The sequence below is a fragment of the Calonectris borealis genome, chromosome 1 (assembly GCF_964195595.1).
Source record: "Calonectris borealis chromosome 1, bCalBor7.hap1.2, whole genome shotgun sequence".
Taxonomy (NCBI): domain Eukaryota; kingdom Metazoa; phylum Chordata; class Aves; order Procellariiformes; family Procellariidae; genus Calonectris; species Calonectris borealis.
The window spans coordinates 33,387,661-33,530,679 of record NC_134312.1 but is presented as its reverse complement, the minus strand read 5'-3'; the positions used below and the strand labels follow the sequence as shown (position 1 = coordinate 33,530,679).

General features: G+C 39.4%; 3 protein-coding genes across 23 annotated transcripts; 2 read left to right on the top strand and 1 right to left on the bottom strand.

The window, feature by feature from the left end:
* The first annotated feature begins 21,505 nt into the window (after positions 1–21,505).
* Positions 21,506–36,880, top strand: PRICKLE1 (prickle planar cell polarity protein 1). 2 transcript variants are annotated; one of them, XM_075148131.1, is made up of 8 exons: positions 21,506–21,676; positions 27,274–27,453; positions 29,704–29,817; positions 30,666–30,803; positions 31,287–31,490; positions 32,055–32,241; positions 32,382–33,245; positions 34,624–36,880. In XM_075148131.1, the coding sequence occupies exons 2-8, from the start codon at positions 27,322–27,324 to the stop codon at positions 35,478–35,480; spliced, it is 2,496 nt and encodes an 831-aa protein (XP_075004232.1). In that variant the 5' UTR covers positions 21,506–21,676; positions 27,274–27,321; the 3' UTR covers positions 35,481–36,880. The 2 variants fall into 2 exon arrangements, with proteins under 2 accessions (XP_075004232.1, XP_075004224.1); XM_075148123.1 differs by lacking the exon at positions 21,506–21,676 and having other exon boundaries at positions 27,215–27,453; positions 34,624–36,874.
* A 3,874-nt stretch (positions 36,881–40,754) lies between these two features.
* PPHLN1 (periphilin 1) lies at positions 40,755–113,373 on the bottom strand. Of its 19 annotated transcripts, none has more exons than XM_075147962.1 (12): positions 113,301–113,373; positions 107,749–107,796; positions 106,544–106,635; positions 105,390–105,446; positions 103,041–103,220; positions 102,032–102,093; positions 83,449–83,705; positions 80,587–80,669; positions 78,360–78,494; positions 76,274–76,393; positions 73,608–73,748; positions 40,755–43,045 (listed from the first exon to the last, which is right to left on the bottom strand). In XM_075147962.1, coding segments are annotated over exons 2-12 (1,338 nt in total). In that variant the 5' UTR covers positions 107,750–107,796; positions 113,301–113,373; the 3' UTR covers positions 40,755–42,835. The 19 variants fall into 19 exon arrangements, with proteins under 19 accessions (XP_075004063.1, XP_075004054.1, XP_075004096.1 ...); XM_075147953.1 differs by having other exon boundaries at positions 113,243–113,328; XM_075147995.1 differs by having other exon boundaries at positions 83,491–83,705; positions 113,243–113,328.
* Positions 113,374–113,424: 51 nt separating this feature from the next.
* ZCRB1 (zinc finger CCHC-type and RNA binding motif containing 1) lies at positions 113,425–125,747 on the top strand. Of its 2 annotated transcripts, XM_075148114.1 has the most exons (9): positions 113,425–113,513; positions 113,544–113,589; positions 118,705–118,792; positions 118,963–118,991; positions 122,236–122,347; positions 122,429–122,536; positions 123,396–123,505; positions 123,609–123,684; positions 125,058–125,747. In XM_075148114.1, exons 3-9 carry the CDS (start codon positions 118,709–118,711, stop codon positions 125,187–125,189), a joined length of 651 nt encoding a protein of 216 aa, XP_075004215.1. In that variant the 5' UTR covers positions 113,425–113,513; positions 113,544–113,589; positions 118,705–118,708; the 3' UTR covers positions 125,190–125,747. The 2 variants fall into 2 exon arrangements, with proteins under 2 accessions (XP_075004215.1, XP_075004207.1); XM_075148106.1 differs by lacking the exons at positions 113,425–113,513; positions 113,544–113,589 and adding an exon at positions 113,705–113,881.
* The last annotated feature ends 17,272 nt before the right edge of the window (positions 125,748–143,019 follow it).

Here is a 143,019-nt window from a genome sequence, read left to right as displayed (position 1 = left end):
TGAGATTACTTCATTTTACATCTTTTCAAATGAAGGAGAGGGAGTGTGTCTGGATCAGTATTGCAGTGAAGTTGTAAAGCAGAGTACGTTCTCCATTGAGCAGCCCGTCCTCCCTAACCACAGCGTACCATGGCTTTCTGGCTTACTGTTCTGAAAGCCCTGCCTTGTGGGGGAAGGTGGCTCTGCCCCAGCAGTGTCTCCACTGCAAGGGCATCCTCTGGAAGTGCAGATGCTGCTACTGAGCCCGCTCCTGCTGTCCCTCTCCCCTGCCCTGGGATCTCCCGGCACTGCTGGAGCCTGGGGGACCAGGGTCCTCCAGACCAGCACAGTGGGGTGTGGGGAGCAGAAGTGGGGAGGACAGCATGGTGGCGTTTCTCTGCCTCCTGTCCTCTGTGCTCAAAAGGAAAGCACTTCAAATGGGCAAAACAAAGAAAATGTGGTTGTATTGTTTCAATATTAACTCTTTAATATGAAAGAAGAGGGAAGGGAAGGGAAAGCAGTCTTAAACAGCCTCCAGTGCGTCGTCGGACCTCTCTTCCCAGTACTTTGCACTCCCTGTAAGTAGTTCCAGTGATTTACATGGCTTGATGGAAGTTGTCTTCCGTTGCCTTTTCCTTTCCCTGCTCTGTGCAGCAGTGACTTGTGTTTTGGCCTAGGGCTACGGGCCTCCCTGAGAAGCTTTCCTCCCAATTTCTGAGTCCCGGCTCAATCTGCTGCGTTGGTGTTGGCTTTTTCCCAACACTGCCAGTGCTGACTGTGCTGCTTATTTATCCCATTGGACATCATTAAAATAAAGCTTCAGTATCATTTTTAGGTTATTCGGTAGATCAGTGCTGTTTGCATCTAAAGCTGTCATAGTCTTACCGATATTCAAAGGTTTAACTGAAAGCAATAATCCTTTCTGAGTTTACTCTGATTTTTGTAAAGGACTGAAGTCTATTTGAAGTTTACCCTTAAACAGCTTTGCACTTCTAACATTTTCTTTTTTCTTTGGTATATTTTTTGTTCAGTGAGCATCTGTTTCCAGATCCAGACTGTCTGCATTAGCTCTCCTGTTCACCCCCTTCTGTTCCTGGGTATCGAAGCTGCTTGTCAGGATGGGGGATGGGGATGAAGGAGGTTGGTTGTTAAATCTCTTCCATCCTTTAGCTGGCAGGAATATGGTGATTCATCCTGTCAACTTTGACTTGGAGCATTTCTAGACCCCAGATGTGTGTTCCCAGATTGGCTGCACTTCCTTGGAAGCAGAAGCTGTGGGGGAATGTGATAGAGACATCCAAGTTCAGCGGCACAAGGGCTATGTAAATGCAGCTATATTGTTGCTGGCCCAAGCTGAATATCCAGCTGCACTGCATCATGTGGATTTATGAGCCCAAGTCTCCACTAGCTCATGAATCTCTGCTTCTGATCTGTTGCTTGGTGTAGGCACGCACGTCTTTGCAGATGCATGCGCTCAGGGGTCTGGTCTGAGATGGTTGTAGCTCTCTGTATCTTACCATTTCAAGTACTGGTTCTTGAGCTATGACTGGCAAGGAGCCCAGCAGCCATATGGCAAAGAGCATGTTGCCTAATGCTTTATTCTCTTCACTGACTCCATTTGGAGTCATATCTAAGTTTTGAACCCTCCAAACTTTTGGATGGACTAGCCTGGTCTTCCACTCTGAAGCACTCTCCCAGGAAACAAGTGGGCAACTGTGAACCTTAAACTGCAAAGGAGGATGTAAAACTTTCTTCTTACTAACGCTGTGAAATGAACTCTCCAGCAAGACTTTTCTTAGGGAGACATGCTTAGAAGGTGATGAGCAACATGAGAAAACCCAAATGGGGGGTGATGGAGTAACTTAAGATAATTACATTAATGAAGAGATCATCTTTTCTAGAGCAGTAGTAACTATTTTAGAAAATCTAATCCATCAGTTTTTGATAAACCTTTACATACTGAATCTTGCTTTGTTCAGTTCCCAGGGCTATTCTGGCTTGCTTATAGTTACACTATAAAGTTAGGCCTATGGTATTTTTAATAAATACTTATTGCTGTATCTTGGTCCAATAAAGAGATGTTTCAGTATAAGTTGAACATTGCAAAATCTTATTTCAGTGTTTTGTTTCTTTTTCCTCAAAGTTATAAAATGACAGGTTGCACTGCAGTTAAAGCAGTGTTGTCAAGGAGAGCCATCTAGATATTAACTGATGAGATCTTAACTAAGCTTTTCAAGATAGAGCTAATTTGTCAGTCAGGTCCCTGCTTATGTATGCATTGGAAGAGTGGCATTAAATTAACTGTTCTCCTTGATTTAAAAATTACACATGCATCTTGGCCTGCTGTCCCATAGTTTTCTACTGTAAAATTTGCCAAAACCAATGCACAATGGCATGATGATTAAATGCCCTGTAAAAAACTTGTTTTAAACAGACGTGCAGTATAGGTGGAAACTCATGGCTCTGGAGTGCTTGTAGTGCTTACTAAACACTAGTCTTAACACTAGCTTTTTTCTTCCTGTAAAGGTTAGTAAACACTGTTAGATCCCTGAGGGTCATGGATCATTTTTCAGCAATCCTGGCTTAGAATTTCTTTTAAAGGGAGAAATTAATATGTTGCATCTAATTGCTAATGGAGGGAAATGGCTGGATGGTCCCTGGCAACCGCTCGAGTAATAAACCCTTTCTTGGGCACAGGTTTAGAGCTTCCTCTGGCAGAGCGCTGTAGTGGGTGGCTGGGGAAGTACAGCTGAAGGGGCGAAGGAATGTGGCTTAGTATTGAAATGCTTTCTATTGCAACCTGTGTACACCTAAAACAACATGTTTGCAGAGGCACAGAGACTTATCTGTACAGGTTGCCTCTGACACTCAAGTGTTGAGGGCTAAAGAAACTGGGCAGCTCTAGAGGAGCTGCTGGTTTGCATGCTGGTTGTATAAGCATACCAGTACTCACCTGGCAGACTTACGCACAACCACTTGCCTTTAACCTTTGAAAGTCCTTTCTGAATATATTTGATGGAAGCAAGACCAGGCGTCGCTAGCATAAATATTTAAAACATCTACTACCTAATTCAACCAATTTTGTCTTCTTTATTCTTCTCTGAAAAGCATGTTCTTTCTGGAAAGATTGCTCCTTCTAGAGAGAAGGCAGGTACTAATGTTTATAGATAAAAGATCATCTATGAGATCAGAGAACTGTGTGTTTTGCTGTACTGTGACTAACTGAAAGATAATGCAGTAGAAGGGAGGTGGGAGGGAGAGGACAAAAGAGAGGAAGAGGCTACGTGTGTGCAAGTCACAACCGCAAGCTGTACTTCTTTGCTGCCGGGGCATGGAAGGAGAGGCTGTACAAATGTACGTTAGCCGAGATGGAATAAAGCCCTAAGACAAAACCGTTTATAACTTGTGTGTTATCCACATCAGCCTATCAACATTGGAGGTTAGGGTTTTATTTTGGTCAATTTTATTAAAACTACAATGTGCCTTGTTACGGGCACGCACTGGGGAATACTTGTGTTGCTGCCTGTTGGCTAAGCCAAGGGAACTGCAGCCTCTGCAAAGTGTCATGAGTTGGTGTAAACTGCTCTTACAGCTTCTCTGCTGGAACAGGTGGAGAGTATGTGGGGCTCTGCTGGTATGGTGTAACTTGCTGGGGTGCAATAATACACTAATGCGTCCCATGCCCTTCTTAACCATGCTTGCATAAGCCAAGCAAGGGAGGTCTAAGTGAAAGTTTCCTTTTCCCTTCTAAGGGTAACTAGAGAAAGGGTAATTCCTTCAGTAAAGATTGAATCTAACCCCTATCTGAGTTTAAACTTCTTTCTAGAATTAAAACTTAATTTAATCATAGTCTGTTTGTGCTTTCAACAGACATGTTTTAGAGTAGATGGCCTTGGTTTGCTGTGGGTCACATGTTTACTCCTATGTGTAAACTGTGGCCTGTTGATCAGACAGGAAATGTTTTGGGTTGAAAAGCTTCCTGTCGTGTCCTCATTCATGTGAAAATGAAGCTTCTTGCTGTTGCAATCCTTTCTGGCACATCTTGTTACCGGTGTCCCAAGGGTTACGAGCTAATGGGTCAAGGGAACTGAGACGTTCGAAAGAGATTGCAGAGCTCTTTCCAAAGGATGCTGCTCCATTCAAGCAGATGGTTTGCCTGAAAAAACAAGGCTGGGACTCTGGGATGTTGCTCCAAAGAAAGTGGGGAGAGAGCTAAGTGAAAAGGAATTTTAAAAGATGAATGATGTGTAAACTTCTTGCTTTCAGGGCAGGAGAGTTTAAGTAAAACATATGGGTTTTGTGTAAAGAAAGGTCACAGATCAAATGCTGGGAAAGGTCTGAGGCTGGTTGTCTAAGATCTAGATAAAGGTACACGTATCCAGCCCTGATGCAAACAGGCAGATGTTGGGTGACCGCGTATGCTCCTTAACATGGGTGATCTATATCACGTCATCCTGTGATAACTGAAGAGTGACCAGTCGGTCCATGCTGACTGTGCCCAGTCTCCTCAACTTCATTCCATGTAGCAAGATAATGAACAAACCCCATGTCTCTTAATCATCCGAGGGAGTATTGGTTCTCCTGGCTACACAGCCAGCTTAAAATGAATCCAGGCTGGTGTGTCAGACAAGCAGCTAATCAATAGATCTGCCCACGTGAATGTCCACTCCTGCAAGTTCTCCTCAGTAATACTACTGTCCGCGTGTTTTCTCCTGTGGGAAGGAGGGTTGCAGGTTTGTGGGATATAAGCACGTCCTACTGCCTTTGGCTCCCTGCTACAGCAGGTTAGTTGAACTTTATACTATACTAACCCCGGTTCTCTCTCGGTCAGGTGTGGGCTTCTCTCTACCTAGGAAAACGTGGGGACCTGCTTTGGGAGTAGAGGCACGTGATGGATTTGCTGCATTTCACACGACTTATTTTATTACCCGCTGTTCATTTGCCTAGTGAAGACTCTGACCTCTGCATGAAAAAGTCTGTTGGATAGTGATGGCATAGAGAATTTGGCAAAATCAAAGCATTTACAACATCTATATCTTTGAAGTCCCTGTTTAATAGTGCCATTGTCATGCCAGTTGGAGGCAACACTTCCCTTTGCAGTTGAAAGGCTCAGCAGAGCTAGCTGATAAGCGCTGGTGCCCTGCTGGGAAATTGACCCTTTGAACTGGGAAGAATCCCTCCAGATAAGCAAGTAATGGAATTTTTATCAGGTCTGGCTTTTTATTGTAGCGTGTTTAGAGTTCTCAGTCTTTCTATGCAGCACAACTATTTTCTCTGTAGTCTCATAGGTGTGTGGGTAATGTAATATTCACACTTTAAAGATGCTACTTCCAGGCTTGGAAGGAATAGCCATGCCGTGCTCTCACAGAACAGAAAGGAAGCAATGACAATATAACTTAAATAACAAACGTATGTTGATTTAAGAGCCAAACTTGCTGAGCATCCTAACTCCCAAGGGAAAGGAGAGGAGTTGGGAGGATATTCTTAGCATCTTCATAGGACAGATATGAAGTTTTTTTCACTGTTCCCTTTTTTTTTAAAAAAAAAGTCAGTAAATATATTTAAAGAACTTTTGTTTTCGTTTCACTATAGAAATAAATGCTCTCTTTTACATTAAACCTCATAGATACATTTGTCTCAACAACATAACAATGTTTGCAAGCAGAGCACTGTTAAGCACTAGGCTTAATGCTGTGCGGGTGAGAATCTGTGTTCATTTAAGGCAGGGATCAAGCTCTTCAAGGCTTTTCTTTCTAAGCCGTAAAACTGAACCATTAGACTTCTTGTCTCAAATCTCAGTACCAAAAAAGCAAAGAGAAACTAAATTCAGACTTGACCTGGTTTTGAGCCTTATTGCGCCCCTGTCTTGGACGATTGATATTTCCAGTATGACCATCCCAGGAAACCACAGAGTGGGTCCTGTGGAAAGGCTGCTGTCGTCTGCGGGAGTGTTTGAGTTGGCTTTGCGTGTTCTGGACTGGGACGTTGCAGATTCAGCCCGCGCAATCTGTTTGGCAAAGCAGCCGTCTCTGGCAGGCCACGCATCAAATACAAATGGTTTGAGTTTTGAAGTTTGAGACAGCAACAGAAGGTATGGCTCTATTAAATATATTGATCCGAACAGAAACGTCTCGTGGACAACCTTTCATAGAACAAAAGGAAATTGTGAGGAAGGGTATTGCAAAGCAATGTAGGAAGCTGCTGCCTTTGTGGGGGGGCTGGGACACATTGCTCTGAGTACAAATTCATCAAGTTCAGACTGACATTCCTTCGTGTCAGGTTTCCCCTTTGGTCTCCCTAAGACACTGCTGTGGTGGAAAACCTTTCCCTCCAAGTAGTTTTATCCCACTTAATTGCTCTTTAAAATGTGCTTTATTCCTTGCTAACAATATAGCATCACTGTGCTGTATTAACGAATTTGTAATTTAAAGAAGGGGGTCAGGGGCTGACATATGGCAAATACATGCTTTAGTTCTGGTAAGCACATGATTTTGAAGATAAACAAAGCTGTTTCCTTATCCTCAGCATGTACATATTTTGTTTTGTTGATAATGAGAAAGAATTAACACTGTTAAACATGATTGAAAACAGCAGTATCCTCTGAAATTAATGTCTGTGCGAATGACATTGAGTCTCTTTGCTTCTTTGCATTTACTCTAGAGTTCATTTATAAGTGTAAGATGCGTTAAAAAAATCATCCTAACTCCAAAAAGTAGTTTCAAATCTCTCTAATTTTGTTTTCTTTTCAGTTTTGTAACAATGGTCTTTCTGCATTTGCTTCTCAAATGTGTATAGCTAAAAGTAGTTATTATTGTTGTTGTTGTTATTATTGTTGTTATTGTTGTTATTATTGTTGTTATTAGAAATTTGATTTTATCAAAAAGTTTCCAAATGATGGAAGAGTTTTTTAAAATATTTTATAACATAGATGTTTTGCATTGAAGCTTGTAACTACTTCCAGCGCTCAGGTTGGAGTAAATTATAGTTCCAAAATTTTGTTTTATAAGGAAACTTACATAAGCCTAAAAATTGAGGGAAGGCAGCAGTTATTCTGCTATTCCACATTTTATATGTGTTTATTAAAATCAGTGGAAGACTTCTCAGATGCCCAAGACTACATCTGTCTGGGCCGTGTTTCATTTAGCAGTAACTGGTCCCCTGACCCTGACACCAGATGCCAGTCTGCCTAAATCCGTGTTGTGTAGCCCTTGCCCGTAGTTGCACTGCGCTGTGTGCTCCACCATACACACGCCGTTCGTAAAGACATTGCTTTTTGGTGGATTGTCTTTTTTCCCATTCAATGTCTCTGAAATACTCGTCAGGGGGCTGAGAGTGTGTGTTGCATGCATTGGGGTACTACATGAAAGCATGGGCTGAGTTAGAGCTCAAGGACTGTGGAGGGAGGGTGGAGAAACCCAAACCCAAATCTTTCCTGGTCCACCTGGTAGGAACGGTCCGTGGCCATTCCTGTATCCCATACGCTGTGTCCATTTACTCAAAACCACACCATGGAGTGTACCACCAGTGGTGTAGGTGACTGCAGGCTAGTGCTTGAGCTTGTGCCCTGGCCCTGTTTTATTTACTAGTGCAGAGACGCTGGAGTGTCCTTCCCGTTAAAGGAGAGCTGAGGTACTCTTAAGTGCCTCTTGGCTGTAGTGGCTGGCTGTATTTGGCACTGTACAGGCTGTAGCTGCACCGAAACCTCATGTCTTGCTGGTCCTCCCAAGCCATGCTCCAAGTGAGTGCTCGCCAGTGCACCTTGAGCTGGGGGCTGAAGGCTCTCAGCACCGTCCTCTAGGAAAGTGCTCGGTGTGACCTACACACTACAGCTGTCCATCCAGTCTGCTGCTGGGGGCTTCCTTTCTGGTGACTGCCTCTCTCCAAGGGGACAGCGCGTCAGGAGTCCCCAGAACACCATTCTGCACCTACAAGATAACTATGCACTTAGATTATTATGCATACACAGTACATGAGAAGCTAATCTAGGCTGTAAAAAGAAGCAGGATGAGGAGGTGCTATGGGTAGCCCTTTCTGAGGCTGAACTGAGATCAGTGGTCTGTCCAGGAAAAAAGTTGGCCACCACTGCCTTACAATACTGTTGCAGAGGTGGCATTGTCTCTAACTCTTTACTGAAGCATTCTAGCAGAGTCTCACTGAGGTCATGGGGAGGGAGGCTGATGCCATCAAAAACAGGAACCTAGTTTATAAAGATCTCTGGCATAACCTAGGTCTGTTATCAGTTTAAAAGACAGACTCCTCTTAATACAAAGCCCAGCCTCTGAAGTGGCTTCTCTCCACCAAATCTGAAAAATGTCTTTGTGCCCTGGAGTTGTGGCAGGAGAAAAAGAAGAGAGCATCCAATTTGGAGACCTCTTGTGATTTTTTTTTCCCCTTATCTTTTAAAATAGAGAGGTGACATGTCCTTTGTATATCCCTTCACACTTGTATATCCCAGTTGCCATAGACTGCGCTGTAGATGTAAAATCATGTAAAATCTTTTGGCCCTTGTTGTTAATGCTATGATGTTCTCCTACCAAGTGACTGTATTATGAACAGCAGAAAAAGCAGTGGGTTGTTTTACTCTTCTTCATCGTTCTTCTGATTACTGATGTCTAATCTCTTCTAACACCTCTCATACAAGGGTTCTAGCTCTGCTCTTTGAAACAAAGGTACAGCTATGACTGTAATTAGATCAACTTCAGTGACCAAACTTGGCCCACTCTCCCCAGAGGGATTCTCCTGTTTTCCTTACCTCAGTGCCTAGGAGCAAGAGAGCGCCGTGCAGAGCAAAACATGTTATTTAGCTAGAAAAGTTGCTGCATTGGTCTTCTAGAGAAGAGATATGCATGCTGAAATCTTTACTAATCAAGTTCCAGTCATTCAGAACAAACTAAGCTAATTGTCAGTATTTCATGGATGCTGCTTTGTGGATGCGTTGAGGCAGCAGTGCTTTCAACATTCTTGCATTGTTACCCCTTATCATGAAGCATGTTTTCTTGTAAAATAACCAGAGTTTCTCCATAAATTTGAACGGTGTGACATTAATTTCTCAACTGTGGTGAAAAGCTTTTCTTTGCCTCCATTTAATAGTGTCAAAGTAGTGAAAGGTTGATAATGCAATAATGCATTATTTTACAGTATTGTCAAATTAGCATTCAAATAAGTAATGAATCTTTGCAAGACAAGTTGGTGTCAACCCTTCTTTCAGATGAGGAAAGCTGACAAAGAATGTAAAGGTTCTGCTGGAGATCTGTTAGTAGTCACAGGAAGGTGATACTAAACCTTGATCCATATTCCAGGGATTGAGTTTGTATTGTGCACTCTGTTTTCATAGCTCCTGTGTCTGTCTTTAAGTGTTCTGTGTTGGTCTAATGATACTCTAGATTAGTTCTGTATCGTTCTGTCTCATAGATCAGAATTGAAAGGCTAATGTACAAGTGTCTTGCTGGAAAATGTGACTAAATCTGATTATTTGTGGGTACACTTGGTACTGCTTAGAATAACTAAGAAAATGTACAGCTCTGCCCCAGGTAGTCAGCGTTGTCCAAAAAAATGAATGCCCACTGTTTGAGGGATTCAGTCTTTCCCAAGACAGACCATGTGCTTAATTATTGCCTTGCTGTTCAGAGCAGAGATTGGCTTTCTAAACGGTGGGATTTGCTTTGGGTTCTTATTAAATGTTGTATGCCGTAGTGTGACACGCGATATGCCCTGCAGTGTGTCATGTGCTGTGATGCTAATCAACATTCAATACCAAAGGAGGAGAGCAGCTGCTCTGCAGTCAGCATGTCTGAATAGTCCTGCGCCCAGCAGGGTATCGCTTAATTCACGCTAATGGATAAAGAACTGGCCTCATAACACTTATGTAAATGAGGCTAATGATCAGGGAAAAAATGCAAACGAGTTTTCATTTATTCATAGAGATAGGTGTAATTAGGGGTAATAGCTGGATCCAAAAACTTGCTCTCAAGCATTTATTTGTTGATAGTACAAAATGTGAATGGCTTGTTCCACTGTTTGCCTCTTGTGAAGTTATTAACTTCAGACAGAAGTTGAAGTATGTATGCTCTTAAATTCCCATTGAGAGAGTTACAAGGCTTAATGGGGAAAAGCTACAGATAATTGCATCTCCTAAACTTACCTCAGTCATTTTCACTGTGTGGTAATGGATCTCTATTGAAAACCCACTGCTGGGAGAATCAGCGTATTGATTCAGTTTTTTGACCTTTTTACATTAACTCCTCTGTCTTCTGTAGATCAGAGAAGTCAAGGGGAGGCAACCTGTCCATTGCAGTTGTGGCAGCTGAGTAATAAGATCATAATTAGGCACACGAAGGTCTTATTTTAGCATCCAAGCTGTAGAGTACTAGCCGCCCTCTTCCATTTCCCCCACGTGTTCTTCCCGTTCCTCATTCGTGAAGTCTGCTGTCCCTCTTGCAGGTGTGTCATCCCAGTGGCACAGCTGATGCCACTTGATCATTCACATCTTGAAGAATCAATCAGTTATGGTAGCGTAGTCTAATGGTATCAAGCAGAAGTTGCTCTAGCTGCAATTTTAACAAGTCACCATCTACTTGGGTGCTTTAGACAGTGCCAACACGTGCTTCTGATCTCATACTACAAGCTGGTTTTAGCTATGCAGATTTCTCTAGCAGTAGTCTTCCTGGTGGGATGTGTGGTGAAGAAGTAAATCCAGCCTTAGTTTCATTTCCACACATCCCTTCATTTACTGAGGAAGCTGAGTAACATGTGAGGCCCTGTGGTCCCAACACAGAGCCAGTCCGGGTTGGTATGGGTGCTCGTTATTTTGTGTAGCTTAATGTGGTACAAACTAGCTACATAAAATTCTGCGAGAGCTAGTTTCACTCTCACTGAGCGGGCACCTCTCTGGACCTTTGCATGGTAACTCAGTCTTGCCAAATTTTAGGTATTATCTGATCAGCACGCCAAGAATTGATTGAGGAAGGACTTTCTAATGCAACTGCATAATGGCACCAAGTGGTTGAGAAAGCAGTAGCAGTGCTCAAAAGGGGGTCAGGATTCTCCATTCTGTAACTGAAGTCGTCTTAATGAAACTGTAGCTAATTTAACTGGATTGTCTTTTTTGACCTTGTATCTCTTTTTTTTTTTTTTCTTTTTTCTCTTAATGTGCCTATTAGTAATCTCTTAAAGTCCCCTTTCTGGGAATGGAGCTTCTGCCAGTCTGGAGGTGTGGGGGGCATATCTGCTGACGAAAGCCAATCGTCCAAACCTAGAAAGTTATTCTTGCCCAAATCCTCACCCTGCTCTTCGTTGGAAAAAGAGTGTTTCTTGCTTTATGATTTGCCTGGTGCAAGGTTCAGAGTACTTTCAGAAGACTGGAGTTCTTGTTATGATGTTGGAAGTAAAGTCCAGGCCAGCTGTCAATAGATTGCATTTGCAAAAACAATGTAATTATCACTGACTCATTACTTCTGCATATCTGGGAAGGAGAATTATGAAGGAGTACCGCTGAAGAGAAAGTAGATGATGACTGAGGAGGGAGGGAGGGATGTGTGTGTAACACAAAAATCCAAAGATTACATCGAGCTGGAGAGTCATGTGTGTATGGCTGTTGTGAAACATTAATTCTCATCTTTCCTCCACTTACTAATTGTCTGAGAGTTAATCTTGTCTCAGCAATAATTGTTGTAGACAAGAAAGCAAGTCAGGAAAATACGCAAGTTTAAAGGTACTAAATCATCGAAAACTTAAACTAACACTAAACATACATGCATATGTTCAGGACTTTTTAGACTCTGTATGTAACGATTGCCATTTCTTAGACCTGTAAAAATATTATGTCTTGACAAATCGCCTGTCAGACATATCTGAAGTCATATCAAGCAGCTCTGATGTTCACAGGTTTTACTTAACAAAACCTGATTTGTCGAAATTTAGGGTTTTGCCTTGAGTTCACATTGCTATCTCAAATATTTGCTTTGAAAACCTGTTTAAAAGATACTGGAGTATTATATAGTGGAAAGGTTGCATGTTTTTCTACTGTCTCATCCTGAAAATGATTGAACTTTTTCCTTAGAAACTGCAGAATTGCAGAAATTAATCTTGAACTATCTTTGTGGAAGTGGCCTGATACTTGAGCAGATTCCCTCAACCTCTGATGTTGGAACTCAAAGCAACGATGAAATGCTTCACTTCATAATGGCTGAATGTAAATATATTCTTAAAAATGGGGGTGGAGGTTGTCTGTTCCAGAAACACGCATTGTCTATGGCCATAGATTGCATTAGCATTTTTTCAATTCCATTAAATTCTGGTACTCTTTCAAAGCTGGGCATCATTACTTCAAGGCTACACATCTGAAGGAATCCATCCTTCTGAGCAAGCTGGTAAGAAAAGCTGGGACATGCTGGACAAGCCCAGGTGGGTGTAGCTTAAAGCTCGGAGGCTGCCAGCTGAGCATCAGGTGTCAGGTATTGTCAAGCAGTTGCTGTTTCAGCAGCTGACAGTACCGTAGGGACTCAAGGATAAATGGATGCTTGTACAAAGGTCACTCATGTCAAGGGTGCCAATCGAGTGTTCTTAAAACAATCTTCATTTGTGCTGTGTGCTTCATACGTAAAAATTTGCACTATTATGAATAATCTAAAATATTTTACTCTAAAAATATATATACTTAGGAGTCTGCAAACATTTCCACAAATACAGTTAAGGAAATATATATATATATATATATATATATAGGAGGCTCCAGACTTCTCTGGAGTAATGTCATGTTGGTGATGAGGTGAAGCTAGATATTTAGGGGACTTAAACTGATTTTTCCTTGTTGTAGTTACATTAAATATCTTACCAATTGGTGTGGAAAGGGTAATGACTGCTAGCTAAGGAGCATAATTAACTGGATTTCTATTTGAATATTTGTTTAACTGAGATCCTCGCTATTATCCTGCTGAAAACCAGGCATAACTCGCATCTTGAACAGACCCTGCCTGTCCACTTGGCCTTGAACTTCAAGTGCGGTGGAGATGAAGAGAAGGGAAGGAGAACTTTTATGTCTCCAACCATCTGATCCTAAGCATCTATGGTGAAGGGAACACTTGGAGGAGAAATTTGGCTCTTTCAGATGCCTTTGGACTGTGACTCTGCTGGGTCTGGGTTTTTTTTACTGATCTAGTGCTTCTTGTTAATCTTTCTCCTCAATTCATACCTGTGTCCATAATCTCAAGGGCACTTGGTAGGCAACCGAGAGAAGTGCTGGTGAAGCCATCTTCCCTGGCTGCCTTTTGATGTGGTTTTGATTTATCAGTGTAGTTATAATAGCTAGCTACTGACCAGGAGTGGGACCGTCCCTCTGGGCTTTCCTCCCATCCCCTCCCTAATGCTGACAATTGCACTCAACTCATCTTGCAGTAAACCAGTTGTGGGAGCTAAACCAGCAGAGAAAAACTAATCATACTTGGAGGAAAAAAAAAAGAAAGGATGTGACCTCCTAAATCGGCATTCCTCCCTCTGTTAAGCGGAAAGCCTGTTTGGATCTCCCAGAAAATGTGCTGAATCATAACCCTCGTAGGAAAAGAGACAGCAAGCATAAACCCTTCATGTTTACCCCGCATCTTGTTTAGTTATACACCGTTAGATTAATGTTAGTAAGGTGAACTTTGTACTAAGGGCAAAATGCCCTTCACGTTGATTTTTACTTGGCCAGGCATGTAAATGGGGGCTGGTTTGGTGCCCATTTTGGGGTAATGGGTTACATTACAGCACTTCCATTGGGAAACAAGACAGTGGGAATTTTTTCTAGAAAGATGCCAGCTTGTGAAGATTTGTAAGTTATTCAAGAAAGACATGGGAGCGAGGGGGAAACCTTCATGGCTCTCATAGAAGGAACTTCAGTTAGATGGAGGACTTTCTCTTATTCCTCTCTTTTTTTCCTTCTTTCCCGCCCCCCCTCCCCCCCCCCCCGGGTCGGGGAGAATAAGAAGGGGAAGGAGGAGATTTGAGTATTATTTCTGTTTTAAGGCAGCGACAACTTAAAGCATGGAAACTAATTGTAAAACTATGTCTTAGTGTCTGGAATCAGGGTGTCATTTGGATGCTGCCTAGCCCATGACAAGCCTTCTTAAGCATGAAGAAAAAGAAACCTTATAAAAATCAAGAAAGCTACAGTGACAGTAGTGGCAGAAGGCATGAACTGGACAGATATGGAAGCGCAATGAACCTCTGTTGGGGCAGAAGCCTGCACAGCTTTGAGACAGAGTTTTTTGTTTGCTGAGGGAGAAGTTAGAGGACTGTTCCCAGGCTTACCTGGCTGGGATAATTATTTAGCCATTGATCTTTCTATGCAAAAGACTGAAACACTTATCTTTTTTTGGTGATGCCTTTTGGTAGAGTTTCATGGCCTTCAATCTTGACAGCTCGTCAATCTGTAGTTTCTCCTCCTTTCTTGCAACTGCTGTACTAAAGAAAGCTGATAAAGTTGTAATGTGTCTCCTGACATTTTATCCACTTGACATTTTTTATGTCCTTCTTGTATCACTGTCTGCCTTGAGGATGGCCTGTGAGATTAATTTGGTAAAATAAATCAATACTTAATCTAAACATTGCTCTCTCCCTTGTATTTGTAGTGTGCCGTGGGTATGGCTTATAGAAAATAGCAACATAGCACTCTGCTGGTTACCTGTTTCAGTGACTGCTAGATTTTCCTCCCCCTGCTGATTTTAAGCAAGAAGAGGTTACCACAAACCTTTGTAAATCTCATCTTTGGCTTAAAACTGGGTTTTGTTTTCTCTGGATATAATGCCACAGCAGTAGTAGTAATCCTCCATGTGAAACTTTGCCTTCGCTTAAACTCAGTCCAGGCTGGTGAAAAGCATCGCCAGCAACAGGGCAGGCTGAGTGTAACAGGAGCACTACTCATGCAACAAAACTGTACTCACAAAGGGTTTGAAATTTGTTTTTAAATATTTGTTCAAATATTTGTTTAAATATTCATTTAAATATTTGTTTCTTTACATGGATGCCCCGCTCCTGGCGTGAGTGTCCCTTCATGCGTGTGTGTGTGTGTGTGTTGGTCATAGTGGAAGAGGCATACAAAGTTTGCACCATTTCCTTTTTTAATCTAAAACAATTTCCAAACCAATTTAGATAAATTGTGAGGAGTTCTTTGGAGGCAAGACCTGAGAATGGAGCTTGACACATATAAGAGTGACATCATTCATCATCCACGCAGGCTTTGGCACAATACTTAGCTGAAAAGTTCCTCAATAAGCAAACAGCGCATTAGCACCGGCTCTGCAACACCTTCCCTGTTGCATAATGGTGTTTGTGCTGGGGTGTTATTAAAAGCCCAGGCAGCGATTCCACCCTGCGTCAGGCTCTGCTACCGGCAAAGCGTTGCAGGCGCATGTTGTTGCAACGCACTTTGTTGTGCCTTGTGCAGCCTGGGAAACGGGGCGCTAATTAACCGAGGGTGTCAATGTGGGTAGGAGAGCCCCGCTCACACCCATCAGCCGGTGGTTGCGGCGGTATTGTGGGCACCCAGGTGGTTACCCCTGCCCTGTGTGACTGTGGGCTGCGCAGAGCCAATTACGATAAAATCAAGATTACTGTCTTCAGAAAAGCCTGTGGGGTTAAGAGTTTCCAGATACAGCAACAGACCTGTTGGTTCAGGAGCAAGTCCTAGCCCGATCCAACAAGGAAGGGCATTTTAATGAAACTTTAATTCTTTGCTGCTGAAGCAAAGTGGGATTGTGGTTTTAAAAGGTGTGTTGGTCTTCAACTCTGAGAGCATTAACAAAAGGAAGTAAAATAAACGTCTCTTAGACATGCATTCCCAACATGCAATAGCTGATGCCGGCCAGTCCTCAGGCCAGCAGTAGCTGTTGCAGCTCTCCATAGCAAGCTGTTCAGGTGCTGTTTCCCTCCTTGATGTCTGATTGCTGGATGCCTCAGCAGCTCCCTTTGCCATTGTTTGGCAAGTGAAAACACAAATGAGCATTTATGGTTTTTATTTATGTATTTGTCTAGTGCCACTTGATTGTCTTCTGATTTGTTATCTGATGTTAATATTTCCATTGAATGTTTTCACTTACTTTCTGAAGTTGTTTGTGGCATTATTGTCTTTTCCTTATTTTTTTACTTGTTGCATTTCATATGCACACTTCCTTCTGACCCCCATATTTTCCCCTCTCTGTTGCATATCATCTCTTGTCTTTTACCTGCCTGTCTCCTACAGAGCTGGTTTCTCTGTATTTTTAAATGTTAATATATTTTTAAAAAACAGCAACGATTCAGACTCTGGAGCCATCAGGACTCTTGAGGTGCTGCCCCTGTGCCCTTTCTTTGCAGCCTCAAAAAATAAAATGCAGGAAGACACCAGTCAGTGACCCAGTCGAGAGGCTCCGATACACCAGTAACAGCACCAATCTGCCTCTTGTAGCCTGTACTCCCAGCAGCACGTGGTGATACGCTGTTGGTGCCAAACTCCCCCGTTTGGATGGGCAGGAGGAAGCGGTGTTGAACAGGGAGAGCGCAAGGAGGTTTCACCTACAGCTGTAGGCGCAGAGTGGCACAAAGAGGGGTGTCCTTGCTCTGGTGGTCCATTAGGGTCCTTCAAGGCTTCAGCTTTGCTTCAAGGGCATCCAGTGTGTCAGGTGTCTCCTAGTGATCATATGTAGTGGTAAAATTGTGCAAACTGTTCCCACGTACGAAGGCGTACTTACACACTCATGTTCTTAACCTGTGAGAGGCAGCCTAGGGCCAGGTTTGACTAGACGTTCAAGTATCTACAGATGCAGGTGGATGTCCGCAGGGGTTTCTGAACACACCAAGGTGAACATAGTTAAATTTCACTGGTATTTGAGCATTATGTAGAGTGGTCTTGAAGGTCAGGCTGTTTATGCACCAGCTGAGCAAGACCCTCTTGCCTTTGTGTTTGCAAGGCCCATGACTCCCAGTTTTCCCAGAAGAGAGAGGGAGCGAGGCTGACAACTGAGCCTGCAGCTCTGCAACAGTCCAGCCTCATAGGAGTTGGTCCTGGTTTTAACTTGTGCTAACACTGGCAGGTCCAGGGAACTAAACCAGCATTTTTTGACTGGGTTGGGTTTTCCCGTAAATCAGCTGAGACCCTGGTGGAACCGCATCCCTTGCTCTGGCCTCTTTGCTCCCTCAGGGCATAGACCTGGGGCCACTGAAGGTGGAAAGGACCTTGGGTGCCGTAAACACATCGTAGAGATCCCTGCGCTGTAGCCTGCAGGCAGGACCATACATGGTCAAGTCGCCATCCCTAAAATTCCTGAAGGGCATACCCACCTGTGTCAGATGCCGGCTTTGATTTGTGCGTAACCCCTTGGGGAGCAGTTGTAATTCCTACTAGGTGGAGGACTCCTGGGCTGTCAGAAACATGCAAAACCTTTCTTGGTTTGTGTTGTGGTTTAACCCCAGTTGACAATGAAGTACCACAGAGCTGCTCGCTCACCCTCCCCTCCCACCAGGGGATGGGGGAAAGAATCAGAAAAAAAAAAAAGTAGAACCTGTGGGTTGAGATATAGACAGTTTAATAGGACAGCAAAGAAAGGGAAAATAATAATAATAATTATAAAAGAATATACAAAATAAGTGATGCACAATGCAATTGCTCACCACCCACTGACTGATGCCCAGCCAGTCCCTGGGCAGTGATTGCTGCCCCCCGGCCAACTCTCCCCAGCTTATATGCTGAGCATGACGTCATATGGTATGGAATACTCCATTGGCCAGTTGGGTCAGCTGTCCTGGCTGTGCCCCCTCCCAGCTTCTTGTGCACCTGGCAGAGCATGGGAAGCTGAAAAGTCCTTGACTAGGTAAGCACTACTTAGCAACAACTAAAACATCAGTGTGTTACCAACATTATTCTCATAGTAAATCCAAAACACAGCACTATACCAGCTACTAGGAGGAAAATTAACTCTATCCCAGCTGAAACCAGGACAGTTTGTTTTGTTTCAAAACACAAACCCTGGTTTATTTTGAACAGTTTTCTCATTGACTTCTCTGAAAGAATTATTACTCACAGATTTTTTTTTTTTGTTCTAGCTTCCATTCACCTTACTGCATACTTTCACCTTTCATGGCTGACTTGCGACTTTTTATTTTAAATGAACAGATGAGATGATGCTTAATTAAAACTCTTGGAGTGGGGGTGGTGATCATTGAAGAGTGATGATGTAGGGAGTGAACTCCTCTGTTTATCCACAGAACTAATCGGGCTTGAGACATTGGCTTACGAAAAGCCAGAGAAGCAATAGAACCCAGAGAAACCGCCCCTGAAGCACAAGAGGTTAATTCGTTTTCTGCTCCTTGGTCTCTCTTCTGTGACTGCCAACAAAGGTAGCAATTACAGTGTTATCTCAGGGGATGTTCCCTGATGTGGATAACTGCGGAACTGGGAAACCATACTGATACACTTAGCGAATGTCTTACAGGCCAGAGAACACCCCTGGCCTGGTCAGTAGTAAAAGTAAGTTGTTACCTAGACTAAATTTGTGCTAATACCTTAGGGCAAAAGGTTCCATATCCATTACAAGTCCCTTGAACCATCCGGTTGTTTGAAGGATCAGCTCTACCCAGCCACAGTCAAGAATGTGGAACATGCCTTAAAGGGCAAGTTGGTCTGTGCCTGTCTCTTTTTAGCTTTTATTTTTTTGGGCAACTTCTGTAGCATAGTTTATGCTTCAGATAACAAGTATGTGTGCTGTCATATTTGTTGTGTAAAAATAATAAAAAAAAACCATAGCAACACATTTGTTCCTGTGAAAGCAGCCTGAATCAAAAGAGATAGTTAAGGAATGACTTTCACAGTTTGCAAATGCCTAGGGGGAGTTATGATAGCTGGTTCTTGGTCAAACATTCAAGGTGTGATCCAGGATCCATCGCTTGAGCACTGAAACACAGCAATCCAAGATTTAAAAAAAAAAAAGTAGTTTAAAATAATTGACTACTTGAAACAATTTCACAAGGGCTGTAGTGGACTTAACAGGAGTTGAAGTGGGTTTTTCATTGCTGGTACTTTTAAATCAAAATCAAATGTTTTGTTCATGCAGACAGTAATTTTAGGAAAATCTTTTGACCACATGAGTTCAGGCTAGAAGATTGCAATGGTTGTTTTTGGCCTGATAACCTTTAAGTGCATTGCCCAGAACAATATAGTAGTTTATGTGCTCGAGCCAGAAAAGTCCGGGGGAAAAAGAGCAGTGCAGCCAACTGTCTCTGTATGCCCTCAAACACTTTGGTGTCAGGGAAAGTGTTAGCAAGAGCGGGGACAGTTTGACTGGCCAGTAAAGTAAGTGAACATCTCTTCTTTGGTTTCGGTAGGCTCTAGGTCAGGAAGCTTTGCAAACTTGTCTGCAGCCATTGAATTCGTTGTGTTGCAGAAGTCCCCAAATGCGATTCTCCTTTTTGCAATATGCTGTGCAGACGCGGTGAGTCCTTGCTGCAGGGAACTCTAAGAAAAGGTCAGGCACCCCTGGAAAAGGAGTAGACAATATATGCAAATTGTTGGTGTTTAATTCAGTCGTGTAGTAGGGAAGAATAAACATTATTCCTGACATTTCCATTTTTGATTAATGATGAACGGAGTTGGCAGATGTTCAGATGGCCACCAGATGGGGTCTGTTCAGTCCAACAAACAGAATAGAAACAGTCTGGGTCTTGTAAAGCCAGCGCTGACAAAAGCTGTGACAAAATCTCTAGTTCATCCAAGTGATATGCCAACTTTGACCTCAAAACAACTTAGCAGTTTAAGAATGGAGGTAGTACAACCAGCAAAACTGCTTATGGAAGTGAAATGGGGTGTGAAAGGATTGGAGCTGGTTAATTTGCTTAGTTTCGGCGGTTTTTTTCCTCTGCAGGAGCCGCAGACTGCGGGTTTGGTTTCATAGGGCTGGATCCGTGCGGGACCTCGTTCATCCACCTACGGTTACCCGTGTAACTGGAAGGTCTCCGGGCATGTCTCATGGCACGGTCGGTTTGTGATGGAGACAGGCGGTAGCCGATGAGCTGTTTTTAACGTCGTTAACCCAGGATAGGCTTTGCGACTTGCGATCAGATAGCCCGGCACTGGTCCTGATCCATCAGCCCGCCTTCCTGGCTGGCTGCGTCTGGCGATGGTTGATCAGCGCAAGGGAGGAGGGAGGGCTCTTCCCGGCCGCCTCGGAGCTCGCGTGTGCCCGGCTGAGCGCCGGGGTCGGAGTGGGGATGGGGACGGGGACGGGGATGCTTCTCTGAGCGCCTCTGCCCGCGGCAGCCGCCGCGCCTTTACCCGGCGGCTCCCCTTTGCCCGCAGGGTGCTAAGTCATTCATATTTAGAAGAGTGAATTTAAATTCATGCAAATCCGGTTCCTGGAGGAAGCGATAAGTGTCTGCGAAGTGCCCCGTCGCCGTCCCGCTCGGCGGGCCCGGGCAGATAAGGCGACCCCGACCGCGGGACCTTGGGGGGGGCTGGGTCGCTGCTGCCCGCTGCTGCCCGCTGCCCCTCGCAGCGAGGGGGGGTTGCCGCTTTGACCCCGAGATGCAGCGCGAATAAATTCCCGTTGATAATGACTTCCCAAGGGAGACAAAGAGCGGGAGCGAAGAGGAAATCCGAGCGCGGTGTTCACGGTTACATTCACGGTGCCGGAGGGGAAGCTGCCCGCCAGCCTTTGAAGCCAAACCACCCGCCTCCCGGGGCTTCTTGTGCCCACGCTGCGGGGGGGGGGAGTAAAAGTGAGGGCTGGCAGCTGTTTGTCCAGGTGCATTTAGAAAACGCCCCAGCAGCCCGGGTGTTACTTTTCTGTGCATGAGCTGGGGCTCGGACGCCTCTTTCTCACTGGAGATGTGCCAAGGGGGGCGGTGGTGGACATCTGCTCGCTGTGGTCCTCAGCTTCGCATTGATTTTTTTTGTTATTATTTTTATTTATACACAGCGATCTAATGTTTTCCTGTCCTTATCCGAGTCCTTAATTTCTCCGTGCGCTTCGATGCGGCGGGTGGCCGGGCCGGGCGGGGTCAGCCCGGGGCGGGCAGGGTCAGCCCGGGGCGGTCCGCAGCACGGCGGAGGGTGGGGTGGGAAATCTATTTCGGGCGTAAACACGAACAAAAGCGTTGTGGCTAAACCACATTGTCCGTCGTGTCCTGAGCGCAGAAATTTATTGCTTCTGCAAACGCTTGGTTCCCCCGGGTGGGCAGGCGGCGGGGCCGGCGACCCTTCCTGCCTCCGGGTCGGTGGCAGAAGCGGCTCCCCCCTTCTCTCCCTCCTTCCCCCGCCTTGGGCAGCACTTTGGAGGGAAGATCGCTGGTGGGAGACATTCCTCCCGCCGCCCGACGGAGGAGCGGTGAGGGGCGCACGGCGCTGGGCCCGCGCTCCTGCTCCCGGCGGGGGATGCCGGGGGGCGGCGGGCGGGAGGCGGTGCCGGTCCGGTCCGGGGTGCGTTTGGGGAGGAGCGCTGGGGAGGCTGCCCCCTCCCTGGCTGGCAGCCCCGGGGGAGGGGAGGAAGGCGGGTGGGGGGTCCGCGGGGGCGGTGCAGGTAGCGCTCCCAGCAGGCGGGACGAGGAGGGGAAGCGGTGGCGGCGCCCAGCAGGGGCAGGGTAGGGCAGGGCAGGAGGAGTCCCCCCCCCGCCGCCCCTTTCCTCGGCGGGGCTGTGCCTGGCGCTGGCCGCTGCTCCGGACCTGCCTGGGAGGGGAGCCGCGCTCCGGCCCGAGGTGAGCAGCGCGCCCGGGATGCTGCGCTCCGCGGCCGTCCCGCCGCCGGGGAGCTGCCGGCGCCTGGCCGGGTCTGTTGCTCTACATGGCGCCGGGGGCAGCGGGGAAGGGGGCTCGGTTTAACCGAGCGAGTGCAGGGAGGGGGCGCGGGGTTGGGTCTGCAACGGGCATCGCCTCTCCTGCGCCTCCTCGCCCGGCTCTGCCAGCAGCCTTGCCACCGTTTCGTTGCTGTAAAGAGGTGATTTGCGGTTACTTGTATCCACTCGTCCGCCGGAGAGGCTGGGTGGGTGCCGGTGCCTCCGCGCAGCGGGTGGGAGGCCGGAGCCGGCCCCGGAACGGTGGGATCCGGGGACCCCTCTGACCCACCGTAACGTCCTGGAAACTTGGGCAGGACGGGGAAAACCCCACCTGTCCTTCAGAGAGCCCTGCCTGCTGAAGAAGGCATCGTCTCCGGCTCCTCTGAGATGAGCGCCTTTGGCTCAGCCTGTCTGTCAGAATAAACCGGGCTATGCGCGGAATTTTGTTTCTACAACTCCAGTCTTGTGACTTATTGAACACTTTCTTGAAGTGTTTTCCCTGGAAACTTGTCTCAAATGAGGGCTGTGAGCCCTAACAAAGAAGGGTGTTGTTCGGGAGCCAACAGGTGACGGGGTGAAACCTGAGTATATGTGTACATTGGAGTAAAGTCTGGCTGCTGTTTAAAATAGAATTAAAAAAATCAATGGGAGACTGTAAAAGGCAAGATTTCTTTCTTTCTAAATCTGAATACCCTCTTAAGGAGAGATGGGGGAAGCATCCGTGAGAATACCACTTCCTCAGCTAGAGGTTTGGTTCTTGCCGAACTGCAGCGTGCGCTTGTATTTCCATCAGCGCTGTGCAGCGCCAAGCATAATACATCCAAATCAGATGTGTTGGCGTGGGGCGATGCTTTGTCACGGTGCTTCCTCCTTTTGTTAATGCAGGTAGCCTGTCTTTGCACTATGGCTGTCAAGAGAAAATACCTTGAGAAGGATCGTCCGACTTCCAGTTGGAAAAGTGATCTTTGCGCTAGGATGCTAGAGGAGGAAAGCAGTTAACTCTTCTCTCGGTCCTTGTACGCTGGCTAACAAAAGGGAAAAAACTTCTATGATCCACCTAAAGGTCTGTCTGTTGAAAGAACAAGTATACAGGCTTCATTCCTTCCCCCACTGCTCTGGATAGTAGAGTTACTCAAAGGACCCAACAGCTAAAGAAGTCGCTGTATGCTAGTGCTGATACAAATTCTGCTCATCAACTCTGGATCCAGATTTCCCAAGTACAGAGCTATAAAGCTGTCTGTAAATACATTACTTGTACTGTAGCTGGGAATGGGACTTTCTGATCATTCGCATAATACATGATAGTTATTTTAGGGTGGTTTATTGCTGCTGCATTACACCCTTTCTCTTCTAATGTAGTTATCATGCACCGGGGATTAAATAAGCAGGTGAATGGGCTCCGTGCTAATCTTAACTCGTTGAGCCTTCATTGTGAATGGATGCATGTGATATGCATCTTGTATCCTCTATAACCTTGTTAACAAGCATTCTAACAAAAAAGTTGTTAAACAATTTGCCCTGCAGGACAGAGTAAAACAGCAGGGGATGGGCAAGGAGATGTTTGTCTAACTGTGCTCACAAATCATGACCCCTTCTATCTGGTCAGGGGTGAACATAATCAGTGAGCTGGAAATCCTAGCACAGGGATAACCTTCATGTGGGGTTCAGCAATAGCTTTGCTCTAAGTTTGATATCCTAACATTTTATGTACTCACAGGTTTGTAATTAGGAGTGTAGTTTGTCTTCACTTCTAAGAACTTTGTCATAATACGGTCATTTTAATACATCAGTAGAAAAAACTTATTAATTGCTTTTCTTTTAAAATCAAATTTAGCTGTTTAATTCAATTATGTTATTCATAGTTGTCAAGCTGCCAGTGAAATACCTCCTTGTAGGCTGTGAAGCTTTTTTTGAGAGGAGTATTTGAACAGAGCTGAAACCTCAAAATGTTCCACAAACTTTAAGAAAGCAAACAAAACATCCTTGCTGTGTTTTGTAGATGTCATGGCAGGAGTAGAAAGACCACCTTTCTACTCATCCCTCAGAAAGCATTTATTTTTTCAGCTGTTGTTTATATTCATTTGAATCCTCCTTAGGATATAATCATTTTAAACAGATCACTTTGAAGGATGAGTGCGGTTGGGGGTGGAGAGGAAGAACCCTGTAGTTTTAAAATGCAAACCAAATTACACTTGAGCAGGAGAGGAAGGAGAACTCCTAAACAAGCAATTGCTAAAATAGTTCTGCAGATAGCCTGCTGTTAAGCTGGGCTGCTTTAGAAACCTCACTCTCAGCAACACCACAGTATTTGTGACATGGCCATATTGATATATGGTGTACTGTCAGTCATTTTATAGCTGCTTTAGCGTTAGCTCTATGGTAGCGTTTTTCTTTTAAAGTGAATGGTGTCCTTTGAGTAATCTCGGTTCACTGAGATTTATGAACCTCGCTTTAAACATTTCCAATTGCCTTATCTGGGAAGGAGCACCCTGACTGTAAAGTTGCATTTTACAGTTGGAGGTAAGGTGTATTCTTCCTTTATTCTCTACCAGACATACTTTCAACCTGCCCTGTATCACCGGGAAAATGGGCCTGTGGATCTGTGGTTTTCTCTCATTGGAGCTGGAGCGTGCGCTGTCTGAAATGAATGGGTCAGAGGTGGCCCCGGCAGGATCAGTCTCCATGGAAAAGCAGTGTGGTCTCTCTCGTACCAATGCCGTGTCTTCCTTTGGAATTAGGCAGCACTCCTGCGCTTACATACCTTTGCTATACTTGAAATCCTAACATTACCCAGCACTGCTTTTTGCTACATAGAAGTAGCATGTAGCCTTAGTGTTCAAAAACCCTCAGAAAAGTTAACAAATCTTCATGTATTCAGATTTTCGTTTGTTTCCTTGTCTTTCATGAGAGGAAAGTAAGTCAGAGAAGTTAATCTTTGATCTTACGGAGAGAGGTTTTTGAACAATCAATATGAAGCAATTACTCAATTACCTGTGTGCTTGTGAGCGTTGGGTGTCGTGTGAGCGGGCCGGGGTACACCCCGCTCCAGTGCCCGGGGACTGGCAGAGCTGAACCTGTCCCTGCCTAAATAACATTTCAGATCCGCTTCCTGTGGTGCGGTTGAGGTCGGGCTGCCTAATGAAGTGTTGGCAAAGATGTTTCATCTAGTGACTCCTTTTATTCCTGGGTTATTGGGCAGGAATCAGTTCTTGAAAAGTGACAATCTGACCAACACAAGTTCTTGTGATGCAATGCCACAAGAATTGGAAATAACAGCTTAGGCGTCAGTGAGTGGCATGTTATTGTAAACCAGATATCTACCTCTTTTTGAAGGGAAATTGTAGAACAGTTCATCTGCTGATAAGATCATCTTGGAAGGACTTTGGGTTCTCAGTGATACTCATAGCAATTTTATTCTTAAGAATTACTTGGTTATAGATGATGCAGGACACAAGCTGCCATCCCCATCTATCTGCAACAACAGTGAGCACTGTTGCCTTTTTTGCTAGCACTGATTTCTTAACTGCATCTCAGTATTCCTCCATCCCTCCTCCCCTGCTCCCCAGTTTTATACAAACAATAACAAAAACCATACCTGATGGTTGACTTCACTTCCACTAGTACGTGGAGAGGGGAAACAGTTTTGTATCACTTGTCTTAGTATCTGTTTCTGAAGGAAATTAATTGAGGGGATCTAGTATGTACCAGGATGTCTATATTTTAAATATACAGAATTGAGCTTTTAGGACCAAGTTTGGTTTTACTCACCTTCCTTGACAGAGGTTGTAATATGGTGATGCTAAGCTCAGAAGTTGTTTTGCTAACCTTCAGCTAGAGTAAGATTTCAGAGATTTGCCTGACAGCTGACAAGCTTTGTGGAAATAGCGTGTTCTCAAAGGGGAAGTTGGCAGCTTTGCTTGCCCCATCAAATATTGAATGAATCTTCTATTACAGTGCAGCTATGCAGTGTAATAGAAGTGTGTTGGCATCTTAGCAGTGCACCAAAAATAGTGCATATGTTTTTGAACCAGACGTTTTTGGGGTAAAGTTAACAAACAAGTTAAATTTTTTGAGCACTAGCCCAGTGGAAGAGTTAAGTAATCCCATCTCTTTTTATTGGGTGTGGGAATGTATAGACTTACTGAAAACGGGTGTAGATCGACTGCGTAATATCGAATATCATCATTTCTCCAAGTTTGTAGCTTTGGATGCATGTGGCCACTTTTTATGGATCAGGTTTGGGTTTACGTACTGAATCAACAGAGCCTGGCACTAACCAGTGCCTCACGCTTGAAGAAGGAGAAACTCCTGTTGAGTAACTAGCAGAATACTTAGGTATGCAGTCTTAAATCTTTCTTCCGCTTGTGATCTAGCAGCAACTTATTTTCTCTAATACGGTGGTGATGAGACTGGAAATGTAATGTGGGACCCACCAGAAGTTTTTAGATCGCTCTTCCCTTTAGACCCACCAGCAAGGTTATATGTCAAGGAGATTAACATTTTCTACAGCTCAGATCTAGCACTGACGAAATTGCATCTGTGTTTAGATGAATAGGTGAAAGGATTGCCTAAAACGGGGAAGGCACAGCTCCTGTGTAATGTTGCACTGTAAAAGCAAGCTTGTTTCTCACCCCAGTGGTCAGGATGTCTGTCATGGTAGGATACATCCTCTCTGCTTTTGGTAATCTGTATTGCACTGAAATTCCTGGCCTGAATTTCCTAAGAACTTCTGCTAGAATTAATGTAAGATATTTATCTTAATAAGCTTTTTACTGCAGAATGCTACGGATGTTGGTGAGAGCCTTCGTTGCCAGTTGTGACTGAAAATGATCCCACTGATATTAAGCTTTGCAGGCTTCATGAATTAACAGAAGCATCTCCCTGTAGGGTTTTAAATTAACAGAACAATTATGATGTATTTTACAGAGCCTAATCTGGCATAATTGGATTTCAGATATTTAACTGGACCAACGCCCTTCCGCTCCGATACAGCTAAAACAAAGTTCTCAGAGGAATCCAGCAGACGCTCACTGCTCTGTGCCGACCTTGTGAAAAACAGGATGCTACTTGCACAACCGTCTTTCCCCAACCATTTCTTTAGTTTTTGACAAGTGGTTGTCATGTCTTTTGTGTTACTAGACTGGTGGTAGTAAGGACTTCAGGAAGAGCTTGTGTCGTTCCTTTTGTTAATATCTGCTCAATGAGTCTCCCCTAGATATACCTACGTCTAACCTGTGATGTGAAACAAGCAGAGTATAAAAGATGACAAGTGATAATGTTGCAATACATGTTGGTTGCCAAACGTGGTAGTGTGTGTCTAGTTTTCTTTTTCTTGAGTAGTTTTGTTTTTATAACTCTTCTAAGCACTTTTGAATTGCTTGTAGCAAGTTGTAATGGTGCTTCAATCATTTATTGTTCTGGGCAACACAAGGAATACTAAGCTGTCGTAAGATCATTTACACTGATAATTAGTCATTGCATGTTCAAATTTATTAAAGCTCTGTTAATCTCTTCCTCCAGATCAATTGCTTGATGAGCTGCAGCTGAAATATTTAACGCTTCACACTTATGCCATCGGAGATGGAGCCCAAAGCTAACAATCTCGTTTTTGGGTGTCAGCGAAGCTCAACATCTGACGATGACTCTGGCTGTGCCTTGGAAGAATATGCCTGGGTCCCCCCAGGCCTCAGACCAGAGCAGGTACCAACTCTGCTTCTGCATTTTTAAAATAAGCCTCGTAAGGACTGTCTAAGGGAGCAATACTCTGCCTCTACAAGTCTAATCAAATTCTTATAATACCTAAAACTTAAATTCTTCTAGAACTCTTCACCTCTTGTTGTGTTTCCTATTCCAATGAGGCTGTGTTGAGGGAGCTTAAAATCCTCACCACTGACGAGTTCTATGTTCCAAAAAAAAAGTTCCCAGTCAAGATTTTTCAATAAATATGTGCTGCAGAGGTATGTATTGTCGAGTCTAAAAGCAGCATAGAAATTTGCTTTCTCTTTGAAATAAGTTATTAGGTTAAATTAAAGCTCATGGCATACTTCGTGGCATTGTGCTACTTGGCCAGTACTTCGCTGCACTCGTACAACTCTTTAAATAATTAGGCATTTGACATCTAGAACATGTATGTTAACTACAGTATGCATAAACGAAAGTGTTCTGTCACTGTGACAGGTAGTAATGTATCTTACACTTGTTTAAATAGTTGTATGCCTGCCATTTGTGCATGCCAGGATTTCTCTTGTACGGTCTCTGGAGCTGTCTGACACTCATGGGTTGGTTGGGCTGTTCCTTCCCCTTTCCCCTTTCTTCTTTATCTTCTATAACATCATGGTAATGGAAATAAAAGTGAAATTATTGATGAGCAAGTTGAGATCAAAATGAACCTCTCATAGTATTCATTTACTTGATGATACTGCAGCTGTGCGGAAGCTGTGTACTCAGTAATATCCAGTGTTAAATGGGTAGAGTGGCTTTGCAGTGTTTGTTAATGGAGGCAGACCAACCCTCCTTCAGCTGGCAAGCTAATACAGTCCATAGTTATAAAGGTGCAGAAGATGTCTCCTTTTTGCTATGCAGAGATTTTCTTAATCGTGAAAAAAGTAAAAAGTCAGCAGGAATGGCAAGTAATAAGCTATTTTTAGGGAAACTCTTTTTATCACTTACTTAAGCATATATAAGAATCCTGATGAATCAGACCTTAAGGCGAACAGCAAGCTAACGTTCTGCCAGAACAATTAAATGTTGTAAAATATCCTCATAATCCAGCTAGCTCAAACTCACTGAAGATTTTTTTCTAGGAAGAATTACTTATTTTGAGAATGGTGCAATAAACTTGAGAAAAGGTCATAAAGTATCTTTAAAGCTTCACTTTGCACTGCATGTTGTTATCTTTTCCTACGGCTTCTTGAAATACGGTCAGTAGTAAGTGGGCTTACAGTAGACTTCTGATGTTTAGATTTTGGTTAAATGAAGACCAAATCATGTTTTGTACAACCTTTCCCTTGCTTCCTGAGTCAAGTGACTGACGACTGCTTCTTTTTCATCTGTCTTGCACAGTAATAAGCTGTTGACCTGAGCATTATTTAAATCTGGATGGCAAGTAATATTTTTGCCGATAGTCGGCTCTATTTACAGCCCCAGGCCTCGTGACAAGCTGGAAACTGCATAGGAAAAACAATAAATCTGTAGCTGTTCCACAAAAATATTTTTTGCCACTGGGCTTTGTCACAGTGTTCATTACAGCTTTCCTGTAATAATTTTCTTCTTGGGAAAAAAAAAAAGTGAAGATTGATAGGTGTGTACACCTAATATTGATTTCTTTATCAAAAACGTGCAGCCCGTGAAATTTTCGTGGTTAATTTGCATCTGATTGAAATGTGGCTGGATCCAGCCTCCTCCCAAGGGAAGGATGTTTCTACCTTCTTACCAAAGCCCACATGGAAGCAATGAAAGCTGATGCTTTGGGTGAACCTGATCAGCAGGAGACTACAAAACAGCTTTTGTCTCAACAATGTGTAAAATGCAGAGAGCAAATTAAATTTGTTTATGTAGTGGCTGTTTTCTGGAAAGCTTCATGCCTTGTGTGGTAAATTGCAGAGGGAAACTTGGAATTTCCACGGGGCTGTTGACCAGCCCTGAAGGGGGTGGGAATAATGAGAACATTAAATGTGCATAATTTATGATACCCCCCTAATTGTCACTGCAAATTGCATTCCAGAAAAGCAATTCAGCAGCTGGGTGCTAGTTTTATCAGAGACAATTCAGGTTTGCTGAGCTGGTTCATCTGGGTCTCGTATTTTCAGCACAAACCTTGTCACAGGTCTAATGTAGCGTAACCTTCTTCCCTTGTAAATGAGACCTGAGATAAAACAGTAGCTGAAGGACGCTTGCAGTGCTTGGGTGATGTGTGTCCCTCGGTCTGAACTCTGCCGTCCTCCTGGTCAGGTCCAGCTGTATTTCGCCTGCTTGCCAGAGGAGAAGGTCCCTTACGTTAACAGCCCTGGAGAGAAACACCGAATTAAACAACTTCTCTATCAGCTGCCACCCCACGATAATGAGGTAAATGCAGAATTTAGGATATGCGCTGTCAGGGCTTAGGTCTCCCTGGTGGCTTTTATGTGAAGAATTACCTACCTGTGTATTTATGACAAGCCTAAACCATGGCCTGCAGTGGCATCTGACCTATAAAGCAGCGCGGTGTGTACACTGAGTCCATTGTTTAGCTGTCCGGTTGGCTTGTGTGCAGATAAGAGCTGTCTGGAAGGACACTGCCTTTGCTTGTTGGGGAGGCTGGTGTCACTGCAATAAACTTAACACAAGTTGGTTTTATAGTGTTTGCAGCCACCCACCAATTACCAGGAACCTACAAATTCCTGGAATTGCATTGTAGCACACAAAAAGGATGCTTTGTGATAGTAAAAGGTTTGCATCTCAGATATGCAGCGTAATTTGGAGTAGAAGTGGAAAAAACAAACAAGCTCTTTGTAAGGAAAGGGGGTGGGGGTGTCAATACTTAAGCTCTTGTGTATACCGCAATACTTAGTTGTGGGCACTTAACCATAAATCTAAAGGGCAATGTTATGGCTGATTTAGGTTCATTCCATTATTTTAGGATAGCAGCAGGTTTTGGTTTGGCTTTTTAAAATCTTATTTCTTGCCTAGACAACTTCTTAGTTTAGTATGGTGTTTTTTTTCCCTGTAATGCAAAATCTGTCTCCGTACTACTTTTGTGTTTTGCTAATATGGCTAAATATTAAGATGGTAGAGAAGACAAGTTGGAGAAGTTTAATGATGATTGCCAAGATGCCTGATTAATTTCTTGCATATATGCACTGCACTTAACTTATTAACCTGTTACTTTAAAAGCTCAACATCTAAAATAAGTTCTCCTGTGTTTTCACTGGAAGGTGAGATACTGCCAGTCTTTAAGTGAAGAAGAAAAGAAGGAACTGCAGATGTTCAGTTCTCAGCGCAAAAAGGAGGCACTCGGCCGAGGCACTATTAAACTACTCTCAAGAGCAGTGATGCATGCGGTTTGTGAACAGGTAATACTGCTGGTGCCACAAGCCAATTAGCGGGCTGAATAATGTAAAACTACAGTATCTCAATACTATGTGTAAGCTTATCTCTGTCCATGTTGGAACACCAAAAAAAAAAAAGTATTTTTGAAACTGCATGTAAATAGAAAGAAGGTAGTGCTTGCTTAAGCAAAACACAACCTTCAATACTGGGAAAGAACTGAATCTTTGATACATTTCCTACTCAGAAAAACCTGTTGCTGGCTCATACTAAAGTAATGACAAATGAAAAACAGGCATATGCTTAAAGATGTTATTATGTATAAAATAAACTTCTATTCACAAAAGGTTTGTTGATGCACAGAGACCAAAACTGAGAATATTTTTTCCCTCTTGTCAGAATTTTGGAATAAAACCTGCATATTTGGTTTGGTGTTTTAACTTGGTTTAAATGCTAGAAGCTAGTAGTTTGGGATGGAAAGTGTGTTCACTTTCTGGTTTTGGTCCTAGTGTGGTACAAAAGTAAACGGCGGTGAAGTTGCAGTTTTTGCCTCGAGAGCTGGGCCTGGTGTGTGCTGGCATCCCTCGTGTTTTGTGTGCTTCACATGTAACGAGCTGCTCGTCGACCTTATCTACTTCTACCAAGATGGAAAAATTCATTGTGGCAGACACCATGCTGAACTTCTCAAACCTCGATGTTCAGCCTGCGATGAGGTAAATAATTCACATTTTACAGCCAATCTACACTCCTGTTGTTCAGTTAACAATCTGCATCATTTGGGCAATTACTAACTTCAGATGCATTTGTTTAAGAAGTCAGGACTCTGCTGCATAGATGTGTTTGAAGGCTGAGGGGTGTTTCATTTCTTGTCAAATTGGCAATATTACAAGCAATATGGTGGTATTTAGAAAGCACATACCTGTTTGTGTTTAGAATTGAATTTTGTAGATTGAATTAGAAAAAGGATCTCTACAGATATTCCAGAATATCATCCTGATAGCAGCTTCTTTAATGGTTGAGTTCTTATGTTCTCATTTATTTTTTGTTTGCTTTAAAAAGTACAATTTTTCTTGGTTTTTTTTTCAGTTGTGATAGAAAAGGTTAGAATGCTGCAGTTGCTATGGGAGATTGTTGTTTCTATCTTTGTATTCAAAAGGCAGCTAAATAAAAATAAATTTAGCATGTGAACTGCACAATTAGGATAATTTTGCATGCTCTAACTCCCAAGGTGAGGTTTTGGCCACTTAACTGAAAGTTTACTTTTTATCTCTGAAAAGATCATTTTTGCTGACGAGTGTACAGAAGCTGAAGGTCGCCACTGGCACATGAAGCACTTCTGTTGCCTCGAGTGTGAAACAATCCTGGGTGGTCAGAGATACATCATGAAGGATGGGCGACCATTCTGCTGTAACTGTTTTGAATCTCTCTATGCGGAATACTGTGAGACCTGTGGGGAACACATTGGTAAGTATGTCCTTTTTAAGCATTAAACTCACAAATTAAGGGAAAGCCAATTTACGAAATTATTTCACATTCCAGAAGCATGGATTGTGCAAGTGATTTTTTTAGAGAAACCCAAAGCATTGCTTTTTCTCCCTTTCCAGGTGTTGACCATGCTCAGATGACCTATGATGGACAGCACTGGCATGCCACAGAGACTTGCTTTTCTTGTGCTCAGTGCAAGACCTCCTTGCTTGGCTGCCCTTTCCTTCCAAAGCAAGGGCAGATTTACTGTTCAAAAACCTGCAGCTTGGGAGAGGATGTTCATGCCTCCGACTCTTCTGATTCTGCGTTTCAGTCTGCTCGATCCAGAGATTCCAGGAGGAGCATCCGCATGGGAAAAAGCAGCCGGTCAGCTGACCAGTGCCGCCAGTCCCTCCTCCTGTCGCCGGCCCTCAATTACAAATTTCCTGGCCTTTCAGGCAATGCCGATGATACTCTTTCTCGTAAGCTGGATGATTTAAGCCTTTCAAGGGAAGAGGCAAGCTTTGTTAATGAAGACTTCTGGAAAGGAAGAGTAGAGCAAGAAATGCCTGAAGACCCTGAAGAATGGGCTGAACATGAAGACTACATGACTCAACTTCTTCTGAAGTTTGGTGATAAAAGCCTCTTCCAGCAGCCCGCTGAAGTAGACATTAGATCAAGCGAACACTGGATTTCTGATAGCATGGTCAAGAGCAAGTTGGACTTGAAAAAAAATAATCCAAGCCTAGCAAGTAAGAAGTATCAATCAGACATGTACTGGGCCCAGTCACAAGATGGCTTGGGTGACTCTGCCTATGGCAGCCACCCAGGCCCTGCCAGCAGCAGGAAAATCCAGGAGCTAGACATGGAACATGGGGCGTCAGGATACAAACACGACCAAACACCGTGGTATGGAGGTTCACTTGAATGTTTGTCTGACCTGAAACAGCAAGAACAAAGTGTTCGAGACTCAATGGATTCTTTGGCTTTGTCTAACATAACAGGTAATGGAGGAAAATACGAAGGGTTTTGATGGAGAGGTCAACCAAAGCATGCATGTTGGAGTATTTTGAACTAAGACTTTTCATATCTGTGATTTCTAAAAAGCTCTAGTAGCAAGAGATGCGTGTAAAGTAGGAGTAGCTTTTATCAAGCACATATTTTTCCACAAGATACATTTCTGCTACTTAAATTCTATTTAAATTCTTCTCCTTTCCTTTTCCATTCTCTTTCCTTATAACAAAAAAATCCATGATGTTAAACAGAGTAAGAATGATATTGAACTATGCATTTGTTACTTACAAACCACTGCTTTAAGCAAATGAAGATTTTTTTTTTCCATGCCTAAGTACAGGAAGTTGCATTATGTACTAGGATAATATTAAAGATGATCTGCAAAACGCTTTAGGTAATTTCCTGATTTGCTTGTAAAAATATGTAGAAACTCTGAAAGGATGGTAACCTTCTTAGCCTTAGAAAATGAGGTTTATGAGATTATCTTTCTCCATTGACTAAAGAGAAACTCATAATCCACTTTTGTGAACCTCCTTGTCAAATGTGATTGAAGTTAGCCAAAGGGATAAAAGTCAGATATGCAAGCGTGTGCGCGCGCGCACACACGTGTGTGTGTTAACCTTCCTTTCCCGTTTCCCGACAAAAACCCCACACCTGAGAGTTAGGTATGAGAGATCCATTTTAAAAGTTGTCCTATCCTCTTCTCCGTTCCTTTCCTTCTCTAATCTGAATTATTGTAGCTACTCGTGTAGCTCAGGAAGGAACTGACGAGGGGAGCTTGGTTCAGGGGGCACGGAGGAGGAGGAGCTAGAGGTACTGCACCTGGGAACGTCACAGGGCAGATGACGCTGTTGTTGTGGGAGTGAAGGGTCATTGGACACGAACCTGGAGTAAACCAGGCCAGCTTACTGCTGATGATTTTTGGAGGGTAAGGATTCTTCTTTGCAAGGCAGGAAGCCTGGCTTTCCTGTAGCAAGAGCTGGAATATTGAATTTAGTGATACCAGAAACATGAAGCATTTTAGCCTTAAAAATGGTAAGCATAGACTGTAGAATAATTTTAAGTAATTCTTTTTTTCCTTAGAGGCTTAGCCGTATGCGTGTTAGAGCTGTTTAAATATTTTAAAGTCATTAAACTTCGTCTGTTCTTGATGTCCTAATGCTAGCTAATTCTTTGGTAATCAGAGCTAATGTTTTAAGTCAAAACAAAGCGTATTCTTCTATGAAACTAGTCCTTTTGGTAGTAGTTCCAAAACACACTAATAAGGTCTGCTTTACTGAAAATAAATGTTTAAGATTTTGTTGTAATACTTATCTCTTCGATAGTCCTCTCATATTCCTTCTCCTTCTTTCTCCACTCCCACCACAGGGGCTTCAATGGATGGAGAAGGCAAGCCACGGCCATCTCTCTATTCTTTGCAAACTTTCCAAGAACTGGAGGTAGAGGACTGTGAGAAAATGAGCAACATGGGAACTCTGAATTCTTCAATGCTCCACCGGAGCACAGAGTCCTTGAAGAGTCTGAGCTCAGAGTTGTGTCAGGAAAAGGTCTTACCAGAGGAAAAGCCAGTGCATATGCCTGTACTGAGAAGATCTAAATCCCAGTCTAGACCACAGCAAGTGAAGTTTTCAGATGATGTTATTGATAATGGAAGTTACGAGAATGTTGAAATACGTCAGCCTCCAATGAGTGAAAGGACTCGTAGGCGCGTTTACCATTTTGAAGAGCGTGGAAATCGGCCTTCTCATCATCGTAGAAGAAGTAGGAAGTCTCGTTCAGATAATGCACTTAACTTGGCCACAGAAAGAAGATGCTCTCCGAGAGAGAGATTTCGTTATTACTCCCCTCAGGATCATGAAAAATTTATTCAAAATAGAAGCTCACGTGAGATTCGGGCATATATTCAAAATGCGGAGCTGTATGGACAATATGCCCATACTAGGTCTGATTATGCACTGCGGAATCAGGTGGTTGATAAATTTTTTGGATTGTACGGTGAGGAAGACGACTCCTGGTGTTCAACTTCATCCTCGTCATCCGATTCTGAAGAGGAAGGATATTTTCTCGGACAGCCAATTCCACAGCCACGATCACTGAGATACCCATACTATACAGATGACCTTTCTGGTCCAACTACTGCGTTATCTAGTTCTCAGTTTGGACAAAGGACAACCAAATCAAAGAAGAAGAGGGGACACAAAGGAAAAAATTGCATCATTTCTTAATTTGTTTTTAACAGTTGGGAAGACCAGTCAACTCTGTAGCTACAGTTTGAACCACATCTTTTTATATCAATAACTGTACTTAGGCAAGTTGCTAAGGTTCTTAATGCTTTGCCAGTGTAAATGATAACCCTGCCAGAGTTTACATTGTACAAGTAACATTCAGAAATGCCACCATGCCAAATGATGATCTGCTCAGATATTGCTAGGTTTACTTATTTTGTTTCAGCTGTCAAAATAGTCTTATTGCAGTTCTTGATACAGACGTTTTGTAGACATTTTATTTTATCCTCGCTATCCTCTGTTGAATTATCTGAGAGAGGGGATTCGGCAAAGATCAATAAATAAAATTGGCAGTCCTGTGCTGTAGCTATACCCACACAGGGTGATCTTTGACTTTTTCCTCTTACCGCCAAGAAAAAGGAGGCTCTGTACTGTGCCCTTTCTTCACTGATAAAGCTCACTCGTTCTCCTTCAAGTTTCCTTACAAAAACTGGAATTTTTTTTATTTGGGAAAATGCTCCTTTTCCAAAGAGTCCAGTATTAAGGAGGCAAAAATCAGAATATAGGAGCTGAAATGCTTGAGGCCTTGATGTATCCTGAAGCAGCAGTAAATGGTTTATACGTTTAACTTTCATGTTTTTCCCTCCACAATTTTTTAAGAATTCCATCCCTCTGTAGGGGTTTTTGTTGTGCCCGTTTAAAGGAAGATCCTAATTCAGCTGCTGGAATTGGACTCAGCTGCCAATGAGCGGTGATGGTTTTTATGTGCCCCCCGCCCCCCAGCAGTGAAAAGGAAGGTGCAACTGCTGGAGTCCTTTGCTCAGGCATGTAACCCCATTTAGGTCAAGGAATCTACTTACGTAACAAATACTTTCGTAAGGGCTTAAAAGGATTAGGCTCCAGAATTGTGTCTTTTCAAATGCATTGTCCAGGTTTTAAAATGTATTAGCTGCAATTCTAAATCAAAAAACATCGATATTTATAATGTAGTATTTCATAGGCTTAAATGTATTCATAATTTAACAGTGCAAATACTAATGTACATATTGTACAGTTAAAATTTTAAAAGCTGAATATTTTTATATCCCTGAATTTGAAGAAGTTTGTTACAATATCAAACTAGATTTGCTAGGGGTTTAACAGCAGCGTTACGGATGAAATATTGCTTGTATTTTAGTCAGGGGTTTTAAGTTGAAAAATATTGAAAAATGTTTAGTGCAAACAGCTTAATTTTGTCTACTAGGTATTAAAAGCTCTGTATGCATGGTGGGGCTATGTAAATACTCTCTAAACTATGGCCCTCTTAATCTTGCAAGTGTTATTTATGGGTCAAGCAAAATGTAAACTATATAAATGTAAAAACCACACAAGCCTGGAATATATCAGTACAACAAATACGCAAATCCTGTGGATGTGGATTTTTTTTTTTTATTATTGTTCCCCTCCTTTCCCAAAAATAGTTTCTGAAGTTGGCTTACATAAAGGAAGAGAGATGCTGGGTGGTTCTAGAAAGCAAGCTGGCAAAACACTATAAAGTAGCAGGTAATCTCAAAAATTGCCTTGAACTCATATGTGGAGCAGGAGCTATTTTAGGTTATAATAAACTTCTTCCACTGTTTCAAATAAAGGGCAGAAATTTGAGTTAATTGGTGGATGTCACGGTTAAGATAGTAAATGCTAGAGCCATTGGCTGTCTGACCACCTGAAGAAAGGTAATTAATGAAATAACAGATGCTTCTTACCAAAAAAGCCTGGCAAATTGAACTAAGCTTGCCCTTCTTCAGGATATAGAAGTTTGGAAATAAAAGCAGCTAGAAGTAAGGGAGGGAAGGGACACATGAGTATTGGCTTACACCAAAGAAAATTAAGTTATTGCTAAGGCTAAATCAAACTAGCAGTTACTTGCTTGTATTTTTCAGGGTAAAATAAGCAAAAGATCCTTTACTCCCAGAGGTGGTATTCACCATATAAGTCACTTTTCTAGTACAAACAAGTCTTGTGTATATGAAAGCCGATCAAAGTAATATCATGCTACATTGCACGGGCCAACGGGCGGCTCGTGGGATGCTTCCAGCTGGCGGGCAGCCGCGGTGGCTTAGGCAGCATTCGCTCTCCTAGCAGCCAAGTGCCTGTGGTGCTTAAGTATATTACAACAACCAGACTGCCAGGACTTAGAGGACTTGAGGAGAGATGCTGACTTGTTAATACTTCTTTCCCCAGGATGCTCAGACAATGATTGGGACCTTCCATTCTTACCGGCATTTCCAAATACGGGGAGCCAGGATCCTCAGAAACGAAATGCTGTGTTGCTACTGCTGTGTCCTTTTCAGAGCAAGTAACTGTCTCATGGAGAAATGTCTCCACCAGTAGTTCTTCTGATCTTACACCATCTTCTGAGATGCAGCATATGTACTCTCCCAAAGTGCAATGTCATATGGAGTATTAGATGATAAAAGTTCTCCAAAGATTGTTAGTTGCTTTTTAATACTTTCTTCTCAAAAAAAACCAACCAACTATTCAACACCGATCTCTAAAGTGTGTCATTTACAAACTATCTTCAGAGTTAACTTTCACATTACCTCCCTCTAAACCTCAAAATAAGTGAGTTGAAAGATGTCTCTCTTCCCCATGCCCTTACACAAAACCCAAGGATAACTTAGGGCTAAAGGTGTCACTGCTGGGGCACTGTGAGCTCTCTGCTCCTGCAAGGGCTCTGGGTACTTCAAAATGCGTGATGTAAATAATGACACCGCTGTTTGTATTGTTATTTTTCAGCTGGAAGCTTTGGCAGTGGATAGAGGCCTTTCCTTGTCCTCAGTTTTGCTCAGAAAAAATTTAGAGGTGCGTTTGTCTGTGCAAGGGGGTAATAAACCTCCTGTACGTCGTGCTGCTCTCCCTCTAAACAGCAGCGGTTCTTCCAGCCCGAGGCAGGAGCTCTGACCTGTTTTTCCTCAAGACCAGAGGCAGCCAGGGAAGGTATGGTTGCAGAGCAGGACGCCCAGGGGAGCAGTGCTCCAGAGCTGTTGCCTTCCAGTGGTTCAGCAGCTAGTTCAGAGCTAGTTTAGATACCTCTGCTCTGAGGCACATACATCTCCCTTACCTATGCCGAGCGGCAGGACCACAAGTAATTAAGGGCATTAGAAAACATTTAGAAAGCGTTTTGCTGAGGAATGGACTGCGAAGAGACCTTCATGTCAGGGGAAGAACAACACGTACTTGTAATGATGCTTAATGAAAGAGGGGCTAACTTGTATTTTTACCCACGTCAGAAATTACACACTAAGTTTAAAGATGGCTATACAACTTTGTTTAGTTTTTTCAGCTTGATGTAAGATTCTTACTTCATTATTTTTTATCACTTCCTATGAGAAATGCTTCTAATTGATTCTTCCACCTTAAATATATAGAGAATGGTATGGGATATAGTGTCTGCTACCAGCACAAGACTCAGATACAGTCACCAAAGCTGTAAATTCTGTTTTATGTTATTAGAAATAGTACCTATATTCCAAGTGGAGCTTATACCCTGATAGGCACCTAAGCACTGCACAGCTGCTTGCTCACTCCCACCCCAGTGGGATGGGAGCAAAAATGGGAAAGGTAAAAGTAAGAAAACTCATGGATTGAGATAAAGACAGTTTAATAAGTAAAACAAACAAACAAAAAACAACCCCACCCCCCAAAAAACCCAAGTGAGACAAAAAACCCCAGTTGCTCACCACCAGCCAACCAATAACCAGCCAGTTCCTGAGCAATAGCAGCCCCGGCAAACTCCCCCCCCGCCTCGCCCCAATTTTATTGCTGAGCATGACGTCATATGGCATGGAGTATCCCTTTGGTCAGTTGGGGTCAGCTGTCCCCGCTGTGTCCCCTCCCAGCTTCTTGTCCCCCCCCAGCCTACTCGCTGGTGCGGTGGGGTGAGAAGCAGAAAAGGCCTTGGCTCTGTGTGAGCACTGCTCATGAAAACATCCCTGTGTTATCAACGCTGTTTCCAGCACAAATCCAAAACATCGCCCCATACTGGCTGCTATGCAGAAAACTAACTCTATCCCAGCCAAACCCAGTACAACCTTCACAACAGGGAGAACTATCAGGGCAATACGTCATCCTCATCAAAAGAGGAAACCTTGCACAGAAAACAGGGTTGCAAAGGAACCGATCCTTCTCTGATACATGGCATTAGCTCCTTTCATATCCATAGTGGTTTTATTGCTGATTTTCAACCTGACTGTTTACGTTGTCACTCAAAGCTGCCAACTCACCCAGTGAGGTTACAGATCCGTTCAGAACCGCTCCAGCCTCAGCAGATAGCACTGAATTTCCACGCTCCCTTCCTTCCTTTTCCTCTTCCCTTTTTATTCTTTTAAGGGTATCTGCACATTAATGAGCGCTAGGAGTAAGGGTTTTTTCCAGAAGATCTTAAGGTGACGAAGAAAATAAATTCCTCCAGCACAGCGTCTGGTTTCTTCCACCAATGCTCTTCCTTCCCCTTTCCAGGAGCCCCATCGAGGCTGTCCATGAGACCAAGGACAACTTTTCACATTGATATGAAATAAATCCAAAGTATATGTTTGTTTCTACAGGAAGCAAGACTAAAAGCCATGTTTCTTGCTTAAGTTAAGTGATTGGCATAATATTTTACTAACATCAACAGAAAGCATACATCACAAAAGGTTAAATGTGAACATTCAACATAATGACAAGTATTCAACGGAAAACCAGTTACCTGTCACTCATGAATGTGAATTAAACCTTACACAGAAAGAGCACTTATAAAAAAATTCAAGAGGCTCCTTAGTTCATGAGTAAAATATAATCAGTTTTTTAAAAAAAGTCAGATTAAGCTAAGGACAACCTAACAAACTTTTGAAAGATCTGACTGACCTATTAGCTAATCTAAAAAAGCCAAGAATATTGGCTGATGGGTCAGGCTCAAAGAGTTGTAGTACACGGGGTTACATCAGGTTGGTGGCCAGTCAACAGTGGGGTTCCCCAGGTCTCAATTTTAGGGCCAGTGCTCTTTTATAAATGTTTTTATAAATTATATGGACATAGGAGTCAAATATACATTAAGTAAGGTTGCCAACGATACTAAACTAGGAGGAGCTGTGGACTCTCTCGAGGGAGTCATGTGGTTTAGTTTTAGGCAGTCCTGCGAGGGGCGGGGAGTTGGACTTAATGATCCTCATGGGTCCCTTCCAACTCAAGGTACTCTATGATTCTATGACTGTAAGCTCAGGTCTTACTTTACAGAAAAACACTTGAAAAATCAGGTACTTTTATCATAGTAAATTTAATCAGGCTTCTAACAAAGGAGACTCCTAACAAACTGTACAGTAATAATGGACATTTTTAATCAAAAATATATTAAACATTATTTCAGTACTTTTTCATTAGCATTTCTAACCCAAAGCAGAAACTGTGATGTAACACCCTGAAGGCTCTCGGTCCTGTGGGCAAGTAGTGAAGCGCTGCAGTTGCGCTTCTGCCACAGAGAAGACTTTGCCCGTGATTTCATGACTGATCTCGGTAAGCCAGGTTGTTGCCAAAGGGGCAGGTCAGGTCTAGCCACTGTGCCACAACAGGCTGCCTCTCTCTCTTCCCCTCTCTCCCTCCCCAGATTAGCATCCTGCAGGATCCATGAGCTGATTCCCACTCACTGTGCAGCCCACACAATCCCAGGTGCCACAAGGTAAGTTGCAGGTCATCTCCTTTGAGCAATGTGAACTCTTGGAAACCAACAAAAGCCAACTGCAAAACCACACCCTACTGACATTAAAACTAATCGGGCATCTCAGGAATCTGATGTAATACATACTTGATATACCATATCAAGATTTGCATGTGTAAGATGCTGTGATACATACAGTACCTTGTACATGCAAAATGATTGCTATTTCATTTACTTTTCTGCAAACAATGAAATCTGAGAAGCTATCTTGAAAAGGGGGCTGAATTCAATGACTTTTTCATTTAAAAATACTGTGCACTTTGGAAATGGTGAGCTTTAGTCATAACTCGTTTTACAGTTTCACATGTTTTTAAATGCAAATGTATACAAAATAATCATGCTTATACTTACCTCTTTGTGATCATGACTCAAATTATTCCCTTCCTAAAACGTTCATAAAAAAACAGTACCTTATTAAATGTAAAGCTGTACACAATCCAATAGTCAGGATATTGCCATTGCTCATTAGGAATGAGTCCTAAATATTTTTCATCTCTGAAAAGTAATCACGTAGCACTGGCAGCCTCTTGACTCGCCTCAGCCACTGTTCCCCAACTGCAAGTCGCTCTATCAGGTCAGAAGTGGCTCCAGACATTACACAGACTCACCAAGGTTTGAAACGATGACGAATTCAGGGCCTTAGGGTTCACCTTCACATTACATTTAATCCAAAGCAACTTGGAGTTACTGAAGAGTCCTGCTCGCTTGCCTTGCCTCACCGTGCCACCCCAAATCCCTGTGCCTTCTTGATGTCGGAAGTAAAGATTACACAGCCTCCTAATTATTAAAACTAATGCATGAAAAGTGGTGAGAAGGTGTAAGGGGGTAGGGGGAGAGAGTAGGAGAAGGGACCTTTCCGTGCTCAGTGGCTGCCTGCAGTTACACTCTGTAAGGTGTAGTCAAAAACATAACAAAGGAAATGTTTACTTGCAAATATTGACAAAAAATGGAGTTCATCCTACATAATACTGCTTACTAGTAATGACTCACAATATGGAAAACACCAAAATTTAAAAGGCATTTGCAGAACCTGCAAGTAGAGCAAAAATACAGCACTTCTTATATCAAGCAGTTAGAGTTGCTCTGGCAGTCGGAGACTAGAGATAACCCCTAGTGTAATTTTACAGAATGAATCTGAAGTTTCAAATTAAACTATAATAAATAATTTAAATCATAGTTGCAAACAATTTTGCAAGTCTTCCCTTCCTACAGTATATATGAAAACAAGATATATTTCTGCATAAGTTGAGGAATGAAGAGCTGCTTCTTGTTATTTTAATAAAAAAGTGTTTGAAGTTACACTTATAAACATCAAAACATAAGTGTACATCCATCGGACTGAACATTTTTTCCTAGGTAACTGTGTAAAGGTTTCAAAAATAGTTTGTCACTTTACAGCATTTTTGAAAAGAACATCCTTTCAAAGGAATATATGCAACAAGTACAGGTAGGAAGAATACAATCGTGGAGACCACAGTGAACAAGACACAGCCACCTGAGCTACTACGAAGGAGTGCAGGCCTTGGGTTCAAATCTCCAACAAGATCTCCTCTTTCCCCGCAAAAAGCAGATTTACGTATTATGGCATACACAATGCAGAGAATCTAAAAGCATATTTTTGTCCTTAGTATGAGCCCTCTTTGAAGGATTCTGATAGATCTTGATTGGCAGCATCGTATTGAGCAATGAAATGTTTCAGTTCTTCAATGCATCGCTCACCTATTTCATGCAAATTCTGCCTCAGGGCAAACTGAATGGACTTCTCTAATGATGGATCTTTATCAATTAGCATCTTCACTACCATGCCAAAGGTTTCACAGTCTTGTCTGTAGACCTAGAAACAACACATTTTAGAAAACAATTAAATACAAGACTCTCTACATTAGCACACCAACAGCCCTCATTGAGTTAGGTGCTACTGCAGATCCAAACCAAACATAGAATATTGGATTTAACGCAAATTTCACCTGTAAGACATATTTGCCTTTTCCCCTCTTCTGACCTGCATGAATACAAATGTAACTAGTTTAGAACTATCTGGATACAAGAAACAACTCTTATTGGAAGAAATGCCTTAACAAGACAGGTTAAGTTCCTCTTGCAGCAATATTTAATAAATAATGGCAAAGAAAAGTGCAAATGCTAAACCAGATTTTCATTGCAAATATATGTAAAATTAATTTAACTGTGGCACGTCTAGCAATCTCAATCTTTATACAAAGTAACAATAACTTAGTTTGTAATCTTTCCTAATACTTTAAATAGAAGCTACGTTTAAATAATTTCACCAAATTATGTTTGTTTGTTGGATATCTGTTTCTTGTAGAAGTCCTTGACAAATACGACTTTAATCAGTTTAACTGCATTGGTGATTCAACCACTAAGCATAAGAGAAATCTTGGCAGCAGTTTACATGAACCCATCTGATCTTGTACTGCAGGGAATGAAGAGTTTGCAAGTCAGTTATGTACCACAGTTGAGGAAAAGTAATTTCTCATTATCACTGCAACTGTTTTTCAAACAAACATCTGACTATGCTGCTAGGCAGTTTTCAAAGCGAGTCAGTGGCCTTTCAAATATTTTTTTTTTTCAAATTCCAGCTAAGGTTATTAATCTAAACACCCACCAAAAAAGGAACTTGTCAAATTCTTCCAACTGCCAGATGCAGTTCATTTTCACACCTCTTTGGCCAATTTCCGTTTAGAAAATATACTGGCTTTTTGAATGAAGATAAATCAGTTTTTTATCTCTGTACATTTTTTAGGAGAAAAAAAGCTACAATGTTGATATTCCTCAAAGTATAATTATCTTTTAGTATTGCGTGCTCGTGTTAGAACTTGTTTTTTTACAGATATGTGTGACCTTTTCCTCCCACATTTATCTATTATTGTGGACACAAATGATACAACTGTATATAAGCAATTCCCCATTAGTAAAAAAGAAAAAAACCCAACCAACCAACCAAAAAAACCCCCACAACCAGACACCACCACACTGTTTTATTCATAAGGACCAGTCCAAGGGCAGCTCAAGGGTATTCATGTCAGAGGAGCAGGAAAAAAAAATACATTCTGCACACAAATTAAACTATTCTCAGAAACACAATGATTTAACATGATACCTTTAATAAAGACAGTTCTCAAATGTTTGACAGTATATTCTATAATAATAGGTTTAAACGAGACCCACTTTTCAAACACTGGTTGGCAAATAAAAGAAAACCTTTCGGAAGAAACTAATTTTCAATAGAGATTAAGAAGTCAAAAAGAAGAGTGCAGCCCAAAACAAACTGGAGCTAAGCATCTTAAGCGTGGAAACAGTGTGCTCATGGCATTTTTTCTGAGAGGGGGGTTTGTTTCCTGCTTTGTATGTTTGGTTCTTTGGTAGTAAAATATCAGCAAGAAACACAGACTCTCAGAGTTCGTGTTCCACAGCAAGTGAAACACGGTACTTGCTAAGAGAACTTCAAACAGAGCAAATTTGGGTTTCTTTTTTTCTGACTCTTTCCAAGGAAAAAGCTCAGGAAGAATTGCTGTATCTGATTAGCCATATGACAGACAGATGGTATTTCACTTTGGATAACTCATGCCTTTCAAGTACTTGCAGCATGCTTGCTAGCACCTTCACAGAATGATTTCTGGAAGTTTTTTTTCTCCCCAGAGCCATTATGTTTTGGGGGAAATAGTTCAAAACTTTTTTTTTCCTTACTGCATGTCTATTTGTCCTATTTTATCACCTTTGAAGTGGTCAGACCAAGGATGTGTGAATGATCTTGCACAGGTAAATGAACCTGGTAACTGTCAGTCTTCAGAGGACGCTGTGCAACACTGGCACGAGTGAAACCCTGACACTAATAGAGAACACAGACACATCGCCCCATCTTCCACGGGAAGGCATCCAAAGCTACAACTGAAGGAAATGCTCTACTTCTAATTGGTCTTCAAATTAATGGCAAATAGTGCTATCTGCTATTTCTCTCACACACCACAGAGAGCTAACCCAGATGAAATTCTCTGACCCTTAGCGTATAAATATTAGCTCAAGCTAAGCACATTTTTCTTCAAAACTTTCACAAAAGATGACTTGGAGGAGAATCAAGAGAGCCATCATTCCCACTGTGTCTGGAGTCAGAAGTCACTTTGCTGTCACCACAATCTGGAAACTAAACACCTTCATACACAAGATGAACGTTTTCAATACTTTCTGACAAAAGACTTTTAAAAAAATAGAATTGACCTAAAATAGGGGAAGAGGGCGAAGGTGGAGCAGGAAGGCAGTTCTAACAACAGAAAACAAAGGAAACAGCTCAGCTCCTCTAACAACAATTGAGCAATTTTCCCTCAACAAGCTTTCTACCCCAGCTGCTAATTCTGATCCTCCTGGTGCAATCTGCCTCCCTCTCAATTGTGCTGATAAACCTATTTGTATAGCTGCAACGTAAATTGCATCACTGAGATGATCGCTTTTAAAATTACTTCCCCCCCAATTAATATGATTCAGTGATTCAATTCTAAAACCAGATGCATCAGCACAGTTGAAAGAACTGTGAGCCACAGTCCTGAAGTGGAAATAACTTCAGAAACCAGTTCATATCTGAAGCCAGTGCACGACTAACAACCCTCAGAGAGAAGATACTGTGCTTTGCTGAAGGGAGCAGACAAGACAATTGACAAGAATGTCAATTACCGCTTAATCAACTATTTGAAAAAAATGCAATCAACTATTTGAAAAAATTGTGAAAGCACTCAGAGCCCTTGAAAAAGAGGATGGTGATGTGGCATATTAAAATCCATCTTCTCCACAGAAGAGGCAGCGGCTATTTCTGGAAAATAAGCCAAGAATGGGATGCTTAAGGAAGAAAGAAAACTGCACAAAAGACTCCAAACAAGCTAAAAAGCTCTCTGTTGGAGAAAAATACTGGAACAACTTGTGACCCAACAAGGTTTGAAAGCATCCCTATCTTTAAAATTCCAGCTGATACTGATTTTGAGCTCAGACTACGGAAAGCTCATCTGTAAACATCTGGAACTAAAACCTGAAAATGATTCCATGTGTGGGGAAAGAAGAAATAACATTTTTATATTGAAAAACAAGAAAGGGAACTATACCAAAGACATGATTATTCTGTCTGATATATATGTCAGGTAATCCTGAAAACAGCTAAAGCCATAGGGTGATCATTTACCAAGGCCATAGCATACTTTTATTCTCTGACCTAAGCTACAGCACCAGCATAATGGAAAGAACGTGTAACACTTTAGTAAGCAGATGAAGGAGAAGCAGAAACAGCTGTTCTATTCCCAAATATGGAAATATATTTGTATTTATTTTATATACACACACAATATATATATATAGTCTTGATTTTCCTACAAATTAGAAATATGTAAGCTGAATTCAGGTTCTCTTTGAAGAGTTTTCCAAAATCAGCACATCTGGCACCTGTGAGGTCGGAAGATCACAAATATGCCTTCTTTTATATTATTCTCATGGCATTTTAGCTCTTTTTATTCTTACATGATAATGGCATAGAAGCTCTGGCTGAGATCAACTCTTCACTGTGCTAGTCTCTGTATAAACACTTAGGCTTTGTCTAGACGCAAATCTAAAGGTGTGGTGCACCTGCAACATGTTAGTGAACACTCCTCATATATTTGAGAAAACTAAATAAAAATTTGCACTGTTAGAACTGTTTAAATATAACTAAAAGACATTTACTTCCAGATCTAGCTAGAACAATGGAGATGATAGTCCCTCGGGTTGGAGGTGATCACCAGTTGGAGGTTATCAAGCCCTAGAACTCACCACGTAGAACGAAACTTTTGAGAACTCCCTAATCTGCGTCTGTGAGAAGTTTTCACAATTAACCTCAAAGTGCCATCAACAGTGAATTAAATTACAATGTTGGACACTGACATGGAAGCGATGAAGGATACCGCACATTCTCTTCTCCCAGCTCAGCTTTGGACATCGACCTCTGTTGGGGAAGAAGAGGAGCAGAAGCAAGCAGGTGAGAACTGCTCACTTCTTAGACTGCTATATCCCTCCTGCAACGATCATCTAAAAATGGCCTTGGCTTAAATCAAAGAAAACATATTGAATGGCTCAGCTGATGGGTGGAAAACACTGTCACCAAAACTTGGTTGTACATCTAAACTCTGGACATGGATGAAATTATACCTAGCTAGGGAACACCTTGATGACATGTCTACTACTCACTGACAAACTCCGCATCTTTTCCTTTCTGTGCCTAGCACAGCCCCATGGTTCTTCTCCAACACTATTCCAGAGCTGCCGGTGTATTTTGCGCAACAGAGCTGTTGGACGACATAAACAGTAATGAGAACAAAAACTAGAACTTAAGATGTCCTCCCCTGCAAGTGAGTACGGTCTGCAGAAGAGTCAGAAACTTCGTCATCTTGGTCTCCAAGTCTTGCATACCTCGCTAAAAAGCAGCTCCATTTCAACAGCAAGAGTAGACACAATATTCAAAGGGGAGGAGGCCAGGAAAAACAGAGAAGTTAAAATGGAGATACTCACAACCCTTATTTCAACCCATGCACCAAGTTTCCTCAGCTTAGCTCTACAGTGTGTGCAAAGAAAGGCTTTTTAACTGCTCAAGGTGATTTAGAACAGCTAAAACTACAGTTTCTGCTCTAAGCAGCCTTGGAAGAAGAGGGAAATGAGAGAAGTTCCCTGATAATTGGAAAGACCCTCAGGAAGACTGGTCCCGCCAGGCTGCAAGTTAGCCTCTGTATCTCCCGTGTCCACAGCTGGTAGAAAATACAACTGAGTAGCAAATGAGATATGCAAATTTCTTCTCTCTGTCTCAGAAAGGACTCAACTGAATCTTCACTTCTCATTTCTGGGAGAATTGTTCTAATGAATGTGCTTTATTTTATATAAAGGTAGACAACATTAACTATCTTCTCCAACTATGGTTTTGAATGAATATGACTGTGGCACTTTTTTTGAATGCTCTTGGCTTTATGCACATGTAAAAGCCTCTTGAATAGGAATCAAGAGACTTGAGCATGCAAAGCTCAAGCAGCTTTATGCAAGAGATGGGCAAATTCATTTCAATGCAGCAGGTGGTACTTCTGCTCACAAACACGAGCAGGACCACCAGGCATGAGGAGGACCATATCCATTAAGTGGATGTGATGATCTAGCAAGTGAAATTGATGCCCATGATTTAATCTATAACTTCCAATCCCTTGCTCTTTTTCATCACAATCTTTCTTGCATTTTTGAGTATTCTTTTGATTTCATACATTTACGGATTCATCTAACACTCTCTCACCTCCACCAGCATTCCTTCTTCACAGCAACACGACGCAACTCTAAGCTCTCTGAGCAGCTCTGCACCCTATGTATACAGCCCACCATCAGTGCCTGTGAGTCAGTGCTCAGAGATGCCTGTTCTCAGCTCCTCATCCAGAAGGCCAAAGACCCTCAAGGCTCAGTTCACACGGGGGAAGGAGCTTGGGTTGTGGCTCAGAAACCACGTTAAACAGCCTGCAACCCTTAGATACTAACTCACCCTTGAGAAGATCCAACATGCCCAGCAATCACAATCTTGTATCTGTGATTCATGCAAGTATTCATTTAATATATTATCTTTCAGAAGACAGAAACTTTTCAGTTACTAAAGGCACATTTCCCACAAGTATCAAATACCCCATGCAAGGAGGAAAGAAGCAACATGCTCACTGGTAGTTGTTTGATTTCTGACAAAGGTAGAGCTTGAACTTGCAAAGCACAAGTATAGCACAAGTTTGAAAGCTGTACCACATGCCCTCCGGACACCCCATTAATGAAAGAGCAAACTGCCTGAAATCTCTGCTGCTTCAGTGACGCCCCAGGGCTCCTCTACACCAGACGGAGGTAACAGCTTTTGTTCCCCCAGCTAAACCAGGGTAGCTAGGCTGGTATAGCCCTCTGGTGGCATAAGCCAGCTTCTTATTTCCCCTCCTCAGCAGACCTGAAGTAAGTCTGACAAAGCACTCTTCTGTTAACACAGCCACATCTATGCCAGGTTTTCTGGCATGGGTAGACAGACTGTGAGGTATAATTCTTCTTGTACTCCTAACTACGAGGTATGCTAAAAGATTTTGTAATGTAGACCTAGCTCTAAGCTGACTGCATATGCAGTAAGATTTTGCATTATAATTGCGCATGTAAACTCTAGCAAATTGGGAAACTGCTATACATTGAATGACTTCAGTGCTGCTGGTATCAAAGTATTTTCCTTGCCAAAGACATCTTTTTAAAGGAATTATTACCCTCCCCAAATCACTTCTTTTTAATTTATTTACGTATTTATTTATCTTGGATTTTTCTCAACCATGCAAATTAGACTTTATTAACCTACACGAAATTTACTCTCCTCAAGTACAATAAGCTAATCCTCTACTGAAAGAGTACAGACAAATTTTCATTACTGCAGTGGCAATGTAATTGTACTGTTATGTTTATGAGTACAATATATAAATTTATAGCTCCACAGTGCAAAGAATGCTCAGAACTGTCATTAAAGCACTTGCAGACAATTCCCATGATCAAGACATTTAAAATTGGTTTTCAACCAAGATGAACTATTTTTCATGGTTACAAAAAGCTAAATTAACGTACAACAAATGTAATGCTTGGTTACAATAGTGGTATACAATTTTTAATTATAAAATATCAACAAGTCTACTGTATTCCTTTCTTAATGCACTAACAATTTTGCCTTGAATCTATGTAATAATTTCTGTACCCATTAATCAATGTGTTTATAGACCAATTAGATATTCATTGAAATGCAAATTGGGGGAAACAAGTTATTTAATCTACTATGTAATAATGAACAATTTAATGTTAATTTGCTACTTACTGAAGATATACAAAATATTAAAGTTATTTGCACTTAAATGCAATTCTGCCTCCCTTTCCATTGAAAGTTTCAAGCGCCTGGTTTAACAGATTTAATCAGCTTTCAGAACGTAAGCCCACCATTTTTGGCATCTAAATACCTGACTGAAAGGTCTGCTGGAAGTCCCTCACGTGGAATAGATGCTGATACAGCCATCATTTTAAAAGAAGCATGAATTCCGATTTGAACTCTGCTTTGCAACACGGGGGGTGGCGCGTGAGCACCGTGCAGCAGGGATGGCCTCTGTGAGCCGCAGCACCTCAGAGGAGGACCCTGGGAGAGACAGCTGAGGCCACCCGGCTCTGAACTGTAGAGGATGCTGCTCCCTGCACAGGGCTCCTTGGCACAAGGCCACGGTGTTTCTGTTCAGCTGATCTACAGCATCTTGCTTCTAGGACACAGCATCTCCTGCCTGCCTTTTTATTTATTCATTTGATTAAACTAATTTGAAAGAGGAAGATGCAGTCTAAAACAATGCCACTGCAAGGCTTCTCGCTTCATTTTAAAGTAGAGTTCTAGTACGAAAAGAGATGAAGAGTGCTCTGTAAAATTGCGGGGTGGGTGTCTATATCTGCAGCAACAAACTCTCTGCTGAGTTTACACATACATTTTAAGGCTGAAAGGAATTGAAGAGTTGGCTCGGGTCTTGAGACGCAACTCTGGTCTTTTCCATGCTGTGTAATACACTGGGAAGAAAACACGCAGGCCAAATTATTTACTTGCATGAAACCATTATTTCCAGTTTAAGCCCAAGACATCATCTGGATACTCCTTTGCTTCATATCATGCCCTTGGTGACAGCTCTGCAATTACAGTGAAGTCATGGGGTTTGCACAGGGTGGAGCCCATTGCAGCTCAGGAGAAGCCCATGACTGGCTCAGGTGTGCAATGACTGCAGCCTCATCTTCCTATGACTTCTGTTGTGCGGGGCTCTGCCCCTCAGCAATAACAACTCTAATCGTCATCTCTGTAGAGGATTGCCATCCCTCCTCAACTCCTTTCTTCTTCCCTTCACCATCCAAACAAAAAATTACACAGTCTTGTGCATTTCCTCAATGCTTATAAAGCAATCTAAAGATGGAACATACAGCTTTTGTACGAACAGAGCCAAAATAATAAAAATAAAAAGCAACTAAAAGACAAGTCCTCAACAATTGTAGTAAATGTTTACAGCTCCAGTTACACAAGAAGGACAAATCTGTAGAGCAAGGCTATATAGTTCTAAACCACAGCAAAAGCCAACCAAGTTGGTACCGTTTAGAAATCTGTTCATATGAACTATTGAACTGTCTCAGCTCTCTTTTAAGTCAAAGTGAACAGGGAAAGCATCACATACAAAGTGTTCAGCACAGTGCAAGATAAACCTTAAACTGCTATGACTTGTACTGCCTGGCAATTGAATTAATATCTGGGAAGTTCAGCAACAGTTTCATTTATGAAAACTCACATTTTCCAAATAGTTGCCCATTGCTTTAAAATTATTACAAACAAGTTTTCAATAAGAAGCAAGACATCTACTTAAAATACATTGCTAGGAAATCCACATATTTACTTTAATAATTTTTAATACGACAGTGGAGGACTTTAAGTGAATGTTTAAATGAACAAGAATTGATACACAACAAAAATGCACATGACGATACACTTCATTTAATGTAACATTTTGGCAAGAGCAAGTGCATTATTCCTTCTTCAAGAAATGTCTTGCTCAGTCAAGCAGAAGTAGCTCCCATGTGGGAGAGCAAGAACTATTATGTTACATGGTTTTACTGCAGATAATTCTTTACTAAACCAATCAGACCACATAATAACAGCATTCTAACACCAACTACAGGCCCTTGGAGACCAGTTTGTGTGTGGCCTAGATTTCATAAGCTTCTTTACAACAGATGTGTTGGATGAGGGTAGGGTTACTTCATATATTAACTTGTGTGTTCCTTAGGTAAAACAGCAGTATTAGTTTAAGTTCTACCTCTTACATATTCTTCTTATAGAAAGTGTGTGCCTTCTGCAAGCAGATGATAAATCTGCATTCAAATAATCCATAGCAATTACAATTAATTCATCAGTTTTTAAATCGCACTAGAAGTACTGATAATCTTTAAAGACATATGACACCTTTTCAGCTCACATTTAAGACAACCCAGCCACAGGTTTAAGAATGTCCAGCTACTAACAACTGTGCAGCTAAGACAAAAAATGATCTGAAAGAGCAACAATTTATATATCTATTAATTTCCCTTTGTCTACAATGATCTTCAAGTCTAGAAACTGCATTTTCATAGGACCATAAAGGAAAATAAAATCCTAAAATCTCTCCTCTCTGACGGATACTGAAAAAATCCCATTACTTGAAATGCACCAGTTCAGGATTAAACAGGAAATAATCAGCTTTATGTCAAAGGAAGGACCTCGCCCTGCAACTTTTTATTTATAAAATACTGAATTGATGGAAAGCTATTTCCTAAATCTGCTCCATGGTAAACTTATTGCTCCATCCAAAACAGGAAGGGTGAAGTTTATCTACAAAAGACTCTGTCTATGTTAATTCTCTTGCTAAAAATGCTTTAATAGCTTTCAGTTATGTCTACTGACCATAAAGGAAAGCGATATTCATTTAAGCTTCATGAGAATGGGCTGTATATTAATGGCAACAATTACATGACAAACCAATTTTCTTGTCATAAAAACACACAAATATTTTTTTACAGAAAGTACAGTAGTTTAAAATCCACATATATGGACTGTGTTGCAGTCAAGATCAGCAACGGTGTGTGAGCTTTTACGGAAAAGTGACTTCTGGTAATCTAGTTTTCCCTCAACAAAAGTCTTCACACTTCCAATTTCAACAAATATCCTCAGCTACAAATATTCTCAGATTCAACATTCTGCATTAAGAGGGCTCATTTTTATTAATGGGCAAGACAGAATTTTATCAAGAATTATTTTAGGTGTGGATCATCTATATTTTCTTCAGTGGCACAATGTAAAAAGCAGCAAGAGAAGAAAACAAACAAACAAAAAATCTTCCTTTTCCAATTAAGAGCAACTCCCAGCAGATCAGTTGCACGATTAACTGGCAGCAGCATTATTATTGTAAACTTAAAGCTAGTGGATCGATAAGTTTAAGAACCAGCCCTTAAATGAGAAGGCTTTCTCACCATCACTGCCTAAACAAAAAAGCAACAACTTTTTTTTTTTCCTTCTTTAATGGTTAAAAAAATGCTAAAGCAGGTTTGGATATGCATGCCAAAGGCTAGGTTTTTTAATCACATGTGCAGCATAAAGAAAATACTACACAAAATAAGTAAGGTACTGTATGTAATGGACAACTTTTCTGAAAAGAAAAGCAACAGCTGCAAGAAGAAAAACAATTACTTAGATTACCAACATTTTATTACTTAGTTTATGTTAAACCTTAAGGTTTCTGAAAGTTTAGAATTACTTCACACATTATATTAGCCTCACAAATCAGTTTTATTAGTGCCTCAATAACAGATCTAATTTTTTTTCATGTCCAAGTCATGGTCCTGTCTCTACCCTCTAAATAGTCACTCTCATCATGTACTTTAAGTACTCATTTCAAATATAAAATCAAATAAAGGAGAAAGTAAATTAAGGCCATGTTTTTGAAGACTTCTGTAATCTTTCCCTAGTTTGTGGATGGATATCTTTCTCCATATGCAGCTGTGACAGCAGAAAAGACTATTCCTCCTTCCCAGCTGTCACCAACCCCATGCCAGAAACCATCACCCCACTTGTTTGTGTGAGCCAGCAATATACAGGACTACTCCTAAAATTCATTTTTAGGCAAAATCACTTTGATTGGTCACATGCTAGCATATCAGTTGGGCTGCGGGGAGGAATCACCTATTCTGGGTGAGAAGGTGACAAGCAGCTGTAGGTGACATCTAAAGAGGATATTTATCTACAGCCTTACTAGTGTGTCCAGTCTCTTTGAGTTCATCTGGGACCACTCATACAACTGCTACCTAACCCAGACAGACAAAGTACATAGGATCTGTGTTTAAACGACTGCATATCTTAGCATGTATCTTCAGTCAAATACAAAATATATGAAGAAACAGAACAAAAAAGCTAGCATAATGGCTGGGGGTGGAACAGGTCAGAAAAGCTGTATGATGAAGCCTCATTTCTCATTGCAAATATATTCGTTCCTTCTGTATTTTTAGCATTCAACACCCAATCTCTCCTTCTGAATCTGTTCCCACAATTCTAGCTATTTTCACTTCAGTTTGGAAGCAGAAATCCAATCCAAAAATTGGTAAAAATAGAAAGCATGAGTTTCCCCAAAGAGAAAGCCACAAGGAGTAGAGATTGTGTTTTAGGGTTAGTAAATCATATGTCTTAGGGCAGTGATTATCAATCGTGGTTCCAAGGGAATGTAGTACGAGTTCTGCATTTACTCAATGGATACACCACTGACTGTATCCCACAATACTTGGAATTAGTTATTTGGTAAGTTTGGGTTACAGCTCGTAAGTAATATTGAGGAATCACAGCAATTAGATGGTTCAAAAAAGCTTGGGAGTCACCAATTTTTAAATTGTGAACTATTTTTCTATGTGAAAAACAAGCCTATTTTGTATTTAAAAAGATCTTTTGAGACTAAGAACATTGGCTTTCTATTTCCTCGTTACAAGCCTTTACTAATGAGATAGTTAAGCAACGCTGCAGCATTTCAGCACAAGAACTGTTACCTATCAAACTCATTAAAGGAATGTCTGCCCTGTTCAACCCAGTGTCACTGAACATTTTCCAGAAGTTGTCTGATGGGGTGAACTGACAGAGGACAGATTTGGAACGAACTTGGCAAGATATGTGAACACACTCATGACTTTTTGAAGTGTTCGCTTGTCTTCAGATTCTGGCATCTACTGAAAAGCTTTGATTCTTTTAGAGTCTAGCTTCAGTCAATCCTTATAAAAAGTATTATGACCAACAGAAGAAAACCGGGATCATCAAATACTGTTTTATATTGGTGTTTTTTGAGACAGAGTTTTTGAGAGCTTTAGCTCTGTATTCTTCAGATAGCTTAGAGCAGCTTTCTGTGATCCCTGACATCTATAAATTGTGAAAAAGGCATGATGCAACAAATTCACTAAGTCAAAAAATAACAGAGATATTTTTAGTACTCAAGAGACAAAATGCTAAGGATAGTAGAGGTCTACACTCAGTCCTCTGGGATTTACTTGATGAATTATCTTATTTATTCTAACTGTAAAACAGGGAGCCTGATTATGGTACCAGTATTTGTTTACTAGTAACAATAGTAGAGCATCATGTAAATTAACAAGTCAATGAAAAAAATTATAGCTAGAACAAATTAGCAGCTGCCCAGCAACTCTGTCAACTTCCTGCAGGTTAAAGATTTGTTGAATATCACCAGCAGCATTATGAATTGTGGTCACTTCAGAGATGCAGCAAGTTCTGCCTCTGACCAACACTCCAATGCATAGAACTTCACTCTGGCAAATCACACACACAACTAAAGGTCTGGGGGAGTTGACCTTTCAACTAAACACTTCATAAAATTTCAAATTACCACCAACACCTTGATGATTTGAAGATACCCTCAAATAATTAGGAAATGGGTTAATATCTGCAAGCATACTTACCTTGTCATATTAAACTTATCTTTAGAGATACATAGGTTATTGTTTGAATAGTCTAAAATAATTCACTTTAGGGCAGACACCAAAACAAATAATTTCAAGTCAAAAAGTTAAAATCTGGAGGAAGAGTAAGCTGATAAGGAGGTAATACAAAAGAAGAGCTAAACTAGATAATGAAACTGGAAACCACAGAACTATATATGAAAGTATTTATTGAATAAAATGTGCTGTTACAATATAAATAAAGTTTTTCATGCTGCATCTCTAAGCAGAATAATGGCTCCTGCTGATAAAGTCTACTGATGCTGGATTGATACGGTGTGTTTTGGATAAGAACAGCATGGAAAGAGAGCAGTGAAGTCTCTTTTGATAAGCAGAACTAAACAGTTTACTGCCTAAGATAAAAATAGGTTGCTAAAGGTCAAACACTTTAATGCAATAGCCAAAAGAAACAGTACCATGCCATTTACCTTTTAACCTTAACTTCATACAAGATTACCATGTGCTCTGAAAGATACAGAATAGACAGGGGTTATTCGTACAAACATATCCTGAAAAATAAGGCATTCCTCCCTTCATGCAGCCTTCCAGAACATTTTTTGTTTTGGTTTTTTTTTTTTAAAAAAAAAAAACCAAAACAGTTCATACTAATAAAGATCTGGCTAAACTACACTGTCTGGAAACACAAGTAAATGACGAAAAAAGATTTAGTTAAGATTTTATTTAGAATAGAGCAAGCCAAATTAAATAAAAAACCACAATGAAAATGAATGACATTTTCTCATTTCATTTAGAAATTCCAATGGGCTTTTTGTCTTTTAAAAATCACGTAAGGGTATAAACATTGCAAACTTTCTATTTTCAAATCAGCAGGTAAGAATTTTGCTATTTCAAGAATTAGTATCCACAAAGAATTGATTTACATGCTAAACAAAGGATTATTTCATTTGTTTGCTTATTTATTTAAGAGTACCATGGACTGTGTAGAATGATAACAGTAACTGTGTCATTAAAAAAAAAAAAAAAGAGAAAAAAGTTGCCTTCTACATGCTAAGCCAGTAGCTTACACTATTAATGAAGATAATATGAGTAACACTTTCCATTTGGTGGCTGCAATGCACTGAAACCAGATCTTAGAACTATTGCTTAGTTTTAATATGATCCATTGACTCACTTCATCGTACCTCAACTTAGTATTAACATCTCTTTCACTTGCTCACCTCTTCCCTTTGTTCTCCTTAGTTCTCCATTGCTCAAGCAAGCTACACTGTGGACAAAGCCAAATCACTCTTCCTGCTCCAAAGACCCTGCACAGTTGGCCAATACATACGTAATAATGGAACCACTACTTCCTCTGACTACCTTCACTTCTGCCACCACAATTTTATCCGAGTCCTCGCCGTTCCCTTGGCGAGTCTTCACTCAAGCTCTCTTACAACCTAGCTCTTGGAAAAATCAGAAATTCATTGAAAAATATTTCATGTCAATTGAATTATCTGAGCATCTTTGTATTACCTTGTGACATAACTGCATTTACATTTAATGCATTTCTATCAAACATGAAAACATAAACAAAAGGTATGTTTCATTACTAAATGGAAACATTATTTAAAGAACAGAAGCAAACACTGCCCACTGTATACATTACCTACATATGCACAGATGTTCTTTCAGAGCTTTAATATAATATATAATACAGCAGCTTTAAGGAATACAGTAAAAAGCTACTTGCTTACCAGTTACACGTACATGCTGAGCAATTCCTACTGGAATGAACTGCAAGCATTCCAATGAAAACTTGTATCCTTAAATGCATAAAACCCTACTTGACGCTAGACATCGAGCATTCATACTCAGTTAACATGTTAAATTACATTGCCTGTTTTAAAATCTTAGTTGATCCACAACCGACAAAAACAAGCTCAGCATTTTATCCCTAACAGACCTCCCCATATCTTAATATAATTCTTCAGCAATATGCACATATATTTTTCAAGAACACTTAGTCTTACTGTACAGAAACACTTAGTCAAACAGCAACAGACTGAAGAGAAACTGAAGCCTGAGATAAAGAAATAAGACACGAGCCATGTTACTATAAAGGCACTACTTTCAAAAATAACCAGTATCATTTTTTACAAGTTATAAGTGATCTTCGTCAATGACATAGACAGTGGGATCCAGAGCACCCTCACCAAGTTTGCAGACAACACCAAGCTGAGTGGTGTGGTCGACACACCTGAGGGACGGGATAACATCCAGAGGGACCTGGACAAGCTCGAGAAGTGGGCCCATGGGAACCTCATGAGGTTCAACAAGGCCAAGTGCAGGGTCCTGCACCTGGGTCCGGGCAACCCCCGGTGTCAATACAGGCGGGGGGATGAAGGGACTGAGAGCAGCCCTGCCCAGAAGGACTTGGGGGTACTGGTGGATGAGAAGCTGGACATGAGCCAGCAATGTGCGCTCACAGCCCAGGCGGCCAACCATATCCTGGCCTGCGTCAAAAGAAGCGTGGCCAGCAGGTCGAGGGAGGTGATTCTGCCCCTCTACTCTGCTCTGGTGAGACCCCATCTGGAGTGCTGTGTCCAGCTCTGGAGCCCTCAGCACAGGAAAGATATGGACCTGCTGGAGCGGGTCCAGAGGAGGCCACAAAAATTATAAGGGGGGTGGAATGCCTCTCCTATGAAGACAGGCTGAGAGAGTTGGGGTTATTCAGCTTGGAGAAGAGAAGGCTCCAGGGAGACCTTATTGCAGCCTATCAGTATTTAAAGAGGGCTTGTAAGAAAGATGGGGACAAACTTTTTAGCAGGAACTGTTGCGACAGGACAAGGGGGAATAGTTTTAAACTAAAAGAGGATAGATTTAGATTAGATATAAGGAAGAAATTTTTTACAATGAGGGTGGTGAAACATTGGAACAGGTTGCCCAGAGAGGTGGTAGATGCCCCATCCCTGGAAACATTCAAGGTCAGGTTGGAGGGGGCTCTGAGGAACCTGATGTAGTTGAAGATGTCCCTGCCCACGGCAGGAGGGTTGGACTAGATGACCTCTAAAGGTCCCTTCCAACCCAAACTATTCTATGATTCTATGAATCCTGCTTTTCCTAAAGGAGAAAGGATCATTTTTATGATAAATGTCATGATTCAAAAAAAGTGAACAAACTGGTCCATACGCAGAGTAAAGAAAGAGGCTTGTGTTGCAAAGCAGAGGTTACATTCTCGGAAGTCCCCAACATATAGCACAGGTCTAAGACAAGCAAGGAGTTACTTTACATTTTCACTGCACTGTCAGAAATACATATCTGCAAAAATTACGTTTCTCCCATCAATAAAAAAAATGTATTTGGATCAATATAAATGAACAAGGAGGGAATAATCTTTACAGTAGATGAGATACTTCTCATAAGAATCATTGCTCTGGCTGCTTACCATGTCATGAGTAACACCTACACAAATTAAAAGGCTCCAGAGCAAGCTCATTATAATGATACATGCTTTTCTTGGTAGCAAAAAGCCCACCCTGCTTAAAATAGAAAGGAACACACCAAAGAAACTTTGTTTTAGGAAACTTATCTGGGTCATGAGAAACTATATAATTACTTTAAACTCAAGGTTTTTTTGACCGCCCCCCATTCCCCAAATATTGGCTGACAAATGATGTAGAAGATTCACACACCAGGCATGCATATGGTATTTAACTAGTTTTTTAAAAGTCTGTCTTATCAAATCACATATAAATTCACAATTTTAGATTTATCAAATCTGGATTAGGTATGTTAATGATTCAATATTACAATCATTTTACTGTATATTTACTAGTGTAGAGATGATAATTGTCACATTTGGAATGCAGATGTAATTCTCGATCCAAAAGGAGATTGCAAGAATAACAAGACCAATAATTTTGTTGTGTGTATTATGAAACATTTCACTGTGTTATTAGAAGCACAAATCACTTATACACGGGCTCAAGAAACCAATAGCCCAAACCAAATCAAGGGTGTGTCAGACAACTTTCCAGAGTTCAGATTAAACATTTAGGTATCCTGTTACTAGAAAATCAAAGGAAAAAAAAAGCATTAACTGACCTCATGAAAAAGGAAACAGAATCTCAGAGTTTATCTTTGCTTTCGATTTTAGCAAAAACATAGTTGCAAGAAAACATCCTTCAACAGCAATATAAGAAAAAGGAAAATTGTACAGTGAGCTGTAGTTATGCCTAATAGTAAGTTTGAGAAAACCTTAAAAAAAGTATTTAAAAATTAATCAGGGCATTTTTGAGTTATGGGTAGACCTACACTTGGGTAAGCAGATTAATAGTTTCATTAAAAACAATATTCATATTATTTTATTTTTAGCTGAATTAGAAATACAGTAAAGTGAACTAAACGGACAACAGAACAATCAGCAGTGACTGACATGTTTATCAAATTCTTCAGTAAGCAATTTCAGGTACTCGATGCAGGAACGCTGCATTTCCTGCCTTACGATTGTGGCTTCCTGCAGACGCCTTGAGGGCATCCAGAGGGGAAGACACCAAGCTGGAAGCACCTGACTGCTCTCCACTTGTTTCTGGCACCAGAAATAGCAATGAGTTTTCTTGCATGATGTAGCGTCTCCACCCTCCAGCCAGGGAGAAACTCCACTGCATTTGCCCATAGGCTTCAGAGCTTCTGTGGAATTAATTCCCATCTCCACCCATGTTCCTCTTTTCCCCATCTCTTTTTTTCCCCCCCACCCTCTTGGCTGCAGCTCCTGATCTTGGCACAAATCATCTTTTTTTCAACTGCAAGTCTAGTCCCACCCTTGTTCATTGCTTCCCACACTCCCAATTCCCAACCCTACCTCTCCTGTCACCACAAATCCTTTCATCTCCTCCAGATTTCCTCCACCCTCCAATTCAGAGGTCATCTCATCCCTCTGCTAGACATAGTTGCACTCTGCCTCTTCCTCAGAAACTCTTGCATTCTTTTGTCCCTGCTTTCTGGATCCTCTCCTGTATCCAGTCCTCCTTGCATCTTCCCTTTGGCATGGTCCACCTCTCTCCACAGAGAAGGAACTTTGACAGGAAGATTCCTAACTTGAGATTGACACGCCTTCCTACACTGGTTTCTCTTCTTTCAACCGTGTGAAAAAAACTAAACTTTTGTTGAGGGTGGAGAGGTGCACCAGTCATTGCCAAGAGCTGGTGAAGGTACTGTCTCCATCCCCTTGCTGGGAGAGCTATGGGTGAGACTGCCCCACCAGCAGAAGTACTCTAATTACAGGTTTCAAAAAGGCTGCATCCAGCTCACAGGTTCCCCCAAATGAACAAAGAGACATCTTTATCTTAAATAGTAACAGAGTCTTTGTTGCAACTTCCCTTTTGGCGGCAGGTAGCAGACGCATTCAGAAGGGCATTCAGCTTTACTTCACAGTGAGTTGTGCCTTGGTGTGGGAACATTTCTCTATAATTGCACGCTTCCAGTTCTTCATCACATTAGCTGACAGGCAATAAATACATAAACCATTCAGAAATCTTTTGATCTTCATTTTCCTAAAAGTGCGAATACTTTAATGAACTGTAAGACGTTAGAGTTTTAATTAAAAGTGACCATTTAGTTCACAAAACTGAGCTATCTTACTACCAAAAATACCGGTTATTGTGACTGCTCTTTCCTCTCGAGATCTACTCAAGAACTTTAGGGGCTGGGGCAGCTGAGTACCAGCTTGGTTCACAACTAGATCAAAGATCAGCTCCAACAAGCCACTGGAAGAAGCTATTATGAGGGTGTCTACTGATGCACTAGTGCTCCCAAATGAGTAAATTCTCCAAAACATGTAGAACCAAGGCTATTGAAGTTAGAAGACAGTGATGTGTCCTAAAGGAAGAAGAGAGTTCTGGTCACAGCAGCTTTAGATAGAAATTAAACAGAAATATTTTTAAAAGTTTTATCTTCCCTATGACAAAAAAGAAACAGTTACTATGCAAATGCCAAAACTACAAAAGACTATCGCTTTCTGTAGATTTCTGCCTGATGATTAAATAACTTCGAGTGCCTAAGGCAGTGCTTTCAAGATACTAAATGTTCAGAGATGGTACTGGCTCGACACACAACATAGCGTGGGTACTCACTTGTGGCAGCAGGCATATTTAAGGCACCGTGCTGTGAATAAGAGAACTGGTTAAAGAAGTATCTGCAAACTTTTCATTCTTTTTCCTGATCTGATGCATAGCCAGGCCCCGCGAAGACTACTGTGCCAGTGCAGAGGACAGCACAGCCCAGGGACATGATTTCTTAAACTATGGTTGCCACCAAACTCTCTGTAACATGCAGCTGAGGTCTGCAATGGTGCAAGTTATTTTTTTGTTTTGTTTTGTTTTTGAAAACAACTGCAGCACCTGCTTAAGGGGACTTTCTGATGTCTAATGAGATGCAATCATATTATGGTGTTTCTCCACTGAACTCAGTTTCTGCTACTGCCTGTTTTCATAAAGCTTGTAACAACTAATCATCTTGGTTTATGCCTAAATTGAATTTAGTTGAAACCTGACAATAGAGTCAAGAGATACACAGCACAGATACTCTGCGATTGCATAAGCTAGTTTCTGCAGGAAGCCAAGTTAAAAAAAAAATGTAATAAACTGGGCAAATTTCCAGTTGAAGACGATCACTGAAAAGCTTGTGTCAGCATACCCTAATCTATTTTGATTTTGTGTTTAAAAATGCTTATGTGGAGATTTTTTATTTAGGTAGCACATGACCAAAAAGTTAATGTATAAATTATCTACTATACTAAGGTGGTGAACTGCTTGTGGGGAGTAATTATGGTCAAGTAAGTACACACAGTACCCACGTAAGTACAACATTTCATGTTGTAATGAAACCAAGTATTTAAGCTATATGGGGGGCAGAAGAGGGGGAAAGATTTCTAGCAAGCCAATTAAACCATGGAGAAACCATCTATTAAAGGTTATTAGTGTCATCAGAGCAATACTTGAAGTTCAATAGTTCAGAAAATTAATGTATAAACAGTCCTTCTCAAGAAGCTTGAGAAGCTAAAGAACCATGAACAACATGACCCACTTCATTTTGTCAATATGAAACCACAGAAGTTGAATAAGTCAAGTTGACTCTATTAGCCTTTCAAAGTCAAAGTACCAAGCTAGAACAGGCACACTACAACCTGTGTCCTGTGGGGAATCTTGGCCCCTGTTTTTCTGCTATATTTTGTGAAGCGTGCCATTAAAAGCTGTAATATCCATACTAGTGTACGTCCAGACAATCACTGAGGACTGAAAGTCACAACATCAGTGCAGATAAGAGTCAAACAAAACAGGAAAGTGTTCCTTGTGAGTCAGTGATAAATGATGATGTGCATTAGTCATTTATACCCCAAGATAAAAATATAATGTTTTTATAATCAACTTACAGAAGCAGCACATGCATAAGCAACAAAAGATTTTTTCCCATATCATTTAGGAAACTAAGTTCCCAATTCTGATGCCTTTTGGAATTATCTTTCTAAAAATAAAAAAAAAAAATCAACACATGAAAAAGAACTATAAGATTACCTTATATTTTAAAGGTCAGAGCAAATGAATACTTTCTATGCCAAGCTTTTAACATACAAACATATATAAATATTATATGCACTCAAAATAATTTGAACAAAAACCACAGAACAGTCCTCTGCAAATTGTAGTTTTTTCATTTTAAATAATTTGTCTGCTTTCCAAATGCCATCCAATTAATGGCTACCAAATCACTAATGTTGACAGAAGAGAACAAGATATTAAAAAAAAAAAAGCATGGTCTACCCATCTTTAAAACATACTGAGTTTAACCTGCTCAGTGAAGCAAATGCTTCAGAAGAAAGAACGCATCAGGCTAGGCACTGAGATACAGAATATAAAAAGAAATAGAAACTTAAGAACCAGGTGACAAATGCAACCTGTCACCAAAGTGTCTTTGGTCACAGATGATCCTATATTTATACATGAATCAGTGTTGTAAACAAATCAGATTACAAATGGATTAGAGGATTAAACTACATGCACCAGCAAAACTGTCATCTACAAAACAAGTCTCTGTTATATTAAGATCAGCCCTGCAGTCTGTAAAAGACACACGAAAAGCCATAAAACTCTAGATTCACATTTCAGCAGATTTTCCCTACCTACAGATTGTCTGTGTGATACTCTTCTGTCGCTGCCTACTCCAACCTCCTGAGGCCTGAAAGCTCGTCAGTGCTGGAGAAATGGAAACCAGCTTTCATGCCAAACACCAAGTCCCTCCTGTCACCTGCCTTCCTGCCACTACGTTTCCTTTGCCACTTACCAGGGGTTTTTGCATGTTCACTCGGTTACTACCTTCCCATCATCACATACGGTTTTATGAAACCTTTCTTTTATGACACTGTTCTCCATTTGCTCTACATACATCCTGTTTTAAGCACCACTTGGATCCCTGTTTCATCTCTAAGTCTTTCAGAAGATCAGTGCTCAGACTGTATCAGGAATACTGATGGAGCTGATGTGAAATCAGTGTTGGGGAAGGGAATAGATGCTAGACAGTAGTTCTTTGAGCTAGGGCTATTTCTGAGGCAATTTGAATTTCTGGATCTAATTATTAGGTATATGGGACTAATCCTATTCTCATTCTATTTCAATCCAGGAAGCAGCATGTTTCTCCAGCAGCAATGCTGAAATATTCCTCCAAAATTCAAAAGATGCCTTGTTCAAGAGACACTAGGTCTCTTGAAAGATACTAAGGAGTTGAAACTTCAAGCCTCAGTGCACTGAGCCAACTAAAAAAGAATTTTATCTTTCACTCTTAAAACAGTTCAAAAATGAAATCAAACACCACTACTAAAACCACCTCTCAAGTCCACCAATGCCCTTCTGTTAAAGCAAGAATAAGCTGGAGACAGAGTTGGAGAGGAGGCTCTCTCTATCCTCTAAATTAAAGTTATCAAAACCAGCAACAACAAAACACCAACAACAAAAAACACACACACACACACCCCCCAATAACCCTCACCCCCACAGAAACTACTGCCTTTATCAAAGCTCAGACTATTCATCGTTTCTGGTTTTGTCCTTCGGCTTTCTCAAGAGGCTCACCCGTGTCAGTTCTGCTTATCCTTCCAAGCACCTTAACTTCTTACAATTTTTTCAGTAGGCAATTTCTCATAATTAGTTCCCAATTATATATGAAGGCCCACACATTTTTAGAGTTTCTTCTCTTCCTAACGCCTTTTCCAATCCTGTTTACACTCATCATTTCTTGAAACTAATCTTTCTCCTTCCTAGTCTACTCAGTATTATAGTTTCCAAGTCGTCTTTCATCCTGTTAAGTTCTTCTGATTTCTTGTGACAGAACAAGAAATTTTAAATCAAGCAATCACTGCTAGCTGTTGATTGAAAAAATACTATTTAATGGACAACTCCTTAGATTTTCACTTTTTCTGACCAAGAAGTGATCTTATCTTTCAGATTTGAACAGCTAGGCACTGTTCACATTTTCTTTGGTTTTAACCAAGTCCAGCAATTTTATCAAGTACCTAACTACTAACACTCTCTCATTTAAATCTTCCAGAGTTCTGTGATGAAATTATAACACCTATAAACAATCCCCTTTAAGACTGACTGTAAGCAAACAGTCCTCTTTAAGATCATGGAATCTGCAGTCCTGCTTGGTCACATAAATGAAGTGCCACTACATCAAAACCTGTATCAATGACTAGATCTGTCAACGGGTCAGGTCCCCAGCATTCACCAACTTCAAAATAATGTGCTTAGCACAGGCCCAAACCTGTTACATTAAAAAAAACATAGGGCAAAATAAACTGTCACACACAAAATCTTCCATAGATAGATAATGATAGACAGCTAAAGGTGAATTCTATCTAATGTATTTGAGTCTCTCTAAGAATGAAAATACTCTACTGTTACTGCATACATGCTTACATTTATGGTGTTAATTTCTCTTAAAAGTATTGCTTTATGAGTGTTGCACATTAAATAACACTCGCTTTTTATCAGCTTTCCAATGAAAAAAGCTGCTGGCAAAAAGCTGAAATGTGGTAATACATTTCCTTATTAAACTATACCTTCAGGTGCTGAAGTAAAATGAGTGAGTTACACTGATTTTGCATATGCAGCAGTTTGTAATTACGAACACTGCAGTACATACCAAATAACCCATTAATGTCCATGGAAAGGGAAAAGCTAAAAAAAATGGAAAGTAAAAGACTGCAACTTGTAAAGCATGGTGACCCAAACACAAGAAAAGGAAAGTAGTTAAATTTTTCACATCCTTTCAAAAGTATCCTGCTTTAAATCAATGTATTTGTAAGGAGAATTAATGATACTATGAGAATACTGACCAAAAGCTTTTATGTTCTCCACCTTGCAGTCCCAATAAACGTGAAAACGCAGATTTCTAACAAACAGCTCAGATTTAGAAAATGGAAAAGATCACAGCACAAAAAAGACTTAAGGCAAGTGTGAACTATAAAGATGCAAATAAGCATAACAACTTAATTTATTTGATTTTGCAATGGTAAAAATTAAGGAGGTCTAGAATAAATATTAAAAGATAGTAGAAAAATCAGCAAGTCAGAATTAATATGGAAGAAAAAGTGCTTAAGAATGTGTAAAAAGTAATAAATTACTTGCCTTGTATATAAGGAGAGAGGTACTGATACAAGGAAACTAATAAACTGCAAAAGGATGAAACAAGATCATAGGCAGATGATATAATTAAGTAAAGGAATTGTCATCAATTTTTCTGAGAAGCCTAAGGCAAAATACCAAAACCTGACACAAATGTTTTCTTGATTAGGAAAAAATAAATTAACACACCTAATTACAACTTACATTTAAGTAAAATAAACATAAGCTCAGAGAAGCCATGATACATACTATGCTACCAAGCAAATTAAACTGATGATGATGATTTCATCATTAAGGCCTTGCTACTCTGTATTAAGTACAGAAGGCTTGAAAAACAACAGAAAAGCTAGGAGGGAACCAAAATCTACAGCTTCCCCATCTTTTACTCTCATCTGGCCTACTCCTGTCAGAAACAAAGCATGTCTGACCTCATCCATAATCAGAAATAATCCTCTAATGTGTTCTCTAGCTACTGTTCTAGTTCCCTCAGCTTCACTTAACTTACCTACCTCTTAACTCATATTTTAATTAGGGGATTTTTTCTAACCTAGATAATTCTGCCTGAAATGAGCAACAGCACAAGCAGACCAACAAGCTAATCTAAGGAAACAGTAATCTGTTTCCCTGGCTCAGCTGAAGTCAAAAGAAAAGGTACACCCAAGGCCAGCTTTGACGGCCTCCTTCATTCCTTCCTGGATTCCCATTAATCCTATTTATTCATTTATTTATTTTACTACAACTGCTGACATTTAAATGTTTAACACATCCAGAACTTATAAAACTTTTCTGATATACTTACCACAGTTTCTCACTAGCTTATTCCTAGCCAAGATGTGGAAGCTACCTCACATTTACATCCTCTTTCACCTTTACACTGTTGAAGCACTGTAAAACAGTTTTGTTTGAGGCAAAACAAAACTAGCAATGGACATGGGACAGGAAGGCATACAGTATACTTCCATACATTACAGAAATTGTAGCTATTTTATCACGACAGAAATGCCTGTGTATTTTCTTTATTAAATATTATGATATTAAAACCAAAACTTCCTTAACTAAATCCTCACAACGTAAAGTTTCACTTTGTGAGCTGTCAGTCTTCTCTCAGAGCAGCACCCCCAGAGAACAGAGTCCCATTAAAAAGTGTTAAATACACACAAACACAATTCAGTTATTGCTATATAGATCTTACCAGAAGAAGAGATCTGACAAAGCAGGATAATAAGAAACCGTTCTTCTGAAACTACACACACTACAACTGCTAAAACCTAACTGTTTTTCTTACTTAACTGCAACTCCTAGACCAGAGATTTAAGTAATTTACCTAAAAATGAAAAGCAGTTAGACAGCAGATCTGGAAACAGAATCTGGACAGCCTGTTGACCCAGCCACACACCCATTTTTCCTTCTTCCTATGCACTATACCTATGAAATTTCAAATGCAAGCTTTAGAAAAACCTGTGATTTTCAGCATCTTCCAGTAAGAAGGCTGTCCAATAAGTTTGTTAATACTGCTCAGGGCTGTCAACAAGTAATATTAATTTAGAAAATCAAGTAAACAAGCAATTAATCCAAATGTTTGAACTCTTAAAAGTATTATTCTGCTGAACATTTAAAAATATTGTTGAACTGAAAGCATCCAGTCAGCCAGTAAAGTAATTCCGTTAAGAAAAAAAAGCATTTATGAATGCATTAATTCCTATGCTTCCTTCTCAGATGCCAGAGCTCTGTGCTAATAGACAAATTGAGGTCTGAGTGTCAAATCTCATTCAGAAACTTACAGAGTTTTGATTTTTTGCCAAAATCAAGGAAGGTATTTGGCTCATTTAGCAAAATTTGTCTTCAGCAAATAGATTTTCAGAGGTAACCCATGTCACTTCAACTTGCATATGCAACATTTAAGAAACTGGACACATAATAATGGACTAATTAATACAATGTTGCAGACTTGATGTCTAGACAAGATAAGACATTTCAAGAATCCCTGCTACTCATTCTCATAAAGGAACAACAAAGAGATAGCCTTTTGTGTAACACCGACGCGGAATTGCTCCAACTGTGAATTTAACAGCAGGGACATATTTGTCATCACTTCCGAAAAAAAACCACACTTCAGCACATTATGTGCTAAAAGCATAAGCTGATCCTTAACTATATAAAAACAGAAACTAAACAAATCCAAAACAGTAGTTTAATGTATATTGCATGTTATTAAATGCAAAATATAAAAAAGTGCATGAAATTGTTACATCAGTAACCTATGAATTCATTGACCCTGACATGCCAATGCAAAATTCTCTGCTACACTATTCTCAATTTTTTAAACACCTATTTAATGGGCTTTTACCCCACCATTTCAAAATCGTAATTGTGGAGGAAAGAGGGAAAGACATGTTCAAAGGCATAAGGAAACACTTAGCTCAAAAAAAAAACCAAAAAACAAACCGACCAGAATGCTAATTACTTCACTATTTTTGCTTTTAAAAACTCTCCCAAGTTTTTGATTGCTTACAAACAGAACATCAAAAGCCACGTCACGGATCTAGACCCTGTACTTCACAGAACATATTAAAACATGAGACACATATTAATGCTGCAGAATTTTCATTCAGCACAAAGAGGTGCAAAGATGGAAAAGAAAATGCACCAGGATGGAAGGGATCAGTTTTCTCAGTACCTGCCGTGCAGAAGTGCCGGGAAAGATCCTGTTCTACCAACCACAAAGCGGCAGAGCCAGCAGGTCCTGGGAACTCAACCCTTCCCTGACAGCAGCTGAGCCCACTCCAGGTGGAGCAGGTCCCTCATCTCCCCAGGTGAGGCCAGCCAAAAGCAAGGGACCACAGCAAGGAGCTGGGACTCCACAGTTCAAGGACGGGGATGGGAAACTGCCAGGAGGAGCGGAGAGCAGAAACCGTGTCCTTGGTGGAAAGAAAGCATGTTCTGGAGAACAGCATGCAGGACTGACAGCCGTTGAGCTCAGAGAGAGAGCAGTGAAACACTGAAATAGGCTGTCCAGAGAAACAGTGGAGTCTCCCTCACTGGAAATATTCAAGACTCAACTTGACAGAGCCCTGAATGACATGGTCTAAGGCCCTGTTTCAAAAGAGGATTGGCCCAGGTGAGGTCCCTTCCAACCTGGACGTTTCTATGTCACTGTCACTATGCCTTTCATTTCCAAGATAAGACCAGAGACTTCCAGGATCTGCGGTCCCAGTTCAGCAATGTTCTCAAGTGCCTTTGCATCTTCAGCCATGTTTTTCCTTCTCAAGTAATACTGGCAGACTTCAAATTAAAGATATCCTTTGGAGTTCTTCTAGTTTGAGAGTCACACAGATAACCCTTGGCTCTGTTCAAACAGTGTCCGGATTCTTCCGAGCCTTTATCCATAAGCACAACTTCTATTCTCTTCTCTTCTCTTTATGTCAGCTTCAGTTAACACTTGCAAAGCAACTGCAGACTCTTAAAAGATAGTCACTAAATTGCAAACAGCAACTAGCACTTGTTTGACAATTTTTGTCCTGTCATAGTCAGCACACAAAGAATTTTATTTTTCTTCAAATTACATGATTTTACATGAATGCTCGCAGTGAGTCCCCCATCAAATAAATAATATACAAATATTTTGTTGATGAGCCAGAGCGACCATTTATAATCACATTCCATTTAAAATTCTGAATTTGGCGATTGTGTTATTGTAACTTAGAGAAAAGGTAGAGGGAACTTTACGAGAGTGATATGAGCGATACATAAGATAGGGAGATGGACTTATTTAAACAGAACACTTGTATGAATATTTCATTCAATTGCTCAAGGGATTTTTTTGTTGTTGTTTTTTCTTAAGAGACATAACAGACTAAACCACAAGCTGCTGCCCACCCCCCCGCCCCCAGGCATCAAGCTGCCTGTTTCTCTGCTGTACAGCAATGAATTTGGTCATTGCAACACACTGTACATGTTCTGTCAGCACAGTTTTTTGCCTCTGGGTTTACCTGAAATAGTACCATACTATGAAGTAAAAGTACATATTTGGAAAATTTTGCTCTTTTTCCTGGTTGGAGCTTTGGAGACAGATGGATATGGACAGGACAAAGCAAAGAGGGCTTTAACAGGAGTTTGGAACAGAAAGAATACCTGGGAATCAGGATGAGAATAAATATGAATTGAAAAGCAAACATTACTAGATTTGGTGTTCCAAGAGAAAGCAGAAAAACCTGGGAGACAGAAGCAGAATTCTAATCAAACCTCACTTTCTCAAACACTAGCTGGACCCTCATCAATTCTTAGACACACACCCAGGGGCACAATAAGTTATTTCTACCCGATCTGATTTATTTATTTATTTAAAATACTTTATTAGCTGTCCAGTGAAGACTGAAAACCAATCTTTTGGGAATCTTGCTTTGCAGAAGGATTACAGCTTCACCTTTTTTGCAGCATAACTCTTTGCAATAAGTATTTTATTTTAGTAATCCTTCCACAAAATGACATTCCAGAAATAATACATTCAAACTAGATATTCAGAAGCTATTTTAATCACCTGAACTGGAAAAAAGTCCATAGAACAAGAAATGTTTCTGCTATTTATTTCTGTCTTCAAGACAAATAATCAGAAACAAATTATATGAAAGCTTTCTTATAAATGTATTCTATATTTCATTATCAAGTCAGTCTTCATATTCCCAAAGTGTATTATAGCCTACCGTTCACTTTTAAGATTTAAATGTTACATCTATATAAACAATACAGCATGACTAGCAATAGTATTAAATTTGCACGTTAAGGAGTTAATTTTACTGTGCAAAAAAGCAGAAACATACTTTCAGTTAAACAGTAGTAAAACCAGTAAAAATTAAATTGAGAAGTTCATCCAAAGAACCTTTAGTAAGCAGTTCACCACAGGACTGCAAATTTAGTTTCCATTCCACTCTTTGCTCCCGCCCTCATTCCTTGTCAAAGATAGAGAACTCAAGCCACACAGAATTAAACCAAATTTACTTTTAGATGCTGACAACTCAAAGTCAATGGAATAGTGTACAAATTTCTACAGAGAGACTGCTTCCAGATACAGTAGGAAGATTCACAGTATTTCACAATTATGAAAATCATCAGGACTATCATAACAATAAAATTTCTGGATTTTTTTTTTTTAATTGCTGAAGCAGACGTTACTTTTAAATATTTATCTGAAAAACACATACGTCATTTTACAGTCTTAAGTTTAAACAATTAAATACATATCTTCTCTAGCTCTCAACAAATTCACAGTACCTGATTTTATAAAAAAATACGAATCTTGTTCAGTTGAATAAAATAAAATAAGATTTTGGAATGATACCAGAAGCATCTTCAATATAATTCTGTGGAAGTTGACAGCTTCAATATTCAAATCAACAACAGGAGAAACTGGTTCCATGAAATCCAAATCTTTTTAAGTTATTCCTCAGGCTTTTCTGAGCTAAGTTCCTAAAAGTATTCTACTTTACAGAACATAATATAGATTTCCTTAGAGATAAGTGCAAACCCTACCAAACACAGTAACATTAGATCATATTGCAAACAACATTTAGTTTTTATGCCCAAATTTTCATCTGTCTTCACTATAAGCCTGTCCTTAGGATCGAGGGTTAGATCTTCGTGGGAAATAAACCAATCACAGATTCACCAGCATCAGGCTAAATAATCACAATAGCTATTTTTTTTAAATCTACTCCTAGTCTTTATTTTTTTCAGTTTGTCATTCTTAAATAGTCAGAAGTTTATGCATTTGGTAGTAGCTGATTTAGGCAATGTACGATCTGGTGATCAGACACACAGGGATAAATAAACTGCATCATGACTCTCATAGTTACAGCATGCTCTGGTTAACTCCATTTGCACACATGCAAAACCACGCTCGCGAGGAACATGATTACGCAAAGTCAACATTAAAAAAAAAGAAGAAAAAGAAACAAAAACAGTTGAATAGAAAGTTGTTTTTCAAGTGTCCAGAAAAAAGGAACAACAGTGTTACAGTACAGGAAATGGGCTCACAGGCAACAGAACAAAGGCCACTAGAATTAAGATGGAAAATGAAGACCTAGAATAAGCTTATCTCGAACAAGACCAGAGACCTATTTTCTTGAAGATGTTATTATGAGATAATCGTAAGGGGGAAAAGTGATCTGTATTTCCCTTCCACCCATCCCAGGCATACACTGAAAACACTGTAAATCAGAGCAACTTTGAAGAAAGTCATCTCTTTCTCCCACCCAAATTATAAACTTTAAATGCAATTTCCAGAGTTGGGCATAGTTCCATTTACATCAGAAAGATCAAGTCAGAAAAATCTCCAAACTCTCAATTTAAAGTAACAAAAATATGGAAACAAAACACTTCAATTGTTTATGACAAATGAAATTGAAGGTTATTGTAGCTACTTTCCTTACTGTGAGGTGATATGATATTAAAGACTAATACATAAACTTCCATTGAACCTCCTCAAAAAAACAATGTTACAAGAAGAGTAACAGAAATCTTGTTTTGTATTAAATCAATTTCCAAGTACTCAACACAAAAGAGAAAAGAATACAAATTTTGAACTCAATATCCCTCCCTTATCCAGATATAAAACACTGTAGTCAAAGCAAAACTTAAAGGTTTTAATCTTCAGAGAATGACAAAGGCACTGAGATTCAAAGCTGATTTAAAAAAACAAACACAAAACCCCAATAAAACACACACCCCCACCCCAAAAAAAAAAACCCACAACAACAACAAAAAAAAGCCCAACAGGCAGCTTCTAGTGTTCAATCCCAAACTGTATATATTTAAGTTAAGGAAATTACAGTGCAAAAGTAATTTTTGATAATTTGACCTCACATAAAGCCTTACTTCTTAATTACATTTGAAATTATCTGTATTATATTCGATTTTAAAATAATTATTCAAAGCAGCAGTCATTTTATTGGCTTGCAAAATAGCAGGTGTTGCATGTAAGTTACAGAAAACTACCACTAACTCCCACGTGCAGATAAATGCCATGCTTCTTCAGAATTAGATGGAGATGTTATCACCACATCATCTCAAGAAATCAGATTACATTCACGTTATGCTCCAAGAAGGAGGAAAAAATAAATCAACATATTTCTAGCAGACCAAACCATTACACAGGTACTGTATCAGTGACAAAATGCCAAGAGGACTCACCTGTTCAATCTCCTTTGTCTTAGTTGCAATTGCTTTTGAGCGGCCAAGAAGCTGGCCATCCTCATATAATTCTGTACTATCTGTTATATTTGTTTCTGTTTCCTCTGTTTGTTCAACGTATAACGGAGCTGAAGATCCAGCCTTAAAAAAAAAAAAAAATTCAGTTTTGAGAGCAAAATAAAAACCTCAAAGTGTGAGAGCAAAAATAAAACCCCAAATACAGTCATTCAGTTAGATATGAGTTTGCTTATCAAGACTATTAGTGAAGTATTATTGTTACAATCTACCAGATACAGAAATATGGATTTTAAACATGTAGAAAACATGACATCATAAAAAACTTGTGACTCAGTCTTAACTGTGTAAAGACAATGATGTCAGATAACCTTTACCTGCCCTTCCGCTGAGAAGGAATTTGTATATGTGATATTTATAACACCAGCTAGCAAGAAAAATCCACAGTGAAAGTAGGGTTAGTTTTCTGGGAAAGGACAAAAGTAACAAAATCAAAGGTAAACAGGCATCGACAAAATCAAAATGCTGTCAGAAAGAACTCTTGCAGCATTCAGGACCACAGGTTTAATATTAAAGGAACAGAGATACCTATTGTATAGCAAAACCAAACACGCGCTTAGAGGATTCCTGATTATATGAGAAATCTTACTGAAGTACCAACATTGTATAAGCTTCCCTCTAAAACAGAAATTAAGATAGCATCCCTGCTCCAAAGAAAAGACTCCCACTCCAAGGAGTCTATATAGAAGATGTGAAAAGAGAAGAAATTACTACAGCATATTTAAATCCAATATTATGGAACAGATTTGTAGAATGTAGTAAATTTGTTTTTTTAAAAAATAAGATTTGAGAATTGAAGATGCATAAAAATATTTTCTACTATCAAAAATACAGAGGTCGAGAATCTTAAGACTTAACTAACATGAAAGAGAAAAGCATTAGACCCCCCCCCCCCCCCCCAAAAAAAAAAAAGGGAGTAAAGGCTGCTAAAAATTTCAGTGCAACACAAAGTTCAACTATTAAGCACTATGTAAGATAAACTGGAAAAACTTAAAAACTGTTGCAATTCATACATGACAGCCTACTAATCAAGGTGAGAAGTATCCTTTCTTCTAGGACTCAGAATGAGATGCCTCATCTCCTTCATTAACATGCCTATAGCACACTGTCTTAGCCAAAAAATCATATCAGACTGCCATAATCAACTGCAATTGTTTCATTTTGAATCTTTCTTTATTTTGAATCTTTTTGCTACTGCAATTTTCTCTGAGGCACAGAGGAAGCTTTAAACAACTCTTCTCCATATGGCCCGCTCTGTTCTTTCCTCCCTTGCATTACTTTCCCCTCGTTGAGAACAGGAGTGACAGTTGTCTTCACTGTTACTCTCCTGAACCTCTCAGAAATGTCCATGCATATGTTCTCCTCCATATGGCATTCATGCTTGGATCAGTTTGCTGCTTCTTCCTCACTCCAACCCCTCCCCCCCCCTTTTTTTTTTAATTTCTTTTTCCTGGAGGGAAATGAACAGTTTATTTATTCAACTGGATCTTCCTGTCCAGTATCAAGCAGCTGTTGATGCACTCAACCAGGACTTAAAAGTTCCGATAAATATTGATCCAGTGAGTTTATTTCTCTAATCTAGCCCTTAGGTTCCACAAGTGTGAAACACAAGGAGGAAATCTGATGCTTCCCGAGATGCTTTTATTTTCCCTCAAATTATTTACAAACAAATATAAAATACAAACCCATTAATTATAAAGTTTAAGACACATGACTTTGTAAAGTAAGTACTATTTTGTTTTTGTAAGAGTGCCTCTAAAGTTGAAGCAAAGTGAAAGTTGAAGATGAAATGATCACAGAATTAAAACAGACTATTTACGAAAAGACGTTACATGACATTTGGTTTCTTTTCAACGACAAATACATCTTCCACTAACATAGCAGAATCCAAAAAAGACATCCCTTATCCAAGAGCAGCATAACAAAACAAAGACTGAAAAGGGGTATAATCACACTTCAATATAGCAAGGGGTAGAAGACAAGAAGGGGCAAGAACAGATGGGTATAAACTGGCAGTTAATTAATGTTGATTATCGATGAAATAAAGGTTCTGGGGGGAAAAAATATCTACCCACTGCAGTACCAAGGAAGAGCTTTATTTTTAAGATAGAGGAGGACTGCTTTCTGAAAAGGAATACATGACATGACAGGCTGACATGGCATGAAACTGAACTCAGTAAACCAGAGTCTCTCTTCCAGTCTTACGTTTTACATGTAGACTCGTATTTTGACTCAGAATTCCCTTGCTAATTTTAAGGAGTTCAGTAGGCATACATACTTACACTAGTACAAGAGTTCCTTGGAGAATCCCTGGGAGAACTGGAGCCTTGTTTTGTTAGATGTAGCTCAACATGACTTCAAATTATACTAACAAAACCTACTCTGTTTTTGTGTATTTTTAAAACTAAATAAATAAATAAATACCTCACTCACAAGGCGTTAGTCTTCCTCTCCCTCCCTTTCAACAAACATTTAACAGCATAGGCAGACAAATTCAGGGGTAAGTTACAAAATGTGCCTTTCCAGAGAGTACAGAAAAACAAGTGTCTATTGTTGTAACACTTTAAAATAAATTAATACTCCTGTCTTACATCATAGTCTGTTATTTCAGGTAAATTGCTTTCATCGGCCTTCTCTGCCTTTTCAGCTGCCCACTTGCTTGCAGCTTCTGCAAGTTCCTTTTCCGATAGTCTGTTGCTCTTATCCAAGGCCTGTACAAAAACATTATAGTCAAGGTTTAACATGAAATATATTTACACATGCCAAAACACCTTCAAAACTAAAATAAACAGTTATTCAGATCCCCAAAACATTTAAAAATAGGAAATAAGGAAGCTGAAGCTATTTCATTTGCTGACTGATTTCTTTAAAAAGAAAAGTGGGTGGGGAGAGAGCAGAGAAAAAAAGAAAAAAAGAGAGAGAAAAAAAGATAAATCAATTAAGTTCAGTAAAATGTTAAAAACAGCACCGTACTTTCAGAATCAGTTTTATTAAATTCATGGGACTGATGACAGAAAAATTATTTGAAACCAGTTGAGTTTAAACAGACATGGATCAAATGGGCACTAAGGAGTCAGATACAAGTGTGGAGTGATCTAATAATACAATGTGATTTTCAAGCATAAAAGGTTGTAACAAATTTAAACTAAACTATTAAACACTGTGTAGGGTATAAAACCTAAGCTAATTAGAGATAAAGGGTATTTTATACATACTTTAAATGATCAGAGATGCTTCCATTAAAATTCATTATTTTTTATTTGGGGGGAACGTTGATGACTTATAATAGAGTCAGTCATGGCTTTATGGCCTTTCCATTTACCTTTTCAGATGGAAATACTCATATAAATAATATCTAAAAATTGATTTCTCTCTAAGAATATGATTTGGCTTTTACTAACAGAGCAACAGACAATGACAAATACCCACGTACCAAAATAATTTGAGAAATAGCTAGCTTTATAAATCTTGTTAATATGTGGGCATTTCATTTGAATAAGCTGTGTGTATAGAAGCATCTACGCAAGAATCTGTACAACTCTAATATTAAAAACTGCAACAGTAAGGTGGATATCTAAAAAAGACACAAAAATCCTACTGCCTGAAAAAGGTTGTCACAATTTCGATCGAATGCCTGTTCCATCTTAGCAAATAGATGGACAAAAAAAGGCAAACAAGAAACCAAACAAAAAAACCCAACACTCCCCCCTCTTATTGCTAGTTCATTCCAAATTACATAAATGGTCAGAGGAAGCAAATAGACTGCTTCATCTTCAGACCTTTTGTGTTTACCTCAAGTGAAATATTATCCAAACATCTCTTTGTGCTGTAGTATGGCATAAGTATACAATTCACAGAACCCTTCCAGGATTCTGTGTCATAAAGACACCACCTTTATCTGAATCCAGAAGAGAAGTGCAACACAATGCTCAAATAGGAATCCCTCTTTTCTATAATTGTAAATTACAGAATTATAACCAGCGGAGTCAGGAGGTGACAAAGTTCAATATGCAGGGGTACAAAGAGGGTTCTTAAAAGAAAGGGGTAATATAATTCATAGAATAATTAGCCCAGCTCACCTTTCGAAACTACGCAATTGTTTTTACACTAGTCTCACTACAAACTATCTGCTGCCAAGTTTTTTTCCCACCATGTTCTTATTCCCCATAGTATGCCTGACTTTCACCTTTAACCTGACTTTTCCCTAGCTGCCAAAAAAATCTTATATTGTGGTATTATTATGAATCTCTCCCTTTCCTCAAAAGTAGCTCTGGCCAATACTAACAAAAGAAAAGACCAGTATCTTTGTGACCAACAGTCAGCTTTGCATGAAACGAAGATAAATAAAATCTCACATGACTTACAATATTTCCACAAGCCATAAAAGAAACTAACCACTCTAGTATCTACTGGAATACAGCAAAAAGAATCTGTTTAATTTAATCTCACTAAATTTAATTCTATAGGTCGCATGTCAATAAATATGTGTTAAAAAATTCTGAGTGCTTTTTATGTAATGAAGTAATGGTATTTCCACAGGTACACTACAGCTGAAGAAAGGAACATATTTACTTAGGCTGCAAACCTGCGAGAAATGAACAACCTAGTGTATCTTGTAAAAAGCAACCAAACTTCCCCCCCGCCTCAAAACAGAGGTGTCTTTTTTTAATTTTTTACCTTATGCATAACAAAAGAACAGCAAAAACCTGTCAGTTTTTTGCTATCTTTGCTGGGAAGCTTTCCCTGTCTCACACATCTGCCTTTTGCTCTAATTATGTCGGATACAGCCTCCAAGGCTTGCAGTCCAGACAGCTACTAAAGAGAAACACAAAAGATTTACAAAAGATTTCATGCCGTAGTCAATTAAACAGCTGGTTAAGATCAGATAACACCAACATGTATTAATTCACATGCATGAATATGTAAAAAATTAATTATAAGACAGATGAGAGTACCTTTTCAGATTTGCATATAGTTACTATAGTGAAAAGAAATATTGCTGCAGAAGCATATACCTTTGTAAGTATTTCAAAGCTAAATTATAACTTAGACCACTGAAAATTTTCTCCTTTAATTTATAAAATAAAGCATATAACTCATTTCTCAAATCTATGTAGATTGTAAGACCCTGGCCCTAGAGATGTTCATCATGTTTTGCCAAGACTTTTTCTGTCGATATTTCTACGTCAGTGAAGCACTTATATCCCTTAACTGGTCAGTGTAACCCAGCCATCACCCCAGGAGGCTCCACTGCCACAAGATAGTACATTACAAGCAGATTTCGGGACTTCAGGAGAAGAGCAATAAAAGGTCACTGAAATACTTCCACTTCTGCAGCTGATGCATACCCAATAAATATTTGTGCTGTCTGGGGAAATGATTTCGATCAAACAGAAAGTTTCATTTTGTGTAGCTTACATCAAGTGATATCCACTGCCAGCAGATATATGCAAACTGCTGGCAAAAAAACCCAATACAGCATAGATCAGAAGAAGATGATCACTGAAGAAGAAAGCAAAACATTTAAAGAATACTTTATAGTTCAAGCTCACACTACATATTAATATGAAAGCAAGAGATTTTGCAATGTCTCCTTGTTCTCGGAGATTTGTATTAAGCAAGGATTTGGTATTAAGCTGTAGTATGCCGAGTCTGTAAGCAAAATAGGTGAACTAATTATAAAGTTTATTTTATAATCCAAATCAGTGTAACTTGTGCATAACAGCTTTTATCTTACTTTCCTTATTTACATTGCTGAAAATATATCGCTTGCCTCCCCCCTCAAGGACATTGGCAATTACCTAATGCCTAGCACAGCAGTTCTAAAAGAGCTGCATAAGGGATAAGTACTTCGAATGACATAGCACGACCAAAGCCTGATTTTTTTTCCCCACCTAATTATTTCCTTCAGTTTCACCTTCTCACAACAAAAAGTACCTTTCTTTCTTCCAATTTTTTTTTTTTGGTTTAAGCATTCCACAGCTTTTAATAAAAAGACCTCAAGAACCAGGATAGTACACCAAGCTACTTAGGGCGAATGCTACTTTTTAATAGGACTTTATTCACTTAGAACAATATAATGCATTGTTTCTTTATTTCTCATTAAAGTATTTCTCAAGAATTTAGAGAAAATACTCCTGTGGAAGTGTTCATTTTAACCTCAAACATAATTTACAGGCATGTTTTAGCTGCCACAGGACAGCCAGAACAATATTGAATGCTGATCGTTCATCAGTGTTTATTAGCCTGTCCGTTTAATTAGCAAGATTATGTAGTTGGTGCTCAGCCCACAAGATTTTTTTGATGGGAAATTAAACAGCATCATTTAGAACATAAACCGGCATTTACCAAACTATCTTGCAACGTGGCTCCCTTCCCAAGTAAACGCTATCATTCTTGCCACATCCTTGAGCAGCCCTGCTTCCAAGCCAACTCTGCTATTCACATTATCTTCCCAGTCAGTCAGACACTTCACCACACTGTTTCCAAATCCAGTCACGGCTTAGGAATCACTGAAGGATGGAGTTCAGTGCAAATACAGGCTTGTCCAATTGAACTGTTGCTCCTAAAAACTGCTTCCCCATTTTTCTCCTTGCTGTTCCTTTTCTAGCACACTCTGGACTTTGGAAAATGACAATTTTAAATACACACAAAACTCCCTTTCTCCTAAAACGAGACAGTGAATACAGAATAAAAAGGTTTGTTGGTGTCATCATTAGATACACAGCATTATCGGCACTTCCTGCCAGATAAGGGAAACCTATCCTCTGTTGGATTGCAGAGCAATTCAAGATGCTCCTTTCCTTAACAGCTGCATACAATGTCTCCCTCCAACTGAGGAAAAAATCCAACAACAATGACCAGTCTAAAACCATGGTGAGAAGTACTCGAAAAGAAAATTCACCTTTGATGAGGGTACTGCTGTGGAGCCTGAAGGTGATGCATCTCTTGATGTTTTCAGTGATTGAACTGACGTCCTCTCTTTACCTACAATTAAGAAAAAATTAATGACTGTAAAATTATATTAAAGATATACATTGCAAACATACTTATTGGCTTAGAAAAATTGCAGTTGAAATTCGCTCAAGTCAGAGATGAAATCTACATGCTCCACCATCTGATAAATATTGATAACACCTTCTTCTCTTTACAAAGAGAGAAGAAATATAGCTATATTATTTCACATATTTAGGAAAACCCATTGTCCTCTTTTTCAACATTAACTGAAAGGGTGTATCAATATGATTTGGCACGATGATGTGGTTTTACTTTTTAATATTCCTGTAATAATATAAACGGGTGAAATATTAGACAACAATCAATCACTCCAGGAAACCAGGCAGTGTAGGAACTGCAGGCCACAGTATGTTGACAAGCCCTGCCATGGGAAACAGTCCTGTATTGTATAAACCACGGACTGGATGCTCTTTGTATTATCAGTGTTTTTCTTGTAGGAGTTAAAATCGGCAAAATGACAATTCAAATTCACTGTGCTAATCACAGTCTGTGCATAGCCTTGCCACAGACCGGTTACAGGCAGTCCGCAGCAGCAGAACTGGTTGCAGTGTAAACTACTAGTTTTCAAGCTGTGGTCCATGGATTACGTCTAAGGAATCTGCAAAAGGTAAATACGAAAAGCAAATGTGTTGTTAGTAGGCCTAAATTAACTAGACTATTCACACTCACTGGGAAACGGTTGACTGTTCACAAATGGAAAACAATATAGTCTTACCTTGGCTTCCATTAAATTTGTATCAATACAATTAAGAAAGGGATGAATTAAGAAGTCTATCAAATAGTTATGAAAATTGGGATACAAATTATTTTATTAGAACTATAAACAAATACGGCTTTAATTTAATGAGTTGAAGCAAGAAAGAACAAACATGGCATCTCACTCCTAATAGCTGAGCTATTTTCTTTTTTTACTCAATGCCATAAAACAAGACTGCGTCGTGTTGCGTATTTTAAAATATCACTACCTACACAAAAAATGTCAGGAAAAGTCTATGCAAAATGCATATTTTTTAACAATAAGAAAGGTATTTGAAAAGTTGGTCTTCTATTCTTTCCTCACATTTTCATACCATATGTATAGCGTAGACTTAATACAAAGCAAAGATCAAACACCTGCTCATCTCTACACATTGTTAGAGGCAAGTGAGTTACTGCTATGATGTTGAAGACCTACTAATCCATGCAAAAATCTTCACAGCTACCGATGGGTCTTTCGAAAATGCTATTGAAAATAGTTGGGGAAGTTACCCTGGCAAAAGCAAATGTTCCAAACTGCACTTTAACCTTTGATTTGAAGAGGATGTTAAATGGAGAGCGTACTTAAAAACATAGCAAGCAGCCTTATTTAAGAATTTCTACTAGCCATAAAACAAAAGGTGAATTATGAATTACCTTTAACTAAAAAAGCTCTTTAACAATGAAAAGAAATAGCAAAAAGAAAAACTGTGAAAAATTAAAAAGTTCCTATAAATACAAAGTATATGACAAAAATGTGAAGATAGAAATAATCTGTCACACTCCCAAAAGCACAGTACATCTCCCTTGACACCTCCAAGTAACACAAGTTTTACTTCTGCGATACCTGCTTTTCAGCCCCATGGATGAACTACCCCCTTTTAAATTTACAGATTACTCTAACTCTGCCTCCTACATGCCTCCTTCATTACACTGGATTCTTTAAACTCCAGTTGAGTGGAGTATATTCACATTCAATGACTTGCTACAAAATGTTAAAAGAATTGCAATCATGAGCTAGAAAGATAATTTGTATTCTTACAAGGAGTGAAATGATTCCTCAATATTTAAACAATGTTAAGTAAATTCCACAAGATCTTTCTTGGCAAGAAGTGATACATAACGGTCCAGTCTGCTACTCTGGAAACACACAATATGCCTATCAGTGAATAAAAAAAAAAAATCTAATTAATTTTTAAAAAGCTGCCAAAATGAACAGTAGGTTTGTATAGTTCACTAGAAAGCATTTGCAGAAAGGGAAATCAAATCAGATTAATTTACGTAAGCTGTACAAACAGCAGTGGCTAAGATTGTAGTATACTAAAAAAAGCGATTTTGCCTTTTTTTTTTCAAATTATTTAAATAGGAAAACCTTAAATATTTTCAAAACAGATGATTCATTAGATTTCTGGGAAAGATTAACAGCCAAGCTTTTAAAAGGCAGAACATACACAGTATAGATTTAACTGAGATATGTTTCACATTTCTTTGAGGAAAGCAAGATTTCAGAGAATCTGATGATGAGATGAAATTGCTAAAAAACAACCAGCTTCAAAACCCTAATAATACAGTTCTAAGAACATGTTCAGAAAAATGTAACAAGTAGCAGTAGGTACTTTAATTTCTCCAGTTTTTTTAATCCCTCTCTTCCCCAGGAAGAAAAGTCTTCATCTGCTATAGACGACAGCAAAGTTTCTTGTAAGGGAATCCAATGAAGCACATAAAGAAGTAACAGAAGCAGTTGATGTTAAAAGGAAAATAACATATGATACTGTGCAGCTGAAACTCCTACAGTTAGTCTAGAGCTGCTATTGAAATAACACCTACAATCTCCCACATGAAATACATAAGAGAACAGAGAGTACAATGAAACAACCAAAAAGCAGACAACACATAATTGGTGCAAAATGTCTAGTTTTCTCATTGTAAAAGACAGCATGTAGAGAAAAAGGGCTTATACAGTGAATTGCAGTTTTACCTCACTAACCAGTTCTCATCATTAATCCAGCATTACCTTGCTGAGAAGAAATATTTCTTTTATGTAAAAATGACATACTTCTGCTATGCTGGGACTGGTGGAAAGAATAGGCTTTGCTTCTTTCAGGAGAGTAGCTCCTGCTGCTGACACTAGAGCCAGATCTGCTGTGCGGAGAATCCCTTCGGCTCCCTGGTGATTCCCTGAAGAAAGGAGAGTCCCTCTTATGAGGGGATCGCTCTCTCATATAATGAGAAGGATAGAAGCTTTTTCTTCTGAAGCCATCTCTGATGTCCCTTTAAAGACAACAGAAAAATAAAAGTTACTTGGTTATCCATCCAATGTTTGTGGAACAGCACTAGATAATACAATGGCGACATTGTATGTCTGTCTGTCTGGTAAATACAAACAGGTTAGCTGTCATCTGCAGAACACGTCTGAGACCTTCAGCATTGTTAGAGTACTAGGCAATGAATGAAAAACAAGTAAAGTAGGAAAGTAGAAAAAAATATGTATATGTATGTAATTTTTTCAGATTTCATTCAACTACTTCATCACTAGAAGCTAATTTATTTCTATTTCTCGATAATACAGCTAAAGCATAAGAGAAAGACGTTCAAGAAATTGGGATTCACATTTTATTTCTTCAGATACACACCACACTCCACTTCACCTGGAAATTACGCCTTAATTTACAATAGCTAAAAATGCATATGCAAATATCACTCACACTATTTGGCTGTTTTTCAACTCTATTTTTCTCTTACCCTTATTTTCAAGGGACTATGTCCCTCATTTGATTTCACACACCTTCCTATGGGAAATATCATTGAGGGATTTTAGTTTATATCCAGCAAGGACAAAAAGAAAACTGCAGACTATCTATCCTCGTGCCTACGTATTCACCCAAGGTCAAACCCTGAATGAAAATATGAAGATTTATACCTACTAAAATGTCTATGTCTTTCACAATACACAATAGTCATTTTGAACTTTACTGTAAAATGCCACAGACAAAGTCAGTATTACATGAAACCCAACTGATTTGAAACCATAATCTAGGAAACACCAAAACTTTCTACTAAATCTATGTATTGCCACTCCAGACCATACCCCAAATGTCCTGGTTACCTGCAAATTATATTAATATACTTATATATGTAAAGGTCAAAAAACCAGTATCAAATTGAACTTTTCCTAAAGAATCTCAAAGCTAACAAACATGCAAACGAACACATACTGAATCTAGACTTGTGACATTTGCCTTGGTCGGAAGACACATTGCTAAGAGAAGCAAGTACTTCTCAGCTCCTCCACAACATTGCTAAGTAAAAATAAAGACTTCACAGCATTTGTAGTAAGCCAGAATGTACCTTATTTCACCGCTTTTGTCTCCTATTTGTCATCATAGTCCAATATTTTAAATAAGGGAATGTATCACAAAGACGAGCAAAGATCTGGTGGTCTCATTTAGCACAACGTAGCTATAGCTAATTTTATGTTGGTGGAGAAAAGGAAAAAAGCCCTCTAGTGTACAATTCCTATAGCATGTTACAAGCCCACATCTGTGACGGGTAACAAAGGACTTCAGTGTGCCAGAGGTGTTTTGGCCTACTGAAACTACACAGGTAGCACCACAGTAATACAAACCCTGTTACATTGATGTGTTTTATACAGTGCTGATTTACTTTTTGCATGGAAAGCACATCTGCATGAGTGGTTCTGCTTCAGAGCACAAACATCCCACAAGCAACATTGAGGTTATTCTGCAACAGAAAAATCATCGGGGCAGGGGCATAGCCTGTGAAAATACAGACAATCCTTCAACTTGTTTCTGCAATTCCAGATGGAATAAAGCATCAGGAAAATAAAACAAATCCTTATTTTGAAAATTTTCATACGAAACTAAAGTCTGAATCAATAGCTCTCAGCCATCCTGGTTTTCAGTAAAGTGCGAGTGAAGTAAAGCCAGGTTTTACAGTTAAATAATAATTTCGCTGTTAACAGACCACAGGCCTTTTATAGGTATCCTATCTTAGAGAAACGCATATTTTACAGGTCTGCATACCAAAACTGATACAGGACAATGTTACACGGATTTATACCCAACAGGTGTGCTAAAAATTAATATTAATTTCCTTTCTAAACATGTTTTCTTCTTCTGTTTATTGCAACACTTTCTTCTCCCCAAGCAGACAGCAAAAAAAACAATTAAGGAATTGTTAAATAGTACTCTATTTAATAGCTTCTACACAGTAGCCATTGTATAGATACTTACATCAGAGAATGAAGCACCCCAGAATACACAGAAGGATAATCCCCCTGCTTTCTTCAAAGGCCTAAGAGCAATGTGCCCATCTTTGGACACTAGGAAATGTGTAGATTAACAGGAGACTTTCCAGAAGGAAATAACTGAAATTATCAGAGACTGAGAAAACACGTTTAATGAAGAAACACTGAAACCCCTTTGTCCACTTAAATTTAGCAAAAAGAAATCTAAAGCAGCCAGGTGAGTTCTCAAACCTATGAGATGTAGCTGAAAACAGGGAACTAACGCTTTATCTACATTACACGTGAACATTTCATGTAGCAATAGACTTAAAGCGAAAGTTCAGACTTTAAGTATACTAGAAAGATTAGCTCAGCACTGAACTAGTTTGTCTAGTTAAGTGGATTTTTTTTTATTTATTAAAGAACATATTGATCAAATATTTATCAGGAATGAGTTAAGTACAGCACATTTTTTCTTCAGTTTCCTTCTAAATCTCTCTCTTTAAATAAGATTTATTTATCTTATTTAGTTTTAAAGCACAAGTTTTCTAGCAGACTAGTACACCACTTTTATGCCCAAAGCACATTTTTATGAGCAAGTTATTAAGCCCTAGTATACAGAGAAGTTTATTATGGAAATGTTTACAGAGCCCCCATTTATATATCGTACACATATAATAAACGCTCTAATATCCACATAAGAATTTACAAAATATCACTGAAACACACTTTTAAACAGGAAAACATTTAAAAGCCTCATTCTACAATAATATTATGCACAAAAAAGTAGAAACTCAATTTCATTTTTTAAATTTTCATTTCATCACTCCATGTTCATTCTTAACTGGACCCTATCTCATACTGAACACTCAAGCCATTAACTACATTAAATCTGTTTCGGACAGCATAGCAACAGCACAGCATTTCTGATGTTTTCCATTAATGTAACAAACTACACTGAACAGAACAAAATAAGCATTGTTTTACTTTTTTTTTCCTTAAATACTTAAGCTAACATACACCTGCAATTTTGTAATGAAGGCCCCAATTCAGCATAGCAGTTAAGCACATGCTTCAGATTCCAACACATACTCAAAAGGTTTATTGAGCAGGGACAATATTTAATAGAGATGCAAAATTTTGTGCTTGGCTGTAACTTTAAAATAGAACTACTGCCCTTAACAACAAATACAGGATTAATCCCTTTTATATAGGATCCCTCTTATCTTTATACTTTGTATTCACATCTCACACTTAATCCTGAAAGCACAATTAGGTTCTCTCAGCAGTGTTGCAACAGGAAGTATTAGCATTTTTAACCTCCACAAAACTTGACCATTAAATTCTCACTAAAGCTGATAATCTTGGATGAGCTCCTGAAATTTTATAAGTAAACAGCCATACCCTGATATACCATCCACCAAGGGCATCTTAGGGAGAGCGCAAGCCTGAGAGTTATTTCAGTTAACCATCAGTTCCAGTTTCCTGGAGGTAAAAACACAAATACAGAATAGGCAAAGGTGCGGCTTTCTGCACAGCAGGAGACCAAGGGAATACAACACAGGGGAGATCTTCTGTTGCCAAAGGATCAGAGACGCCACCTTTCCTAAACTACCACTACCACACTGAGTACTTCTGGTTTCATCCTTCCCTAACATTTTAAGCCCAGCAAATCATAGAGCAGCAATGTTGTGGGAAACTGAGGGCTACAGGAATCTTTCTAGTTTACAAAAGGGAGTGGCACAGCTTAAGCTATGTGAAACAAAGACTAACACGAACTGGTGTGTCAGTTTTATATTTTAAGAGTACATAAAGGCAAAATTCAATCACTTACTAGATGTGAAATGCCTGAAATGGAGGTGTACTTGGGTACATGAAAGCACATCACATACCATACAGGAAAAAGTTTTGTTTGTAAGAGGCATATTAGTTTGTTCTCTTGAATACATGCTACTGGGCAACTGCGTACAATACTTCATGCTTAACTATTTATTCTCTTGGACTTCTACATCCCAATACAGACATCCATCTTTTCAACTAAAACATTAATGTACAATGTGGTTCAGCCATAGAGGATGTAACTCACTTTTGACACTGCAATGAAGAGATTGGCAACTCAACAGCATATTGCTGTGGAGCAGAAACTGTAGGTTCTTTCAGTAACTCACAGGTTGAGTGCAGTCTATCACCCAGATAAAAAGTCAACAGAGGAGTTTATGTGACCTCTTCCACCTGAGAAAGACTATCGCTATTGTCAAAGGGATTAGTCATTCCATTTATAGGCTTGGACTTGATTACTAACCTTCTCTAAAAGTAACTCACACAATTTTATAAATAAATTGAGGAAATTATACATATCTCCTAAGACACCAGACTTCAGTGCAAAGGATAAAACAGACAAGATTTGAACCATGCTGCTTAACTCAATACACTTTCTCTGTCTAATAACACACAGGAAGGGGAAGGGGGAGGAAGAGTGAAACAAAAATAAAACATCCTCTTACCTTCCTTGTTCAGGATACTGCAGGGGCTAATAGAGCTACCAACATGATTTAGATGATGTGGAAACCATTTAATAAAATATACTACATCCCTGACCTCTAAGTTTCTCAAAAGATTTGCTGTGTTATACATCCAAAAAGCAAACACGAAGAGTCAAGAACACCTCTACTTTTAACATCTTCAAAGTAAATGCAGGTGGTGGAAGATTTCAGACACTATCCTCTCTCCCAGAACTCACGCCCTTTCTTTCCGAAGTACGCAGTACATGCTTCTGCAACAAACCAACAATCTACTTTAGTTCTGCTTTAGAGACTTACTATAATCTCTTGTTATTGTCCAAAGATCTTGATGCTGATTTATCATAAGCTAAAACAATACAGTGAATTACACCATTGTAGATATAAGTAATTGCATCTGGTTCCATCGGCTTTCATTTTAACATTTGAAATGATGACAGATTTCTTATAACAACTGGTTTTCACTGTTTTATGACTATGCAAGTAACTGCAGTACCTGTAAGCGATATTTGCTTTTGCTTTAAATAAAATTAACGTAATTAGATCTAGCCAATGTAATCTTATTAACAGCTTTTCGCATGAAGGCAAAAGGAAACTGGCGTTGTAGAACCGTAGTAAATCTCATGAAGAGAAGGATAACTAGACATACCAAATGTACAACCAAAAATTAAAAATATATAAATGCCTCACGATTTTTATGCTGCATGTAGTACTACTGAAGTCATCATATGCAAACACCAAAACTCCACACTGATGCCACTTGTCCATCTCACTCAACATGAAAGCTAGTAAACTCATCTCCCTACACGCCCCCCCAACCTTGGGATATCATGACAGATCAGGGAATAAAAGCTAAGACAACTTAAATATTATAGCAACATTAGAGAGAAATGTCTATGTTCTTTAATTGAATAGTGAAGCTATGCACTTCAACTGAAACTGGAAATCAGATTACACTCCTCTTTATCCTTAGTATAGAGTACCCTCTTTTCTACTGTCATCGATAACATACTTTATTAAACTTGCTGGAAGATAAGCCCACACAATAAAAGTATATTTAAATTCAAACTCTCTTTCTATTATTTGACAGAGAGAAACTATAGTCAAGCATACAGATTAGGACAGAAGAACAAGAAAGAAAGAAAGAAAGAGAGTCCAGAAAAACACAGATTTAAGTTCCAAAGAATTAAGAGCAAACAGCTTTATACAACTGTATGCAGAATAAAGACAAAATATGTTAATTAGAAAAATCAAGAGCAAATTAGACAAGATAATGGCATTCAAATGCATGGGATCTTGGCTTCTCTTCTTTTCAAAAATGAGGGCTTAGTAAATCCCTGCAATTTCTCTACAATAGAAAATAAATCATAGGTCTAAAGTTCCAGAGTGCAGCATATTTGCTTGAAGTGATGGACCAAGTTACAATTTCTATTAACAGTTACAGCAATTACAACAGCACAGAATATCACTGATAAAATATTTACTGACAGACACTACTGTTGGGTGAGATTTCCTACTCTCGACTTTGAGCTGCGTATCATCCCAGAACAGTAAAGCAGTTCAGATAACTATGTCGATGAATAAACTTCTCAATATAGTAGCAACTGAATCAATTCCTAAACAGACTTAATTCAAAATGGAAACCACTCAAATCTTGTATCTCAATATACAACTTAAAATGGAAGGAAGACAGGAAGCAAGATATAGTATCTTCACATACTTTCTTTTTTTTTCCTGATAACATAACAGACCCGAGAAACTGGTCATCATTATTGCTTCTAGAGAAAGTTCTAATGGGACAGACCTTCCTAAGTAGGTATTTGCACATTTACTGTCATCCTGCCCCAGACACTGAGACCAGTGCATGGGAAAGAACTTTAAAAAGTTTCCCTGTGGTACCAGAGATGGAAAAAATTCCCAAGTACTACCCAAAGCAAGCGTAAAGGTATTGAGAACAACATTTGTGCACAGTAACATACCACAAAACACAAGAAAACAGCTCTATGGAAATTTTTAAATAATTTTATTTTTTGAAGATCTTCTAAATCAGCGTGGAAAATGACACGGGACTGTGGAGAAAAATACATGCTATTTAGAGTCACAAAACTTTTTATTGCCAAATTTCTAAACAAAAGAAGGTTTTGGTGTCCCCCCCCCCAAGTTGTTTTGGTGGGGTTCTTTGTTTTGTTGGTTTTGGAGGGATGTTGTTTGGGGGTTTTTTTTGTTGTTGTTTTTTGGGTGTTTGTTTGTTTGTTTTGGGTTTTTTTTGGGGGGGGCGTGTTTGTTTGGGGGTGTTCTTTGGGTTTGGGGGTTTGTTTTGTTTTTTACTTCACAGTCAGTGCTTGCAAGCATTTGCCTAATATACACACTAAGTACCTGAAAAAAAGAAGGAAATTTTTTTTCACTATATTTTTAGGGGCATAAGTGAATTTTATGTTCAGCAAGCTATTACTGTCTTTCTCAAAGGCTATCTTTAAGATTCTTAAATAGGAGAACCCAAAAGCCATGAAATATCTGCTAAGGCTTTTCATCAGTATGCCACAGAATGCCATTAGTTTATTGATACTTAAGAGAAAGCAATGAGTAGTGTACTGTAGTATATACTGATGTGATCAACCCTTGTGGTTGACTTTCTAACACTATCAATAAAAAGCTTCAAAAGGAAAGAGCAAGTTGTGGAACAGGTTTGTAAGCAGCAATACCTTATGTCAGTAATACTGACACACAATACCCTTATTATATTTAGTTTTCTTCTCTTTCCAAATCCCTTAATGAGACCTATAAATCAGAAAAACACTCCATTTTGCTCTATATCAGAAAAATGCTCCACAAATCGCTATGTTTTTATTCCTAAATTAAAGTGAAATTTGAAGCAATTAGGTCAAATAGGTTTCATTTGCATACGCCCTGAAGTTTTGTAACAGTGGTACAGACTTCTGCATAGCAAATTTAAATAAAAGTTAGCAAACTACCTCTGCTTTTGGATTTCTCAAGATAAAAGACATTATATGTATATGAAAAAAAAGTTTATTGTACATAATGGGTTTTTTCTTTATTTGATCTCATTCCTTCCTGTCAAGTATATATTTTGTTCAAAATCAGAAAGCCCTCAGTTAACACAGACATTTTCCTCTTACAAATTATTCAGCCATGTAGCTTTATCTTTCTTTTACCCCAGTTTGCTTTTTCTTTTCACTTTGATTACAATCACTACAATATACATTAATATCTTTTTTATTTTTTAGGCCATTTCCTGTATGACAAACACCACTTACTTGAACATATTTAACACAGACACAAACCATGCTACCTGGGTAAATTCCTTATTAAAAATCCTTTTGCAATTACTGTATGCCTTCAGTTATTTCAGTGATTTAATTATAGTTAACTGCAGAGTGCACCTCCATGACAAGTCATACTGATTCAAAGTGGTGCTGCCAAAATCCTAATTTTCTCAACCTTCCTTGAATCCATATTCCCATTCCATGCCTAACCTGGCATTGATATTTTCTCTCAGGCAACCAAACTGGTAGATAATTATTTAATTCATTGTGGTGGGTTAGCATGCAGGATCAGCTCACTGAAGAATACAAACACCTGAAACAGTACCAGGGAGAAGAAAGGACTGGAATGGCACCAGCTTAGATAGGTTTAAACTGCTGTGGAAATAGATTTTTACTGTAGGAAGATCAGTCTCCGTACTGCATTCATGACTTTTATTTATTTATGATAAATAAAGTAGGTCCCCCGGCAGAATTTTAGAGTAGTTAAAGTTAGCATCAGTAAGACTCAAAGAAGGAATACATTTTTTTTCCAAAAATAATAGACATACGTATCTAAGCAGCACTGAAAACACAATATTCTGGCTGTGAGTAATAAATGTAGATTCAAAGATAAATTTTTAAACGATACTGTTTAACAGACACAAGTTTTAGTAAGGGATAAAAGTAGCAGTAGCTGAAGAGAGAGTTTTTGAATAAGATAATTCATTGCTTGTCACTTCAATCTCCTCTGTTAACATAATCCTTTGCCTTGCTTAGATAATCCTTGTACAAAATTCTTCCAAAAAACGCATCAAGTAAGATAAAAATTGTAGAACACATACTGAGTTTACTACCTCATCAAACCTGAATTGGTTTGCCCCTCTACTCTGCTCTGGTGAGACCCCACCTGGAGTACTGCGTCCAGCTCTGGAACCCTCAGCACCAGACAGACATGGATCCATTGAAGCGGGTCCAGAGGAGGGCCATGAAGGTGATCAGGGGGCTAGAACACCTCTCCTATGAAGACAGGCTGAGAGAGCTGGGGTTGTTCAGCCTGCAGAAAAGAAGGCTCCAGGGAGACCTTATTGTGGCCTTTCAGTACTTAAAGAGGGCTTATAAGCAAGATGGGGACAGACTTTTTAGTAGTGCTTGTTGTGATAGGACAAGGTGGAATGGTTTTAAACTAAAAGAGGGTAGATTTAGATTAGATATAAGGAAGAAATTTTCTACAATGAGGGTGGTGAAACACTGGAACAGGTTGCCCATAGAGGTGGTAGATGCCCCATCCCTGGAAACATTCAAGGTCAAGTGGGAGGGGGCTCTGAGCCACCTGATCTAGTTGAAGACGTCCCTGCTCATTGCAGGGGGGTTAGACTAGATGACCTTTAAAGGTCCCTTCCAACCCAAACCGTTCTATGATTCTGTAAGTCCACACATTAAAATACCTTTTCCATTCTACTTCCAAATTGCACAAACACACTCTCAAACATAACTTCCAAAATAGACATACTAGACTAGGTAAGGTAGGACTTATTTTAACACAATGCAACTGTTAAAAATCAGATTTCAGAAGAGAAAGACATTCCCACAGCTGGCTGACACAACACTGTTGCATGTCATGGCATCAATATTTAGTTCCACTTAGGCAAAAGCATTTGTTATCAACTCACAAACTAATACTACAAAGCTTCATATACAAGGGAAAGAACCTGCTATGGTTATGCAAATAGATATCATGAACAAATGTCAAGACTAACATTAAGAATAATTTGTTAGCATGCAAAAATAGCATCACCTTTTAAAAATAATACCAATGGCATGAGATCATGGAATTGTTTTACTGATGAACTTTTCCTCAGATGTAAATCATAACACACTTAAACGCAGCAGTAGATGGAAACGGTATATCAAAAACCTTCTCTTTGCAGCAAAATGCTTAACAAAAGGATGCCTATACTGTCAATAACACGAACTTTTTCCTCTCCTCTACTGAAATTTACAGCACACCTCATTTTGTCAATTAAGGAGGGGAAAAAGCAACTTGCATTCATGTAAAGAAACAACATCTAAGCAAAGCTCATCCTAGTATTCCCACCCTCTCTCAATGGGAATTAAATTCCCTGAAATGTTTAGTATATTCAAAATATAACAAACAAGTCCTTGGAACCTAACAGATGAAGCATTCATCTACCTAAGGGAAATTATGTCCTCTGTGACAATACACCCCATCCTGAGAAAGCCATGACTACGTTCATTAAGCCAATTCATTGGCTGGTCGTTGAGATGAAATAATTAGATGCCCACCTTAACAGTAGTTGTCTGGACTCGAAGGGAGACTCCTTTCTCTTTCCCTCGCCACTGTCTCTAAGTACCTAGCTGTTTTTCAACATATTTGTTAGGAAATCTTGCCAGAATAATCAAGTGCTATCCATGGGAGTTTGCCTCATTATTTCCCAATACAGCATTAACTTGCTAGTTTGATACCATCTACCACCCAATTACAATGCTAGCTATAAAACTGGACCAGACGAGCTTGTTTTTTAAAGTCGTCTTTAAAGTGAGGTGTTAGCCAAGATCTTACAGTGTACAGGTACATAATCTTATCTTTAGGCATGTTTACCTATCATACACTATAAACAGAGGATGTCCTTACAGTTTATTAGCATTATGTAAACATCATCGATAAGAAAAAAATAATAATTTTCCCAAAATGTGACTTAGTTTTAAGCAATAAATCAATGTCATTACAAAATTTAACTGAGTTTGCACACACTACTGAATTTTTCCTTACATGTATATCATAACATACTAATAACTGTAGTAAACAGTTCTTATGCAATAACCACTATTAAAAAAATATAATGATGACACCAATTTCATATGACAATTTACAACCTTACAAAAACTGCAGTGGGAAACAGTTGTACACACAAAAAGCCATAGATCCTTAAAACACAACATAGCTTTGGATCAAAAGCGAGTTGAATAAACACATGATGGCAGTTGAGAACCGCCATGATGAGAACTTCTAGCTTTTTTGTTACCAGATTTGGTGTGTTTACTGTAATTGTTGTCAAATAAATACTTAACAAGTCAATTTACTACCTAGCTGTTCTTTATTCAACAATAATTCAGGCTGGGTTTTTAAGAATATCAAAACGTTCTTTGAGAAGATTATAACTACCTGTCTTTAGTCAAAAGAATACTTTGTCAATCCTTTAGAGTCACAACATAGAGACCATATTTAAATTTAACTAAAACATTTCAAAGGACCAAAGTATAAGAAATTCCATACACAAACTACCTATTTTTAATTATGCTTTTCAAAGACAATCTTACCTAGTTTTCTGTTATGGCTCTCAGCAGGAATTAAAATCAAGATTTAGAATCCTTCTAAATTTCATAGAAAAAGTAAGCTCTAGTGCATGAGGTGTATATTTACAAGCTCAGCAAGGGGGGAAAAAAAAAGTCAGGTAGTGGGAAGTTCTGCTAATTTGACAATTCCCACATAGGAGAAACTTTGAAATACAGTGATGAAAAACAAAGCTTCCATGACATCATTCTGAAATGAAATAGAACAGCCAGACCCCTCTATTACGAACAACAGTCAAAGGAGTCTCCCATCAACTAGGAGGAAAAAATAATCCCAGTTTAGATTCCTGTGGGAGGTTCCAGGGTCCTGGTTGAATGTAGGAATACTGGCACTGACCCCAGAAGCTCATCAAGAGAAATGATTAAGAGAAAAAGAAATTAAATGATCAATACAGCATATATTATGACTTTAAAGTTTAAACTCCTTCCCCTCAACCTCAGATGGAAATTGCATAAGCAATTAAATCAGAGTTCTGCAACATCCTCTAAAAGGAACAAAATTATCAGTAAGCAATTTTTGAAAGCAAACATGATTTTTAGGATTGGAATGAGAAATTCTGCAAAGAAATAAAAGAAAATAGGTCTTCAATAAAGATCACGATCAATAGTTATGCAAATAAAAATATTTTAAAATTAAAAGCAATCACTCAACAACTACCACTAGCTGCCAGCGAAAGCAACATTCACCTTACAGAATAACCCCACAATTAGCTGAAATATGCAAAAAATCCAGTTGAAAATAAGAGGAATTTTTACCAGCTCCCCATATTTTTTACATTGTAAGGTGGGGGCAAAAAAATTCTACAACTGAAACCCTGTCCACCAGTCTCTCCTTTTCTCCCCATTCTCTCAAGTGACAAACATTTCAGAAGTGGAGGGACAGCAGTCTTGCTTTGAATGAAGCTTCTAGTATAATTCTAGATAGAAACAAAGCAGGTCCCACCAACATAAATAGCAGCAGAAACTCAGTTTGACATAATATTCTTAGTAAGAAAACAGTCAGTGTTCACATACATAGTTTTAAGACTCTCAGTTCTAAGTTAAATAGAGGAAAGAGATTCATCACAGCAACAAAACCAGACTTGTCTGAATTGAAACTTTTTTACTTTCAGTTGCATTGGCCTGCAATAGTGGACAGTCCTGAACTGTTCTTAACTATACATAGCCTTCAGTACAGGGCAGTTTTAAAACGCTGATTATCTACATGAGAAGATTCGAGTTCTTAAAATCCATTCAAAATAAAAACCCATGGTCTAAAGGAACCCAAAGCATTAGTAATACAATTAGACATATCTAATTTTGGCCAAGTAACAAAATTCAAATTATAAAACATAAATCTCAGTTTGCAAACAAATTGGTTGTCCCAAGCACAAAAGAGCTAAAGAAGCAGTGGAGCAGAAAACAGCCCTGTACGAAAATGTAGCAACTACTGAATCAATAAGACTGCTGCATAAGACATGAAGTGTAATATGAAGTCATTAAATTTTTAGTGTAAACCAGAATCTACTTTTAAGTTATCTATTACCTATTATCTTGTTCCAAAAAGTTCTAAATCCTCCCTCCATCCCCCCCAAAATATCATAAGCCAAGGTAAACTAATTTAGCTAGCAGCCTAATACAATGGGTCTTCTGAACTAAAGATTTCAACAGACAAATCCTTGCCTGGAGTTGTAGACAGGTATAACTAATCTACCACAATGACCCATTATAAGGAAACTGTAATTTCGCATATGAATAAACAAGTTACTCTAGTAGTTCGTGTGAATACCTGAGAGGTTCAATGTTCTGGCAGAGATTTTATTTATTTATTTCTTAAAAGAAAAAGGCATGTGCTAATGAATACGATTAGAACTCTGCTTATCATTCTCTGTCAAAAGCAAGACCATTTTCTTTGGGTGACTGCCATATTTATTTCCCTCCACACATGTTTTTTAATAAAGAATGAGGTTCTTGTATGGTGTCCCTTAAGACCTGTCAAATATTGCAACAGAACAGCAGACTTATGTACATTTTTAGCACCATCTCATAAATCCCTTTGGCTAAGTTTCTCTTCTATAAGCAAGACAAAGATCAGTTTACATTACAAGAAAGTTTAAATTCAAAGCCTAAAGACCTCCCACAATAAATATTTTATACTCATTTAAAACAGCATATTATAAACAGGTTCACTGTTTCATGCATTAAAGAAAATACATATAGGGAGTGGAAAAAACAAGAAACAAGCTACCCCCTGTAATTCAAGGGTGATTGCACAGTGATAATGTAAAGATAACTGCCTTGGCCTATGACACATCTGAACCCTCAATATTTAAATCCTGCTTTATTGAGAGAAGAGTCAGTGACCCTTAACTTCTATCTGGAGGCTCCCTCATCAATGGTTTTGGTTTAAAATAACCATTCTTGCCAAAGAACAATTTTCTTCTTAATGTACAATCTTCAGATCACTCCTCTAGAACATCCTGTCATCACATACTACATCTGCAAGAGGTTAATCACCAAATGGAAGGGTAGTTCAAGCAGAGATCAGAAAGCCACAGTTGCTGGGCTTCTATCCCCCACTTTGCTAGCAATTTTCTCCATGGCCTTTGGGAAACACCGTGAAGGTTTATGCATCTCACTGTGAAGGTTTATGCATCTACAAAAATTGGGGTATATTATGCTTTACCACCCTAAAGAGACAACTGTAAGTTTAATGTTCAGAAAGCCACATAAAATTTTCAGAGGAAAGGCAATGTGCCATTGATTTAAAAGATTTCCAAAACAAAATATAGAACTAACTGATGAATCTTAGTCGTTCACAGATCACCAATTGTTTAAAAATTTTGCCAGACAGTTTTCTTTCATTTCTAGCATCAAAATCACTTTATTATTTCTATTTATCACAAAATATTTCCTGTGCACTCCACAGATAAGCACATCTGTTTTATATACCAAATGCATTAGTATTAAAGACTGGACTAAGACTACTTCCTAATTTCCCACAGGACATCGGGAAAAAAAACCAACAACCAATAAACAAAACAACACACATAGTAGCAGCAAGTTTCCTTCATTAACAAAGGAAAACTTATTCATATCAACAACTTGAGAACAGATATTAAAAATGTCCTATGTGAGCCACTTCTCAGAAGTCTGCATTATATGAATCAACATTACTACTGATGCAGAGTACTTTGTCTACAAATATGGCAATCCTTATTTTACAAAAGTCTGGACCTCGGATAATTTTAAGGATCAAATTTAATGCATGTATAGCTGGGATTTACAAGTGCGTCATTTTGTAATTTCTCTTTGAAGATGAGTCTTACCCATCTTAAGTTGCCAAGTTCCACATATTTCACATCTTATTAACTCAGTTTGGCTGAAAAAAAAAAGAATGAAGTAATGCTCTGTGCACTTAAAAGGATTAAAATTTGGTATGACTACAGTGAACAGTAGCTAACTATCTTCTAAAGCATTTCACACTGAAAAGTTAATCTGACTTTATAAAAATGAACTTGTATACAAAATCCATTGCTATGACGCCCATAGAGAAGTCCTGTAAAATTGAGTTCTTCAACATATAACAGCATAGTTCCCTGCAACTTTTCAAAAAATCTGACATGCATAAAATAATTCGAGTGCTTTGAATAAATGAGTTTGATATATCACTAAAGACAATAGTAACACAGCCCCAGAAGTGATCAACATCAGTAAAAGATAAAGGTACAAAGAAATCATGTGTTACTTGATCTCTACTCCTCTCATAATTTCCAAGTTTCACAATTCTCATAGCATCAGCAACCAAGACATTAGAACTGTCATCATGTGTGCAGAAAATTCTCTGTTCTCCAAACTAAGAGACTCTGCTTTGATGTACATTTCTTTACACATGCCAACTAGGCTTGAACCAAGAGGCACTTCAAACAAAGCTATGACTGTAAGGTTACACAATTCACATCAGTTCCTGGAGATCAGAAATCCAGCAAGAATCCCTTAGGTCAGAACAAGAGAAAAAGGGCTGGGAATTCATTTTGACATCCAGCACATCCGCTGAATTACTTTATTTTTTACATATAAAATATGATATTACCATAATGAAGTCAGGATGAGAGCTGTTCACTGAGCACAGTATAAACCAGGGCTAACAACTCTCAAGAATTGAGTGGTCCAGAAAAGAGCAGAAGGATCAGTAATGCTCCACTCAATGGTAGACTATTGGCAAATGACAGCTGCTTGGAAACTGGAGCATAACTCCATAAGAAGAAAGAAGGCAAGAAAAACAACAGCTAAGTCAAGCGGTAGAACCTCAACAATCCTCTCCTCACTCACGGAGAATTGCCGCTGGTCAGCAGACACACCACTGCTCAAGCCGCAGCTATGCAACTGCTAAGTAAGCATGCACTTCCTGTTTTTAAGGAAAAGGCAAGAAGCTTAAAAAAAATCCACAAAAATCTCCACAAAAGAAACAACAACAGCTACAACAACAACAAAAAAAAAACACTCCAAAAAAACCTAACAGCTGGTTTCTTCAACATAGGAAACTTTCACCCCCCAAAATTCTGCATCATTTAAGGATTTTTGATATTCTAGATAAGCAACTTCCTTTACTTTGCAAGAATCTCGAGTAATGTTTTTCAGCACTCCAAAGAAAGATAAGAGGAACAAAAATGAAAGAGTAAGAGATCAGAAACTACTTTTTGACAGTTCAGCTGCGAAAAATCAAAGCAGGAAAATGTGAATGATTAATGCTTAAGAGGAAATGCTAAACATAATATTGACAACAACTTTTTACAGCACATTTTTAGCTGCTGAATGAATTTTTAAAAATACTGAAGAAAACTGATTATTTATGTCAAAAGAGCTATTCTTTTTAGAATTTGTAGTCACTGTACTGACTACGAAAACCTATTAACTTTACAAGTCTCCTGAGCGTCTTTAGCTTCACAAATCTAACTTTGTACTATGTTTTAGCCATGTTCCATGCAATTTTTTAAAAAGTACTTCTGGTTGAAGTAATTTTAAATCTCCTTCTACTACCTCAAAGGAAAAAAAAAATTATTTATAGGTACTCCAGAAGAACTTACTCACAATAACTTTCACCATATCCAAAGAGATATATATATTCACATATACTAATTTTTTAATCTCATGTTTTATAGTGCAAACGTCTTTGAAATAGAAAGTAATTAGTGTTTTCACCACAGGAGCCAACATATACCAAGCACTGTACTTCGACTTCCTCTGTTGAGATCCACTACATAGCTCAATAGTGAGCAACATGCAAAAAATCATAATTAAGTTTATTACTAAGCACGTAATGCTATAAGTGTTTAGCAGTCTGATCACAGGATTTTACATCCAAAGTTATTTACTATTCCTGTGCTCTTCTGTACAATCAGACTTCTGACATGCTAATGCGTATTTATATAATAAATCAGTAGGGTTTCATTCAATTGCAAATACATTCCCATACCCTCAACTGAACCAAGAATCTTTATGAAGTTCTTCCACAGTGTTACTGCAGTTGCATAACAGTTACATATTCTGAAATACATAATAAAGACTCAGATGGGACTATCATCTACCACGCAACACATTTTTAAAGCCTTCAACAAAACGAGCTGACATTTTATCCTCACACTTTAAATGGAAGAAATCAGGATGCATTTAAGACAATCTTTTTGACCACTGGGTGCCACTCTTGTTCTATGTAAAATAAACTGCCTGGTACTAACCCAGTCTTCTCAGTCTTTTTTTTTTCGGCTTTAAACAACTCTGATTCTTCTAAAGTGCAAGGAAAAGATGCAAGAATTTTTACACAAGTTTCTATAAAACACTTACTACTTTTCAAAACCCTTTATTGTTGCTTCTAGCCCCAAGAATGCAATTTTGGGAGAAGTCTAGTGCACACAGACCCTTACGGTATGTGAAGGATTTTTTTTTATGGTGAAGTTATGTAATAACCTAGTTATGCTATGTCTAAATCATCACATTCAAAGGAATAGATATCTTCAATATGCTGCACACTGCAACTAGCCCTGTAGCACTGTATTGCCATTGCTACTAACAGCTTCATATTGAGTTTGCAAGGCCTCAGGACTGAGGCTTTGAGCAAGCTTGTCAGGCTTGCTATGTCTGAGCTTTTCCTGACCTGCCTGAAGTCTTTTTTTTTTTAACTTGGTGCAAGTTTAATAGCAATTTTTCTAACTGACCAGGTATCTACAGCTAACTCGGTTTACTTTTGTTGATCTTTGTATGGTACAACCATAGTTCTATACAGATAGCAGTAACAAGAAGTTATTCGATGGAGAATGAGATATTTACGACTAACACCATGAGGCAATATGTAGAAATACAGGCCTGGTATAATAGCAGACATCTTGAGAAGTCAAACACAGCATGTGGCATATAAAAGTATAGCCATGAGATGACATTCTTAGATTAGACTGTTAATATTTCAGTTATACTAACAATTAATTCTTGTCTGAATATTTAAGGTGAGTTTCATCCTTGTCCATATTTTCAGTGTAACACTATCCTGTGCACTTTATTTATCATATCAAATAATCCCATGTCAAACATCATTGCAGGCATATGTATGTTACAGCCCTACTGTTTAATACTATTCTTTACATTTCATAGATGGGAACCTGAGGTTCAGACTAAGAATTGCTCACAGAAATGAATATAATGTATGATGGAAATATCTACTCATCAGTCCAGCTGAGAAAACAGGGAGGTCAGAACAAGGCTATGGTAAACTTCATAATCCCATTATCCATGCCACCAATCTTTAAAATGGCACAGGTATCTTTCCACTGTACTGTGGCCCCAAGGTACTGCAGTCACAGAAGCAAATATTAGACCAAAGAATTCTCTGAAGTCACGTAAAAAGCGTGACTGATCAGGGAGATGCACTAAATTACTTACAATCCCAGGCTAACATCCTAAAGATGCTATCATTATGCTTCCTATCCTTACTAAACAAATACTAAAATAGAGACTTTCATGTCATACCATTTATTTAATTTGTATTTCAAACAATACAACTAGAAATCACTTTTCCACTATCGTTTTTTACTTCAACAGATGTCCTTTTCCACATCCCTGCCATTTCACTGCTCTGCTGTACAAACTGTTTTGATAACAAAGAAAAATGCCCATTTAAATAGTCCCAGCCTATGTAAGGCACTACCGTAAAGTCTTGTAAAATACCTGTATTCAGGCTGCCGACTTATAGGATGATCATCCCTTGGCCATCTGTATCCAGATTCATCCTGCAAAACATATATGCAAAACAATTGTGTGACGTGTATCTCGATATCAGATGGCAGGCACAGTTAGTTAGTTGCCAAATGGTACTTATTTACTACAAAACCAAAGTATTTAATGAGCTAAAAGAAAGTATTAATCATTCACAGCAAGGTTCCTCTCAGTTTGTTCACTCTACCCTACTTGTCTTATTTTTTTCCTCTATCAATACTAAAGAGCGCAACTTAGAAATGCTGTACAAAACACAAAAACTACAAAAATTGCCAAACTATATACATAGGCCCTGACTTAAAAAAAAAGAAAATTTTCCTTATTGAAATGTAAATCATCATCAATAGCTTGAAATTACAGAATTTCAAACAGCTGGATTGGAGGAGGCAACAGTAATGACCTTTCAAAGGGACCATAAATTTTGTACTTAAGTGTAGCTACTGGGGAAAAAAAATATGCACTCAACATCATGACAGAATTTAAATAAGTGAACAACTGTGCGAATTAGAAGGATAGGTAGACAACATTCAACAAGTTGCATATGCAAGGACTTGTTAAATATAAAGATTTTGAAAACATTCTTCTCTTTGTCCAGATAACTTTGCACTGCATTACAGAGAGGACTTCTCACCACTTTTGTTTTCCCAGACTCTGAGTTTTCCACAGTGCTGGACAAGGGCTCTTTTCTAAGTCAACAGAGTAGCTAGGAACCATAAGAGGCAGCAAACAGGTATTACCATATAATCACAAGAGTCTTAGAAGCACAGTAACTGCAAAAAAGCACGAAGTGTCAAAACCTGGATGTTTTTTCTATTCATTCTATTTCAGTTTATGAGAACAGCAGTAACATCAATGCTCCGTCTGAAATAGTTTTAATTAATAGTTTTAATAGTAATTTTAATTGCTCAGTATTCAAGGATTAATGAGAAGATAAACATCATAAACATGTAAGAAGAATCACCTTACGTACACCTCGGTGTGGAGGGCCACATCTTCGGTCATGGGCAAAACTGCGACCCTCTTCATAGTCTCTGTACTCCGCGTGACTGTAATCATCATACCGGCTGTAATTTCCATCCCCAGGTCTTTCAAGCAGTGGTGGTTTCTTGGGCACAATGTTTACTACTCTATGGTAATCATCCTAAACCACAAAACAAACAAAATCATACTGCTTTTAACAGCTGGAAGTTTGTAGTGAATACACAAAAGTAAAAACATCAAGTTATTTCTAAATATGGGACTATAATAACCTTAAAGCTGAAATAGCACAGGGGAACAACAAACATTAAAAATCATGCCAGTCTGATGGTGGAATAACTTATTAAGTCTAATTGGACACCATTCAGATGCAATCCTTAGGCGTTGCAAGTTTAATTATAGAGGGAAAGTTTTCAACGTGGTTTAAGTTTCTTTTGAAAGTTTAAAGCAGTAGCATTAGCTACTTTCTAAGCATTAGCTACTTTTTTTTTTTAAGCATTAGCTACATATATTTCTCAGACACTTTTACATTAACTTAGGAATGCAATAAAGAAAGCTACACCTGTAATGCCTGTAAAACAAAGAGCCCATTTGAAAATACTATCAATTTTCTTAATGTCAATAACATCCTCCACACTATGGAGATTACAGTGAAGACAATCCTTGCTTCATAATCTGAATAGACAAGCACCTTCTCAATACAATGCAGTAGATGATCTCAGGATTCAAGTGACAGAGAGAATTTTAACACTCGCTTTTTCTTTGAACTCAAGTTTTGGATAGCTTTTTGCTAGAATGCAAAATTAATTTATTGTATTTCCTTCAAATAAAATGTCATACACCATTTACCAATTAAAGAAATCCTTTGCTTATTAAGCGCAAATTGCACAGTTGCAAATGATACAAATTCAATTTTTTAAAACCAAGTATTAGATAAGCCAGCTGCAAATAAAAAGCAAACAAAAACATGAATGCAAGACCTTGTATTTTAAGTCTTCTTCCTTTAGCAAGATATTTTTTCTATGGGCCTTAAAAATACAAGCTATAAATGCAGAGACTTGAGTTAGCATGTACAATTTGGAGGGGGGGAAAGATACTCAAACTAGTTTTTTTAATAGTAGTAGAAGTAACAATCTAATGCACCAATAGTTTTTCTACAAAAACACATTAAATTCACAAACTGCTAAATACTGTCATGCAAAAAAAAGTTAGTTCTGATTTCAGAGACCACCCAACAAATTCACTAGAGAGCAATCCAAAGCCAGAGTACAGACATACTGATGCAAAGTAGAGACTACACATTCATACACAGCCACAATGCTTGATCTACCCTTACCTCATTGAGTAACCTCGACATGTATTTTTTTTTTTAGTTTGGTGTCTTACAAAGAAGATATGCTCTGAAGCTAAAATAAAACTGCTCTGTGCTTTAACCTCACCCAGAAGTCCCCATCACATAACTATATTGACATATAGAAAGATGGTTACACGAAAGCTCCAGGTGTACCCACTTACGGTTAACTGTGCCAAGTGCTTGCAACTTTATGTTGTTTACCAGGATCTAAAAGCATGTGTTTCTACTACAATCTATACTTGATATATAATTAGCATTCAGTTTAGATTAGGACAAGTTTCTTGCTCTCTCAAACAAGAGATACTTCATTCTGTATCATTGGCATGTCTCAGTTCCAATGTACTAACCTATCAGCAAATGCTAAGCGCCTTCATAGATTGAATAAGTTAATTCCATTTTACTTGTCTAGTCAAAATTAAGTCAGACCTCTAAACGTGGACACAGATACATTGGCACAGGCTTACACGGACAGAAACTGCCTGCCAACTATCCTGAATCAGCAGAGCTGTATGACAAGAAGCTTCATATCCATCTTTCAGTAAGGCAGAGAGACACCAGATCTTGGTTTGCCCAACTACTGAGGGTGTTGCTTTAGTGCAGATGGATAGTATTGATTGTGATAAATGAGTGTATTCTGCTAGTCCCTTCATCCCCAGTTCCAAACACATGTAATACAAAGCTAGCATTGAACTATCTAGTTAATTCTTGCATCAAAATGATGGATCACATCTTTTAAATTTTAAAGTAATTTTTCATAATGCATATGCCACGCATTGTTCCCTGGACAGCTTGAAGGACTAAAGGAATTTAGGAATGTCACTGTTGCAACCACTGTTGCACTGGTTAAATTATATTAGCAATGTGTTAGTCAAGTCAAACGTTGATTTAAAAAAAAAAAAAAAATCTGTGAAAACACATTCTGCCTTTCCTTGTGTCCTATTGCTGATATATATTTTGGAGAAGCAGCTGACTAAATACCCTGTGCAAACTTATCTGATTTCCAGTTTGGTGAAAATGCAGAAATTTTGTTGTTGCCTGTAAAGAGAGTTAAAAATGTCACAGAGCAGCCAAACACTAATGCACTACTCAACAGAGAAGAGTATGTAACTAGTTACCAAGTTATCAACACTGGTACGCTTCCAAAACAACAAGCTGAAAATATAGTAGAGGGAACCCAGAAAGTATGCTAAATCAGCTATGCTATTATTCCAATATTTAAAAGAATTAAAAGAAGAGCCAGATAACAGGCACAGGTACCTGAAATTTTATTTTGTCAAATGTACATTGCACAGCATGTAAATAGAAATATCAAAAAGTATTCTTAAAGTTCTATTTAAGGTGTAATAGCTCAAAAGACAAAGCTACAACCTGTTTTCTTTCTTCTTTAGAGACTTCAGACACAGGAGGGAAAAAAAAAAAAATTTTACCCAACTCTTTGACACAGAGATTTCCCAAAAGCGTTTTAAAGTTATTCTACAGCAGAGTAAGCATAGCTTCTGCTTTTGCTTTTACAAGCATAACATACAGTAGAAGTCTCCACGCCTACAAAGTAGATTTCCATCGACATTCTTTTTGATAAGCATTTCCCTTACAAGGCTCCAAAACACAATTTCTCTATTAAAGATGTATTTGTTATAAACATTTCCTTCTATACTTTAAGCATCATAATAAAAAACTGCGATCGGTGACAAGAACAATACTGAAAGTAGTCATTTTACCACCTCAAATCACTTCAAAGATGTATTAACATAAAAAAAACAAAAGGCTGGGGAAAAATATAACATATTATGGCCTTTGGTTCTCCAGAAGTTATTAAAAATCCTGTGTTTAAAAACAAAAGAATTACACTAAAAAAATCAATTTATCAAAATACAAATATTCTAAAACACTTTCAATAGATTTGGGGAAAAAAAAAAATAAAAAAAACCTACAAGATTTAATTTTGTAGGCATCCTATTATTTCTGTGCAGATGCATTTGCTAGATTGTTGGCTTAAATGAATGAGAAAAGAACAGAACTTGGGGTATACTAGGAACTTAAATATGCATATAAATCCAGCCCTTATGGTACAAGTCATGGTATAAAGATATAGTATAACAGTATAATGCTAAATAAACATACTATACGCTTACATCAGGATGAATCCTTGGAGGGAGACGTTCTCTTGGAACTCTTTCATAGTCGTACCGCCCTTCAGACCACATTTCATCTCTTCGATATGCCACTGAAGACAATAAAAATCCAATTAGCCAAAACCAGACTCATTATGAATAGACGAAAGGATAGTGAGCATAGAAATAAAGGTTCCCGGACTTCTCCCAATATAATGGATTATGTACAAGCCCTGTACATATACTTTTTTTTTTTAAATTAGCCCTTTTAAAAGTAAGTCTATCTAGTTATAGAAAGTAATAAATGAACTTTAAGCAACAATAACTCACAGTATGTGCAAGAACAACTGAAAATTAGTGCAGTATAATCAGTATAATCACAGGACATACAGATACTATGAACAGCTCTATTGAACTATAAGCATATTGCAAATACCAGCTGTAGACATAAATTCATATACACATACCTTATAGCAATTTTTATATTGCTCTGTTAAAAATAGAGGACTTTTTTTTTTAAAAAGAGTTCAACTCCTATTTATTAGATTGAAGAATTTCTACTTTTTTATATAATATAACAACTTTGATTGAATTATTTCATCATCTCAGCCATCTGGAAAGAGGTTAAAACACAACACATCATTCAGTTAGTACAAAGCTCTGCATTTTGAATACATGAATGAAATGCATTCTTCACATGCAGTTTTTTCCTGTTTTAAATCGGGAGCCAGCAGAACACAAAAATTCCTCTTGCCAGAAAAAGGTGACTTGCAAAGTCAAAATCAGTAACTAAATAGAAGTGGAAATAAACCATCACCATGAGAGATTCTAGTCATGCTATGTTAGACAACACAAACTTGAGGAGCTGAAACATTTCTGATGATTATAAAGGTGACAAATTATATACCATACATCGTTGAAAATAGATAAGAAATTGCTAGAATTATATTTTTCAAAGTTTCCCTTCACAATGGTAGTTCTAACTATTAAAAATTATCAATAAGAAAAAGAAACAGCAGGACATATTCAGAAGGAGAAATACATAACATTACTTTCACAAAATAAAAACACTCAGAAAATAAGTAGAATTATGAGGCTATATAAAAATATTGATTATTACAGATGTTAAGAACCAACATGACAAAAGGGTTTATTAATTGCAAACAGAGGTAGCACTAAGTCAGATATATATTTTTGTGAAAAACAATGAACACTCATATACTTACTTTTCTGTCAGTTTTAGCAGCTCTGCTTCTGAAGACCCATTCAATTACCTAAAAAAAAAAAAACCCTGAAGTTAGCAAAAAATGCATATATATATTCATAAGTACATTTTTTTCTTTCAAGTAAACTAGATATTTAAAATCTAAATATTTTGACCACCTGTCCTATGATCTGCCTGAAGTAGTACAGAGTAATTCACTACACTCAATTAAGTAAGAATATGAACTACTCAGCTGAATTCACAATATCAAAAAAATTCCCATGACAAATTATTACAGATACAACACTTCCCCAACAAATTCCAGTTTTCTTTCCCTTTTGTCATATTTTACTTACTATCCCAAGTCGCAGTTTTTCTTCCATTTGTTAGCAAAAGAAACTACTGTAACTGCTTTCTTAAAAACACTCAGAAAAATATTTAATATATTCACTTAAGATATTTATTTATGTGTCTTTCAATATCATTACGTAGAGAAAAATAAGACTCAGTTGCATGCGATGAGAGGTTAATGAAAAGTTTGATTTAACAAATGCTTTTCCTTTGGGAATAGATAGTAAATCCTGATGAAGTAGCTCGTCCCTCAACTATAATAAGCAAACGCTTATGTTCAGAGATTTTGACCCTACCATTGGTACAAATGAACCAGAGTATCTTCTTAAAAGTTTGTTCTATTTTATAACAGACTTGACCTTAAGTACATTCCATAACCAAGACACAGGACTAGTCTGATGTAGCCACAGATTATAAATCAAAAGCTGACTAAACCAACAGAGTTTGGTTGGTCCTGGTTTTGGTAAGGGTAAGAGCAAGAGGGTCTGCTGTCCCTGCCCTCGCCAGTGTGCTCCACGTAACAGTTACCAATTCTGAAACCATTGCTCATATTGCTGTATTTTTTGGTCAGGTGTATCCATCAGAAGCACCTTCCTGGCACTTTCACAGTAACCGCCTCAACTTTTCTTCATTCTCTACTTCAAGGACTTTTGCTAAAGCCTTAAAAATTCATACCAGGGGCTACACATGCATTAACTGTTCTTAGGCTGACCCTGTGCCTTCTCCTTCCCACGTCACTCGCAGGGTGCTCTATCTGCTCTTACACTGTCCCCACAATCCTCTTTTCTTTGTACCTAGAACACTTGTACCTGAATACTTCTGTGTTTTACACGTACCAGGATGGACAGAATTAGCTGAGGCAAGACAAAATCAGTACACTGGAACAGTGTCATGCGCTCTTTCTCAAAACAATTTGCTGCTGGTCCCTCATGCCCAGCCCCTGTCCCGGTATTCCTTCTGTCCATACCCACTCACAGCTGGAGAGCACCTGAGTCTCCTGGAGTGCCCGCTCCCACCCCTGCTCATCTACAGCCCACCCACCTCCCACATGTGCACTGACTTTGGTACCTGATGGCGAGCCTCAGTCAGTGTTTAGACCAACAGCAGATATCAGAAGCTGGATTCAGATAAGGTTTTCAAGTGGGGTTTTTTTGCATTTTGACAAATACAGCAGTGTCCACGCCCTGCTGCCTACAGCAGTTACTGAAATGATTAACTGCACACAATGTTCAAAAAGCAACACATTTCAGATAAATGCCGCTGAAGCCAGGTGCAAACTTTCACATCATGCTGCTCTGTCAGTCAAGCCACCTCCAACATCCCAACGCACATCACTGGCAGCAGGCACCGACATTCACATACCTGCTCAGTTATATTATCAGACAGTAAGGCTGATAAAAACACTCCCATTTTTATCACTGTTGATGGACCTCACTGAAACTAGCAAGAATTATCACCAATATTTTGACAAGACAAAAACACAAGCTGGAAAAAAGGTAGAGCTATACTATCACAAAAGCCAACAGACTGAAGGAAAAAAAAAAACCCACACAATTATATCAGACAAGAAGTAAGTATTAAGGTGGAATAAAAATCTCAGAAGTGAGAATATTTTGCATTTAGAGGAATGAAATAGAGGAATGAAATGAAGAAAATTAATCAGAGAGAATCAACAATCAAGTACATTGCTCAAAATGCTGACAAGGAAAAAAAGTAGGAGGACACCAATTTTATGTAGAAGACTAAACAGACAAATTTTAGCTGGGACCAATGAGATAAAGTAAGGATGCATTTGAAAATACCAGAACGAAAAAAAAAATGTTTAAAGGGAGGAAAATGTATTTCCCAGCATCTTGAGCACATTTCATCTGTTTCTGTAGAAAAAAAAAATTCCATTTCTTAAATGATGTGACCTAACACAGCTTTAATAACAACCATGAAGAGACAAAACTCTTAGGATCAATATGAGAAGATTCAATTAACAAGGATTCAAGAGATCAAACCTCATGTTTACTACGCTGTATTCAGATTCATCTGTTCTCTCAGTACAAAGTTGTTCTAAAACAAAGATAAAAAGAAAATAAATCTATTTTTGTTTCACACCTAACACCATTATCACTCACATTGACTATTTTCTATTAGCATATACAGCAAAGATAGTTGATATTTCTTTAATATCATGACATATAATCAGTTGCTATATTAATTTAAACAACCTCTTCCTATTTTTGATCAGAGGTGACTGTTTTCCCTAAAGCAAGGTCTTCATTTTCTCAAATAAAGACACACCAGCGTACGCAGAAGCCATTCTATTAACGCAGTGCAAGCTGCTCCACTGTGGCCAGGTGTCAAGAATGGCTTTGCTCCGATTATCACAGCACTATGTCTTGCTCTATGCTAGTATAACTGATGTAATACAAAAAGGGTTTCTTCATCAAGCACATTACATGGGTCACTTAAACTTTAGATTTTTTTGTACAACTGGGTTTTCTTTATCAATCATAAACTTCTACTCTTTTTTGCTTTCTAAATAATATATGCTAAAAAAAAGCTGACACATTTGCAAAAGCACTCCAGTATTCTGCAATATTTTGTACACAATTCTTGTCTGTTTACACTTACTTGCGACATCAATTTTCATCACGGCTAGAAATATCTACTTCTCCAGGATCCGTAATTTTCCAGTGTGTGCTATCAACCTTCTGCAGAATTTACATTTTTGTTTCAAAAACATACAGCTTTCTAATCCAGATGGCTACATCTTGCCATATGTGAACGAAGCATAAAACCAATGCTGTACTGTAAATGCAGAGGCAGGCAGCTGCAGTATCTCTGATGCTACTGGGATATATCTGGTTTTATACTGTTACTTTGGCAAACAGCAGATATTGACAAATGTGGGCCAGTTCTGTCCTCCACTTTGGAAAGCTCTCAAAAAAAGCTTCTTTGCTTTTATATGAGTAAGACCTAGGAAAGATGCTTAGAGAATTGTAACTTAATAGAAATATCATGGCCAATTTTGCAATAATTGCTGCTTTGAAGACATAAAGAAAGACAGAAAACACCGCTTTTTCTTCCAACAATTAGAATCTGTATTTGATAGTGCTTCAAAGATATTCCAGTATCTCTTACCTAGACAGGAGGCAATACAGATAAAACTGAGTTTGGGGGAAAAAAAAGTAACTTCCTCCTCCTCCCCCTATACTTGGGACAGGCAGAAAACACTGAATAGACATAGTCCTCTATTGGTAAGATGAAAAAGCGGAAGTGTAAGAGCAGAGGGAAAAATCCACCACAACAGTACATAAAATACTGTGAGGGAGGCTTTGAGAAAAACTAGGGATACAAAGAGAATCCATTTCTTCCTAATAACAAATATTAGGCTATAAGATTTTTCAAAAGCAATTAGAAGCATGACTGCAACAATTCTAGGCATATTCAAGTTAGATACCAAATAACCTGAAGGAAAAGGCTTTCTTCCAATCTTTCCTGACCTGTTCACAATGATTTTGACTTAAGAGAAAGAAAAGGGAAAAAAAAGGGAAAAAAAAGGGGAAAAAGATATTTAAGAAAGCACTGACCACAAAAGTTAAATTAACTCCCACCTCAAAAGGGAAAAAAGTGAGAAATGCATAAGCTGAATAAAATTAACAGCAGCAGCATTCTGATGAGGATTTACAATCCCACTGGTTCAGTTTTCTTACCACATCATTCTAATATATCACTGGGAGGAAGAGAAATGGAGGTAGTGCATTGGGGGTTATATTAATACCATGACTGATGTATTAGCGCTTATCTTTGCCTGAACACCTGCAGTTACCAACGTCCTGTCCTTCATCAGTGTCAATGCTACGAAAATAATGTTCTACCAGGCTCCGATGGGGCTGCTACTCTAGCAATGTCCGTGCAAATACCTGTATGGATCACCGCCTCCACTGTGACTTTCCGTCTTGCAGCACAAACAATTTGACAACAAAATATGTCAGCTCACCATACTGCTGTCCTAACAGGTCGAAACGTCAATGCTTTCAACATCTACGCTTGAAAGTACCAACCAACTCCGAGTATTTCATCCAGGGAAAATCAAAGTATCAAACCCTACTCATTGCTTGCACAGATTCTGTGCGTTTCCACATCTTTTTGTGTATTTCTGACAGAGTCTTTGTCCCCTTGAAGTCCCAGACACTCAGACAAAGAATTATTATAAGACTATGCATGAAAACCTCTAATGCATGGTAAAGAGCCTACTTAAGGAGTATGAGTGACAACAAAGAACCATGGAGAGCATACTTGCAGTGTTTAAATACTAACAAAGACTTTAAATATATTACAGGACACCCTACTGTCAGGCTAAGTGTAAAGATTTATTCTAGTACTTTTAAGGAAATCAGCTAAGTGACACACTTATGTCTTATTTATCCTCTAGAAACATAAAGATATTGATTCTGCACCACCATACCCAGAGAAAGCCTCATTGGAAGTGGTTACAGTGGGATTTATACAGCCTCCAACTAGTTATTAAAGTTTGAAATAACTCCCGTAAGTATGCAGAAGGAGTAGTACGCTTCCCTTCAGAACAAAAACTCAAATTAAACTGGAAATCAAGACCTTCTGTCACGCATGGGTTTTTAAAAGGATTAAAAGACAAGGTTTACAAAAGTCATCCTCGGTGCCGACGCAGCGGCGGCCTGCCCGGAGGAGACTGTCCTTCCACCCCTCCTGTCCCGCCACTTCCATTCACCCCAACTCCCAAGAAGCCCAGGGAAACAAAGCCCCTTCAAGTTCCCTTGAAGCCCCACGACGCAGGCTCCCCGCAGGCGCTGGCAGAGGGAGGCCCGCTCCCGAAGCCCCCCGGGGTGCCGTCTCCCAGGACGGGCCTCACGTCGCTTCAGCGACCACCCGCGCTCGCAGCGCCCGAGCAGCGCGGGGCGCGGCCGGGAGGGAAGGCAGAGCCGCTCCTCTCCCCGCGACGCCAACTGCCTCACAAGGGAGCGAACGGCAAACCGCCGCCGCCAGAGCCCGCCGGCCGAGGGCCACGCGATCGGCTCCGACACCCTGGAGTGTCACATTCACCCCGCGGAAGAGGGAGGCGAGAAAACCGGCTCCGCACCAGCCCCGCGGGCACAGACCGCCGCCCGCGGGCACAGACCGCCGCCGCCGCTCACCCGCCTCCCCCACTCGCTCCCGCGGCGCGGCAGGCAGCTCCCCCGGCTAGCGCCGCACCTCCTCCCGACGCTTCCGGCGCTCCCCAGACGTTGACGGAAACACCCGCCTTCCTTCCACCACCGCCGCCGCCTATTGGCCGCGGGCCGCGCTCGTCGCTGCGCGTCAGCGGAAGAGCGCCGCCGTGCCGGGAGGGCTGTTGGAGCGGCGGCGGCGGCGCGGGAGGGAGGGGTGTGTCCCGTCCCGTCCCGTCCCGTCCCGTCCCGTCCCGTCCCGTCCCGTCCCGTCCCGTCCCGCGGTGTCGAGTCGCACCATGGGCGCCCGCGCGGGCTGAGCCCCGCCGCGACGGGTAGGCCGGGGCGGCTGGGTAGGCCGCTGCGGGGCCGGGGGCCGCGTCCCCCTGAGGGGAATAGGCGCGGGAGCGGGTGCGCGGGTGAGCCCCGGCCCTCTGCCCCTGCCGCGGCTCGGTGGCGGCCGGAGCGAGGGCACCGCGGGGGGCGGGAGCGCTTGTTTACAGCCGGGTTGGCTGCTCCCCTCGCCTCTGGCTTTTGTGGCTGTGGGCGGGGAAGTAGCGGTTTGTCGTCGGGCAGCGGCTGGGGGAGGCTGCATCAGCAGCTGGTCGGGGCCGCGCTGCGGCAGAGGTGATGTTAGGTGCGGTGAAAGTCTTTAATACAACGCGTGGAAGCTTCGAGCGGTCTGTAGTTCTGCCTTAATACTGGTTTGCCCGCCCTGAGCTCTGAAATGGAATTGCCTGTCTCAGCTGGGGTTTTTAGGAGGAAGGGGTGTTCCTCAGTGAGTTACCTGGGTCTGCCCCTCCTGGGTGAAGGTCTGGGTGAGACTAGACGTGACTGAACCAAGCGACTCTTCTCACATCTTGACTACGCTGGAAATACATTTTAAAAGAAACTGCTGTTCAAGTTCTTAATGTATTTCTTGCTGGCAGCCTGGTTGCCCAGTCTTATTGTCCCAAAGTTTTTGTAGTTAAATTAGTACGTAAGAGTAGTTTGATTCAGACCATGGATCCTTTTTGTGTACGTCTTTGGTTTGAAAGGCTTTTGTACTCTTTCCTCTGATAGCATCAACTTTATTTACCTACTTCTGATCCTATTTAATATTTGCCTTGTAATATTTAAGTGACTATGTAGAGATAAAACAGATTCTCCTCTGATAGTTTATTACATGTCCTACATGTGTAGGAAAGAAGTGTAGCAAGTGGTTAATACCCTTGTCTGGGACCAAGGAGAACATGTGTTTGGTTTCCTCCTTTACCACAGAGTTTTGATTACAAGCTTGAACCAAGCTCCTGCCACAACTAATGGTTTGTTGATTTGGGTCTAAACTCTGTTGATACTATTAAATCAGAAATAAAATATAGTGTTTTAAGGATCAAGATAGAAGAACTCCAGTTAGTTGGCCTGAATGAGCATATCTTAGTAACTCACCCACAAATCATTTATACATACCTAATTGATTAAGTCACAAATCTGACCTTGCTGCTGTGCACTTAAAAACAGACAAACAAAAAAGTTTTTGCTTAAGTTGAAATGTCAATGTTAAGTCATGAAAACATCAGTAAAGTCAGACTCCACTTGATGCTTCAGACGAACTATTTTGGTGGTGTCCTTATGTGTTCTGGGACAGAGTAGAAAAGCCAATTACTGAAATCAATCATAGTCTTCTCTTGTGATGTTCTCAACATGAGTGACAGATATGCATTAAGTGTAGTGGATTCGAGCAAAACATACTCTTGTACCCAGTATATTTTGCAGGAGATTTAATCATTACTGACAGATGGCTCTTGTCAAAGAATGGCTTCTTTTAGTACCAGTTGTTGGAAAAGACAAAAAAGATTGAATTCAAGAAGTCATAGTAGTGAGAGACAACCCCATCCTGAAAGTTAATATGTGAAAATGGTGAATGAAGAATGCATTAATATTACAGAGAGGCTATTACATTACTGGGAGTTGTGCTCAACCCCATGGAGATAATGTACAGGCTTCCAGCTGAAGCCTTGAATTTGAGTAACCAGGTAAAACCTTGAAGATCAGGGAAGCCCCATAAAAGCATTCTGTATAAAACAGAAAAGTTTTGATTTGTTGGGAGTATGTAGCAGGGTATAGAAGCCAGGTTGTACATGTGACTCAGGTGAGTCCCCTGCAGAAAGTAGAAAGCTCAGATGGTTTGGGTTGGGGTTTTTTGGGGTTTTTTTTGTTATTGTTTTGTTGTTTTTGGTTTGGTTTGTTTTGTTTTGTTTTTTTGTCAGCCTCTGAAGTGAAAACCTATAAAGCAGAGAGACTGGTGGTCAAGGAGAAAGAATGTGATGAAAATGTTAAGCTTGTATTGGACAGTTCTATGAAGTTAGGAAATTCCTGAAGTAAAAGGAAATTCCTGAAGTCATTCCTGAGCCTTGTAATGATGAGCCTCCAGATAAGATGTATCTTATCTAGAAAGTTAGCTTAAAGCTGGAATTGGCTTTTTTTACTCTCCGGCCCCCCACCAACCTGGAAAACATCAGATCAATAAATGTGAAGCTGGTATGGCAAGTTTGGCATCCATAAATGAAGGGAGGGGGGGAAAAAGCTATTCGTATGGTGGTGGCACTTGGAATGCCCACAGGGCCTTCATGGTGGTTTAAAAAAAAAAAAAAAAGAGGATTAATGGATTTGTTAGGGCAGGTTTAAAATTGACATGTGTGATGTTTTGTTAAGGCTTATGAGGGTGGGAAGAATTGTGCCAGTAGTTGGATCTGAAACTACATTTGTACCACTGTATTCACAACAGATAACCAGAAATCTGCATTTTAACATACTCAAGCTTTTTGAGAGATTGCTTTTGGTAAAGTGTCATGTTTGAACGTTCTGCAGAAGACTTAGTAAGGAGAACAAGGCTTTTAAGTAGATAAGATGAATGTCCCAAATGTCACCATTTTGCAAACCTCTCAGTGCACCTGCTGGCTTAAATAAGATATTTATAAATCATCCCAATGACCCCTTAATATTTAGAACAGAAAGCCCTCCTGCAGGTCTGGGGAAATAATCTTCCCTGGAGTGGCAAATTTGAACCTTTGCCATCTTGAACATGAGCATGGCGATAGCCTTACTGTTACTGTACTTCCTCTTTTATTAAAATTGTGCCTGTCCAGCAAGTCAGACATTAAAAGTAAGAAATCCTGGCATGATAGTCCTAAACAATACGAATTGCTAAGAATATTTGGGTAGTCGGAGCAGCAAGACTGTTTCACTTAAATTTGTCCAGGAGACTAGAAGTTCAACCTCAGCTGCCTGGCAGCCAGCGCTCCAGGGTGCAACTCTCTGCTTGCTTCTGGAAAAAGTAGTGTGCACCTGAAAATGGCAGTTCTGTAGCTTGCATTCATTAATCATTTCCTATCAACTGAGCTATTAGGCCTGCAGTAATCTTCACATGATATATCACCTTCTCTTTGGAGGATTGCACTGTGGTCAGCAAGCTGACTGCTCTCCAGTCATGCCATTCTCACTAGCGTCTCTTCATTAACACGGGGCCTGCTTGGTCTCCTGTTACAAGGTGCTCTAGCTTCTCTTGTCTTTTAGGCAGAGTTAAATTGCTGTCTACAGACACCTGAAGTTCACCTCTGTTGTTTTCTCCTCCACTGTTGCCATATATTAACATTGGCAACATACCCTAATGCAGGACTAAGGTAGCTGTTACCGTATCCTTTGTATCCACCGTACATCTGGATAACTGCACTTCAGGCCATCTATTTGCGTGGCATGTTGCCAAGTCAGTCTGGTTAGGCTTGTCAAGGATACTAATGCCAAGCAGCAAGGAATTTGGGATAATGAACCCCGTCTGCGTAACACCAGATGCAATGTGTGGCCTTTATTGCAAATTCATTCTGTTTTCATTTGCTTAACCTTTATGTTGCCATTTCTGCTCATGCCAAAAAATACAGTCTCTGAACATGGAAGAACTCAAAATTCAATCAGTTGGAAACTGCCACTCAAATGATTTTTGATACAGTAAGCGTATCAAGAAAGAGAAGCAAAACACTTGGATAATCGGTGTCTACTGGGAATGTCGGGTCTTCAGAAGAATGAATCATGAAATGCCAGAAAATAACCACAGCCGGATTAGAGTGCGATATTGGTTACTTTGTTGGCACTTGGCCAAGCAATCTGCTCAAACTCACTACCTGAAAACTCCCCTGAGAAACAGTGTGTACTATGATGGATGTTGATTTCTAATACTTAGTTTCTTTCATCCCTTCATCAGCTTTTGTCTGCATTTTTAAAATGAGTTGGTCTTGCTGGAGAAATGGCTCCTCAGTTAGGAATCGGCTACAGTTGCCAAGAAGCAGGAGTAAGGCTGCAGGAAACTGGATAAGTAGGTAGTAACTGGACTGTGTAGGGAATGTTTTTGCTATTTCTTGTGCCCTCTCATAAGGGTTGTGCTTTATTCTGATCTTAAGTTTTACTCGCTTAGTTCTTGGACCAAGCCATGGCTACAAAATGGATCAGAGGGAAGAAGTGTTTTGCACAGACTTTAGCATCACTTAAAATTTTGGAAAATGTCCAAACATGAGGAAAAACATAGGCTGTTCTTTTTCAAGGTAGTTCAGTTACTCTTTACCTAGTATTGGATGTGTTTATGCAGTTGTAACAAGGTTTTTGAATTGATTCATTGTTTCTAGGCATATTCTTGGCTACTTAGTTTCAAGAGCTTAAAAGAGATTGGAAATGAAAATGGCTTTGAGATTTCCCTGGCTCCTGCCAGTATAGAGCTGCTTAATCAGGAGGCGGAGGGGGAGTGACTCTAAGGGAGATGCTGTCTATGATCAGCTGTGGACACTTGCAGTTCCAGAGCAGTGTAGAGATCTGAACAATAGATACAAGAGGAAATACTTGCTGCTTTCGCAGCTGAGATACATTTTAAAGCTAATGCAGTATCTTTTTCCCTGCAATAATTAGGACTCTGCTTTAGGGAAGCTTCCTTCCCCCCCTTAACTGGATGTGGTTTATTCTATGTTGAATGCAGCTGAACTGAAACTTGTATAAAGAATCAGAACATGCAGCTACTTGAACAAAGGTCATTAATTTCACATATTGGCCAGAATGTTTAGTAAATGGAGATTACGTGTTTCTTTCTGGACCTAAACCTTTCTACACTGCATAAATCAGCAGAAGTTTATTTTAAGTACACTAACTTGTCTGTTTTTTCATGATTTATAAATTGACTCACATACAGCAAAAATATGCTTTGGATCCAGGAGAGGGGGCAGGAATGTGTGTCTTCTGTAGCACATGAAGGCATACACTAATTTAATGTGAAATGATGAAAGGGAAATGAAAGCTGTGCTTTCCCACAACTTTATCATGACCATCTGGGCTAGGTTTGAAAAACAATTTTTTAAAAGTCTTGCAACTGTTTTACAAATGATTGCTCTGTTGAATACAATTTAACTCTTCTCTCTTTCTCCTTTCATCAGAAAAATGAGTGGTGGGTTGGCACCAAGCAAAAGCACGGTGTATGTGTCCAATTTACCCTTTGCTTTGACAAACAACGATCTATACAGGGTAAGTTTTTAAGAGCTGCATTGTGCAGATTAAATTGTTGACAACGATTTTGAGTGTAAATACAATATTGATATGTATCTCTTACTTAGAAAAGTTTATCTTGATAAATTTATTACTAATGAAATGCAATTGTCTATTGTTAAATATTTTTATTTTGTTTTATATTTCAGATATTTTCAAAGTATGGGAAAGTTGTCAAGTAAGTGACCTGATATGGCCTGCTATTTTTGTAGCTTTCATTTTAAATATTTAATGTCTTTGCTTCACTTGTAAGTCTTGTGCTTTTTATAATTTAAGTATGAATGTGGAACTGTATTGAAGTCCTGTTCATTTTTAATAAAGTATAAATTTAATTAACAACTGGAAGTTCTTGCTCTTACACGCATAATGTAAGAATATTTGTGTTGGGGACAGGTTTTCCTAACCACTTCTTAAGAGCAAGTAGAATGTTGTTATATACCAATGGTCTTTTCTCTGAAATAGTTGAAACAATATTATTCTAGTAAGTTCCCCTTCCCCTGCACACCACTGAGACACAGGTGGATAAGTGTAAAAGTGGGAACTTCTACTTATGTGAACTAGATGTCACAATTCCCGCAAACAGTTCCCACAATTGCAATACACAATTCCTCTATTTGTGGTTCTAGAGGGACTTGTGACTGGTTAGTATTATACTTAAGATTGGATGTAAGGCTGCATAGTAACGGCCTTTAATATGCTGGGTGTTCATGAACAGTACTTGTGAGTACCTGCCTCTATGTTCAAATGATAGAAATAAATGCCATAGTACAGAACTTGCTGCTTTGTTTTGTTTCTTTATTTTTCAACTGGTCAGAATAACGAGAATCAAGACTTCAGTTTTCAACTCTACACCAGCAAATATCTACTCTAACTTCTAGTAGCTGCTGTGATAATCTGTGAGATACAGAGCTAAATTCAAAGTTTTTGAAGTCTCAGGACTGTGTTTCAGGTGACAAATGGCAGGAAAAGCCAAACTGCAACTTTAGTAAAACATATTTTTTAAATTGACCGAGAGGAAAACCCTTATGTAGGGCTCTGGCAGACACGCAATGACCAAAACAACTGGGCAGCTAGTGTCTTTATTGTTTCCAGGGCGGGGTGTATGACCTGTTTTACTTGATTGCTGAACCACCAATTTAGAAAAATCCTGAGCAAGGGTTGTAGTAACGCTGGTGTTTAATATCCATTGAGAGGCCTGTTCTCCATAAATTTTACACTTCTGACCTCCCTGCTATCATTTGGTCATGTACCTATACTGTGTGTTTGGGGGTAGGAATCTCCTACTGTCTTGGCTTTTGAACATGTTCAATAGGAGGACGAGAATTGTATGAAGTATTGGCTGTATGATGTATTGCTTATTTTAAAGGTGGTTGTAGCAGCATTCTCTCTTTTATTTTTTTTCCTTTATTAATAGTTTCTAGTGTTTTATTTGCATTTTTTTAACTGTCATAGACAACAGGAATGGTGTTTTCAGATGCCTATGCAGAAGAAATCCTGTGCTGCGTCCTGTGTGAAAGTAACTAATTTAGAACTTGCAATTCTATCTGCGCAGTTGCTGTTTTCCCTCACCTATATATTGTTTTGCAAAAAATTCACTTACGGATACGTAATCTTTCCTGAGATTTTGTCTAGTCATTGCCAGAAGTTAAACCAAATGCAAAGAGTCACAGAATACCATGTGTAAAATACTACCATGATTTTTTTTTTAATTTAGCAAAATTTGTTTCCTGTTCATCCCTTGGCAAGCTGACCTGACTATAAACAGTGCAGATACTGTGGGATTCTACTGGTATTCCCATTTCGCTGTGAAACTGAGGCTAACAAAGATCAGTTTTCCTGTTTGTGACTAGTTATTAATTCCCAACAAAAATCTTTTCAAATATCAGCTTGATTTCCATAAAGTCTTTGTTCAGGGACTTTAAAACACTTTGCAGAAAGCTTTGCGATGTCATCTAGGTCAGCTTTAACTTAACTAAATAAGTTTAATAGACCTTTTTTTGGAAGGGTGTCTTGACGCAGGAAAATCATGCTGACTTTTCTTCCATACCGCATTTCTCACCCCAATATATCCTGACTATTATGAATTGAGCTCAGTTTGTCAGTCAGAAATCAGACTTTCTAGGGCACTAAGAAGTTGCTGACTCTCTGAAGATTTATCACACGTTTCTGTCTATGCTTGTGTTATTAACTGGTACATTCAATATCCCAATTAGAAGTCTGACAGTCATTATTAGGGTTCCGTCGGAACTCTTGGAAGAGTAACTTGGCAAAAGAATTAATAGAACTGTTCTAAACTCAGTTTTATTGTCACTTCAACTCAATGCATTCAATTGGACACATCTTTGTCCATGAGGTTTCGATAGAGCTCTAAGCTCTATCTTTCTGTGCATGTATTTGGGGGAAAATTGAGCTTTCTTTACTGAGCTTTTATTTTATACATTTTTTACTATGTAGGTCATCTGTTACTTACACATGTTCTCTGGTAGGCCTTCTGCATTGAAGCGGGGTTTGTTTGGGTTTTTTTTTTGGAAAAAGGTCCTATTACTTTTTACAATTTTGGTTTGCCTTATGGCTGAACCTTTGTTCTGCCCGTGCTGGAGACAGGGAGGAGTTTATTCCCTACTTTTTAACATATACTTTTATTTTTATGTACATGCAGACTAGCATCCTGTTTCCCACTGTTGATTTTTTTTTTAGGGCTAAATACAATTGACCTTAAGATTGACAGAATTGAGGTTGTGTGGGTGTGTCCCCCTCTCCCCTTCACCTCTTGTCATTCTTTTTCTTTGTTGTTTTTACTGGGTCTAAATCTTTCTTGAATTTCTCAATGTACTACTGGAACTGTTGATTCCAATGTTAGACTGAAGATTTAATTTGTATGTCATGTAAAATAATACATGCGTCCATGACCTGCTTGGATTCCAGTTGGAGATATTTGTAGAACAATACTGCATATACTTATCATTTCCTATCATGAACCTGTTTAGCTGGTTAGTCCTACAGAAACATAAAATTCTCAGTTTGGATGCAGTTCAATACACTGTGTTTTTCAGCAATGATAGCAATCGTCAAGATTACTCCTGAATTTTAATTTTACTTCCAATATGTGTAGCTCCTTCCAGTTAGGTTGTCTGCAAATCTGAAGCGTATGTTCTCTGTTCTTCAAGTCATCCAAGGGAATAAAGAATGATACTGGACCCAGAAAGACTCCACATACTTTTTAAAATCATCTCTGCTCTACCTGTAAGCATATCGCCTGGTTAGCTGTTCCTTTGAATTTCTGTTTAATGAGCCTTTCTATTGTTAAATATACTTTATTTCCTTTTTGCTGTATAACAAAGCTAAGATCCCCCTGACATCTTTAAGGAAAAATATCTCTGAAGTAATTTTAGTGTATCAATAATGTGGTTATATGTTTTCAGAGTTACTATTATGAAAGACAAAGACACCAGGAAGAGCAAAGGAGTTGCCTTTATTTTGTTTTTGGATAAAGAATCTGCACAAAACTGTTCTCGGGCACTTAATAACAAACAGGTAAATTGTGGAAAGTTGTTTTGGTAGGAGGGTTGGGTTTACAGCCCCAAAATATTTACCTGTTTTTCCAATTTGCTGTAGTTGTTTGGAAGAGTAATAAAAGCAAGTATTGCCATTGATAATGGAAGAGCAGCAGAATTCATTCGCAGGCGTAACTACTTTGATAAGTCTAAGTGTTACGAATGTGGGGTGAGTAAAACCAAAAATGAACTACTATATTCCAGCTTTTTTCTTCAGTTTGGCTATTGCTGATCCTGCCCGTGGTGTTAAAATAATTTTTTCTGTTGATACTATCAACTTGCATAGCAGTTGTACCATTTTCAAGAATTATAATATCCCTTTTGTCTTTTATTTGGGATTTTGGGGGTGGGGGAAAATATGTGCTTATAATCGCTGCTTAACATGCTGATGAGCAGACAAAGATGAGATTCAGTATAAAGCTGTATGAGAAGGAAAACCTCCTAATCTTTGCTTCAAAATACCTGCTTTTGCTATATCTTTGGAAGTTCATGATATAGTTGGCAGTAAAATAAATATTGGAAAGAACTAGTTTTACACAGAATAAGTGTGTTTTAAATTTTAGGCAATTCCTCACTTTTCCTTAATATAATAACATAGGAGATTGAAATTTGGATAGTATTTAACATGAAATACAAACTTGATTTATATTCATAACACTTTTGAGAGCAAAAATGTTGACTCACTCCTATTTCTTAAACTGTTAATGCTGAGGTTTATATCTTGTCTTGAACATAAACTGTGCTGTAGTGTATTCAGCTATTGCAGCAGCCAAAGAAAATCTACTTCGCTCATAGCTTGTTCTCAATTTGCAGTTAAACATGCATATCGCCACTAATCTCTTCGTTTCCATGGCAAGCTTATAGAGAAGAGTTTGTCTTCTGTGTGCTAATTCAGCATTCCATTTATCCTACTAATTGCTTCCATTTTTTTCCCGGTGAACTGTCTTACATTAGCTTTCCTTACAATATGTTTCAACATATAGTTGTTTGTAATGGTTTCTGTTAAGCAGTATTTCTTTTTCTCCAAGGAAGCAGGACACTTAAGTTATGCTTGTCCTAAAAATATGCTAGGAGAGCGGGAGCCACCAAAAAAAAAAGAAAAGAAGAAGAGAAAGAAAACAGTTGAGCCAGAAGAAATGTATGTATATTTATTTACATGTTAATACTTCTTTTAGGCAGCTTTTTCATACTGAACACTTAAAATAAAGATCTATGTATTTTTCTGTCTCTGCACAATGAAGTGAGGAGGAAGAAGAAAGTGAAGAGGAAGGAGAAGACCCTGCTCTTGATAGCCTCAGCCAAGCCATAGCTTTTCAGGTACAAATTGAAGCATTGTGTATTTATTATTTATTATTATTAAAGTGCAACTCTACTTCCTTTTTTTAGTTGCTTTTCAAAAGCTCTGAGATACACCCGTAAGTCTGTCTGCTCTGTAGCACTCAGGGCACTCTTTCCTGACAGTAGTTGGTGACTATAGTTGTTTTTTTCATATTGCAGGCATGTTTAGTCATCTTTTTCTTTTTCTTTCTTTTTTTTTCTTTTCTTTTTTTAACTGTTTCACTATTGCTGTGTTTATGCATTGCAATTCTTTCTTTCCTTCAAGCTCCTTTGCTGCTGTCATCTCTGCTGTGATGCTCTATTAGGTTTCTGGTCCACAAATCCCTCTTTACTCTGTTAACTGAGCAGCCAGAAAAAGAGTCATGTATAAATGACCAGGTGCATCCTCTGCTCTCACTCACTAGAATATCCCTGAACAACATCTATTTCTGGAGCACTTCCTTTGCTTAATACAGTCCATTGCGGTCTCTAATAGACCTCTTCTCTGAAAACATACTTAATGCATTTTTTGTTCTGTAGATAGTAATCCAGCTGTCAGGCTATCTATCTTCTTTAATACTTCTTTACAGGCTTTTGTTTCACTGCACAGAGCAAGTTTAAATTTCGTTGCTCCCTAGTCCTCAGCTGTCCCCCGTGTGCCCCTATCCCCCAAAAAAAAACCCTCAGAGTTCCTGAGATAACTTTGTCCTGAATATGACTGTAACGACTGCAAAACTTTTACATGATGTAGTCTAAAAAAATTATGCAAATATGCACAATTATCCCCCACATACACCCCAGAGAACTCCACAATTGGAAGTAAAGCCTATCGATGTAAACAAGCCAGGAAACATTCCCATTTCTCTCACCATCCAAAGATTTTAACTGGGATAGCGTGTTTCCCAGTAAAAATAGGAAGCATCTATTTAAACCTTTAGCTGCATAACCTTTAAATCCCTGAAGACGTTACTTTCCTGAATGAATGACTGCAAAAGACAACAGATAGAGGACTTGTTAGTGGAACAAAGCTGATTCAATAATGTCAATTTAAAACGCGATGCATTCTTTGCTTCAGATCTAAGCTGCTCTATAGTTCTGTAAGTTTGCCAGGTGCAGAGTTCCTCTCTTTGAAAATAGAGGGTACTCCATGTGGCCTGCATCAGTGCAGAAGACTTACTGTTTTCATGTGAGAACTACTTTCAGAAATGTTTTCTAGTGCATTTATTGCATAGTTTATCTGGAAATGGAGATAAACCCTTTGAATTCTTTAACTTATTAAATAATTCAATGCATATTAATAATTAGCATTATTATTTGTAATGCATCTTAATTTTTCTTAATCCTAGCTAAAACTTTTCCTTTTTTCATTGTAGCAAGCCAAAATTGAGGAAGAGCAACAAAGATGGACGCAGACTGCAGGGGAACCTTCAATTTCAGATGATTCAAAACGTCCACGGATTAAGAAAAGTGCTTATTTCAGTGATGAGGAAGAACTTAGTGATTGAAATAGTACTGGTTTATATGCATATATAATATATATAGTGTACATTTTGTAAAGTGCTACAACGTTATCAGTAACACAGGTTTGTCTTGGTGTCGAAGACACTTACTGTGAAAATCATGTTGTAGTTCTACCCTGCTCCTCAAACCTCCTGGTTTTTTGATCTCTCTCTCTCTCTCTCTCTCTCTCTCAAAACTTCACCCTTCAAGGCAGCTTCTCAAGAAAACTATGTGTTTCTACACTTAAATCCAGAAAAATATCTGGCAGAATGCTTCTTGCAGTTAGTATCTAGACATAAACCCTGGCAGTGAAATCTTTCATAAGAGAATTTCCTAAGATTTTTTTCCTAAGAGGAGTTCCTTTTAGGATCACTATTAGCACCACTGATGCTTTATGTATTGGTCTGTTTATTGCCTGTTTGGAAGCAGTGCTTTAGTAGTACTTTAGCAGTATATGAATCTTGAACTAGTTCCTCTGCATAGGGTTGAATTTCAGCCTTAAGCATTGTACTAGTCTTTTAACTCTTCATGCAGTAATATAATAAATTTATAAGTCTCATAAACTTGGTCTGTGAAATCATTTTAGGCTAAACAATACATCCGTCTGTTTTCTAAAAGGGTATTAAGATGTTGATCTTCTGTCTTATGCTTGGTTTTAGTAACTCTTCGCTGGGTAAAAAACTGGCTGGACGGCCGAGCCCAGAGAGTTGTGGTGAACGGAGTGAAATCCAGTTGGCGGCCGGTCACGAGCGGTGTTCCCCAGGGCTCAGTACTGGGGCCAGTCCTGTTCAATATCTTTATCAACGATCTGGATGAGGGGATCGAGTGCTCCCTCAGTAAGTTTGCAGATGACACCAAGTTGGGCGGGAGTGTTGGTCCCCTCGAGGGTAGGAAAGCTCTGCAGAGGGACCTGGACAGGCTGGATCGATGGGCCGAGGCCAACTGTATGAGGTTCAACAAGGCCAAGTGCCGGGTCCTGCACTTCGGCCACAACAACCCCAGGCAACGCTACAGGCTTGGGGAAGAGTGGCTGGAAAGCTGCCCAGAGGAAAAGGACCTGGGGGTGCTGGTTGACAGCTGGCTGAACATGAGCCGGCAGTGTGCCCAGGTGGCCAAGAAGGCCAACAGCATCCTGGCCTGTATCAGAAATAGTGTGGCCAGCAGGAGCAGGGAGGTGATCGTGCCCCTGTACTCGGCACTGGTGAGGCCGCACCTCGAATCCTGTGTTCAGTTTTGGGCCCCTCACTACAAGAAGGACATGGAGGTGCTAGAGCGTGTCCAGAGAAGGGCAACGAAGCTGGTGAAGGGCCTGGAGCACAAGTCTTATGAGGAGCGGCTGAGGGAACTGCGGTTATTTAGTCTGGAGAAGAGGAGGCTGAGGGGAGACCTCATCGCGCTCTACAACTACCTGAAAGGAGGTTGTAGCGAGGTGGGTGTTGGTCTCTTCTCCCAAGTAACCAGCGATAGGACGAGAGGAAATGGCCTCAAGTTGCGCCAAGGGAGGTTTAGACTGGACATTAGGAGAAATTTCTTTACTGAAAGAGTGGTCAGGCCTTGGAAGAGGCTGCCCAGGGAAGTGGTTGAGTCACCATCCCTGGAGGTATTTAAAAGACGTGTAGATGAGGCGCCTAGGGACATGGTTTAGTGGGCATGGTGGTGTTGGGTTGACGGTTGGACTCAATGATCTTAGAAGTCTTTTCCAACCTTAATGATTCTATGATTCTATGATTCTAACTTGCTGTACATTTTACAGTATTACATAGCCTATATACAATATAGGCTTCGTAGGAGATGCAAGTTAAAAGTTATGTGGTGATTAGTTCAGTCTTGAAATCTTCATACTTAATATTTTTTTAAGAGTGATAGTTCTGTTGCTCTTGCATTAAAATTGAGAATGGCCGTATGTTTTAAAAATGGGAATGTGCATATGTTTTAATATGCTTAATTTGATATTGAAAATCTCTTGCTGTGATAAGGGCTTATACTGCGCTGTTTCTCCTAACTGCAGTTTGGGTGTCTAACATGGTAATTATGGTTATGCACAGGTTTTTAAATATACCTGTATCTAACATGGATCACTGTCCTATCTTCTCGGGCATCTGAACCTGCTGGCAAAATCCAGAGGGCACAGAGTTTCCGATGTGCTTAAAAATGAGCTTTCATGTATACTTGGAACTGTCATGATCTCTAAGCAAAGTGTGTTGGTGCCTATTTTGCACGTAAAGCTGTTCAGATCTTTTAATAGAGTCTCCATCCTTAAATCTCTATAGGGTTCTAGTCATGTTCTCCTAAAAAGCCTCATAGACACATTAGGAGAAGAGTACAAAGCCCTGCAGCAGTGATCACTCACAAAACCACAGACACATGGTAATGGTGGTAACCCTTTTATATTGGCCACTTTGTGTAGTCAAACTTTTCATTTTTAGGAGGCACAATATAAAACACATTCACACTTTCACACTTGGAAGAAGTGTGGCTGGCCTCTGTTTCTATTTTCAGCTCTTCCTGTTGCTCATCAGGACTTGCTTTTCTTCCAAATATAGAAAATGTAAATCCAAATATACCATTACATATTCTTAATTAATACCAATTTACATTCAAATATATAACTGGGTGCAAAGAAAAACACACACACACTCTAAGCTAATATAAAGCAGTCACATTCAGAAGGTCATTCTGGGGTCTGATCTGTTGCTACTTTCACAAGAATTCAGAAACAAGAATAAGGTAATAAAGTGAAAGACTTTTCTGTACAAACTACTCAAGCCACAGAATGGGGAGAAGTATTGGGCTTTATACATAGGAAGGTCTTGGACTCAGTAATCCAAAGAATGTTTTTAAGACTGACTTTGTGAATTTCTGCTGAAAGCACTATATATTCAGGCTGGTTAAATCTGAAGCTTCCTTTACTGAATTTTGGAAAGATCTCTTGATACTGAATAGCCAAGTGCTGAAGTGTCAGATGTAACTTAGTGTTAATAAATGCAAATCACTGTACATCATGTGTGTAATAATGACAACTGAGGAGTTCTAAACTCTGCTAAAGAAGAAATCTTGCTGCCAGCTGGCTTCTCTGCAAATGCTAGGTTAGGGCTTAATGGCAGTTTAAAAAAAAAAAGAAAAAAGAAATGGAGAGCAGAACAAACAAACAAAAATATTATGCCACTACTTAAAATCAGGGTTTGTCATCTTCTCCAATACTGTGTTCAATGCTGTTTTTAAAAAAAGATAGAAAAGAAAATGCGACAGTTCAACATTGTCCATGACTTTGATTTGGGAATGTTTGATAGCTCGTAAGAATTAAGATTTCAATGAAGTGATCAGGCAGCAAGTTTCAAACTTTCATTTCATCACACTGTGTAATTTCATCACACTCACTGCTATGAGACTTTTTTCAGGGTCATAGGGTCAACATGATTAGACTTATATGTGGAACATGATAGTTATTTAAAAATGTTAGCTTAAATACAGTTTCCGTTCAGAAATATCCTAAAATTACTGACTACCTTCAAGCTGTAATATATACAGAGATATTAACAGTCTAGGAGTGTTTTATTCTTATACACTTTACTGTTTCATATTTGCTACTGGTCTCTTGTCAGAAAGAATAAAACCAAAACTGACCTTTGTTCTGACCTAATACAGTACTTTTTCAAGTAGTTCCAGTAGCTGAAGCATGTTGATATATCTTTCTACTCTGCTGCTTCTGCCTCACTGCTTTCCCCGAAGGATTTGCTTTTGTCAGCATGAAGCAGTAGCTCAGTCCAGACTGTTACAACTGACCCAGTGGTGTTCCTCCATGCTCTTTTGTTCCAAGCATAAAGTCACTTGAGGCAGGTGACACTGGAAAAGAAACAGATAAAAATGAGCCTGCTTCTGTGCAGAATTGGCATCTAGAATTCCTTACCTTAAATCATCTTCCTTTAACAGTTTTCTTAACTCTGTTTGAACTGCTATTGATTAGCAGTGCTTATAGGTTTTGGCTTAGAGTCAGGGTAAAGAAGAAAGCACCTAATGCCTAAAACAGGACCTAGAGGGACTTTGGAGGAGTAGGATTTTTGCCGTTTGGTCTCCTGAATCATTTTAAGTTTCTATTCTTTGTTGGCAAGATGATGAAGCATCTGTAGGTGAGAAATTCAGAACACTAGCATTAGATAATCTTTATGTTAGATAGCATGAGTACCTGTTCTGCTTGCTTAAATCTAAAATTGTTGTCTGCAGCACCCCCTGATGCAGCTGCCTCATTCTGGAAAGAGTTGAACTTGTCAGCTAAGTCCCTTTTTGATCTTTGAACACCAAGGGATTTGCTCCTGTTCATGCCCACCTCACCTCCTCCAAGCAGCGTGGCTTCAGGTTGCCATCTGAGTCCCATCAGTGCTGAGAAGCTAGGCGCAGTGTTAACTAGGCTCCTAATTTAGATCAGGCCAATAGGGTGCAATTAGTTTTCAAAACCTGAGGAACAGAGCGGTGCTTTTGTCAGAGTTTGGTATCTTAAAGCACCAGCTCAGGAAGCAGAACACAGCTTTGGTGGCTGCATGGCTCTGGGCCAGACAGATGAGGCTATGTAGCCATGTTATCAAAAGAGAGGAGAATATAAACCACCTTGTAGAACGCCTTCCTGTTATTGTTAGAAAAACCACAGGGGTTTGTGGGTGGGGTTTTTGTGTTGGTTTGGGGTTTTTTTGAGTACTTTGAGGACCTAGCTTAGGCTAGCAAGCTGAATGCTAGTTTTAGAGTATATATAACGGGCTCTGATTATAGAGAAAATGACATTAAGTGGCAGACAGATTTTTATTTTTTTTAAATAATGTCAGAAACTTGGATCTTTCACCAAACATCCAGTTATTAGATTTTGTCTTTTGTATTTTCAAAACAGCTTGAAAATTGTCAAAATAATGCTTTCTGGGTTATGGGACCTCTTGTCTATTGAAATGGCTAACTGAGTAGTGTCTCAAAAGTCACTAGAAGATGACTTCTATCTATCCTTGGGGAAGAAGAGGGATAAGGATGATTAGCTTAACTGATTATGAATGGTATTACTCATACTGTGCCTGTGCAGCGCTTGTTAAACTGTTGCAGCTATGAGACACTGGAGTAATTTTAGTCCATGTTTAGCAGGCTCCCACTATGTTCTTGGCATATTCAGGTTACTACTCTCAGCAGAGCAATAGAAGGGGCTGTAAATATAAAGAACTATGTGTAGCTAAATAGGTGATGTCTGGAACAAATTGTAAACACTTTATCTTTGGCTTCTGGGTCACCGTGTTCTTTAGGATAACCCTATTTTAATCTGCAGAGATGACTTATTGTAGCATGGGAAGGTGAGCTGTGCATGCTGTTTGGGCTGTAGTCTTCTGAGGCACAGAGTATTGAACTGCTTAGAAAAGCTAGATGTAAAACGTGATATTTAAAAATGGGATTTATTAAGTGCTACTACGAACGTTTAGTGGTAACTAGTACAGGCACCTCTTCGTTTCTGCCTTCTATTCTATTTGGCATCTGCAGTGTCAGTATGATAATATACACTATCGCAATTGCACCATTGCTCTTCTATAAAAATATTTCAAATAACATTCTTCTAGATGTGTTACTGTAAAATAACTGGTATTAGATAGCTGATTGCTTCTTTTTAGTGTAGATTACAAAACTGGTTTTAGGTGTCCTTAAAATGCTCATACTAAACAGCTTTGTTTATCTTACAAGTCTTAACAGTGTGAGTTTTTTCTGTAGCTGTTGATGGCAATATTAAAAATTACTAAACTGTTCCTTCTTTAGAGAAAAAGGTGTAAAGTGAAGGGTTTAGTCACTCTCAACGTAGATGACCTTGTTTCTTGTATCTATCCTGGTGTCTGTAAAAAGCATCCTAGAAGGGATAAGCGGAGGAGATTCTGTAAAAGAAAGCAGTATTTTTTAAGTTAAAGAATTGTACAGGTTTGTGAAATGATGTTTCGTCAGTGCCAGGCTAACCCTGACCCTGCCGTGCATTCAAACAGACGAGATGTATGCTTATACAAGTATTTAATGGATGTGATAGGTAACGCAGTAAGTAAAGAGTTACAGAAATTGTGGCAGTAAAATGTGATAAAAGAGTGTGTGAAAAATCTAACCAACCCAGTGAGGCAATGTAGGTCACAGTGGCTTGAAGAAATACCACAGTTACTAATATGAGAACTTTCCTGTCTGATTAATAGGATGCTCTAGAGAATCAAATGTAACTCTGAGACTATGAGTCCATCAAAGGCAACCACCAGAAGCCTACATTAAGATGAACTGATCCATGAAAATTCAGTTATATCAATATGCAGTTACAGAAAATTAGAAGGCATGCAAATTTAGATACTGCATCAAGCTTGGTGCAGTACAGCAAAAACTGTCACTTGGTTACAGGAGTAAAGATGCATTATTGTAACTGCGTATGTGGTGGGAGAACGTAGACACGTTCTGCCCAATGAACAGATGTGGCTATGGAAGAAGGAGAGATCCAAAATAGAACCAAAAGGGATATTAAGGACTGTGTGGGTATGCTGTGAAGTTCCAAGGCACTGGATTGTATTTTTAGAGTGAATGAGGGAGAACTGCTTGTACTATGTTGTGCTTAATTGAAGAATGAGTGTCTTATATCTGAAAATTATGAACCTTTTGGTAGTACAAGTTTGTACTGATGTGCAAATGTTCAATGAAGGGAGAGGAGCTAAGGGAGGATATAGTTCTACAAAGGACTTCGCTTGGGATGCCCTTGATGTGCGAATTTGATTAGGTGGCAAAGGGCCCATCTGCCCGTGAAGCCTGGAGCTATGAGGATGCATATAAAATGAAATGACTTAGTAGCATATGGCGGTTAGGAAAGATGAGAACACGCAGTACTTGGACGTGAAGGTTTTGAGTTCATGAACCATGTGTCTGGAATGAGTGATTGTAGTAGTCCTTGAAATTGTTTTTTCAGAGAAAGTTTTTGATAATTCAACAGCTAGATTTATTTTCATCTGCTGCAGCATAACATTTTTAAGAAGTGTTTTTACTGTGGGAGGCTTTCACGGGAAAAGCTTAACAGAGGAAACTCAGTTAATTAAAATCTGGAACACAGTTCTGCAGCAGGGGTGGATTCTCTGAGAGTCCCATGCCTGTGGCATCCCAGAGAATGCAGGGCCCCAGGGCATTATTCATGTTCAAATTTAATTTAGCTGAAGCTGCTGGAGAATGTCCAGAACCCTCTCCATTCGCTGCACAATATAGGTCAAGCCCATGATGGAGTACTTGAGTTCAGGACAAAGTAGCCCTTGTAAAACTTTTACCTTTTTTTCACTCTTCTGTCATTTGTGCTAGGATGGTGGATTTTGTACTATATTGCACACGTGTTGTATGCCCACTAAATATTAAAAGAGTACAAGCTACAATATGTTATTATTACTCCTGCCAATTTGCTGCAAATTTGGTGTGGTGTTCTTCCTTAGGATTTCATATGAGTGCAATCATTACTTAAACCTTTGAAATGTCAAACCGGTTGATGGGAAGGCACTGAGCTCCCTTGATCTGAATGTGGTAGGAGCACTGCACACAGATTACTCTGCTCCTTTGAGGACGGGGCAATCAGTAATTATTATAACAGCATTCTCTGGATGCAACTTCACGGCTCCTAGGGGCTGGCAGCCAGAAGAGGAGGGAAGAAGAAAGGCAGGGCAAAGAAATGAGTAGGCCAAATGTCCATCCAGAGTAAGTGTATATCAATTATGCTAAACATTTTCAGGTTTCTGTCTACAGATTCCCCTCTTAACAGTGCTTTAGATTAGAATTTATGAGGATTAAATTTATGTGGCTGTCTGGAGTACATAGGTGTAAATTCTAACTGTAAAGATTTGATTTCAGTCATGTAGAAGTATAACATGGATTATATTAATGCAAATGGGACTCGCTACATCTTACATCTTCACATTAAGTTACCTTCATGCTTTAACTGGCTTCTCCTGGGGAACAATCACACCTGTCTGTTAGTAGAACTATTTATTGTAAACTATTTTTTACATAGGTGTTATATTTAAATAGATTCTGACATGAAAGACTTGGATGCAGACAGCACAGTGGCTTTGTGGAAATTAAGAGGATGTACTATGCTTGGGAGGAGAGGAGGGAGAGCTTTAGAAGTCAAAAAAAAAAAAATTGGCAGGTGAGACTGAGAATATTGGTAAAGCAGAGACCAGCATCAGCATAAGGGGCAAAAGGCAGCAAAAAAGGTCAACTAAAAACCAACGCACACAATCGTCTGTAACATTAATTCTCCTCTATTTAAAGAAGGCTTTTATAGGAAATGGGTGATTTTGCATATTGCAGTGAAGGTTTGTTTTTCACGTTCAACTCTGAACTCAGTTATCTGATTTTCTCAGGTGCTAAACTTCACAGCAATATGGCGAAGGTGGATGCGGCTCAGCTTTTTTTGAAAAATAAAGCCACGAATGACTTCCCAATCTATCGCTTGTGTCACCGGTTATTGTTCCAGAGCTCTTTAGCCAATAAACAACTTCTAAGACCTAATGATGCTTCTGAAAACCAGTGTCTCTTAAACTCACTTCCCTGCTCTCCTGTCCATCCACATGGGATTGCTGTTGTTCAGAACTTTTTCCATTTTTTCCAACTGTCTGGATGACAAAGTCCTCCTATCTCTATTCACTTCACAACTGATACGATTTATGCTAAGGGTTTTTTCCTCATTCATAACTTGCTGTTTGTTCTTCTGCCTATGATGAAGGTTTCCTCCCTAGATTTCTGACTCTCTCAGATGGAGAGATTGCTGTTCTGTGGTTTTTATGTGTTGATAACCAATCTGCAGACCAGCTTCAGGGTGTCTCAGTGTAACTATATTTTACCTGCAAATGCTTTTTTTAAAAAAAATTGCTTTCCAGCTATGCCATTCACTTAGTTATTCTGTCCAATTGATTTTCCACTTCTTTTATCATTGACTTAATTTAATACCTAAATAAGGGCGTAGGCTTACAACTGAAGGAGAGTTTACTTGTTTAGTAAACTGCTAATAATGTGAGGGGATAGCCCGTGTATTTTTTAATTTTTAATTATTCAGAAAAATATAAAATGTCTAAAAATGGACACAACCCTAGCAAGCTGAAGTCAGCAACTCAAAAGCTCATCCTATGGTTTGTTCTAAAATTACTTGTATTAATAACGAATAAGGAACAAGAAATTAATTCCAAACTTTGCTGCCTGGAAACTTTCCTCTGCCATCTCTGTTTCTCTCTCTTCTTGCAATATAATTGTTGCAGTTCCTTGACGTAATATGAATGAGTTAAATTGAATTCACTGAGATGATTAAAATATATATGGTCATCGTTAACTGAATTATAGCAAAAACAGCAATGAATCACACAGGCTAATGTTTGCTGCCATGTTTGATGACAGATGCATCACACTTAGGCTTCAGCTGATGAGAGAGGCCAACAAACTATATTTCAAATGTCTAGACATATTCCTTTGGAGAATACTCAAGTATGAGTTTCATACACGCCTCCAGTCTGAGTGATAAGTGCATTATTCATTGATAACTGGTTTTAAAAGATGTATTTTGTGCTACAGTATTATGATAGGCAGTATTTTTTGCTGTTGCTATCTTAAAAGGTTTACTAGCTGTTCTGTTATTTTTTTTTCTTTCTTCTTTTCCCCCTCCTTTTCAAGGGTTTAAGAGTTCACTGTGGAAATCTGCTGATGTTTGGCAGAAAATACTCACTTTAGAATCATATCTTTTTTTCCAAAATAGAAAACAGTGTGGTGGGGATTCTCTGTAATATTTTTATATGATTCAAAGATACTGTCTTAAGCTTATTCAGTTCATTTATTGTATGTTAATTCATTTAGAAATAAAAGTTACCTGTTTGTCCCTTTTACTAAGAATAAGCCAATCAGCAGATGGTTATTCCATCTTTTGATTCATATTTCTACAGTTCCATACTCAGGCTGTTCCCAAATATTCATAATTCTTCTTAGTACTACTGCATCTGAATACTGGTTTAGGGAAACTGCATTTCAACTCAGAGAATCACAGGAGGGAACCGAGAGGCTCGGAGGAGCCTCAGTAGGCTGCTATCATTTACACGGCATGAATGGTTTGTTAAGAGACAGGAAAGTCGTATGAAGTAAATCAGCCACCTTGCTGAGGAGAAATCCCTCACGACTGATCATTCACTCTTACTGGTTTCCCAACCTATTTTTCTCATTCAGAAGCAGTGGGTTAAGTTTCACTTAGTAAAAGTACTATTGATCCCATGAATTTTCAAAAGTGTTACAACGGAACTGAAGCGGTAAGAGATGAAAACTCAGAGCTCATGGGAAGTAGTCAAAAGCAAAAAAGGCAATTCCTTAAAGAAGTTGCAGTAAAGGCATTATTGGAGACTACCCCAAAGTGGAATAAAATAAGGAGTGAAATAAGAGCCCAACTTAACTAAACCACGAACTCTTCAACAGTGTTAAAACAGAAAAAGAAAAGGGGAACCTAGGTCAGTTTGCTAAGTGTTATTAGCACAAGGATACAGAGGCAAAATCAAAAGATCAGCCAATCAAACAAGAAACAGTAATGAGTGTTGTATGAATAACACGAAAAGAGGAGTGTGTTCATAGGAGGGGTAGAACAAGGAAGCAAGTTGATCCACCTTTCAACGGGGAGGAGTTCTCGGTGCAGCAGCTGAAAAGGCAGAGGTGTTTCAGCTCTGGTAGAATCAGGTCCCACTAACAAAGTCAACTCTAATGCTAGCAACCATCTATCAAAGTGCAAGCTGCAACGGGGAAAGAAAGGGGTATGCTTAGATTAGTTAGATGATGTTAAAATGGCTGGCCCTCCCAGAGTACCTAGAGACCCTAGGCAATTTTAGGAGTTGTTTTTGAGAATTTGCATTTACAAGTATACACTCAGATTCTGGTTTTAAAAAATGGGAGCTGAGGAATTTTAGACCCATGGTTACAAAAAAGTTTGGAACAAAATTATCAAGCAAAGGGCTGAGAAGTAAAAATCAACAGGGACTGTAATCAATCTGATGTCTTTCTGTACAAAGGTACAGATTTTACATGTAAAAGAGGGGTGGTAGATATCATTTATCTTGACTTCATTAAGATTTGTGATATTGTAACATAGTTACAACATGGTCTAAATGCGACTACTCTAACCTGAGTGAAAATTTTTGGGGAAAACTGCTTTCAGTAGTTCACAGACAAACTGATGAGATGTACTGAGTGGAGTTCTGCAGAGATCTGTCACAAATGTGATACTGTTCAATACTCACTTTAAAACCTTGGATGGTGGAATGGAAAATATGCTTGTAAAACTTGTCAATAACGAGCATCACATAGGAGACCAGCTGTCTTGGCTTTTCATCTGATGCTGCTGAATATTGAATGGGCATAAGAATAGCTCTTCCTTTCCTGGCTGTTCCTGAGCTAATCACTTACCTCCAATGACCTCTGTGAGCACCTTCTGCTCAGTCCTTGCTTCTCCCCATGGTTCCTCCACGCTGGCACGGGCTTCTGCCCTCTGCTCGTCACAGCAATTTCACCAGCCGAACTGACCTGTGCTCAAGGCTTATGTGTCTTTGTCCTATGGGGACAATGGCAAGATGATCACTAACTAAGCGCATCTCCAAGGCAGAATATTTTAATAAAAGCTTTCTGGATAAAAATGGGACTGAAACCCCTAAATGTGGTTTCACACACCAGACCATTTTTTCCTGGCTGATCTAAGCTTTCAGTAGATTCTGTATCTCTTTCCCAGAGCATGGTAGGCCTGGTAATGTTTGGTTCACAGGCACTTTAATATTTCAGAAAGAGATCCTTTAAAGCTGGGTGGGGTGGTTTTTTTTGTTTTGAGGAGGGGGGCTCTTTGTTTTGGGGTTTGTGTTTTGGGTGTTTTTTTTTTTTATCTTCAAAGTCCCGGTCTAGCAAAACAAGACTCCGTTTTCCTTGGAGGCAAGTTATAAGAGCTTCAAAGCTAATAACTGTCCTCTGTCTTTCAAGGCTATGTTGAAGCCTGGGGCCATAGACTGTATTTCCCACAGCCCCCAACAAGCTCCATTATGCCTTTAGCTGTGATGCTCCTTTAAGTATCAATAACCTCCCATCACTAACAAGGTCAAATACCACATTTATAAAATACTTCGGTGTTCTTAGATTGAGGGCAATCCTATCTTTGTCTGGGTTTATACCCCTTTACAGCAGGAGGCTGGTGCTCTGTTGAAGTGGGAGGGGGAGACATCCATTGCCAATGTAGTAAATGCCAAAGCTGAAATACAAATTTTCAGGGCTCGTTTGAGTTCAACCCCTTCAGTCTGCCAGCATGGAGTTTATCAGCATGTGGGGGAAAGAATGAGAAACAGACTCTTAAGCACAAATAAGTGACAAAACTGAAAAAAAAGGGCTCTTTAAATGTGTTCTTACACTTCAAGACTTTTTGTTAATTGGAAAGAGAGCCTCGTGTGGGATTATCATTTAAAGAGAAGGCAACTGCAAACAATTTCCATTAGACACCAAGAGACAGTAAACCTGGGTGAGGTGTTGGTCACGTTCATTACATTTCTTATCTAATTGTGTGATACTATCAAGCCCTACTCACTGGAAACCCAGCCACTCTCGTTATGTATAGAATCATTGTGCTAAATAACAATGTGGTTAGATGAGAAGAGTCAATGCTTTAACAATTTTGCAGCCTTCCCCCTATGTTTGCAGAGCAATAAGATGAAAATTTCCAGGTCCTGCTTTGATAGATCACAGCTTACAATTATAGTCACGTTGCATGGGAACGTGGGCACACTGCTGGCTAGATTAGAGAAAGACACAGACAAGATCGAAGCCTCCCTGGTTTTTTTTTTCCCTCTCCGAGTGTGCTAACATGTGCCTATTTTAGGAATTTTGATGAGAATGTTTTCATACTTTTTCTCCTTTCCTCATTTTTATAGCTCTGAAGGTTTCAGTGGTTCTGCTTTGTTTCACTTCTAATAAATTCTGCTTTTGCTTGACCTTTGTTTTTTTCCAGCGTATTCATTTGACAGTACTGTATTCCTTTTCTCCCTTCACCACAGTCTGAGCTCTCCACCCCCTCCAGTGCTGTCTCCACCTCCCACCCTGGAGGCAGCCCCTGTCATTATCACCTCTCCCTCACTCCTCTCTTCCCTGACATAAGCGAGAAGCTCGATGACACACAGTTTCCTGCTGAAGAGGAGGCTGTTCATCGCCAGCTTTTATTTATTTAATAACCACCTTTCACAACGGTGCTTTACAGTTTATTATAGAAGATACAGGAAAGAAAATCAAACAGCAGTTTAGAGAGCAGCGAGGTAGAGCTGTGGGCCCACCCGCCGTCCCTGGGTCCTGCTCTGCACTGGCAGATGTGATAGCACCGTGGGCTGAAGGGCTGTGGATCATAGCCTGGCAAAGCACTAAGCCTGACTTTTGAATGCCTTGCACTCAATCAAAATATTCATAGGATCATAGAATCATAGAATCATTAAGGTTGGAAAAGACCTCTAAGATCATTGAGTCCAACTGTAACACTGCCAAGTCCACCAATAAACCATGTCCCTAAGCACCACATCTACACGTCTTTTAAATACCTCCAGGGATGGTGACTCAACCACTTCCCTGGGCAGCCTGTTCCAATGCTTGGCAACCCTTTCGGTGAAGATATTTTTCCTAATATCCAATCTAAACCTCCCCTGGTGCAACTTGAGGCCATTTCCTGTCATCCTATCCCTTGTTACTTGGGAGAAGAGATCAACACCCACCTCACTCCAACCTCCTTTCAGGTAGTTGTAGAGAGCGATAAGGTGGCTCCTGAGCCTGCTTTTGTCCAGACTAAACAACCCCAGTTCCCTCAGCCACTCCTCATAAGACTTGTGCTCCTTCACCAGCTTCGTTGCCCTTCTCTGGACACGCTCCAGCACCTCAATGTCTTTCTTGTAGTGAGGGGCCCAAAACTGAACACAGTATATAATACAAAATACTGATCGGGTAAAAAGTCGCTCCCAAAGGGGGTAAGTGTTTGCTGATGGGTCTTACAACAGATCACATATTTTCTTTTCTCACTAGGGTTTTACTGGACCTGCCATATCTATCCTCAAGTCTTAGTCAATTCTTTGCCCACTTATAACTGTTTTGCCCAAGAGCAAAGCACCCATTCTCAGCCCTGTCCTTGCTTTTCCTGCAGGTACTGCAGCTGTACCTCTAGAAGTCTCCACTGCCGTAGTAGCCAGCAGTGGCACTGTCACCCATGTAGAGCCCATCAAAGGCCATAGAAATGTCATTTGTTTTCAGTCTTATCAGCTATGATCCAACACGGATCTGGGAAGAGACTTGCTGAGGCTCTGGAGAGGAACTGCTGGGCAGCAGTCCCTCACTGGCAAAATGGCCAGGGATAAGGAATACAGTGCCATTGCCTCGTGTGTGCTTTAGGAGAGGCATCAAAAAAACTTGGACCAGTGGAGCATCTAACCAAGGCTTTGCAGAGGGCCTATAAAAAGTCTAAGAATACCAATATATGGTCCAGTGCTGGGGGATGTCTTTGCACCCAAATGGACGTGTCTGCAGTTGGTGTGGGAGGGGCATGCAGTTCCCGAGCACAGCAGGGGTTTGGTGGTACAGCCCCAAGTGCTTTGCTTCCTTTTCATGGCAAGTCTTATTTTCTGGGCACACTGCCAAGCAGCAGGGTTTTCCAGCAGGGCTGTCCAGTCTTCTCAGTTATCCTGCACCCTGACCTTTCTGCAGCAGAGATGCTCCTTTCTCTGGCCCATCCCACCTCAGAAGCTTCGATCAAGACCATGTCACATCCCCATCCCTTGGTGGTTGGGAGACTACTTCTAAGCATTTAGTTTTTGCTTGCTCTCTCTCTCTCCTAAAACCTTTCCTACTGAACAGGCATAGACACAATTTTTAAAGTGATGGCAGACACATTCACACATCTCGCACAAACGCTCTTTATTACCATCAGAAAGTGTCTTGGCAATGGGTGGACATAGAACCAACCTAGGTGTCCATCCTTCGCCAGTTTTCAATGATCATATAGATTTGACTTAAGTGATACCGGAAATTAGGTGACAGTTTTTTGGAGAAAACTAGGCATACTGAGGCACCTTTGTGACCAAAATGTTTTTTTATGAATTACTTCTTTTCGTTATGTGTTTAATTCCACCCAGAACATAGTTTACATACCTAATAGGTCTGATTATTTAGGTTTAGGTTTAGGTCTGATTATTAACTCAAAAGTAAGAACTGCACGGTTTATTTCTTACAGAGCTACCCAGCATCACCAGTTCCTTTTAATTTCATAGAATCATAGAATCATAGAATCATTAAGGTTGGAAAAGACTTCTAAGATCATTGAGGCCAACCGTCAACCCAACACCACCATGCCCACTACACCATGTCCCTAAGCGCCTCATCTACATGTCTTTTAAATACTTCCAGGGATGGTGACTCCACCACTTCCCTGGGCAGCCTGTTCCAAGGCCTGACCACTCTTTCAGTCAAGAAATTTCTCCTAATGTCCAATCTAAACCTCCCCTGGCGCAACTTGAGGCCATTTCCTCTCGTCCTATCGCTAGTTACTTGGCAGAAGAGACCAACACCCACCTCGCTACAACTCAAGTCATGTTGCTCTTATCCCTAAGCTCTTAGGAGAGAGAAAGATGAAGAGATACTGCAATTTCACCCACATATCCTACTCCATACCTGATATTACCCATGACAACAAAAAACACAAGGGGGAAAACACTGAATATGCACTTCTAAGAGATGGATGCCCTGGAGCAACAGAAATACAAAGCAGCTCCCACAGGAGAAGAATAGGATTAACGACCTTGATTGTTTTATAATGACCTCTGGTATGTTTTTCCTGTTATGAGGCAAAAAAAGCTGTTTGCTACACATAAAAAATATGTGGAGCTTACCTGGTGCTAAAAGGCAAGGGCGTGAAGTATAACTAACTTAGAAAGTGAGAAAGTGAGTATGGAAAGAGTCCTGCATGATTTATCCAGGCATGTGTTAGTGATAGTTTAAGAAAAAATAACTTAGTTTGAAGGAATTTTTACATGTATCTAATTTCTGAAGTGCATAAACTGTGACTCCAGCTCCTGAGAGGGGCAAGCCAATGACAGCCAAACTGAAAAAGCCAAAAGAAGTGGGAAGTAGCCTATGTTACCTTATAATATTTTCCCCAGTAGAGAGACTGTGGTCAACATGTACTTCTCTGAGAGTGGTTCACACTGCACTTCATCTGGTAGAACTGTGGGCTGCCACCGAAGATGGCAGTCTTTCTGTCTTCATGTCCCCACTCCCACGTGTGTCCCTGTTCTCTTCCTAGCACCACATCGAGGGATTATGCAACTTCAGGGTGAATCAGCTCCCCTGATCCAACAGAAAATGAACAGGTTTTTGGTGGGATAGTTTGCTTTGGGCTGACCCAGGAGAACTGAGGTGGAGGTAGATGGGGAGGGTGGGGAAAAAACTGATGAGTGTGTGGGGCAGTGACCTCTTTACCTCCATCAGCTTTAGCCAGAGCAACGTTTCTGACTGCAGTCTTAGGCAGCTTCAAAACTGGAAAAGCAGGAGAGAGCTGTTCCCTATCAATATGCTGCTGGACCAATAGCAAGGATCTGGGGGAGGAGGAGGTGACAATAAATGTGATGGAAGAGGCAGAATTCTGAGGGGTTTGAATGCTAAAGCATATGAGATATTTGGAGAATGGGAAAGCACCATCTCAGCTCCTTTTTGGAGAACAGAAGGAGCAGGACTCATGCATCTTCCATAACCTAGTGACTGAGGAGAGTTTTTACTGAGGAAATTAAAATCTTGCTTAGCTTCAACCAAGAAATATTAATTGTTTTTTCATTCGCTGCTGTTCAGATATTTGCTGCTGATCACAAGCTAGCGATGATGTGCTATGAAAGGTGGAGGCAGCATAAAATGCCTTGCTGAATAATTGATCACCACCCCTCCAGGCTATGTCCATGGATGAATGCATATGCCAGTTAGGATGACTGTGTCCCGAGTTAGTGTTCTTAATTGACAAACACTTGATCTGAAATAAAATAGTATCTTTAAAGACATCTTATTTATGTCAGAAGGGTTTTCATATTTTACAATGTTTCTTCTTTGTGTGTTTTTCTGATTAAATGTAGGCATCTTTTGGCCCTTTTATTGTATGGACGTTTAGAAAATGGATGTATTTTTAAAAAACAGTGGTGTAAATCTTGATCACACCAAATCAGTGGGAAACCTCCTGTTCGCCTTCCTGCTGTACTTTTTCATCCAATGTGGGTTGCTACCAACATGTTATAAGTCCCTCATTTTCTTAATAGGAATTAGGGGACTAAATAAAAGCCAATATATCAGGTCCCTGTATCTCATCCACACAGGCAACACGAAGCAGTAAGGGCCAGAGAGCTGGACAACAGGATTGCTGAACTCAGTGAATGGCAGAGATTTCCCACCTTTAAGCCCATTCTATGGATTTCTTGGCCATTCACAAGAATCACAGGAGGATAAGAAATTTTACCTGAAAATAGCTCTGGTTCCTAAACTTCTAAAATTTTTAAGGTGGCTGATGTTATGCACATATTGTCCTCTGGAATTTACTTCAGACTCTGGAAGGAGGGAAAAAAAAAAGGAAAATAGAAAAAAAAAGCTGAAGGAATTAAGAGAGTTGGAAAAAAGGCAGCATTAGTACCAAATGGTGCCACTGTACGTAAGCTCTCCTCTCAGCTTTCTGCCTCATCCCAGCTTCCTCATTGCTGCTTCTCCTGAAATGCACAGGGCCTGGCTCTTAGGGGCCTTAGGCCATTCTCTTGTCTGTTTGCC

Coding starts and splice junctions, on each gene's coding strand:
- PRICKLE1 (XM_075148131.1), top strand. CDS start 27,322: ATGCCATCGGAGATGGAGCCCAAAGCTAACAATCTCGTTTTTGGGTGT. Junction 31,491..32,054: donor GATGTTCAGCCTGCGATGAG/GTAAATAATTCA, acceptor ATCTCTGAAAAG/ATCATTTTTGCTGACGAGTG. Junction 33,246..34,623: donor GGCTTTGTCTAACATAACAG/GTAATGGAGGAA, acceptor CTCCCACCACAG/GGGCTTCAATGGATGGAGAA.
- ZCRB1 (XM_075148114.1), top strand. CDS start 118,709: ATGAGTGGTGGGTTGGCACCAAGCAAAAGCACGGTGTATGTGTCCAAT. Junction 122,348..122,428: donor GGGCACTTAATAACAAACAG/GTAAATTGTGGA, acceptor AATTTGCTGTAG/TTGTTTGGAAGAGTAATAAA. Junction 122,537..123,395: donor CTAAGTGTTACGAATGTGGG/GTGAGTAAAACC, acceptor TTTTTCTCCAAG/GAAGCAGGACACTTAAGTTA.
- PPHLN1 (XM_075147962.1), bottom strand. Junction 102,094..103,040: donor CACACCGAGGTGTACGTAAG/GTGATTCTTCTT, acceptor TATGTTTTGCAG/GATGAATCTGGATACAGATG. Junction 78,495..80,586: donor CAGCAGTACCCTCATCAAAG/GTGAATTTTCTT, acceptor TCTCTTTAGTAG/CTGTCTGGACTGCAAGCCTT.